The sequence below is a fragment of the Sciurus carolinensis genome, chromosome 12, assembly GCF_902686445.1.
Source record: "Sciurus carolinensis chromosome 12, mSciCar1.2, whole genome shotgun sequence".
Classification (NCBI taxonomy): domain Eukaryota; kingdom Metazoa; phylum Chordata; class Mammalia; order Rodentia; family Sciuridae; genus Sciurus; species Sciurus carolinensis.
In genome coordinates, this window is record NC_062224.1 from 27,805,079 (window position 1) to 27,949,257 (window position 144,179).

Here is a 144,179-nt window from a genome sequence, read left to right on the forward strand (position 1 = left end):
GCTGTTGTCCTGCAGTCTTCCCAAATCTTTAATATTACAAAAACCAATGAAGCAGTCTGGAAATATTAGATATCATACTTTCTAGACCAAGAGGTAAAAATATCACCCAGATAAAGGAAAAGATTCTTTGGTGCATCAATTTTCTGCATTTCTCACAGCATTCCTTCCTTTCTGTATATTGAGAATTCTTATTCATGTTTTCCAGTGAAATTTTATATATATATACATACACACACACACACACACACACACACACACACATACCTCAACAAGAGTATATCTGTATCTATATATCTATACATACATATACATATACACCTGGTATTTGGGATTCCATCTTTGTGAGGCCCCAAATATTCATGCCTATGGACATTTTATACATTTCTAGCTTTCCCTTGAATCATCTTTTTGTTTTGGTTAAAAATCACTTGTTTCCACTATACACAGCCTGACACCAAAGATCAGCAATATCTTTAACTTCCAGAAATGACTGGGACCTTTTCTATATATCAAACTTCAGATACCAATTGAAAAGTCAATCTGTGAGAGTCACAGCATTCATGATGACAAATGAAGAATAAAAAAGGCCAAAACGAGAGGCAAACGCTGGGGGCGAGTTCTGCTCCTGTACCTGTTTTGGAGCAGTTTTTGCACATCACACTGACTGTATTTCCATTTGTGGCCTCCGCGCTATCTCAAATGTCTACAGTGGCCTAGATCTTTGGGGTCACGGGTTAAACCTTAAATATTAAGTTGTCAAATGCATAGTTATTTGGTATTGGTTCTATGGCTGATAAAATTTAAAGCTCATGTTTTCATCAGGCTCCTTTATCTCTCAAGGATAAGGAAGATAATTCATATCTTTCCAAACTAAATCTTAAATTACTAAGTTTGTAGTAAAATTCCCTACCGTCAGATTTTAACACTGGGCTAGGAATTCCCATTGCAAACTTACACTTGGTTTTCCAATTAAAAGGGGGTTTTGTGAGTCCCCTGCTGATAGCCAATGGCTTGATAAAAAGCAACTTCATTTGCATCCTGGTCTGGGGAACCCAGTGCAAGGTTGACTCTTCTGCAGTTGCTTTGAGCCCAGCTGTGCTGAAATATTAAACTTTAGTAAATTAGGTGAAATTGCAGCTTCCTGGCTGATACAATAATGCCCTTTTCTTTTTCTGCAAACCATCTTTAGTATGAGCTGTCTGTACCATTTTTCTGTACCGAGAGAAAATTCAGAGTATCTTCCAAATCTAGACAACTTTTCCATTTGCATGAAGATTGTGCCATACCAACTTATTTTAAAAAGGGCTTAAACTTTCAAATATATATAATTATATTACTATATCATTTTAACCCTCTCTGAATACAGCATTACTTTATCATATCAAATTCAGATAAGCAATGAGATTCCTAAAAATGTCAGTCTTATGTAAAACTAGAAGCTTTTTCTTTCTTGATTAGTACATATCTTAACAACAGCGGTGAGCTATAAAAGGAAGTCTTAGTTTAACCACATTTATTTTCGGCTTCTTTCTCCTTTTTATCTGAAGAATAGCATTAGTTATAAAGTGTTTTTATTCACTGATTAGACCCTTTTTTTAAAAAAATAACTTTATCTTATTTGTTTATTTTTTTATGTGGTGCTTAGGATTGAACCCAGTGCCTACCATATGCTAAACAAGTGCTCTACCACTAACCCAAAACCCTGGACTTCATTGATCAGACATTTGTTGGTTAACTACTATGTGCAAAGTTCTAATTTGTTTTCAACCAAATATTTTTAGAGTGTGTGCAAAATTAACAGAAAGGGACTAGGTAACCTTGTATTTCTCTTCTTGACATGTTATTTTTCTTGTGACAACTCTCTGGTGACAGCTTTATTTGACTTTCTAGTCAACTTGCTCCCCGAAGTTGCTTTACATTGGTCTCCTTCAGGGTAAGACCTCATGCCTCTTAGAGATTCCAGTAGAAATCTAAATATTTTTGTTACTTTGAAAAGTAATTCATTAATGTCAAACTCATTAAAGGTTTTTAAAGTTTTAACCTATTCATAATGCTTTTATAAAGGTATTCCCAAGACGGTGAAGTCCAAGGGATGCTTTTGGAAAAAAAAAATCTCAAATTTATATTAAAGTAGAATGATCTTGTGTGCCCTCATATAACCACTGAGGTCTGTGCTTTATTGATGTTTCCCAACCATAGCTAGCTTTTAACTTGTGATCCTCCTGCCTCACCTCCTGAGTCACTGGGATTACAGGCATGGGTCACCTCACAGTGCAGAGTAGAGAAAGAAAGAGAGGGGTGGGGTGGGGGTAGCGGGGTGGGGCGAGGGGGAGACAACAAACTGTTTCTTGCCTCTTCTTTTGAGGGTTCTCACCCATCATGAGAAATCTACCCTTATGACCTTGGAAAGGCCCATATCGCCCAACCCATCACATTGGGGATTAAGGTTGCAACACATGAATTTTGGAGGGGTGCCAACGTTCAATCCATAGCGGCGATGAAAGAAAAAATTTGTAGACAAATTTAGATGTTTATTTGAGCAAACAGCATCCACTCAGGCACCACTCAGAATCAGAAGCGATTGGGTGAGCCCAAGTCAGCAGTGTGAGTGAGCACCCAGCTTTTATTCGGGAATCACAGAGGCTTAGTAGAGAAATCACCTTATTGGCTGACTATATCTAGGTGGTTGCCTTATTTGGATGTGATGTGATGAGTTGGCTATCTATGATTGGCTGAAACCTGATTGCGTGTGACTGGCTGAAATTTATGAGGTCGTGATAGTCTTAAATTAGGTTCCTTGTTAGGTAGGCGCTGAAAGTACAGGGAGAGCCTCAGGCTAATGAGCTTTTTAACAGAAGAAGGCCAACTTTTTCTGGAACTTGTCAGCTAGGATATGGGCTCTGAGGGTTATAGGATCTCTGTCACTTCTTCTCAGTTCTGCTTTTGCAGAACAAAAAACAGCCATAGGTCACACAGCCTCATATGGTCATCAATAGTACAAAATAGTGCAAAATAGTGGACACGGAGGTAAGTGTTCCAATAAAACTATTTACAAAGACAGGCAGGGGGTGGATTTAGTCCTCGGAAGTTGTTCGCCCACCGCTAAAGATTTCCTGGCCTCTGGTATCAATGAGCCGGCATTTAAGTAAGGGAAAGTTACTGTTTCCACGCACTGCTGTGTTCCATCCAATAACCACCAAGTCCCTGGCAGCCTTTAATGCGTGGGAGGATCCAGTAGAGCGACTCCACAGTTTTCGAAGTTTCTGAAGTGGGCCCTTTTTTCTTTCCCCTTTCGCCCCTCCAAGTCCACCTTCTTGGTCTCTGAGACGCAGACCAAGTTGTGGTGTGATTAGGTAGGTTGCGTGGGCTTCAGAGGAGCCACGCGGGCACTCAGAAGAAGGTGAGGGCGCGGAAAAGTTAAAGCCCAATCAGCATGGAGTTGAGATCCGCGCCCCAACCTTCAGGTGACCCCGCGCGGTGGCGGCAGAGGCAGCGGCGGCTGCAGCGACCAGAGCCCGCAGCAGCTCCGAGCGCCTCCGGGAGGACAGGCGGCGAGCTCGGTGAATCGTCATCTGCCAGTGGAGCGCCGAGCTTCGGCGGGCCGTGGCTGGGTGGGCGAAGAGAGCGAGCCAGGACACAGCTTCTTTTCTCTCCCCGCCAAGACTGTGCAGGCTGGGCTCGGGGCGCCCAGAGTGTGCGGGCCCTCGCTGCGCGCTGTCGTCGCCCCTCGCCGCCGCCTTTGAACACTGGGGGTGTGCGTGGCTACGGCCGTGGTGGTGGCGGCGGCGGCAGCGGCGGGAGTAGCGAGTCGGGGCCGCCCCGGCTACGCTTCGCCCGGGCACCGGCGGCGGCGGCGGCGGCTCCCATGGCTCAGGATACGGCCGGGGTGCGCGTTGCTCGCCCTGCTTTCCAGCCTGCTACTATTGCTGCTGCTGCGCCTGCTCTGGTGCCCCACCGACGCGCCCGCCCGCTCCAGGTAATCCCCGGCCCCTGCCGATCGACCTGAAGGTCCCGCGCATCCTTGCCGTGCGTCCCGCCGTGCGCCTTGGGAGCTCTGGGCGCAGATCAGCTCGCCTTGGGCGCGCAGACTTTTGGTCGCTACGGGAACAAGCCGATGGGCAGCGGCTGCCTAGGGGAGGGGTGGGGCGGGGGACGGGTGACTTGGATCGGTGGGCATCGCAATGGGTGGTGAGGGACCTCTCAGTGTGGTGGGGGCTCCAACGTGCATCGCTGTGGGTGAGAGAGCTGCGGAGCAGCACCTGCCGTCGGGTTTCCCACCAGCCTCCCGGGCTCTCCATTCTGGTCTTTGCTTTCCTTCCCTGCCCTTCCTAAGGCGTTTCCAACTCGGTGGTTGGGGAACTGTCCCCGGAGTCGGGGTGCGCAAAGATGCCCTGGTCAGGTTTGGAGCGCAACGCACGACCTGCCAGCCAACAGCTCCCTGTGAGGTCTAACAACTTAGTTTTTTTTTTCTCTTGGTGGTGCAGGCTCGTGGTGGAGGAAAGCGAGCAGAATAACCACGGTACCTCCCCGGCGCTGAGGATGCTCAAGAGCCCCACCACCCCGGTACCGCGCACCACAAACAGGTACACCTGAGACGCCGAGGGGCGGGCGGGCGAACTCCTGGGCCAGACCAACTAGCTTGAGCTGTCAGCTTGGGATGACAAGATTGAGTGAATGTGTGTGTGAGAGAGAGGGTATGTGTGTATTACTCTGAGCAACTCTTGACGCTCCCTCAACCTTTTAAAGTCTGCCCCCTCCATGTGAAGTGTTGAGTACTGTTTGGAAAACCCCCTCCCGCTAGAGATGTTGCTTCTCCTGGTTTCTGAGGGATTTAGGTTTTTTCATCCTCTATGCTTTAAAGTGTACCATTATTAAGATTCAGATTTGGAGGATTGGAATTCTTGGGTGTGCTGCAAATGTTTTCTCCTTGGTGAAATGAAGACCTGAATTTTTTTCTTTATCATTCATATGAATATTTATATATATAGACAATAATGATTTGGTTTTTCTATTTTTTCTGATCATAAAAATAATACAACTCAGTGCAGAAAGTTAGACAATAAGAAAAATATATAAAAGAAAATAATTCACTAAGTCCCAGCACCCAGAGACTCCATTCATATTGCTGTTTTCTTCCAGTAGTCTCTGCCATAATACACATATTTTAAAATTCAGTTGAGATTGTACTTTGTGTTTCACCTTTTCCCCTAAACAATTGTAAACCTGTACATTTTTATAAATTTTGTCCCCAAACATGGCTTTTGATTATTGTATAACTCATCATAGGACTCCCTAATTTATTTAACTGTTTTTGATTTTAGACATTCAGGTTGTTTCCTGGTTTTGTTTTTTTTTTTTTTTTTTGTATGTAAATCTTTATCTTTGTTCCAAATTAATTCCCCAGAATGAACTGATAGAAGTTGGATTATTAAGTCAAAGAGTATGTGCATTTAAGGTTCTAAATCACATTTCCAATTGCTTACTAGAAAGATCGAATCCATTTATGCTTTCACTAACAGAATATACTGCTTCGTTCCTCAGCATTGCTATTATTATTATTGCAATCTTTTACTGTCTCTCTTCCTCATATCTCTTGCAAATCCCTTTTCCTCTATGTATCTTTCTGTGTATTCTTGGCTCTGGGACCACCTTAATCTTCTGATTGCATGACTGGAGGCTCCCTCCTCTGTAGCTCTGACTTGGCACTATGAAAGTCTGGAAGTACCTGGAAGAAACTCCAGAGTGAGGAACAACACAGCCAGATCTAATCCCCTGTTGTAATGTCATAGGGTACTAGAGGCACTAAGGAATCCTGAAGGAACAAAAGCTTGTGAAAAAAATTTGGCCTATAGTTCTATTATATGCAGCTTTGTGTGTGCAGATGGGTAACTTTCTCAGTGAACTGGGGCATTTCATTTTCTCTCAAGTCTTTTAACTATTACACATCCTGGGCATTCTGCTTTGGGAAAGTTTGAAAGCCTGTGGTCCCAGGTCTTTTTGTGTATGTGTGTGTGTGTGGTAATTTTTGATGAATTTTTTCAGTTTCTTTTGGCACACTTCTTTTCTACTTGGCATAATTCTTGAACTAATATAGGTAATTCATATTTTTTTGAGTGTGGTCAAATTTTTTCATTTATACCATAGTGCTGTGTTAGTAGAAATCTCTTTGTCTTTTGATCTGTTTTATATCTCCTTTATGACTTATAATTTTGATCACTTATGTATCAGGGAAGCAAATTTTAAGTACCATACTACTTGGTTGTGTAGAGAAATTGCAATTTCTGAATTTTTCTGTAACTGGTCTGATCGTTCTCATTAATGGTACTAATAAGAGGAGCCCAAAATTAATGAACTCTTTTTTGGGGCCAGACACTTATCTAAACTCTTATTAACTCTTTTAATCTTTAGAAATAGTGAGTGAAACCAGTATCTTTTATAGATGAGGAAACTGAAACACTGAGAAATTAAGTAAATTACACAAAGTTAAAGATTTCCAAACTGTGCCACTAGCAATCAAACCCAGGGCACATGGACCCAGAATCCCACACCCTAATCTCTTTGCAGTGCAGTCTTTTATGGGTGCTAGGCCAGTTGTGTATGTATGGATGCTTAAAACTCTTTCTGGTACTATTGACTCTCCCTGAGAACAAATGATTCATATCTCAGATTTTTTCCAATATCTCTTCTCATTTAAAAATGACATCTAGTTGGGTGGGACAGCACTCACCTGTAATTCTAGTGACTCAGGAGGTTGAGGTAAGAGATTCCAAAGTTCCTGTTTCAGAATGAAAAATAAAAAGGACTGGGGATTTAGCTCAGCTGTAGAGCACCCTGGGTTCAAAATTGCTAGGCATGGTGGCATGCACCTGTAATCCAACTTGGAAGACTGAGGCTCTGGAGGTTAAAGTCAGTCTCAGCAGAAGTGAGACACTAAGCAACTCAGTGAGACCCTGTCTCTAAATAAAATACAAAATAGGGCTGGGGATGTGGCTCAGTGGTTGAGTAACCCCGAGTTCAATCCCTAGTACCAAAAAAAAAAAAAAAAAAAAATGGTACACTTTAACTCCTCTGGTCTTAGAGTGATGTCACCCCTTTTCTATCTGGTAGACAGGCACCCTGTCAATAGCCAGGTATGAAATCCTGTGCAGCTTGTAGTTCCTTCTTTTTTGGTCAGGCATTATACCTGTTAGTACTTCCTAGCTATCTGAGTGCCCACTGATGCTATAAGGGACCCTGATGAATGGTTTCTTTTGCTCCTTTTCTAGATTGTCACTTTTGACCTTTTCTACAATACTATCTCACTCAGCTCTAACTAGCTAGTTCCACAGTCTCTCAGCCATTTGCCCCATCTAACCTAACCATCATTGTTTCAGTAAATTATCAGGGCCTCCCTCCCCTCTACTCCACTAAGCAGATGGGACCCTACTCAAAGTTAATTTCAAAATAGGGCACTGTACAAGAGGTGATCTATTTCCAGAATCTTAATAGAAGGATGCAAAAACCTCCTTTCCCTTTGTTATCGAACTTGATGTTACTTTGTTATTGCCCTCACCTGTTTCTCACCAAGCCCAAACTCTCTTCTACCTTTCTGTCTCTTCCTCCCACCCGTACTCAATGCTAGCAGTGTGCAGGCTCCCCTCTGCTTCATGTTTTCTTTGTCATGACTCAAATACAAGCCTTAATGGTAATTGTGGGGGCCAGGGGAAAGGAACTAGGAAAACTCAAGGAGCTGTGTCTTCCAGGTCAGGTGGTTAATGTGCTAAAGGAGGAGAATAAGAGAAATTTGAAAAAAATCTCCTCTTGGAGCTGAAGCAAATTTTGCTTGTCTAGAGTAGAATATTAACTTATTCTTCTTTCTCTGCATTCTTTCTGTAAAACACTCTTATTTTCTCCATCAACTCCCCAAAGAGGTTTCTAAATGCTTCTAGGAAACACATGTATGAAGAAAGACAAAAGAACCAGGACTGGTGGCCCATACCTGTAATCCCAGCGGCTCGGGAGGCTGAGGCAGGAGGATGTTGAGTTCGAAGCCAGCCTCAGCAAAATGAGGTGCTAAGCAACTCAGTGAGACCCTGTCTCTAAATAAAATACAAAACAGTTCTGGCAATGTGACTCACTGGTCAAGTGCCCCTGTGTTCAATCCTCAGTACCAAAAGAGAGAGAGAGAGAGAGAGAGAGAGAGAGAGAAACATATTAATAGTTTTAAAAATATCCCATTACAATGGATTCTTTCTCTTCCAAATAAACTTTGTCATTGTCAAACAAACAGCTTTTGGATTTAGGTCTTAATTCTCTTGTATCTCCGTGTCCTTTTTCCTTTATGTTACCTTTTTATTTTAAAATATTATTTTTTCCCAATGTAATGTCTTGAAGTGCCTGCTTGATTTATTTATGTAATTTCTTCCTTTTGTAAAATGATATTTAATACTATGAATTTTCCCTTGAATAAAGCTTTGGATATTTATTTATTTATTTACGTATTTTTAGGTACTGGGAATTGAACCCAGTGGTGCTTTCCGCTAAGCCCCATTTCCAGTCCTTTTTACTTTTTATTTTGATACATTCTCACTAAGTTGCTGAGACTTGCCTTGAACTTTCAGTCCTCCTGCCTCAACCTTCCTAGTCGCTGGGATTACAGGCATGTGCCCCCAATGCCCAGCTCTATTTATTTATTCATTTATTTATTTGCACTGGGAACTGAACTCAGGGCCTCCTGCATACTAGGCAGGCACTGTACCTCAAGCTACTTTACCAGCCCTAGACTAACTCCTTCAGTTTGAATGCATAGTGTTCATGTTTTAAAAAATATATTCCAAATTGTTTGGCTACATTTAAATTTTTTGTTTTATCTCCATTATTATTTTGAAGATGATTTTAAATTTCTACATAGTGAATTTTTTCTTAAGAATTTAACTTTAAAATAGTATTAATTTCATTTTTTATTATGAAAGAAATCCAATAAAAGGATGCTATGACAGCATAGCACAAGTGAGTTCCCAAATATCCAATTATTAGAAACGAGGAGTTGAATTATTGTGCAGCTAATGAAATGATGAGCACAAGCCGGGTAAGTAGCTAATCTGGAGTTCCCACTATGGGAACTATCCAGGTCCTGGCCATGGTTCAGTACCTTTGAGTGGCAGTTGTTCATTCTGGCTTAAACATCACTGATGATTTAGGATCCTGTAGCTGGCTAGGGCCTCTGGACAGCAGTAACTATTCCTTGAAGTCTTGGTTAGTGGGTGCCCGTTTTGACTCATCTGGGATGACTGGACATTTACCCGCCACCTACCATCTGTTTTCCTGGAGAGATTTGCCTGCTATTTCCCTTAGTGACCTTTCTCTCCCTTTCTCTCCCTCCTTTTTTCCTGCAGAGGAACCTGAACTTGTCCCTATTTGAGAACTGGGGCGAGGCAGAGGGCGGACAGCAACTGTGTTATGTTCCCAGTCCCATTATTGTAAGGTGTGTCATTGTAGAGGTTTCATTTGTGTGTTTATGTTTTTAGATGAACACAGAGAAAAGGAAAATTGCCTGTCATTTCAATACTTAAAAAAATGGCATTTCAGGACTGGGATGTAGCTCAGTGGCAAAATGTTTGCCTTGCATTCACAAAGCCATGGGTTTCTCCCCCAGTTCCAAAAAGACTCCCACCAACAATAATAATAATAGCAATAAGATTAAAAAAAGAAAAACACAAAACACAAAAATGGCATTTCACATTTTGTTATATTTTATATGCATTTATCTAATAGTTTTGCTATGTATATTTTGATATGGTTTAGGAATTTTTTGTAAAACAACATTTGAGTGACTATAGGCTCCTGCACACATTTGATTATTGGATAAATTCTTACAAATGGAGGAGCTGCACCAGAAGACATGAAATTTTAAAATGTTGCCATGATTATTCCAACTATTTTCCCAATGGTCGTTGGTTGTTCCAAATTCTCCCACTTTTAGAAGTATGTGAGAGTGACTATTGACTCTCTTTTCAGTACTGTGTATTGGATTTTTTTTTTTTCATTTTTTTCTAATTTATCTTCAAGATGAAAAATTTGTGTCTTAATTTTTATTTGTTCACCATTTTCCTTGTGAGTGTGTGTGTGGTACTGGAGATTGAATATAGGACTTGGCACATGGTAGAAAGCATTCTACCACTTAGCTATAACCCAGACCTTTTTAAATTTCATTTGGACACAAGGACTCCCCAAGTTGCCCAGGTTGTCTCTGAACTTGTTATCTTCCTGACTCAGCCTCCCAAGTAACCAGAATTATAGGGGTGTGCCACACGGGTGACTCATTGTGCTTAATTTTAAAGATATTTGCTGGCCATTCATAGTTTTTTTCCTAAATTGACTTTTTATATCTTTGCCGGTCTTTCCACTAAGATATTTTATTTTATTATTGATTTTCAAGGTATATATAAATTTCAAGATATATATAATATATAGTTATACATATATTAAAAGTATAACAATTGACTTTTATTTACCATACACTTAAATTATCTTATGGTTTAGTTAACATTTAATTGTGATGATTTTCTGCAGAGATTTTTCAATCTTCCTGTTGTCATATCCCTTATATTTACTTTTATCAATTCAACTTTTAAATATATACATTTCTACTACCCTGAAATAAGTGTATATCCTTTTACACCGTGTTTGTGTGGTGTTATAGATTGAACCCGGGGCCTTGCATATGCTAGCAAGTGCTCTGTCATTAAGTCACATCCCCAACCCAACCCTAATTTTTAAATATTTAATTTGAGTATATTTAAATCAATTCTTTTTCTTCTGAGAATTTATTTTGGCATGTAGCAAAAGGGATGTTTTTTGGTACTGGGGATCGAACCCAGCAGTGAGTTTACCACTGAGCTACATCCTCAGCCCTTTTGATTTTTTTATTTTGTGGCAGAATCTCCCTAAGTTGCTTAGGGCCTTGTTATATTGCTGAAGTTAGCCTCCTGTGATCCTCCTGTCTCAGCCTCCTGAGTTGTTGGGATTACAGGAAAGGGTCACCACGCTGGCAGGACTTTTTATTATTTTATTAAATTAAATAAAATTTTATTTATTATTTTGACAAATATAATTATCAATAAACTATTATTTGAGAATTATTTTTAAATTTAAGTCAAGTTACTGCTTAAAAATCTAAAACTACGATTTAGATTCTCTTTTCAGTGCTTGAAATTTACCATTTTAAGGGATCCTCTCCCCATTTCTTCAGTTTTTTTCTTCTTTGATTCCTTTCTTCATCAGTTGGCATAAATCTTCCAACATTTTTAGCACTGAAATGTGGATGACAGTCTTTCTGAAACTTTAGATATTTTTCATACCTGAGTACTAAGCTATTGGTACTGGTTTTTTTCTTCTTAAAACTTTTGTAGACCGTGGTCCCTGATTTCTGGCATTTAAGGACTTTGAAAGAGAAATAAAAGCAATCTGACTTTTATTTCTTCTAAAGTAATTGGTTTATTTGTTTTACTGGATCCTGACGTTATTTTTTCTTTAGATTTAATGTAAAGTTCATAGCAATATGTCTACACAGGGGTCTCTTCTGACTAATTTTGTCTGTCTTTTTAATCACCTGGCTCAGTTAGTTTTAAATTCAGAAAAAAAAATGTTGGAATGAGTTTGATGATTGTAGTGTTCCGCATGTTCAGGTAGTGCTTAGTGAAGCGGATCTTCATGCTGTGTCTCTCTCTCTCTATCGCCTATCTCTGTCACTCTCCCTCTTCCCCACCACTCCTTCCTCTTGTAAACTACTTTATTTCTCTTTCAGACTTCTGTTTCCTTTGTCCTTTTCCCCTTTCCCTGAGATGGCTTCTCAAATGTGTCCTCTTTGTTAGCAGGAAGTTTGTTTGTTTTTTTTTTTTGGTAGTATCAGTTCTGGGTTATGCCCTATGATTATATAAGTACATTGTAAATATAATACATACATAAGTAACTATAAGTACATTGATTTTATTTTCATTCTTTAAGAATTTTTTCTTTCAGGCTATACCTATCATATGAGTTTACATCTCAAAAAGCATCTGAGTAACTTTTTAAGTCTCACTTTTTTTTTTTCTTATTTTATGTTTTCTTGTATTTCCTGAAAACACAAAATTCATTCTTTCTAAAGATTTCTTCTGTTTCTTGTAGGTAAATATTTTTCAAAAGCACACACTTTTCTATCCACTTGAAGAATCATATCCTCCTCTTAAAGTGCAGCATCTTTTCATAAGTTTTACAAATTTTTGTTTGTTTAATTTAGATGTCCCCAGTGAGGAGGCCTCTTTCTGGCAGTATGTCTGTCAAATTTGGAGGGACTCCTTGCTGGCCACTCCAGGGCCTGAAAGAATCTTTCTCTGAGCATATGTCAAAGGAAAGGCTGAACCCTCAAGTTTTGAGTTTGTTTTTAATTGTGATAAAATACACATAACATAAATGTTACCAATTTGAATTTCTAGCTACCAGACCCAAAAGCTGTCTCTTGTTCTTACATCTTGGTCTCAGACCTGTCAGAAAGTTCGAGTGTACCTGGGTGATCTTTATCACCCTGGATTTCTGCTGCTGCTCAGAACCATGCATGACAAATGTAACTCAAAACCCCTGAGGCTCCCTGGGTATCTGCCAGCCACTTCATGTCCCAGGGTGTGATGACTGATTGGTTCCCTTACCCATTTCTGTCTCCTCCTTTAGTGTTGCCATGTAATGTGATACAATATAATTTAATATAACACGATTTTATATATATAATATATTATATTATATACAATATAATATAACATAATATAATATAATTGAGGTACGATCTCAAGAGACTATAGAAAGAGTAATAGAAATGGTAGGACAGCACTCAAAAGCCCTTCCTGCCATGGGAAGCAGGGCCCTCCGGGTGGAAGAAGCCATCTGATTTTCTAGTTCAAGGCAAACTCTGTTCTCAGGTAGAGAAAGGCAGACAGACAGTGGGAGAAGCCTTTCTAGTTTTTTCTCCCTGGACCTCCTTTGTTTCTGAGGTGGAAATTTGCATCTGCTCCTGGTAATTCCAACAACGTGCTTCCACCTGTGTTCTTGTGCATATTATCTCTTCCTTGAACTAGTCAAATTTCGGAAGCAGCAGATCGGTTGCCATCCAAATGTATGCTTGTCATTTTGTGTAGACTTGTGTACATTGATAAGAATGTAAATAGTCTGCAAGAGGGAAGATCATGCTCTACTGTCATACCGCAAGTTGTAATAATGTTTTATTTGACATTTTTCTGTTGTATATGTTCGCACTGGGATCATAACTGCAGGCTTCAGAAGATTCAAGATGAGCATGAACTAGAACTTGGAAAAAGGACCATATAACTAAACATCACTCCAGAGCAGCTAATTTTTACCCTCTTCCCCTTTCCTCTGTACCCCACCCCACAAATAGATGAAGGTTATTGGGTTTTATTTCTGAGACCAGTAAAAGCTTTTTCACTTTCGTGTCTTTTCTTCTTTGCTTTTAGAAGTAATGATACTGATGTGTTCTGATTTTTAAAATTCAGAATGCTTTAAGGTTGCCTTGAGTCTGGTTTCTGAAATACTTTGAAATGAGGCTTGAAAACTTGCATTCTTTTTCTACTTCCTAATTCTCTGTTTTAGTTATAACCCTTCTCTTTTAAGGCGTAGAGGGATTCTCCTCCATTCTCTTGGTTTTCTCCTTGCTTTCCCTGTGGTTTGGACGTAGGTTCACTGTAGCCTCCCTAATTGGCATTTTTTCATCTCTGGTTTCCATGTCACCTGTTTGACTACCCTGTTCCGGAAAAGCTGTAGGATGCGTGTGTTTGGGGCAGCAGATGCAGAGAGAGGGCTTCAAAACATGGGCTATAGTCACTGCTGGGGCTTCTACAGGGTCATCGGCATGTGGACAGAAGAGCCAGGGCAGCTTGAAGGACATAGAGAAACGTCCTCCTATTCACTTTACTTTGTGGCTGGATGAGTAGGGCAGGAGTTTATAAGAAATGGTCTCTGAATGACTCACCTACCACTTCAGAGGTTGTTGGAGGTGGATTTTTATTTTCCACCAGACTCAGAACACAGTCTATTTAATGTCCCTTGGAATCATGGGGTATGGATTCCCAGAACCCCCTGAATCCACCCATGCTCAAGTCCCTTATGTAAAAAGGTATAACTTTTCCATATTATATACACACATCCTCACATTTCTTTGTCATCTACCCATTACATATAATACATAATAAAATTTAAATGCTATATATGTAGTTGTTGTACCATATCCTGTAAGGAATAATGACAAGAAAAAAATCTGTATGTGTTCAGCACAGACACAGTTTTCTCCCCCATGGTTGAATGGATCTGCAGATAGGGGACCCACAGAGACTGAGGGCCAGCTACCCTGACTTGACTACACGTCTCTGAGTCTAGGATGCTTCTTTACACAACTGAGGGACAACATCTCAGTAAACAGTACTGTTCACAACACATGTCCGAGCGAAGGTGGTTCCATTTCAACGCCAATCCTGGTGATCTTAATGTGGTGTGGCTATGTGTGAGTTCACTGTTGCCTTGATAGACATTTTCTTGAGCCATCAGGCATTAGGATGAATTTGGAAGAAGAAAAACCCTGGCTGTCTATGGGAGGGGTGATGGAGATCCAATAAGGCAGGGTAGAGGGAAGCACCCACGGGCTGGGAAATTGGGTGCTACCAACAGAAATAATGAGAGTGGTTTGGGCACAGAAGAAAGGATATGAAGGGAAGAGGAAGTGAATGGATGTTCTCCTCTGCCAGGGACGGCAGTTCTAGTCACTGGTTCTCAGTTGCACTGTGGTTTAAGGGTGCAAGGATTCTACAAGCTCGTATTTGGAGGCAGAGAGAAAAGCTTCCTAAAGAGGCTTTGGGGAAAAACTTAAGAAAAGTGCTTTTATTTCTAGATGCCTTGTTTTGTGGCTGCTTGTGTCATTAAGATGGTTATTAAATATATTTATCTTTACATACTTAGGATGCTAACTTGTCCAGAGCAGCTAAGTTCATCTTTTTTACACTTTTAGATTAGAAAAAAAATTTTTTTCCATCAAGTACTGAGAAGGCTCGTACATGCCGTAGATAGTATCTTGGGAACATTTATATCCATGACTATAATTATTTCTAAAGATAATTTCATAAGGCACAACCTGTTATTTTGCAATGATTGTAAAATAATTTCCATTATCTAGTTAGTTAGTTATTGTTGTTATTGCAGAATACATTGAAATTCTTTAATATGTAATTTTATAACAGTAGCATCCAAAGAAATTGAGGTTGCAAAGGGATCTTTAATTTTGTAAATGATAAAAATCTCCCAGTGGTCGCTGGAACCTTAGTTGGAGTATAAGTGGTATCTCTTATGCTGTCTTTAAAGGACAAATCCATATTCCAGATATTCTCTTATGAAATTCTCATTGTATTATTTCCTTCCTTAATGGAATATAATATGTGATTCTCAAACTTGGTATTTGACATGTACTTTTTAAATTAATTTTTTATTTGTTCTGATTGGTTATACATGACAATAGAATGCATTTTGCCACATTGTACACAAATGGAGCATAACTTCTCTCCTTGTCTGCACATGATGCTGAGTCACAACAGTAGTGTAATCATACATGTATATAGGGTGGTAATGGCTCTCTCATTCTTCCATCCACTCCTCTCCTCACTCCCCTCTGTACAATCCAAAGTTCCTTCAGTCTTCACTGCCACCCCCCACCACTAAGGATCAGCATCCCCTTATCAGAGAAAACATTCGACCTTTGGTTTGGGGGGATTGGCTTATTGCACTTAGCATGATATGAAATGTACTTTTAATGCTGCAATATGTACTTTTTAATATCACAGTACTTTGTTACTTTAGGAGGACTCCTGTATCCTATATGTTTATGTTTATATTTGTCATCTAACATTATTATTTGCATGTTAAGTTTATGGGTATATTTTTGTGATTTTTTTTTTTGTACTGGGGATTGTGAATTCAGGAGTACTTAACCACCGAGTCACATACGTTCCCAGCCCTGTTTATCTTTCTATTTTTTGACACGGTCTTGCTAAGTTGCTTAGGGCCAAAGTTGCTGAGGTTGGCTTCAAACTTGCGATCCTCCTGCCTCAGCCTCCCTGAGCCACTGGGATTAGTCATGTGCCACGGAACCTGGCATATGTTTGTGATTTTTGACTTTGAAAATTCATTCAACATTTCTGTTTGTGGACACCAAGTATTTATGGGGGACTTTATGTCTGGGGGACATAAGGCAATGGGCTGTAGAACCGTGAGGCCTTTGTCTCTCTCTTTCATCACTGTATCCCCCCACTGTATGATCCAGATCTCCATCCAGCATGTGGGTATTTGCATCCTGTTGCCTTGTCTTCATAATGATCCTAGGCTATTGGAAGTACACTTTATCATTTTCAATGTAAAATAGACACTAGTGAGATTTACAGGATAAAATACTAGTGATAACAAAACCAGAGTTCATAGCTGTGTGCCGGTGTGTGAGTTTATGAAATAAAATGTTACAATAGGAAGAGAATGAATTAAGTCTGGAAGGTTGAAAACTCTTATCTTCAATGATTTCTTAAAGGCAGAACCAAGTATATTGACAAAGAATTTGAATAAAGAGGTGCGAAGTGTTGTGATGTTCCTACCAAGGACAATTATTCTTTAAATAAAAAAAATTCAGAGATTAGTGATGGTATAGCTGTTCAGTCAACATCCTTGCTTCCTTGGGGTTTTAGAACAGTCTTTGGAAAGTCGCAGATCAGTGAAAATTTTTTATTTTATTTTATTTTTTTTTTTGGTACGGGGGATTGAACCCAAGGGTCACTTAACCACTGAGCCCACATCTCTGGTCTTTTTATTTATTTATTTAATTTGGAGACAGGGTCTTGCTAAGTTACTTAGAGTTTTGCTAAGTTGCAAAGAGGCTGGCTTTGAACTTGCAATCCTCCTGCCTCAGCCTCCCAAGCCACCAGGATTACAGGTGTGTGCCACCAAGCCTAGCAGTGGAAACTTTTAATAAAAATGTAACTTTTGATAAACAATGATAAAAAAAAATGCATCTTCAAAGCAAAAAAAAAATTAGTGTTAGGTTTGTGCTGGGCTTCTTTTAGAAGATTCATGTAAACAAAAATGACATATTCTAAGCTAGAAATTTTCTACATAAATTTATTTATTTTATAATATATTACTACTCATGCATGAGAGCCTTAGGCTGGTCTCTTAGAAAAAGCTAGGACAACCTGAAAAATCCTGATAGTTTACAAAATTTTGAACATTGCATGAGCTTTTCTCCAGTTTTCTTAAGTGTGTTGTTTTCAAGAGACTATGACATGTATCACATTTAAGAGATTGTTTTATATTATCTTTACTCTGAAAACAATAAAATAAAATTTGGAATAGAGCTGCTGTTTGGAGATGATTTCAAATATGGAAATTTCAAATCATTTTTTTAATGTAGTCATGATTTTATTGAGTGCGACAGAATCTTTCAAATGAAATTAATTAAATTACTTAACACTTTTAGAGGTGAGATTTCCAGATGGTGGAGTGAGGATAGTCTTTTCAACAAATGATGTTGACACAATTGGATCTCTATATGTAAAAAGTGTCTTAGCCTGTTTTCTGCTGCTGTATTGGAGTATCACAGACCATAGACTTGGGAATTGACAAAGAGCAGAGATTGACTCAGGTTTCTGGAGGCAGGGAAGTCTAAGAGCATGTTGCTAGCATGCGGTGGGTGCCTTCTTGCTGTTTTATCTCAGCTTGGAAATAGGGGAGGGCAAGCATGTACATGAGAAGTGGACTTGTTTTATAACAATCTGTTTTTGTGATAACTATCCCAATCCCTGATAACAGTAATCCATTCATGAGGTCTCTGCCTCATAACCCAGTCATCTATTAGGCCCCACCTCCCAATATTCTTGTATGGAGGATGTGTTTCCAACACATGAATCTGGAGAACACATGCAAACTGTAACAATAAGTTTAGACCCTTACATCATGTTACCCCTACAAATCTCACACCATATTACTGCCCCCAATCTCAATGTTAAATCCATAAAACTTGTAAAAGAAAGCGGGAAAAATTTCTTATAACCTTGAATCAGCTAGGGTTTCTTAGATACAACACCAAAAGCATCCACAATACAAGAAAAATGGATACATTTATTTTAATTAAACATTTCTTTGATTCAACATACACCCATAAGAATATAAAAAGTCATCATAGACTGGGAGAAAAATATCTGTAAATCATATATCTGATAAAAGACTTGTATCTGGAATAAAGACATCTTTCAACTCCTAACAGGAAAATCAACAGTCCAGTTGAAAAATGAGCAAATTAAAAGAGAGATTTCACCACAGCAGATGTGTGCATGTGGGCATAGATAACCAACCCATGGAAGTAGGGTTGTGTGGTTGGGATATGCAGGGGATTTGATTGTTTTTTAAGAGCTCCAAATTTTGAAGATGTCTCTTTGGGTAAGCTTCAACAAGCTCCTAAGGTGAGACACAGACAGAATGTGCAGAGTTCTCCTTTAGCATTCAGATTTCTTACTTCTCCCCCTGATTTCTAGGCAGTTTGTGTCAGGGTTGACTTGCTCTTCAAGGTAGAAATGGGTCACCCAGATGTGAATACCCTGGATGCCACAGGGGGCATTGTATCGAACTCCATAGCTTCAAGGAGGTTTAGAAATTATTGAGCCAGGTTTTAACAGCTTTATATATATGACTTTATTTAATTCTCACAACAATGTTGTAGGATTAGCAATATTACCTTTTGCAAAAGGAGAAACTAAGATAGATGGGCTACAGTTAGGCCACACAACTGAATGGGGTTCTGTCTTCAGTCTCTGCTCCTTATGTTCTTAGAGAAACTGCAGGTGGAGAAACAGTGTTCAGTGGTAGCGTGTCCCATGGGAAATGCAGGGTGATTTTTTTCCCAACATTTAGGGATCTTGGGAGATGAAGATGGTAAGTGATTACTAATGACTTAGCCTTGCAGGAACAGAGGGAGGACCTCTGGGAGAGGTGGGGATGACAGAACTCATCCTGGAGGCAGTAGACCAACCAGAGATCTCTGAATTCCTTCAGTCTGGGAAGTCAGACTCACTGAATCAGATGTGCAGGAGCGACAAGGAATGCAGAATAAACTGCATGGAGAGGGCCACTTCAGTGGGCTATCCATATCCTCCTGGATGTAATCCAGGCCATTCTTTAAAAGAGCCACCAGAGAACTGACCTCAGCATGGGAGTTCTTGATGAATCTGAGATGTCAGAGTCACCCTAACCTGCATGGGGAGTTCAGAGAGCTCACACCAAATTTTAAAGGCCAAAGTTGTGTCTGGTGTCCACCTCCAGAAAGTGACTCTCTCATGTTAAATGAAACCTTAACCAGGTCAGTTAAGGTGCACTGAGACCCTGTTCTTCACTCACCCAAGCTGAAGTTAACCAACTCAGGCAGCTTCCCTCCTCTCAGCTTTATTTTATTTCTCTCTCTCTCTCTCTCTCTCTCTCTCTCTCTCTCTCTCTCTCTCTCTCTCTCCATGTGTGTGTGTGTGTGTCCTCCATGCAGTTACAGACACAGTCTCACTCTTTATTCCTATCAAGTATAGGCTTTGTTTGTAGGATCATACTGTTCTTTCAGGAAGTCCAAGGAGCAAGCACATCATCTCCATTCACTGTGATTTTCGTTAAGAGCAAGTTCCCTAAGAAAAGAATGATTCGTAACCAAGCAATTCTATCCCTACTCAGTCAAAAAGGTGATTTTCTTTTCTTTGAAAATATCCTTCCCAGCCACCGCACTGACTCCAACACACAGTCAAAGGTTATTAATGACTTCATTCATCCGTTCAGCGGATATTTATGCTGCAGGAGACCGGTGCTCTTATCTTAGAGTCTGGGCGCCAGGAAGGTGGATATGCAGGTGGGACCTAATTTGATTTTGGGGAAAACATCCTTCTTTCCTTAGGGAAGCAGTCACCAAGTTCAGCTCAACAGCATTTGTGGCAAAGCACATCAATCATCTAACCTCCAGAGATTTTCCATGCTTCTGACTTGGTCAGCCAGAGTGGCAGATATGTGGACACGTAATCCTGAAGAAGTGTTCCCTCCCTCTTCATCCAGGGAGGAAGAGGCAGCACATGTAATGACCACCCAGTGCAAGTGCTGTCTGGGAAATGTGCTCAGACCTGGAGAAGGGGAAGCCCCGGGGAGGGAGGCCACGGAAGCTAGGCAGGACATGGTGCCTGTATGTAGTCTCAAAATTGTAAGTTGAACTTCCATGAACAGACAAAGGGGGGCCTTGACATTCTCAGAATGAGAAAAGTCTTGGGGATGTAAGGACAAGATGGTTTATGATGTTGAAAAATCTTTCAGGATGGCTGCACCCCAGGATGTCAGTTGAGGGGTGATGGACCTGAGGCTGAAAGGTAGATGGGTTTGAAAACAAAGGAGAGCTCCTCGCTAAATAAGTCAGGTGTTGCTCACAGGTTGTGGGTTCCCAGGGAAGGATTTCTAGGAAGAGGGACACAAGAGGGTCTGAAATGTAGAGACGATTTGGATTAGTGTGAGTCGGGATGGCTGTACCAGGTACTAAAGGCAGGGGGAGCGGCAGGCCTGAGTCCTAGGTGCTCTATCCTGCTCACTACTCTGCTTCCAGACCCAGAGGTGGGTGCCTGGCTGAGCAGGTGCCTGCACCAAGGGTACCTGGCCTGATACCTTGGCCCTGCATCTGTTTGGGATCTGTTATGGTCTCCTGTGAACATCTTTCACTCTGAAGAGTTTGAACAAAAAGGAGAAGAAATTGAAAGAAGAGAGACCAATAATTAGGATCATCATGGCCCCAAATTAGGATGAGTCTGAGTTCATACCCACCTGTGGGGAATGGAGAGGAATTTAAAGACATGAATGAGGGGTCTGAATCCTCAGGTTTTGGTGGTTGAATGGAATGGTGTGTCAAAAGGAGCCTGCTGTCTAATGCAGTTATAGACAACATTAGTTCATTCAGGCAAAATACCACAGATTGGGTAGCTTTAAACATAGAAACTGAGTCACAGTCTGGAGGTTGGAAATCTAAGGTCTTGGGTCCATCTGAGGGCTGGGTAGGAAGGATATTTTCTAGGCCTCGCTCCTTGACTTGTAGATGGGCATCTCTTCCCCTTGTCTTCACATCATCTTTCCTGTGTGTCTGTGTCCAGCTTTCCTCTTCATATGAGGACACCAGTCATGTGACCTGTGTTCTCATTGTAACTTAGTTACCTTCTTAAAGGCACAACCTCCAAATACAGAGGTGGGTATTCTGAGGTAGCAGGGCTTAGGACATTGACAGATGCGTCTTGTGGGGGGCACACTTCAGACTATAACATGGAGACATAAATCAGTATCGATGAGTTCTATGAAGTCATTCATCCTGAGGAATCATAATGGGCTTGCCTGTACTTCCAGTGACCAGAGTTGATGTGATATTTGTACAGTGTAAGGGAAGCTTTCAAAGACTTTCATGGAAAGGATCCATGACCTAAGCTGAGGCAGCAGACCCTATCAGAGTTTTGGAAATTCAGATTTTCTCAAGGTGAATGCTGCTTCTTTGGCTTCCCCGGGCTCTGTTTAGCAGAGATAATCTGGGTGTCTGTGGGGTTAAGTGCGATATTTCGGGAATGTTCAGAGTCCAGTTGCTTAGAACTCTGGATGGTGTGTGTGTGTGTGTGTGTGTGTGTGTGTGTGTGTGTGTGCCCCCTGCATGTGAGAGAGTGTGTGTGCAATGTGCATGTGCACACATGTGATGGATGGAATCAGAAGGGCCTAGATTCTCACCTTTCCCCAGTCTGCCAGTCTTAATCTGTCCAGGCTATCATAAGAAAATACCAGAGCCTGGGTAACCTCAACAATAGCAATATATTTTATTGAAGTTCCAGAGGCTAAAATTCAAGATTGGGGTGCCTCTGTGGTTGGTTTCTGGTGAGGGCTTTCTTCCTGGCTTGCAGATGGCTGCCTTTTCCATGTGTGTCCATATAATGAAGAGAAAGAGAAAAATAGTTCCCCTGATGTCTCTCTAATCCTGTGCAATGAGGACCCCATCTTCATAGCTTCATCTAAACCTAATCACTTCCAAAGTCCCTGACTCCAAATAGCATCACATGGTGGGGAGTGGTGAGGCTTCAGCATAGGAACTTTGGGGAGAGACAAGTATTCGGTTCCTAACACCATCCTGTGCAATCTTGGGAAATTTACTTAACTGTCTCAGTCCAGTTGGGCTGCTATAATTAAATGCCTTAGACTAGGTCATTTATAAAAAACAGGAGTTAATTTCTTAGAGCCCTGGAAATTGGGAAGTTCATGATCAAGTTGCCAGCGGGGTTGGTGTCTGGTGAAGGTCCTTTCATCATAGGTGGTGGCTTCTTGCTGCATCCCCTCATGGCCCAGGGGTGAACAGGCTCACTCAGCCTCCTTTATAATACAGTGATCCCATTGAAGAGGGTTCTGCCATATGAACTATCACTTCCTGAAGGTCTCACCTCTTACTTCTGTTGTATTGTTATTAGGTTTCAACATATGAATTATAGTAGGATGCTAACATTCATTCCATAGCATTGTCCTAACTACACAACCTTAGGAAATTGACCTCCCTTTTCATGGACATCCTTTCTTCATCTCCCAAAGTGGGATAAATGGATGACGGTGGACACTTCGAACCTGGAATACAGGAAGGTTTCCATAGGAGTTGCTTTTTTTTTTGTTTTTTTTTTCTTTTTCTGTGTGTGTGTGTGACTCAGAAGAACAACCAAAGCAAATTCTGCCTCATTATATTCTGCCTCTGTTCATGGCGTCCAGATTATTAATGTGCTCCTATGTGCACTTGTATAGTTTGAGATATAAGCTACTATGCTCTGTTTTCATGTTAATTTTTTGTTAAGTAGTCCATTAAATAGTGAAAAAGTCCAGGAGTACAATTAAATATTTCTTTTCTAGAAAGAAAAGATATATATGTTGTTTGTACTAGTGCTGGTTGCTGGCAGGAATAGATTTAGTCCTTTTATTCTTCATCTCACCATCAGAAGACAGACACACACACACAAACACACACTTTTCTCTCTCCTAATACTGCTGTGCAGATTTCCAATTAATTCTTTATTAAGTTGCATTAGTATGAATTTGTAAATATTATTCTCAGTTGAATGATATACCAGCCTATGATTACATCTTTTGTTCTCTTTTTTTTTTTCCTGCTTATGTTTTGTTTGCTTGATTTTGTGAATAGCTGTCAAAAAATTCACCCCAAATTCTCCAAAGGAGCTATAAAATCCTACTCTGTGGGTCCAACAATCAGATAATCTATGAGTACAATTTCTTTTCTGGAAAACATCTTCCTTAGAGCCCATATGTTGCCCTTCCCCGGTCAGGACTGGCTGCTCTCTCTGCTATTTCAATGTGATACTAGACATTTATTTTAGGATCATTCTGAAATTTCTTTCCTGTCCTTCCCAAATTAGGACCCCTGCTTCCCAAATGTCAAACTTTCTTTTTTTCCTATGCCCCTTTGTTTTTGGTGGATATATTCTTTGATAACTTCCTGAGGAAGGACACATGAAAGATAAACTCTAAGCTTTTTTTAATGTCCCCAAACTTCTTTATTCCACCTTACCACTTCATGAAAGTTAAGTCTGGAATTCCAGGTTGGAAATCATTCATTTCTTGTCTTCCCACTTCTGGAAGTTAATTTCTTACAGCTCTGATGCTGGCAGGTTTGGTGTCTGGTGAGGGCCTGTTCATTGTCGGTGGTGAAATCAAACGCCATTCTGATTACTCATTGATCCATGCATTTATTTATTTATTTATTTATTTAGCAAATATCTTGGGAACTGTTTCTTCACCTCTTATATGCCTGGCTATCTTTTTAGGTTTTGGGTACCCTGAACATAATTGATAAATGTTTCTGATTTCACAGAGCTTACCTTCTGATATTTTGAAAAATGACCAATTATTTACTTATTTACTTACTTATTTTGTCTCCAGAGGACACTGCAGTCCTGGGAGAATGAGCCTGACTGTTAGCATTCTGAGGGTCCCATGGGAAGAGGCGTTGGAGTCTCCCATTTGCCATCTATTGCATTCATTTTCTTTTTCGATACTGGGGATTGAACTCAGGGGCCCTCGACCACTGAGCCACATCCCCAACCCTATTTTGCATTTTATTTAGAGACAGGGTCTCACTGAGTTGCTCAGTGCCTCACTCTTGCTGAGGCTGGCTTTGAACTCACAATTCTGCTGCCTCAGGCTCCCGAGCTGCTGGCATTACAGGCATGTGCCACCACGCCTGGCTATACGTTCATTTTCACTGAGTCATCCCCACCCTTCTCTGTCACTGATGTCACTGTGTGGTTTCTCTGAGATTCTGTAGAGATTGTTCATCCTGGTGTGTATGTGGGATGGCTAGAGAGGAGTTAGGGGTCCTTCCTGCTTACTGACCCCCTGGTGCACAGCTCCCCACCCCAGCTTTCTGACATCTCCAATTCCTGTGCCTTTCTGAGATTGTGTGATTTCTAAACAGCATATTTATCAGTGAGTTCCTCTGTGAGCACACAGGCTTGAACTTTCTTTTCCTCATTAAGTCAGTTATTATTCATCTATCTTCTTTCTTTTTTTGGTAGGGTAGGTATTGGGGATTGACCTCAGGGGCACTCAAACACTGAGCCATATCCCCAGCCCTATTTTATATTTTATTTAGAGACAAGGTCTCACTGAGTTTCTTAGCACCTCACTAAGTTGCTGAGGCTGGCTTTGAACTCAAGATCCTCCTGCCTCAGTCTCCTAAGGCACTGGGATTATAGACATGCACCACCACGCTTGGCTTGTTTGTCAGATTTCTATCTTTCTGAAATCGCCTAAAGCTTTAATTTGCTACAGTCTTTTTTTTTTCTCTTGATGGATTTGTATTATTGATACTAATTTATTTTTGTCACTTTAGTGAAAATTCAGGAGAAAGCAGAAATGAACATTTATTCTGTCATGTTCCTCCTCTGAAATTGTGACGTTTCCAAAAATTTATACTAAATGAATATGCACTTTTGTGTTAACATATTTATTTTAATTTCAAAAGGGAGCATGGGGTCATTTCAAGTTTTCAGAATACAGTATAATATTTTACATATTAATTAACAGGTTACTTAGTTAGTAGATACACGCTCAAATTTTTCCAGCACAGAAGCCTCACGTCATTATTGTAGTTTTCCTGATGGGGATAAGATGTATGTATATCTTCAACCTAAGACTTAGTTTCTATACCCTAAAAGGACCCCTCAAAATATAGAGAAGCATGTATTATATTAGAATTTGTGCTCAAAGTGTTCTCTCTTATTGCTTTAGAAGTTGTTACCTTAATTTAAAAATAGCTTGTCTTTTAGACTTCTGTAGGAAAATGCTATCATTGGGAACTTATCAACAATGGGAATTCATTTCTCCCAGTTCTGGAAGTTGGAAGACTCAGGTTGTGGTGCCAATGTGGTTGGGTTCTGGTGAGGACCTTCTTCCAGGTTGCAGGAGATGAGCTTCCCTTGTATTTTCACTTGGTAGAAAAAGGGCTGGTGCACTCCCAGGGGCAGGGGGTGGGGGTCTCTTTTACCAGGGCCCTAATCCTACTCATGAAGACCCCACCCTCTTGACCTAATCACTTCCCGAAGGCACCGCCTCCTAACACCTTGCTGGCTAATATTTCAAGGTGTGAATTTTGAGACACAAACATTCAACCCATGACATAGATGTTTTTATATTAATGTAGCATCTAATACTAAAATGATTCTTTTTAAATATATGAGAGGATATGACTACTAGTCTCCTGTTATTATAGAAAAGGTCCAAAATGATACTAACTGCTGTGGTTGAAGTCATCTTATTGTCACACATGCCATTTAAACCAAAGGAAGGTGACTGCAAAAAACATACTGGAGGCTCCTTAATAAAAATAAAAATTAAAAAACCAAACAAATAGCAAAAACAATTCTTTTCTTGTAGGGGTTATTCCCTGTGATATCAGTTAGGGCTCACCCTGGGGCCTAGAGCAGAGGTCAGCAGGGGAGTCTTAGGAGTAGTCTTCTGGATATAATTAAGCTGGGGCACTTCCTAGAGGTTGTGACTCAGTGGGTGGAGATCAGCAATGGCATGTAGCAAGTGAGTCAGATAATTCTGATTAGATGTTCCTCCCATGGTCTTTTTTTTTTTTTTTGGTACCAGAGATTGAACTCAGGGATGCTTAAACAATGAACCACATTCCCAGTCCCTTTTTATATTTTATGTAGAGACAGGGCCTCGCTGAATTTCTTAGGGCCTTGCTGATTTGCTTAGGCTGGCTTTGAACTCACGGATCCTCCTGCCTCAGCCTTCCAGGTTGAGATTATAGGTGTTCATCCCTGTGCCCAGCCCTCCCTTGATCTTTTAAGAACTCTTGGTCAGGAGAAACCAAAAATCATTCCAGGTAGTCTTCAGCTTTCAGGTGCCCCGAGTCTGTTCCTCTAAGGGTTTGGATATCTCAGAGCTATGTGACGCAGCTTCTGTGAACAGAACTCTTCTTGGCTTTTTTACGTTCATGTGAATGACATCATGGCTAACTGGTGGAGCAGAACAGGCCTGTATCCGTCCGCCTGTCTGACTGGATTGTCTCAGAACTCCTGACCTTCAGTGCCTATTCTCAAAACCTCAGGATCAGTGGTCCTTTTATAAGTGTTTGCTGAATGAATAAATGAATGAACACTGCATATTTATGCCTATACTTTTTTTTCTTTACAGAATCTTTAGAATAGACTTTAGAAGGATCATCATCAGCAGCAGATATTAACAATTTTAAGTCTTTGATACATGTGTTAGCTTCCCATCACTATAACAAATACTTTTAGATCAATTTATAAAGAGAAAAGGTTTCTTTTGCCTCACAGTTTTGCAGGGTGCAGTCCATGACTGACTGGCCCTTTACTTTGAGGCCTGTGGTGAACCAGCACACCATGAATAGGAAATGTGCAGGACAAAACTGCTCCATTTATGACTGGGTAGGAAAAAAAGAAAGAAAGATTAAAAAAGAAAGAGGAAGGGGTGAGATCCTGCTACCCCTTCAAGGGCATGAAGACCTCCTGCTGGGCCCCACCTCCTATTGCACCACCTCCCAAAATAGCACCAAGCTGGGACCAAGCCTTCAACACAGAGACCTTAGAGGGACAGTCCAGATCCAAACTATAGCTATACATTTAGACATTTTCTGCTTTTGAAAGATCATACCAATTCAAACACCCTCCACTATGATATAAGAATTCCTATTTCATTAAACATTTGCCTGCACTAGGTATTATTATGTTTATGTATTTATTACATTGATGAGTAAAAATTGGTATGTTTTAATTTTAATTTCTTTGATTCTTGGTAGTTGAATGTTAACACTAAATCTCAGAACTACAGCCTTAAAAATAAATTTATAATGCCCTGTTCTTATTTTTCCATCAGTGTTAAACAATTTTTAAAGCAAGTGTTGTAGTCAACTTTTTTGCCGCTGTGACAAACCCCAATCATGCCCCCAAGTGACCTATCTCTGCTAGCCACACCCTACCTGCTGTGCAGTTACCACCCAGTTAATCCTTATGAGTAGATCAATCCACTGATAAGGTTATAACTCTCATAATCTAATCGTTTCCTCTGTAAACATTATTGTATTTTCTCACTCATAAGCCTTTGGGTAACACCTCATATCTGAACCATAACAGCAAGATTGTGTATATGTGTGGGTGTGTGTGTGACAACTTGATGTAGATATGTTATATGCATTTAAACTAGTTGATGCGGATGTTCTTGTAGTGTTGAGGAAATGTACAGGGCCCCCCCCCCAGATCTGGAATGCTAATTAGTTTACATAAAGAATCCAGAAAATTTAGGATGTGACTTATACATGGTCATACTCATCTGTTTCCTTAGGTCATTAAGCAGCCTCTAAATATGACACCAACCTAGAGTCAGTAGTTTAAAAAGCTGAAAGGTACATCTTTATCATTGTCTGTGAGCTCATAATATGGACCCATATTTGTTGGCTATATTTTTTCCTACTAGCATGTGTTTCGCATAAAGGTCACACTCTGGCAATAATAATGCATCTTAAATGCATACGGTGTCTTGTGACTTGCGTTCATGTGAATGACATCATGGCTCACTCGTGGTGCACAACAGGCCTGTATCCATCCGCCTGTCTGACTGGATTGTCAGAACTCCTGCCCTTCAGTGCCTGTTTTCAAAACCTCAGGATCAGTGGTCCTTTTAAATATAAACTCCATCCTGTCATTCTCCTTCAGTGGCTCCTCGGTTCACTCAGAGTAAAAGCTGAAGTCTTTTCAATGGCCTGTGACTCATAAAATATGTCCCCACTGCCTGTCTGACTTCATTCCTTTCAGTTCTCCTTGCTTGCTGTGCTCGGGCCCCATGGAACTTCTAGCTGTTTCTAGAATTCTATGTTCAGGTGCCTTTTCTCTGACTCTTCCCTGCTTGGACCAGTGCTCCCCAACCCTCCCCACAAACACCCACCAGCTGGCACCCTCCCACGTTGAGGCCATTCTTCAGGTTGTCAGCTTCTGGCTTCTCCCCACTGCCCCCCATAGTCTCCTAGTCTTGCTATGAATCCCACTCACTGCACACCCTTCACCTGATTTATTTTTCCCATGTGACATGAGCTGTATCTCACATGGGTTGTCATCTGTCTCTTCCCTCTGGGCAGAGCTCCATGTGGGCATGCAGTTTTGCCTGTTTACAGTGGTGCCTGGAATAATAGAAAAATTGAATAAGCTTTGTTTGAGTTGATTCCTATTGTACAAAGGAAGACAGAGAGGCATAGAAAAACTGAAGGATTTCCCTGACGGCACACAGGTTAGTGGGTGTCAGACTTGGGACTAGAAATCAGGTTGCCTTCCAGAGCTGTTTTTAGGGTAGCAAAACTGTCAACACTGACTTTCTGGATTCCACTTTTGTTCTTACGGCAGATTCTTCGTTGTTCTTCTAGTTACTGCTTTTTTCACTGTAGCCTGGGCAGTCTGTATTTTTTAAATCCAATTAGGTTTCTACATTATGATCACCCACCCCCCAAACTTTAAAATAATTTTTTTTGTTGTGCACTCAAGTGACTGCTTTTAAATCAGTATATCGTTTTGCTGGTCATACCTGGAAGTGATGTGCTTAGAATACCTTTAAAACAGCACGGTGAAGAAATCTCTTTTTAAAGAAGATAACATATGTGAGTTAAAACCTATGCCCTGACTCTCCTGCCTCTATCCCCCATCACAGGATAGAATCTACCTGCCCATTAGGTAAGGGCCACAGGGATGCCCCCTAGTTTATCTGCCATTCTGGTCAAGTATTATTGTCTTAATTGGAATGGACCCAGGAGGCCACCTGGCCCCTTGGTGTCAATGGTATCAGACTTTCTCAGAGGAAGAAGATAAAGTGAGGGGGACATGATAGCCCTTTGGGTTCCCCACTCTGCTTCATTCAGAGCTGCATCTCTTTCCTCAATTGGTAAAATTGATCAAATTTACATTAAATATTAATTTTATAAAGAAAGTTCTACAGCAAAACACTTGAGAACTTTGTGTTTGGTTGTTTTGCAGCTGAACCCATGGAAGCAATTTCCTCCACTGCTCAGTCCAGACTTTCTTCACTAGTACATAGAGCTGACTGGCTACCACTTGCATAATTATTGCCAGGGGCACTCATGAAAAATGAAAATTCATGGACGCCACTTCAGATCTGACGTCAGAATGCCTAGAGCCAGGCCCAGGAATCTGCATTTTTAAACAAGTCATGGCATACTTCATCTGCCCTTGCAAGTCCCTGAGATATCCACTGTCATTATCACACTCTCGTACTTCTCCCCTTTCATCAAAGCGTCAGGACCCTGTCTGCTCTTCATTGTCCACTGTTAGATATTCTTTTCCTCCTCGCCCATTTCTCCTCTCCTTCAGTAATTTTGCATACTGGCTGGGGGGGATAAGATATTTACTTTTATTTGTGTGATCAGTGCAACTTTGTAATTTCTTGTCCAGGCAAGTTTCTGGGTCCTTCAATGTGGTGCTTTTGGTCCAGGAGTCAAGAGGATCAGGAAATCTGTAAAATGGAACTTCGGGGTCATCTGATTGGAGGCCTTTCCAATGAGAATGTGTTGGGCAAGAGGCAGCATTGCAGTAAGGGATAGTTTGCTTTGTATAAACTTGGAGCAGCCTAGCGAGGGATCGTTAGAGAGTAGCATGGAAGTTGGAGGGCTTCTGATCCTCAAGGGGTCATACAGAGCAATGAGCACAACCAAGCATCAGCTTCCAGGAGCATGCTCCACCTAGGATTGTCTCCAGCAATGAGTAACGAGGAATGTACACAGCAACAGGAGCTTATGATTCTTACTTAGCAAGAAGTCTTGAGCTGGCAGTCCAGGTCAGTATGGCGGCTGCCTGATGTTCTCAGAATCCCAAATGCCTTCTGTCAGTCTCAGAGAAGCAGAAGCACAGGAGAAGCATCAGTGGATGGTTCTCATTCCCCCATCATCCAAGGGTAGGTTCTACTTGGAAGATCTGCATCACAGCTGCGAAGAAAGGGAATGGTGGGGGGACAAAGGGCTTTTTCCTAATGACTCTTTGTCTTTATAGTTGGAAAGAAAATTCTAATCCAAAGACTTCTGCTTCAATCTTTTTGGCCATAATTGTTACACATCAGACCAGGCAGAAAGGAAGACCAGAAAGAGAAATGTTCTAGCTTTTGTAGCCTGTGTTACGAGAGGAAGGCAAAAGAAAGGGATTTGCAAATGACTTTGGGACTGTTGATCCATGGTCTGCCACAAGGGGGAAGCCCTGATCTCATTGAGCAGGTGCCTTCAGGAAACCCTATTATGAAGAATACAGACACTTGGAAGAGGAGTAGGACTACAGAACCAAGAACTCGGTGCTAAAAGAAGCCCCAAATCACAAAAAGTGAGGTACAGATAAGAGTTAAAAAGTACACAGGAGCACAGTGGGGTGGGGGAGTATTGGTAGTGGGGTTGTTGGTAGTAATGATGTGTTATATCACCAAAGAGAAAAACTGGCTGTGTAAATATGTAAGGTATGATAACTTATAAGAGTAGGTATACTCATATGAAATATGGTTGTAAAGAGATATATCTGAAGACACCAGATATAAGCCAACAGTGCACCTACCTCTGTGCTTATTCTATGCCCTACTGGTATAATCATGAACCCCCCATGATAATGGAAGGTGTCCACAAAAACTACATAGCATGTTTACATTCAACTCCTACTCGCTCCTCAAGCTATCAGGGACTGGCTTCTGCACCTGCCTATTCTTCTCCTGACAGTCTTTCTTCTGAGATTATCAGCAACACAGCCAAAAGACGCTTGTTAATTTCTGTCTTTGGTTGATCTGATGATCCTTTCTTCTCAATCTTGGGCTACCAGGTTGCCAGGCAGTGGCTGGCTTCTGCTTCTCTGGCCTGCCCTCGACTGTGGAGATCTAGCTCAGCCGCCATTTGCCTTGGGAAGTCTTACGGCCACCTTTCCTTCCTCTCTCTTTCTCCCTGTTTGTTTCTTTACTGAGCTCATTATCCCACTAGAGTAAATTGACTCTCCATTTGTTCATCTCTTGGGAAGTCTGAGAGCCGTGTAACAGCAGGGACTGCCCGTCATTTTTGTATCTCTAGCACTTATTGAGTGTCACGTAACAAATAAAAATGAATGTTTGTTAACTCAGTGAATGAATGAAAGTCTTAGGATTTACAATGCATCTAATTCTGAGGAGGAAAAACAAACACTAATAACTGAGAAGGTAAACAGAGTGCGGGGGGCGGGGCTTGGATGGAGGCCCCAGTAAGGCCTATGACTCCTGTTACTTTATCAACCGCAATCCTCGAGATACATGTTATCGTATTTATGTTATAGTATTTAAAGAAATGGACATTGAGAGGGATTTAGTCACTCAGCCAGTAAGCGAGGAAAACTGCTAGGGATAATACTAAAAGTTAATAGGGCTTAAAATGAAGTCAAAACAATGTCTCAGAACACTGACAGTAAACAAAATGATCTTGTTGTTTTTCTTCACACAAGTAGAAGGACTCTCAGAGTACATCTTGCAGACTTAATTCAGAGGAAAAAAGATAAAGGACTAGTGAGGGTTGTCTTCTTTCCATGAGCAAGTGGAGTTGCATGAAAACAAGGTTCCAGGCCATTCTCAACAGGCTCCTGCTTCTGCCTCTTAAGGAGCAAAGGATGGAAGCGCAGGGATCCCCTTGACCCCAGATAAGTAACGGCTTGTTTCTTGCACAAGAGTGACCTCAACTCCAGCTCTCAATGTGGTATCCTGTGGAGACCTTGCTACTCTGCCATAGAGGAGAAGGACCACGTACATCAGGGCTTCAACTGGTCTCATGTCCAGCTGCCGTCCTCAAATATAATTGTGTATTGCATAATCGGGAGGAGATTATGCCAGGAGGAGATTATGTACAGAGAATATGCCGTTAGGCAATTCTGTCCTCTTGTGAACATCAGAGTGTGTTTACACAAGGAAGTCCGGGTCACTTATTAAACATGGCCCCAGATGCAATGGAGAAAACGATGATCCATGAGGCTTCTGCCATCATAACATTATGTACTGTTTTGCAGTAAACAGTTTTTAATAAGGAGAAGGTGTACAGTCTAAAACAATGATAAAAAGTATTGTGTAGCGGCCTGGGGTTGTGGCTCAGTGGTAGAGCATTTGCCTGGCACGTGTGAGGCACTGGGTTCAATCCTTTATTTAAACACAAAAAAAGGTATTGTGTTCGTCTACAACTAAAAACTAATTTCTTAAAAAAGTATTGTCTAGTAAATGATAAACTACTAGTACAGTTGTTTATTATCATTATCAAATATCATAGCTGGGCACAATGGCACATGTCTGTAATCCCAGTGACTCGGGAGGCTGAGGTTGGAGGACCATGAGTTCAAAGCCAGCCTCAGCAACTCAGCAAAGCCGTAAGCAGCTCAGTGAGAACCTGTCTCTAAATAAAAATATAAAAAGGACTGGGGATGTGGCTCAGTGATTTAAGCACTCCTAGATTCAATTCCTAGTACCAATAATAATTATTATTATTGTTATGTACTGTACATAGTTGTACATGTTATGCTTTTATTTTACTGGAAGCACAGTAGGTTTGTTTACACCAGCATTGCCACAAACCCGAGTGATACATTGCACTATGACAGTACAGTGGCTACGATGTCAACAGGCGATAGGGATTTTTCAGCTGCATTACAATTTTGTGGGATCATCATTGTATATGTGGTCTGTTGTGACTGAAATTTCATTCTGCAGCTCATGATTGTACTTCTTTTTACTCGAACGTTGCCCTTGACCTTGATCTGTATAAAGAAAAGCTCATTATCTTCTCCAAAACAGCAAAGACAAAGCTGCTGAATTTTCTTCTATGACTTTCCTCATGCTTTGATGGTCCATCCCACCACTGAAGTGGCCTGTTCTGATGCTGTTTTGACTGTGTTATATTCTTATCACTCAGCACAGGTCTCCATGACTCTGTGTTTGAAGATTTTTGGTTGCAGAGTCTTGTCCTTGGGCCAAGTATGGCCTCTAGACTGGCAGCATCAGCCTCACAGAGTAAGTAGGTGTAAACAGTTTCCTAGGCCTCACCCCACATGACTTCCTGAGAACCTCCGGATAAACAATCTCACCACACAGATGATTTTGATACATGCCAAAGGCTGAGACCCACCCCTTGCCAAGCACTGGAAATGAGAGTGATGGAGTGGCACCCAACTTTATCAAACCATGGTACTCTAGCCTTTTCCTCTTTATCCTGTTTTTGTGTATAGAACTGTATCTGTCCTAAGAGACATGGATTAGTGAATTTTGTGGAAAAAAAATCAGGAACAAGCAAGATTTTGGCATAATGGACACAGCTCTTTCATACTGTGGCAACCTGGCCCTGCTTGGATTCCCTCAGGTCTTATAGGTATAGTGTTGCAGACCAACTGCCAGCTGGGCGGGTCTCAGGGTTCCTCTGTTCCATGGCTTTCTCTGGCAGGCTGAGACACTTTGCCTAAGATGGGGGAGATTTGATGACGAGCAATAGCCCTCCAACAGTGACTAAGAAGAGTTGGCTTTTGAAAGCCTCAGCTCTTAACTCAGGCCACACTTGTTATCCCAGCAACTTGGGAGGCTGAGACAGGAGGATTACAACTTTGAGGCCAGCCTCAGAAATGTAACAAGACCCTGTTTCAAAATAAAATGTAAAAAAAGATTAGCTCATTAGTAAAGCACCCCTGGGTTCAGTCCCCAATACTGTAAAAAAAGGAAAAAAAAATGTCTTTCACCACTTTGGAAAGGTATCTCTGAGGTTTTTTTCTGACTGGCTTCTTCAGAGGGCTTTGGCTTCAGTTGCTCAGTGAGCTACAGTAGTAACTCACTTGATAGTGCACATTTTATTACATGCATTTCCTTCTGTATCTCTTTTAATTGCCTCCTATTCTTCCTTTTAGTGAAGGAAGGATCCCCCTCCCCCCAGGGATTACAAGGATGTCCACATAATATCCCACACTGGGTAGATGTGATTTATGGCCATTTATTAGTCACATATACTCACAGTACAGGGGAGGAGGATACTGCAGGGTCAACGTGGAGGTTGCGCTTGGGAACAGAGTGAATAACCAGGAGCTGTGGGAGGCTTTGGAGTATCCAAGAGGCTGAGGAGTCCCCTGGTTCCTGTTGGAGGTTGTCATTGTCTTATTTGAACAATTCCACAGGTTGGCAGTATTGGCATCAGAACTGCCATTTTGCTACTGCCATTATTCTGCCCCCCCCCCCCCCCACACCACTTTATGACCTAGATCGTTAGCCCTTCAACCTCTTCATCAGCCACTGGTCCAACTGTTATTAGCTTGTGAAATTCCACTAGTTAATAGCTCCCCCACCATTTTCTCTTTCTCTCTCTCACCCTGTGGGCAGACACTCTGCCTGTCCGCTTAATAAAATCTCTTGGTGAGTTCCCACATCCCGAGTGGTTTTCTGGATGCTTTCAGACAGGGAACTGGAGCCCACTATTCTGGGGTCCACAGGAGCTGTGCCTAGTCCCTATGATAAGGAGGCAGCCTTGGAAAAGGAACCTTATCTGTGGGAGCAGAGTGGGGCAGGGGACTTGTTGTTGGGCCATGGAGGCCCATGAGATTTCCCAGGTGTTAAGGTATACATAACCTTGGGCCTTAATTTTGGGGGGGAGTGGGGTACCAGGGATTGGACTCAGGGGTACTCTACCACTAAGCCACATCCCCAGCCCTATTTTGTGTTTTATTTAGAGGACAGGGTCTCACTGAGTTGCTGAGTACCTCGCTGTTGCTGAGGCTGGCTTTGAACTTGAGATCCTTCTGCCTCAGCCTCCCCAGTTGCTGGGATTACAGTTGTGCTGCACCAGTGTGGCTGGCTCATTTCTAAGTCTTGTTCCACAGTATCTTCCCCAACGCTTCCAGCCATGTTTTCCCTGGGGTCATTTGTAAGCAGTCCACCCCTATTTCAGTCCTCGTTTCATTGTCTATTTCTGGGAAAACTCAAACTAGGATAACTGTATGTTTACATGCAAACATATCCTGCCACTAGAGATGCAAGTATATATACTGTTTTTTTGTGTAATTTTTGGAAGTTTTTTTTTTAAAAGTAAAACATTCCTAGGCTCAAAACTTCAATTTTGAGCCCTCAATAACTGGAGGTGGTAAAGGTGAGGTAAAGTTGAGGCAAGTATCTCTTATATTGCTTATACAAATGCTGATAATGTTAAATATCATTTCTTTCTAAAAGAAAAAAAAAGGGAATGATTCATAGATGTGAAAAAATGGGGATAATGAAATAAATATGAATAAGTGGAGACAGAGGAGAACTCATGTCAGACCTGTCCAAGTGTCTCTATTGAAAATCCAGTTTTTAATTTTTCTGTAATGACAAGAAAGGTAAATCTTTAAGTGAATGCATTAATGGATGACAGGCTCCACCCCTTCCCCAACACATATGGTTTTGGGGACAGTCAGGATTGAACTATAGTTGTGGTACCTATTACAAGGACAAGAATGTGAAGACAGAACTTGGAAGTAATACTCTAGAAGATATCTGTTATGGTTTGGATATGAGGTGTCCCCCAATGCTCTGGTGTTAATGCAGGAACATTCTGGAGGTAAAATATTTGGATTGTGAGATCTGTTACCTAAGCAGTCCATCCTCATTTGAATGGACCAAGTGGATGGTAATAGTAGGTAGGTGGGATGTGACTGGAGGTGGTGGTCACTGGGGCATACCCTGGAAGGGTGCATCTCTCTTGTGGCTCTTTCCCCTTTGTTCTCTCTCTCTCTCTCTCTCTCTCTCTCTCTCTCTCTCTCTCTCTCTCTCTCTCTCTCTCTCTCTCTCTCCTTCCTGACCTTGGCTGTGAGCTGAGCCGCTTTCCTCTGCTGAGCCCATCCCCCATGATGTGCCGCCTCACCCTGGGCCTAGAACCATGGAGTCAATCCAAACCTCTGAAACCATGAGCCCCAAATACACTTTCTCTCCTTTGAGTTGTTCTTGTTGGGTATTTTGGTCACAGTGATGCAAAAACTGACTAAAACAAACATCTCACCCTTGTTGAGATCTCAGTGTAAAGCTGGAGGTGAGGGTGATGGGGACAATGTTGCTTCAAAGCAAGAAGTTGGAAAGTAGAAGCATGGTAACCACAGTTGTATTTCTGATATTGGGTTATTTTGTAATAACTGGCACATGGTAGGTGCTCAGTTAATTCGTGGTTTCTGCTTTACTTATCTACAAAGGGCTTAGTAGAATACATATTGTATGGTTCTGAAGATGATTTCAGAGAGAGATGTAAGATTCCCTGGAAGATTATTGCTTATGTATTTCAGGACCCATCACAGATGCCTGAATGCACAGGAACAAGTGATCTATTTTGGTGTGCGTAGCATAAAGGGTGGGAGGAACTGCCCCTTTTCTGTAAATGTCAACTTGTTCTAGGGATGCTGTCTGCTATTGTAGTCTCATCAGAGTGGTAGCAGAAGAGAAAGAGTGTCTACAGACGGTGCAAGTAACAACCACAAAGAGGGAGAAAATGCAGAAGACTCCTGCTTTGTCAAAAAGATCACCCATTCATTTAAACAATATACTGGGGACACCTGTAATGTGTCTCACGTTGCTCGAGGCATGCAGGAAACCAGATAGAATCAGGATCTCTGACCTCATGCAGTTGGCAGTCTAGTTGTAAAACATTAATTCGTCTTGTCTAGGGAAACATTAATTACCGAATCCCAGGAATGTTCACTTATGTACATAGGACACTATGATAACATATAACCAGGGGACCAGTTCTGGGGGATTCGCGATTTCCCTGAGGAAATCACTAGAATTGGGAAAATAGGAGCTAGCAGTTATATAAATATTGTGATTTTCACAAGCTTCCTTTTATTTGTTTTATGTGGTTGGAATTTGTGGGATGGCTGCTGCTTCTGGTGTGATTTCAATATTTCTGTCTAATTGCTGGCTAATTTGGCTTCATAATATATCAGCCACATATTTTTTGTTCCCCAGACTCCCTGAGCATCTCCTTGGCTCTGGTGCTACCAAATGAATGGCACCAATATTCTATTGAAAAATGCTCCCAAGGACATTTATTTTCTGTGGTGATGAGATTTTCATTATTTCCCAGTTGGTTTTATTCAAAGTGAAATTACCACTGTCCATCATTCCAGTCTAGTACGTATTGTTAAACAATTGCTCTATTTTCTATCATTCTGCCTCTCTCTTACCTTGCTTAATGTGGTTCAGGATTTCCTGTTTAGGTTTTGGAAATTTTAGCATAATTCAGTTGACTTTAAGTGGTATTGAATCAATGAAACCCAGGCGTTTCAGACAATTTTTAAGTACCGTTGACCGTAAAGACATAGACACATCATCATCATTAAAGTAGAAGATAAATTGTTGCCCCTAAGAGTCAGTAAAAGAGTTTTTTTACAGTCCATTTCACTAAGTGTTTAGACTGTGTATTACCTGATTAATCAATGTGTCCTGAAGCATGATAATGTCGATGTATTTTCACTATTCTGTACAGGAAGAGCAGTAAGAGAGGAGTGGAATTATTTAAGGCGCTGTTTGCTGTGGAGTAGTACATTATCAGGTTCATAATTAAAGGGACTGATGGCTGCCATGGGGTAAGGAGCAGATCAGGATTATGGGGACTGAAAGGAATGTGCAAATGTTGTCTTTCTGATTCAGGGTAATTGAATCTGACTGGCTGAATTCTGTCCTATAAACCAATTCTTAATTACTTATGGGGAGGTGCTTTAGGCAAAATGCTAGCCCAGAGCATAAATTCGTTAATTAGGAGAATAAAAATGGGATCTCATAAAAGTTTTAGAAGTTGACTCTTTAAACGTAAGCTTTCCCCTGAAGATATTTTTACTTGCATTTTTAAAAATTAAGTTTTCCCTCTTATAGCATGATTGAATACTCTGCTAGCTTCTGTCCTTCTCTTGATTAAAAGTGAGATGAGGGCGTGGTATCATGGGTGCTGTATTTTCCATAAGTAGATTTAAGATCAAATTTATCTATATGCCTGGAATTCTAAGTTCTAGACCATCATAATAAATAAGAAACTCTGTAGCATATCCTATCATAAATCTGAAAAGGACTGTTTCAAGCAAATCTTTGCAGAGGCTTTATTTTTCTCCACTTACTTCAAAGACCATGTACCAACAGAAAATGTTTGTTCCTAAAAGGCAATAAAATTAATTTTAAGACTTGTTCTAACTTTGTAGCTATCCTTTTATTTCTAAGATCTCACTCATTCAGAGCTGAGATAATTGGACGATTTGTATAAACTTTTCTTTTTTTTTGGTATACCCAATAGAAGCTCAGATTAATTAAACTGCATGTGATAGTTTGTATTGTATTGGGTGTAATCTCCCCAAGTCCCCTGGGTTACGGATTCTGGGATGGAGATCCAGATGCTGGAAGCTCAGTAGGAAGTGCCTTTGGCAACTATGCCAACAAGGGAAGCAGGATTGTCAGGGGGCAAGATGGACCATGACACAGTTGCAGCTTGGGACATTGCCAGTTCCACCGGGAGCTCTGAAGCTGGAATGGCCCTTGGGCTGAGTCGTGGTAAAGTCCAGGTGGCATTGAACAGGCGTGGCATGCAGCTGCCTAGAAGGCAGTGTCATCTCGAAGAGGCAGCTCCTTCCATGGAGGACAGTTGCTGGGGAAGGACCCAGCGTGAGCCATTGTCAGACAAACTCCCAGCAACTGGAAGAAAGAATGGCCCAGTCCTGAAGGGGAGTTTGTGTGGCATGCCGCAGCAGCCTCTACTGGTATCACCCCAAACTTCATGACACCTAAATAGGCTCCAGGAGGTATTCGTCCCTATGGATTCCCCCGATGACCCGTATAGGGAATTTCTGGGTGTGATCCCGAGCAATACAAAGATTCACATAGTCACCAAAATAGAAAGGCACACTTTCTCTCTCATAAAGCATATCAGAGTTTTCGGTCTTTGAAGTTATAATTTACAAAAATGTAACTATCATGGTTATCATCTTAATACCTCATTCTTATCTGACTGGAAAATCTGTGTATTTAAGACTTGCCAGGTGGAAAAACTCTTAAAACATGAAATTCTGATGATATAAATGCAAATGAGAATATAGGGAAGCAGCTTTTGGATTAGCATGGCTGCAAGATCTCAGATTCAGGTAGGGTAGGTGGTAAAGCAAGAGTATATAAGAAGATGGATGCAAAACGGTTGCCCAATATTGTAAGAAGACTGGAAAAAAAAAAAAAAAAAGCTCAGGAATACAATGAACCTCTGATTTTATTTTTGGTTTGTTTGTTTATTTTCCTTTTGGTATTGGAGATGGGATCCAGGGGTGCTTTAGCACTGATCTACATCCCCAATTCACTTTATTTTTTATCTTCTTAATTTTTAAAAAAATTTTTTAGTGGCTGATGGACATTTTTATTTTTATTTATTTATATGCAGTGCTGATGATGAAACCCAGTGCCTCACACATGCTAGGCAAGCACTCTACCACTGAGCCACAACTCCAGACCCCTTTTTATTTTTTAATTTTGAGACAGTCTCCCTAAGTTGCTGAGGCTGGCCTTGAACTCGCAATCCCTCTGCCTCAGCCTCCAGGTTGCTGGGATTATAGGCCAGCACCGCTGCGCCTGGCCTGATGTTTTTAGCTTGCCAGATTTTAAGCAAAAACAGGAGAGGGATATGCTCATTGCTTGGATATTGCTCCCTGCTGGTAGGAAAATTAGAAGTGTCTGTTCGCTTCTGTTTCAACTTGCTTTCCGAGGACAATGATCTTCAAGGAAACATGTAGCACAGAAGAGGGAACAGAAATCCTAGACAGTGAAAAAGAGCTAGTTAGAGTCACTCCACTTTGCGCAATTTCTTTGCTTCAGATGGAGATGAATTATCTGCCAGGTACTGACTGTTCTTTACAAGTAGAACTGGATACTCAGTACTGGTGGTCTTTAAGGAATCACAGAGGAGAGGCCATAGAAAACTAAAAAGGGGGGCTGGGGAGATAGCTCAGCTGGTAGAGTGCTTGCCTTGTAAGCATCAAGGCCCTGAGTTCGATCCCCAATACCAGGAAAAAAAAAGAAAACTAAAAAGGGATAAATTTTACTTTGACCCTTAACGAGAGGGACAAATATTATGTTTGATGCTGAAAGGGAGGATAAAGATGTATTTTGGAAACACAAATTGGTGCGCTTGATTTAAATTACTAAGAACAATCAGAAGGGAAAATGATACAATAGGAGTGATACAAATGCACAATAGGAGGCACATGTGCAGAAGACTTGAAGGCAGAAGCCTTAGATTGGAACTGTTTTGCCGAATTTACTGAATGATTATGATTGTGTCAACCTCTTAACAGAGTGATCCAATTCAGAATTGTCAGTTACGCTGTTCGTAATCCCATTCGCTCTTCTTAGTTTTTACTTTCCCACACCTTCCAGGCACTGAGATTCCACAAATGCTGAAAGACTTCTCTGGCTCACACCTGGACTGCGCAGTGTGCCCCTCCGCCACACCTCCTTCCCCTGCCTACTCACTCACTCCTGTGTTTTTTTTTATTATTTTTTGACTGACAACTGATTTTTCTAAGTCTGTCCCTTCCTAAGCCTTTCAGGTTCTATCTTTTCCTATTAATTCTCTGTCAATTCTCTCCATGTACGAAGAGCCCGGGTTCAGTCTGGCTGAGCCCTCTCTCCTTTGGAGATAAGTGGGGTGGGAACAAATGGAGAACTGGAGGGAGGCAATTATGGGCTTCTTCTGGCAGCCTGGAGGAGCGGGAGAGGCTGAGATCCATTTCATTCCTGCAGGGAGCATCCAGGTATGTGCTGGGTGCTAGAGACCCAGCAGGAACCTGGCAGACAAAGCCCGGGCCCTCTTGAGTTCATTGTGATAAGTATGAAAAGAAGCAGAGAGGAAAGGCTGAGGGCGGGTGTGGGTGTGAGGGAGGTCAGCCTTAAGGGCTGGAGGAAAAGCCACTTCCAAGGGAGGGGCTGCCATTTGAGTAAGATCCCAAGGACAAAAAAAGAATGTTCCAGGCGGCGGGAACAGCCAGTACATAAGCCCCTGAGCTTATGACATGGTTGAAAGGCAGAAAGAATGGGGCATAGAGAGCAAAGGGGAAACCAGCAAAGGCGACCCAGCGGGTCAGATTAGAAGATAAGACACCAGCCTTGCTGAGGACTTCTGAGTTTTATTCCAATAAGGGAAACTGCTGATGGGTTTGAACAAGGAAAGGATAAAAATGATTCAAGTGTTTAAAAGATTACTGTGATCGCTGCACAGGAATGCACAGTAGTAGGGCAAGAATGGGAGCAGAAAAACCAGTTAGGATGCTGGGGTTGCTGTCCAGACAAAGGCTGACCTGCCTTGGACCAGGGGGAGAGAAGCAGAGATAAATAGAAGTGGATGGATTGGAAGCAGAATAGCCACAAGCCTGGATTTGGGAGGGGTGGGGGAGTCAAGGATAATAAATTTTGGGGTTGAGCAGTTCATTAGTCATCCATGGAGATGGGGAAGGGCAGAAAAGGGAGAAGGAAGTCAAGGTTATGTTTGGGTTGGCAACTTTTGACAAGACTATTAGACACCCAACTGGAAATGTCAGAGAGGCATTTGGAGAGTATAAATGGATCTGAAGGTCAAGGGAGAGGTTAGAGCTGTGCAAATAAATTTGGGTGTCATCACCAGAGAGAGAGAGAGAGAGACAGTATTCAAAGCCCAGAAATGGGATGAGCTCACTTAGCACTAGATATACACCAGTAAAGAGGGTCCAGCAACAAGTTGAAGGACCGCCCAACACTCAGAGGTTTGGAAAGCAGTTTTAGCCAAATTCCAGTGTTCTGATGCACGCATAGATTGTTGGGGAAGGGGAGGCAGTGATTTTAGATGATTCTTTAGAGAACTGGGGGTCTCAAAGGGAGAAAGAAAGATGAGGCGGGAGATGGGGGAGGGATTATGGAGTCAAAAGAGGAGTGTGCTTAAGCTTCTGAGAACGATCCAGGGGAGAGGGAGACTGATTATAGGTAGAGAAGAGATGAGTGGATCTGTGATGTTAAGGTGAGAGGGGCCAGGTACCCAGAACACTGGGGGAAATTGATTTTTGAGGGGAGCAGGGGCATTTTTTCTTTTGTAACGTATGGTTATGATGAAGAATAGAGGCATAGTTATGGACTGAATGGTGTATCCCCAAAATTCATGTTGAGACCATAATCGCCAAGGTACCTAAACTTGGAGACAGAGTGTTTAAGGAGTTCGTTAAGTTTACAGAGGGTCATAGTGGGTCTTGATCCAATAGGGCTGATATCATTAGAGGAAGAGGAAGACACCAGAAGTTTCTCCCTTGTTTATGCAAAAGGAAAAAGTCATGTGAGGACACAGAGAGAAGGTGCCCATCTGCAAGTCAGGAAGAGAACCCTCACCAGAACCCAACCCCCACCACACCTTGTTCTTGGACTCCAGAACTGTGAGAGAAAATACATTTCAGTTGCTTATGCCATCCATCCTGTGATGTGTTGTTCCGGCAGCCTCAGCCAACACACCGAGGCGCGAAAACCAGGGAGGATATGAGGTAGAGGGGAGGGATCATGGGGCATCGCCCTCTGTGGGGTTTCTGTGTTCTCAATTGTATGAGATGAAATCAGATCATCGACTGAGAGTGAGTGTGGAATAGTGGGTAGGGAAAGTTGGAAAAAGAACAATTTTGAATGAGGAATATGGGATTCATTCGGGATACAGGATTGCCAGGTGCCATTAAAAGCCCTTTAAAGTTCATAGTGCTGAATTTATAGTGATTCACTCAGGAGATTTTTTTTTTTTTTCTCCAGCAGTATTTGGCTACTCAGTATTTGGCCAAATGGCATAAAACAGGATACATTCGGGGCTGCCAATTTGCCAATTCAGGGTAACTGAAAGAGAAGCAAGAGAGTCAAGGACATGTTTAAGGGCACAAGATGGGGAAGAAGGGAAACGAAGATCAGAGGTACATATTGTGTGAGGGGTTCCCAATGAGACTGAAGAATTACTGTAGAGAGGATGTGAGAATAAGTGAACTCAACAAATAGAATGTGTCGATGTTAACAGTTGATAGAGTTAATAAATTACATTTATCATATGAAACTGGTGATACAAATCCTCCCTTCATAGGATTATCCCAAGGATCAAATGAAAATACGTGGTAAGCCATCCAGGTGAGTTGTCAGCCTGGTAAGCTCAGTAGTGCGGCAAATAGATCTTGATTTTCTTAAGGCATTCTACCAGAGCCGTCACACTCACAAACCAAATCATAATACACGTAAGATGACACCTTAGCTGGATTTGCCACTAGCTGAATTGGTGCATCAAAACTGGTTGAGTCTGCTCATTTTAGCTCTGGGCCAACTCTGTGGCCAACTCCCTTGGTGAAATTGTCAGTGCTTCCATGTTGGACAATGCTTAAGTGAGAAGAAATTCCAGAGTGCGACACTGTGTATTTGATGTTTTCCAAATACCAAAAATGATTTGATGGAAAAGGTATCAGAGAACCATCATTTTAGTTTCAGAAGTCTTAAGCAAAGAGTTACAGGAACTCTGAAGAAATAGATGGACAGTCTGTACTTTTACATCCAGAACTGCTCAGGCAGAATGAGAATGTGATAAGACTTGTAAATTCTTAATTACATTCAATTGTATCTAATGAAGAGATTCAAGAAGCCGAGAAAATATATATTACTTCTGGGAGAAAAATAGAGAGTTAAGGACAAAAAGATAATAAGTAGTTGAACTAGGCAGAAGCATTCAATGCCTAAGGGGAGTGGGGAAAACCTCACAGCTATAATAAAAATTACCATTCTGGATATTCTATTTCTTGAATTAAAAAATTTTCATTCTGTCTTTGATAGAGGTGGAAAAAGTGATGTCTTAGATACCAGAGTGCTAGCATTTTATATGCTTATGTCAAATTCTCTTATATTAACATGCACTTACAGATTGTTGGCCCATTTCTGTAAACCTCTGTAAGAGGCTGTGGATCAGGAAAATAGAGGTTCAGATGGGATGGGAACACCTTTATGCAGCCATTTTGATGTAGTGGCGACTTGGTTCCCCAAGGTTCAGAGAGGCCTTTACCTTCAGGGGACAGCCAATGGGTCCTCTCTCAAGCCAGTCTCAGTGCACGGACTTGATAGTTTGTACTATCTCCTCTACCTATTGACAGACAACTGATTCCAAGGATTGTTTTTTTTTTTTTTCCCATTTTTAGTTATACATGACAGCAGACTATGTTTTGACATGTTATACATACATGGTGTATAACTTCCCATTCTTGTGGTTGTATATGATGTGGAGTTACACTGGTCATGTATTCACATATGAACATAGGAAAGTAATGTCTGATTCATTCCACTGTCTTTCCTATTCCCATTCCTTCATTTATTCCCTTCCCTTCATTCCCCTTTGTCTAATCCACTGAATTTTTATTCTCCCCCACCCTTACCATATTGTGTGTTAGCATCTGCACATCAGAGAGAACATTTGGCCTTTGTTTTTTGGAATTGACTTATTTCATTTAGCATGATAGTCTCCAGTTCCATCCATTTACTGGCAAGGGCCATAATTTCATTCTTGTTTATGGCTGAGTAATACTCCATTGTGTATATGTACCACATTTTCTTTATTCATTCATCTGTGGAAGGGCACCTAGGTTGGTTCTATAGCTTAACTATTGTGAATTGATCTGCTGTGAACATTGATGCGGCCGTGTCACTATAGTATGCTGATTTTAAGTCCTTTGAGTGTATGCTGAGGAATAGGATAACTGGTTCAAATAGTGGTTCCATTTCAAGTTTTCTGAGGAATCTCTACACTGCTTTCCAGAGTGGTTGCATCAATTCGCAGCCCCACCAGCAATGTATGAGTGTGCCTTTTCCCCACATCCTTGCCGACATTTTTTACTTGTATTCTTGATCATTGAAGAATGGTATGGTTTAGTTATCAGAGGAGGGTTTGAGGAAGTCCTGGAGAGGGAAACCTTAACTCAAAATCAGTGGGATTCCCCACAAATGTTACAGAAAAATAATTGAGGACATGCTAGATAGACTCATTTAGGAAAACAAGGCTTATACACCAGAAGGAAGGAGAGAGAGCAGGGGCTATCTTGAGAGTAGGAAGCAAAGCCTTCATCCCAGGTTTTAGCATTTATAGAGGGACAGTAGCTAGGGGCTGAACTAGAGGTGGAGTCAGGGCAGTGTTATACAATTTTGTGCCAGGTTCCCTTGTGCTGGGGTACTGCTCTCCCATCAGGCTACTTCCTGCAGGCAGGAACATCCTTTGAGACTCGGCATATTTTTCCTGTATCTCCAAATTCCTGTATCTCATTTTGAGGAGCCTCTCTCTGAGCAAAATTTGGAACCACTTCATAACTAGAAGTGCCACTTTTAGGGCCTTGAGTTGAGTTAATAATTTTTTGGAGCCCCCATGATGGGGGACCGCGATTGACTCGGCTGCTGGGTTGGTGAATGGGATAGGATGAGGCTCTTGGGGGTCAGTCATGGGGTGGGGTGGAGCAGATGTTTTCCAGGACAATGAGATCCAAAATACTGGTCATGTGAGGGTGGTCACAATGATCGCTGACCTTAGCCAAGAGATATCTTCAAAGGTGAAAAACGAAAAGGCAAACGTATTCTGCAAGAGGGGGACCGGAAGTTCACTTGGGTAGGCATGGGCAGGCTGGGGAGGCAAGAGGGACTTATGCAGAGAGAGCTTAAATGGTTGCATTACTCTAAACAGGCCAGCTGTGGCTCTTTTTTGGTTCTGCTTAAAGGCAACAGGGTTGGGAGTAGGGGCAGGAGAAAACATTCCTTAAAAGCATTTTTTGAAATGCAAATATGTTCATTGTGAGGTGTGATACATTAAAAGCTCATTAGAGCTCATTATCATGCTTGATCCAGCTTACAAAGGCTAGTCTTTCAAAGGAATAAGAAATAGGACTCTGAATTGGTTAAAGAGCAAGAAGAGATAGATACCTTCCAGGCGGAAGGTGCTTTAGTGGAAAACCTGAGAGGTCTTGGAAAAGAGCCTTTTGGGTGAATGGAGACAGCTCCTGGACTCAGCCAGGTTAAAATAGGAAAGAGCAAAGCAAAAAGGAAGAACTTGAACCAAAATATCCATAACAAGACAAAGTAGCTCCGATTTAACTAGATTCAGATAATTCCAAATTGTAAGTGAAATAACAGCAGGACATGTTATCATCTGGGAAATTGTGAAGAAGTAGATAAGAGATTAATACACTTTAATGTAATCAAGAGTTCAATTTTGTTGAGTAGGTTTATTGCTCCTGAGTTGCCTGAAATGACACTTGATTGACTGTACTTCTCAGAACCTAACACCACATTTGAGTAATTTTATTCTGTCTTTTCAAAGATTATTACTTTGTGCTGTTTCCTTGTTGAATTTCATCTGTAATTATATTGCTTCATAATGTGATTGATAGGTCTCTTGGGATGCTCTCCTAACCTTTCCTAATTATAGTTTACCTAAGCACAGTAAATTTAGTTAGGCAATTCTCTTATACGTTCATTAAATATTAATGAGGACATTTGAATAACATCATTTAAAATACAGTAAAATCTCAATTAAATAGAATGAACAGATACTGCATTCACCTAGTTAACTGAATCTCATAATTAGCTGTGGGTTAATCAGAGGACTCTTTTGCTTATTCTTCCTGTCGAATTTTTTTTTCTAGGATATTTTATTCTTCAATCTGACCCCCTCCAGAATTTACTTTTCCCTGGATGATTTTCAGCATTGCAGACCTCAGGATTAGTTTGTCATTTATTTTTTCATTCATTCGTTTGAATTTATTAGACAGGAACTCATAGATGAGGAAGACAGTCATTCCAGAGACAGATGTGGAAACAATAGAATAGTAATCCTCAGAAGTTGCTTTTCCAAAAAATTCTAGGTAATAGTTTTTCCATCATTGCCTTATAAAATATAGGACATGGGCGGGGGAGGGAAGTCTTGATTGATAGGAAGATTCTGGTGGACTTCCTATGAATGGAATGAAGTAGTTTCCCTCTTGGCTTTCCAGAATTTTGAAAATCATCCTTATTTGACAGAACCTTTGACCTCATTTTATGTTTATAAAATTGCCACTGTAAGACGAGGCGACCCCCTGGCTATTTGTTTATTTGTCTATTTTGTGACATTCCTTTCTTGCCATTTTACTTCAGATTTAAGGTGCCCTTACATGTTTGGACATGACTTCTGAGAGACTCTTATACCCTGATCTTTGTTCCGATGACACTAATCTGAACTCCCCAAAGAAGCTCCAAACAGCCTCTAAAAGATGTAAAAACATCACTAGTTCGATGAAAGTTAAACTGCCAAGTTAAGATTTTGTTCACTGCTCGAGTGTGCTGAGCAGCCCATTTTTGTAGTGTTTAGGTTTTTATGGTGTATAATTTCCCAGGAGCCTCCACCCTGATTTAGGCTGCCTCCCCAAATTGGCTCTCCACCTTGGATCGTTTTGATTGGCTCATATTTTCCTTGCTTTCCTGACCAGAAATGGACACACCACCCTATTAAACTTGATTCATCATTTTATTTTTTAAAGAAGGTTCCATAAGACACTTTATAGGAAGTTTAAATTTAAAAATGAATGTATTAAATTAAGCTATAGACTTACAGATTATATGAGTTTTCACTCTGAAATGATTATGCTTATTTAAAAACTATAGTTATGGTTCAAAAATTTAAGAATTGGTAAAAAACTTTTTTTCCCTCTCTTCTTTTTTTTGATGCTAGGAATTGAATCCAGGGATGCTTTACGTGGAGCTATAGCCCCAACCCTTCTTATCCTCTATTTATTTATTTTTATTTTGTGGTAAGACCTCGCGAAATTGTTTAGGACCTTGCTAAGTTACTGAGACTGACCTTTTACTTGAGGTATTCCTGCCTCAGCCTCAGCATCAGCCTCAGTCACTGGGATTACAGGTGTGCACCTGGTACAGATATATTGCACCTGGCTAAGAATTTGTAAATTCTTGAGTGTTAAAGTAACTGTATGGAAAAAAAAAAAAAAGTAGCTCTCTTCACAGAAATACAAGGTCAACATTTGATATGGGTAAAAGATAGCTTCTCATTAACATTCCTATCTAAAGAAAAAATTGAGGAAGACCTTAGAAGATGGAAAGACCTCCCATGTTCTTGGATAAGCAGAATTAATAGTGTCAAAAAATATCTATACCACTAAAAACTCTGTTCAGATTCAATACATTCCCCTTCAAAATTCCAGTGATGTTCTTCATAGAAATAGAAAAAGCAGTCATTGAAAGTCATGTGGAAGACTAAGAGGCCCAGAATAGCCAAAGCAATCCTTAGAGAGAAAAGTGAAACTGGAGGTATCACAATACCAGATCTTAAATTACACTACAGAACTCTAGTAACAAAAACAGCATGGTACTTGTACCAAAACAGCAGTAAGGCCTATGGAAAAGAATAGAAGACACAGAGACAAACTCACATGAATACAGTTGCCTCATACTAGACAAGGGTGCTGTAAACATACACTGGAGAAAAGAGAGCCTCCAACAAATGGTGCTAGAAAAACTGGAAATCCATATGTAGTAGAATGAAATTGAATCTCTATCTCTCACCCTGCACAAAACTCAATTCAATGTAGATCAAAGACCTAGGAATTAGACTAGAAACCCTGTACACACTAGAGGAAGATGTAGGCCCAACACTTCAACATATTGACTCAGGAACTGACTTCCTTAACAAGATTCCTAAAGCCCTAGAAGTAAAAAAAAAAAAAAAAAAAAAAAAATCAATAAATGGGCTGGCATCGAACTGATAAACTTCTTCACAACAAAGGAAACAATCAAAAACATGAATAGAGAGCCTACAGAATGGGAGAAAATCTTTGCTACCTGTGCCTGAGATAGGGTGTTAATTTCCAGGATACACAAAGAACTCAAAAAGCTTTGCACTAGAAAACAAATAACCCAATCAATAAATGGGCAAAGGAACTGAAGACACTTCTCAAAAGAAGAAATCTGAATGGTCAACAAATCTATGAAAAAAATGTTCAACATCTCTAGCAATTAGAGAAATGCAAATTAAAACTATACTGAGATTCCATCTCACCCAGAATAGCAATTATCAAGAATACAAGTAACGGTAAGTAATTGGTGAGGTTGTGGGGAATGCTCATACATTGCTGGTGGGACTGCAATTTGGTGCAACCTCTCTGGAAAGCACTATGGAGATTCCTCAGAAAACTTGGAATACAACCAACATTTCACCCAGTTCTCCCACTCCTTGGTAAATACCCAAAGGACTTAAAATCAGCACACTACAGTGATGCTACCACCTTAAATATTATAGCAGCTCAATTCACAATAACTAAGCTATGGAGCCAACCTAAGTGCCTTTTGACAGATGAATAGACAAAGAAAATGTGGTATATATACACAATGGAGTATTACTCAGTCATTAAGAAGAATGGCTTTATGACATTTGCCAGCAAACAGATGGCCCCAGAGACTGTGATGCTAAGTAAAATAAGTCAGTCCCCAAAAAACAAAGATCAAATGTTTTCACTGATATGTGTAAGCTCACCCACAATTGGTGGTGGGAAGGGAAAGATTCGAAATTTAATAGATTAGATAAAGGGAAATGGAAGGAATAGAAGGGGGATAGGAAAAGGTAAGACAGTGGAATGAATGACATAATTTTCCTATGTATCGATGTGAAAACACCACAGTAAATCCTACCATTTTGTACATCCACAAGAATGGGGTCCTAATTTGAATAGATATCTTCCATGCTGGTATAATTATGTCAAAACAGATTCTATTGTCATGTATAACTAAAAAGAACCAATTAAAAAAAAAGAAAAAAAAAAGGAAATTTCTACCTCAAAATACACTACTCTGAGACTGAAGAAATGTTTAGTTGTCAGAAAAAAATTTATTCATTTATTTGGCCGGGAAGTTACTACTTTTGATCACCTGTTTAATATGGTCACTTAGACGTGGATATAACTGACATTTAAAGACTTTTCCAGAGTTTGCATCCTTTGATATTTTCTCAGCATCCTCCTGCTGTCGTTAAGTTTACTTGCAAAATTCCCATTCAAGGGCTGCATTTACTGGGCTGGATCTAGTGCCCAGCCTGACTAGAGATTTTAGCCTGATGGAGGTTACTTTATGTTCCCTCCAGCAGAGCTCCTGGGAGTCGCTGCGCATCTGAGTTAGGAAAGCAATTATGTTAAGTGTTCTCAGTACATAAGTCTCCTCTTATTCTATTTCTTTTGTTGAGCTTTTTATCTGAGGAAAAAAGCACACAAAAACACTTACTGACATGATTTAGCTCATTTTACTCTTGTAATTTTCCAAATATTTCGTGGCTTTTTCCACTAACACTTTACCTCCAGCTAGGACAACTTCTCACAATTCTGGTGATGAAGTCTTATTATAAACTATTATGAAAAAGACAATCAGGGACTTGACCCACAATACTTTCAAGACCTTGTTACTCAAAGTGTGACCCTTGACCCAGTGGACTGGCACCACCTGAGTTTGTTGGAAATGCGGCATCTTAGGCCTCCCCCCAGATCTACTGGACCACATCCATATTTTCATAAATTTTCCAGGTGATTCACACGCATGTGGCAGGCAGGCCAACACGGTAACAATCCCTGCTGCGGGGACTTTGGCTTCTGCATACCGAGCGTGAAGTGGACTCTCCATACCATCTGTGCGGAACATTCTATGTACTCTCTTTCCAGGTCATGCATCACATCCACCCAGGAGCCGGTATTATCCCCATGTTGCACATGAGGAAGCTGAAAGCCCAGAGGTTAAATAATTTTCCTAAGGTTCATCATCTAGTATGCAGTGGAGTAGAGATTTGAATTATTTCCTTTTTGACACTAAAGTTTATCTTCTTGATAACTGTCCTCTGTTTACTCGATTCAAAAATGTTTTCAGCATTCTCATTCAGGGTGGTAAAAGATAATTTTTATAAAAAGGTAAAACCACGTCTCTCATGTAGATGTGAAAATGAATGCTTCGAAAAGATTTTATGTGACTCATCAATAAAGAAATTGGTAGGTGTTATAACCAGTTTGAGGGATGAGCCACAGAACAGACACATTTGTAAATCAGGAGCATTTTGACAAATGTACAAAAGGAGGTGAAACACATTTTTCTTGGGGGGTGTGTGTGTATGTGTGTGTGTGGATGAGTTGTCTTGCCACTGGACATAATTCATTTGCATGCCTATAAAAAAAAACTATTTTGCATTGCTATTGTTATCTACAATGTACAGAATTGAAAAATTGCTCTGTTAAGGAAAAAATTATTCATAACCCTTGTTAAAATGGTAAGGCAGATTTTATTCAGAACTGTCGTGACAGGTATTACTGAAATGGGGTTTTGCAGGAGATGAGAGTAGACTTAACTCCAAATACAAGGGAAAGTGGAAATTTAGAGCTAAGGAGCAGGGTGGCGGGGGTCAGTGGATGAAAAATTACTAAGAGGAACCATCAGGGTTGAGGGGAGCTTCTGGCTAGCCTCATTTGATAGGATTTTGCTGAAGGCAGAGCAGAGTGATCAAATGTCACTGGAAGGTAATGAAGAATTTGATCAGATAATGAGGATTATCAGATAGCAAGGGTGGGATTCTGGCAAAACTGACTTAGCAGGGGAACTGATAAAATTGAGCTCTTGAGGACATGCCCAATAATGGGGGCTAGTTGAAAAGACCCGAGTAGAGTTTGGTCAAGGAGAGAATAAGCTCCCATAGATTCAGCTAACCTAGAGGAGGGAGTGGTTCTCTAGACAATGAAATAGTTTTTTACCCAAGGGCAAAGTTTTCTCTGTAAGAGGAGGTAGTCTAGCACAGTGGTTAAGAACCCAGAACCATAGTATATAGATTCAAAAACCACTCCATATCCTTCGATCCAGAATCACTAGCAGAGTGACTTTGGGGATGTCTTTTAATCTTCTAGTGCCTTATTTTCCTCATCTATAAAATGGACCTAGCACCTAACTTGTATGTCCATTGTGAAAAGTAAATGAGATGTCATATGTGTAAAGTGCTTAGAACAGTACCTGGTACCTACCATGCCATATATACTGTTATTATGACCTTCATTCTGAACCAGGAAGGCATAAGAGAATTTTTGGATCAGAGAATGTGGATATTAATATTAAAATACAACCAGTACATCAATGGTTTCCAAACATAAAATTCTCTAAAGAAAGATTAAACAATCTTGACTGTAAAGAGTAGGAAAGTATTGTTAAAAAAAAAAAAAAAGACTTAATACGTTAGCTCTAAAATTCTGTGAAACCTAGTGTCGGGGGATGGTAAAGAAGAAGAAAAGAAAAAATCAGAAAACGAGCCTTAGAAATATCACACTGAGGGCCAGGGTGGTGGTGCAGGCCTATAATCCCAGTGGTTTGGGAGGCTGAGGCAGAAGGATCCCCAGTTCAAAGCCAGCATCAGCAACTTAGCGAGGCACTAAGCAACTTAGTGAGACCCTGTCTCTAAATAAAAAAAAAACAAAAAACAAAGACAAAAATAACACTGAGGATGTGGGGATGTGGTTCAGTGGTTAAGCATCCTTAGGTTCAATCCCTGGTATTGGAAAAAAGAAAGAGAGAGAGAGAGAGAGAGAGAGAGAGAGAGAGAGAGAGAGAGAGAGAGAAACACTGGAGATGTATTCCACCTTGACTTTACCCTTTTAAGTTTGCCTCAAGCATCCAAGGAGCTCACACTCTGGACCATGAAATGAGAAATGGCTGCTCCAAGATTTGTCACCTTTTACCAGTCTGCTCCTATTTTATTGTCTCTCTACTTTGCTAAAGATGTCATTTCCTACTTAGGATCCTACTCTTGCCCATCTGGATTTGAAGTTTTCATACATCCCCATACCAAAACTTGTCCTTGGTAATCTCACTTCAGCCTACTTGGAAAACTTGGCATTTGGTGACTGTCCCAAAGGGCCAGGTTCATCTGCTCCTCTGTGGGGTGGAGGGGGACTGAAATTCAGAAGAGGTTCCACTTTGTTAGGTTCGTTACTGTAAATCCTTCCTTTAACATTACAGAGATGGGCAGTGATAGGGTTAACATTTTGTGCTTCATCTGGTAAGTTTGCTTTGTTTAGATCACATACCTCTTTGAGTTATCTGACTGGATCCTATGGGAGCTATTTGACAACTCTATGTTGTAGTTAACTGATAGCAATGCAAAATAATTCTTGTCTGTAATTATGCAAATGATGCTGTGTCTGAAAGAGGGCCAAAACTGGTCAGGGGAGGCAAAAACCAGTTTTGCCTCTATTTGCACATTCATCTCGATTTTACTGATTTATAAATGTGTTGGAGCTTTAGATTTTTCTTTTTACTAGTTCCCATATAATGAGCAAAGTAAAATTCTTAATACATATTCATTTTATATCTGTATGAGAGTTATGACTTTACATTTTAAAAAACTCTCTCCACAATAGTAGGGGGCAAGAACTGATTTAATAGTCAATTAATCTTCATCAAGGGTAACTGGGAAAAAAAAAAACAGACAAAAGCCAAGTAAGCAGAGATTATCTGCAGAATATTTTACAATTTAAGTTGCTAGCAATGTTCCTGTGTAAGAAAAAAAAAAAAATTGAAGTTCTATGTAGTCATTTTAAAAGCAGTTCCCATATTTTCAATTAAATGACAAGACACCAAAACATTCATGGTTTCTTGAAATGAATGATTATGGAAAATAAGTGGTTTTCCTTCTGCTACACTCAGATCATACCTGTGTGTTCACTTGTCTGTCCTTCCTGGCTGGCTGTTTGCTTTAAGTCCACAGTGACCCGGTCTTGCACACTATTTTCTCTCTAATGCCTTCCCTTCTCTCTGGCACATGAGTGACTAAATAAAGAGGCAGTGCAGGATCTACCCCTCATCTTTATAGGGACCAAGATTTGATTTTGTGAGTTTCTGGGTCTAATGGGTATTTCAAAATCTGACTTTGGTTAACCAAACTCACATAAGGATGAATCAGAAACCAGAATATTACTTTGTCGATTAAAGAGAGTAATTAAATTAGACAGTGGTCTGGTATGCTTGCCTTTCTCCCTTCAGAAAACTACATTGGGATGGAATAGTCCGAAGACCTTTTTTGAAGCCAGCACGTTGTTTTCCGAGGTGCTGGGACTCGAACCCGGGTCCACACGCATGATAAGCAAGTGCTCTACACGCTGAGCAAGGAAGGACTGTATAGAGGAAAAAGAGGGGTGGGAGGGGTGGGGGAAGGGAAAAAGTAACAGAATGAATCAAACAACATTACCCTATGTAAATTTATGATTACACAAATGGTATGCCTTGACTCCATGTGCAAACAGAGAAACAACATGTATCCTATTTGTTTACATAAAAAAAAAAAGAAAAGAAAAAAAAAAGAAAACTACATTGCGGGCTGTACCAGGAGAAGTTTGCGTCTGAGCTTGGAATCAGAGCACCAGTAATCACTGAGGCCTCTGTCCCAGGGATAGATCAACCTGCCACATGCCTTTGTGGGGATGAGGTGGGGACAGGGTTTCTACTGGTGGTCTGGATGTTTTGATGGCTCTTCAGACTCCTCTTCTCTGGAATGAAGAAGGAATCTGAAAAGTATATGGAAAAAAAATTTTTTTTCTTTAGACTTTCTGTATTTAGGAAATATTCCTTGTCTGTTAATGCATTCACTCTTCAGAGAGTAAAACTGATTTGGTTTTAAGCTTTACATTTAGATTCACAATCTAGTTTTGTCCCTATTATGGTCACCAGAAATAGAATTTTGATATTCTTGAAACTCCTTAGTCACTTGTATGCAGATTTTTCTTTGGGATGTTTTACTTGGCCAGGGGACTGATTGCAGGATTGCCTGATTACAGGTCATAGTCAGAAGGTGACATTAATTCTGTTGTAGAGGTCTTTGTGGATGATCACTAAGTACTGATGACATTGTTTTATAGGGATAAAATAACTTATTTTCAATTGAGAGATATTCTTTGTGTTATCAGAGTTTTAATTTTTATTGTTTTGCAATAGCCAATTGTAGTCTCTGGGCATCTTGTTTTTCTGTGAAATCTTGCCAGCTGGTATTGTAAAGTGATCACTTTCAACTGAAGAATGACTTATAAAGATAGAATTTTTTTAAAACCACAGCATCCACCCAGATAACAATGATAGCAGAAAAGCTTGTTTTTGTGTATCTTTTTCTCCCAATCTTATTAAAGATTTTTTTCCCCCTGACATACTGAAGTGATGAAAATGTGCCTGAAGGCTTGGTTGCCAGAACCAAACAAATAAATTCTATAATTAAATAATAAAAGCAGTCAGAATCCATAATAGAAGACTTGCAGGGAATGGAAAAAGAGGAGTTTGTACCATTTAATAGTTAGCAAACTGTCAGTGAACTCTGTCAGGGGACAGATGGCGGATGGCTTTGTGTGTCCCACTAAGGAATGGAGAGCATGTTCCATGAGTGAGGGGGGGCCATGGAGGGCCTCGGAGCAGGGAAATGACATGATCAAACATGCACCTGAGACAACTCACCTTGGAGCCTTGGGGATAGAAATGAAGGAAAAACAGGTAGGTTGTAATTTGAATGAGAGGCAAAGCAATAGATTAGTGGAGTGAATTTGTGTTCATCAGCTTTTTGTCACTGTGACCAAAATATCTGACAAGAACCCCTTAGAAGAGGAAATGTTTATCTGGGGCTCACAGTTTCCGAGGTCTCAGTTCATGGTCAGCCAACTCCATTACTCTGGACCTGAGGTGAGGCAGAACATCATAGTGGCAGAGGAGAGCTACTCGGGTCATAGCAACCTGAAGCAGAGAGAGGGGACTAGGAGAGAGGAAGCTGGGTAGGGGAGAGGGGGAGAGAGAGAGAGAGAAAAGAGCCAGGGACAAGATATAGTTTCCAAGGGCATGCCCCCAGTAATCTACTTCCTCTATCCATGCTCTACAGGTTAATAGTCGCCACCCTGTACCATTTAGCTATTGGGGAATTAATCCAGCCAAACGATTACTCTATTGATGGAGATCATGCTTTCAACACATGAACTAAGCCATAATGGAATTAGCTTCCTTTGGCTTTTGAAATGGTAAACAACTGAGCATAAGAAGAAGACAGGGATAGGGAGAGAGTAAAGATCCAGTTCAGAGAAAGGCCTGGAAGAGCAGACAGAGGATGAATGGAAGGTGAATTATCCTCATTTGAGATATCCTTATTTGGGATATCCTTATTTGAGATATCCTTATTTGAGAGGGAATACACTTCTTTCTCTGAGATGAAAGTTCAGGATGACTGACTGCTAAAGATTAATTCATACGCAGCAGTATAGTGTTTCTTTGAAACAGGAAGCATGATCAATTGAGAAGTTAGGAGAGCAGAGAATGGGCAAGCACAGTAGAACTATGAATGTATGGAGTAGCCATTGGGAGAACTGGGATTTGTAATAGTTGTTAGGATAGTCAAAAGGCCTAGCAATTTGGACACCATTTACCAAGGCACCAGCCCATCCACCTGTCTGATATCTTTCTAGGATAGATATTTAAATATTTCCATGCCTGACCCTGGTACAATATGAGCAGCAGCCATGTCTGCATTTTTGCAAGGTGGGTGTGAGAGGATGTCAACGGACTGAGAATTGAGAATGCTGGCAAGATGTGACAAACGCTACAAATGGGCAGGCAGGGAAGTTTGCACAGTGACACCTGGCAGAGAGTGTGATCCCATAATGCATCAACTAAGGAAGCATTGGCAGAACAGTTGTAGCTGCTCTGGGAGGCTTCAGGTGCTAACTTGGTCTATCTACCTAACAGATCTCCAGGAAGAGGACCACCGTCCTTCAGTGACCTGTCTCTTGGCGGGGGCACGCTCACTGTAGGGTTTGACAGTGCATATATGAGCTGATCTTTGTCTCAGCTAATTTTTGCAAGAAGTTTTTAAGAAAGGTTTTTATCAGAAAATTGGAATGAAATAGACATTTTAAAAGAAAAGAAAAACAACTTACCTTCCACCTACAGAGTGTGGTCCCAGGGTTTTGGTTGGTTAGAGTGTGCCTGGTAGTCCTCCTGAGTCCTGTTGTAGTTTGTCCCAGCACTCAACTGCTCAGACCACTGACTGAGCTAGTTTAAACAGGGAGAGGTGGAGAGGGTCGCTCTCCATTCATATCTTAGGCTTCCAACTGAAACGAGTTTCCTGGCAGTGTGTTCTGTTGGGCTCCACCTCTGGACCCTTGGGCAGCATCCTGGACCCTTGGGAGTTCTCTCTGATGTCCAGTCCTTTTGGATGGGCCATTCCAACCCGATCTCTGGTAACCCTTCCTGGGGTTACTGATCAGCCCCACTTGTTCATGGCAACATCTATTCCACCAGGTTCTTCTGATTCAGAGTGTTTGGAGCTCCTACTTTCATCTCAATCAACTTCTCTCTGTGGTCTTTGATTTGTCTGAGGGATGTCCCCAAAATGGAAATTAAAGGGAACTTACCCTAATGTCTTCCTCTGTAGTGTGTGCTGACCTCTCAAATCGCATCCACCCACAGGTCCTGTCTTTTCCCAGCTCAGATCTGAGAAGATTTCTTGTTTTCTTTTTATTGAGCAAGTTTTGAATGACTTCAGGTGAAAAGGAAGAAAACTCTGAAGATTCTGAAAGAAAAGGAGACAGGAGGCACAGAAAGCAAAGAAACCATAAAGGGCTTCCTTGTGTGTTCCTCTCATTATTAAATGGCTTCCTATAGATAATGAGCAGTTTCCAAACTCAGTGATAATAGCAATGATTGACTCAGGGAAAGAATACAGTAAGAAATTTAGAAGAACGAGAACACAAAATTTATTGATTGATTTCTGTGTGTCAGGCGTTTTTACACACCTCCCGTTTAATCCCTTTGCTTTATGGAGAAGGAATTTAAAAATGAAACCTTTAGGCTGAAAGGTTAAGGTCAGAGTGGAACCCAAATTCAAGGCTGGCCCCAGTGACTTGTGACTGTATTTTGTCATCTCCACTTTTGCCCCAGGCACTCTTATTTGTTTTCCATGTATCCTCTCTGAGTTTTAGTTGGGCAAACCTATTTCGAGTTTTTATTAAGGAAGATACTCTCCAATTTAAGGAAAAGTATAGGAGACACAATTACATTGGTGCCTGGTTGTCACAGCTTCACAATTTAATATTACAAAGCCATCATAATTCAAAGCACAGCTAGCTTGGTAATTCACTTCATTAATGGTGCTACCTGAATAAAACATACAGCAAATTAGAAATAAACAAATCCTTGGGAAAGTATGAAAATATGTTCAGAAAGCACAAAAGGTGAGGCATATAGATAGAATGCTAGAGAGACAGAAAGAGAGAGAGAGGAAGGAAGTGGTAGGGAAAGAAATCAAAACAGGATTAAGAGGAATTTTGTGAGCCCATATGTACTCTGACCCAGTATTTTTAGAAAGAATTTTTGAGAAATATTGGGGAATTAATTATGAATCTGTCTTGTTTTTGTCGTTACCTTTATACATCCCTCTCCCTCACCTCCCACATGCAATACACTATATGAGATCTTGCCTGTCTTGGCTCCAGAATAGATCTTGAATTTGTCTACTTCTCTTCTTTCTGATGAATACAGGTGTGGTGCAGTTTCCAGTGCACACTTGCATCAGGTTCTCTTCTCTGGGCACACAGAAATGTTGCTCATTTCTGTTTCACACTTTGCCATCAGATGGGGCATTAGTTCTGGCTGATGATACATTTTACCTCTGGGTCCAAACATTCAGATGCAGGGTCAGACCTTCTAGCACTTGGTCCTTCCATGGCAATTATTGAAGCAAACAGTTAAAATGAAGATATAGCAAGACTGAAATAATTTGAGTCTATGTATTAAAGCCAATAGGACATATATAGCTATATCAAATGGTTTATAATGAAGAATTGGCTCTGATTATGGAAGCAAAGAAGTTCCATGATGTGTTACAGGCAACCCAGAGACCCAGAAAAACTGATGGTGTTCAGTCCAAGTCCCTGTGAACCAGGGTCATTGGTGGAAATTTCAATCTGGCTCCAAAGACCCAAGAATGATCTGGTATAAGTCCCAATCTAAATCTGAAAGTCTGAGAACCAGAAGCACTGACATTTGAGGAAAAGATGTATGTCCCAGCTCCAGAAAAGAGTGAATTTATCCTTCCTTCTCTCTTGTTCTATTCTGACCCTCAATGGATTGGATGACGTCTCCCTGCATTGGTAACGGTGAATGCTCAGGCTACCAACTCAAATGCTAATGTGTTCCAGAAATAGTCTCCTTGGCACACCCAGAAACCATGTTTTACCAGCTACCTGGGTATTCCCTAGTCCAATCAAGTACACATAAAATTAGCCATCACAATCTCTAAGTGCTTGGGGGACAGCTGCCCCCAAGGCTACCCATACATGCAGTGAGCATTTTATGAAAAGAAAAAAAAAATCCTTTGTTTTATAAAGCAACTGAGAGATCGATCTTGTTTGCTAATACATTATAGAAAACCATTAATCTATCTTGAGTAGGAAAATGTGTTGCCATCGTCTTTCTTCTGGAATCCTGCACTAACTTCTTAACTTTTTCATTTCCCTTCCAGTCCTATCACCCCCTCATTTCTCTGCACAGTAGTCGTGGTGAATCTTTTAAAACATGCAGTAAGTCATTTCACTTCCATGTCCAAAAACCTTTTATTGCTTTCAATTTGTTATTAGGATAAATTTTAAACTCTGGCCCAGCTTATTCCTCCAAACACCCCATAGATTTTTGCCTTTAGTCTCAACATCCTTCTTTCCTTTCCTCAAACATTCTAGGCTCTTCCCTTTGCATATACTTTTGCCTCTGTCTGAAACGTTCCCACCACTGCCACTGGCTTCCCAAAGTTCACCTAGCTCACTAGGATCTTCCTTGGACTTCCATCCCAATAATACCCCCTCGGCGGCCTCCTCTGACCCCTCAGTGTGAATAATCAATAGGTCTCCATGTCCCTCTCTTCCACGCGACCCACTCTGTTTCAGTTGTACTAATCACTGTTGTTATTCCTATATTCATTTGTTTGGTTATTTGTTTAATAAATATCTTTTTCCTTAACCAAACCACAGGCTCCATTAGGGAAAGGGACCATATCTGCTTTCCTCACCTCTGGGTCCTAAGCATCCTGTGCCTGGACCCTAGTTCATATTAGATGCTTAAGAAATTCCTTCAGGGGCTGGGTTGTAGCTCAGTGGTAGAACGCTTGCCTAGCATGTGTGAGGCACTGGGTTCCATCCTCAGCACCACATAAAAAAATAAAATAAAAGGTCCATCTACAACTAAAAAACATTTTTTATAAAAAATTCCTTCAGTATAACTGAATAAATGCATTAACAGTAATTTCAAGTTGTGTGCATATTTTTGAAGTCTAAGGAAAGTGATACTCTGTTTTGAGCTCCTATTTGGCTGAGGCACTAAGGTGTTTTACAATGTATATATCATGACAATAACACTGTGAAGCAAGGACTATTATCTTTGCTTTAGAGATACAGAGACCTATGCCTGGAGCAGTTAAGTAACATGACTATGGCCAGTTGCCTCATTGTGTCCAAGGCTCCATAACCTGTGTCCTTATTCTGCTTGGGGTTTGGCTTTGTTCCATCTCTGATTTTCCAAGTTCATAAAGAAAGAGCACCAGGCCCTTATATCACAGTTATTATAATAATAATCCAAAGTCAGCTTTACCTGTGTTCTTTAGGAAAGAACTATTAATCTCCTGGGTCTGCATGCTTCCTACCTGAGACAACATCTTTTAAAAATAAAGACTGTTTACATAAGGTGGTAATTAAAAGTGTTCAGTAACCTGTTCATTATAAATACTAATCTCAAAATATGAAAACCTGGAACTACAATGTCTTCAACATAGATTTTTTTCCAGCTTTACTTCACAGTGTAAACTGTTTTTTTTTTTTTAATTTAGACTCCTCAGAGGTGAAAATATCAATTTCCTTTTCCATGGAGAAATCCAATAATGGAATGAAAGTCAGACTTCATTTGGATGCACTTTATCAATTAAATCTGATTTTGACTAACAGTATCTTATACACTTTCATTTTAAATCAATCTTTTCTTTTAATCTCTTTCATGAAACAGCACATATCTGAATGAGAAGTCACTCCAACTGACAGAGAAATGCAAAAATCTGCAGTTTGATCTTAAGGTTTTATCTAACAGAACGGGAAGGTAAGTTCCACTCTTCACTTATTTAATTTAATTTTCAAATAGGTATTTTAAAACTGCATTTAAAATAAAAAATAAGTATTTTTATTCACAGTTGTCCCACCGTATCTCTGAAATCATTTAGAAAATAAGACCATGTTCATGTTCAGGCTTGACTTTGGGCTCTGAGAAGCTCCTGTGGATGAAAAGGATGGACCAGCATCCAAATGTGCAAAGCAGGGTCACACCCTGGTGATGAGCCTCAACTTATCTATCCTTAAATCCGCATTTGTTAAAAAGCACTGTGTAGTGTTTTTAAAGGCCCTCAATCCTTTTGAAAATATGAGATGCATCCTGGATGCACAACTATAAAATGCCCCCTTGTACAAATTTAGGTTCCAATTTCAAGTTAATAGTATCTCCCCAGTCCCAGCTCAGCCCTCCCGACTTCCCCGCTTTCGTTCACAATCTGCTTTGGAGAGTCCACAATATCCTCTTCTTCAGCCTGGGGAGAAGTGAATCCAGCTCCGTGCTGCACACTGTGAGAGCCACCGTTGGCTTGAGATTCCCATGGTGTTGCTGGTACTTGGAAAGAGCAGAGTCTAACACGGCTGGACAGAGGATGTGCATGTGGTACTAGGTGCATGGTTATGCCTTTCATCTCCTGATGCTGTATGCTTGCTTGACAGATTTAGAAGACTGTTCAGATAAGAGGTATAGTTGATTTCATCATGCCAGTCCCTTGCAAGGAAGACCCAGTGGTCCTTCCTCCTCCATATTTTTCTCTTTTTCTTCCTAATTGTCAATGCCTCTCTCCTCTCTCCTCTCTCCCTCTCTCTCACTCTCTCACACACACACACACACTTCCTCTTCTAATTTAAAAAATAGTGCTTGTGGGAGGAAGGAGTTGAAGCAGCCCCCTAGAATCTGTTCACTTCCTTCCCTGGGGGTACGGGAGGCTGACACCAGAGGAAATGAAACCAAGGTCAGTAAGCTGGTCTAACCTGCTTTTCAACTGAAACTCTAGGAAAACAGATTTAGAACTTCTGTTTGGAGGAAGATGCCTTATTCTTCGACTGTCCTTAGAAGGCTGATCTTTGGCCAAGTTGGCATTTATAGTAAATGGAACCCAGGACCCAGGAGGCAGGTCCCCTGGAGAATGGCATGTGGGTTGTGAAACTCCTTGAGTACAAGAAAGATATGTTTCATAATTCAAATTCTGCAGTGTGAAGAATCCTGTGAACCTCACTTAAAGATATCACCTACTGTTCTAAGTCAGGGCCAACGTGGGAAGACAGGACAGGAATGGCCACCCTTGATGTCCTAGGTCTTTCTATCTGAACCTCTTGACTACCCAGACTCTTGAATTTATTTTAATGCCTACTATTGAGTTTGAACTCTGATTTGAATAAGTGCAGTTTAACAACCCAGTCCTGTAAATTGGTTCCATTTATCATGGAAGGAGACTCCGTTAGCATTTTGTTTGAGCCCTAATGTTGCTAGAAGAATCCATTGTGCTGAGTCCCATCCAGTTACCTCACCTAATGCCCTTTCCCCCAGCAGCCCTGCACTGCGGGTTAGTCTTTGTGTGGGCCTATGTGGACTTCATCAGTAGGCTCTGGGCTCTTTGGACATCTATTTTATCTTTGGATTTGACCAAGTTGGTGCATGAGAAAGAGATTAGAAAAAGGCAAGAAGGGTAAACAGCTCTCTCCTGGTGTCATTGTTGCAGGTTAACTATATCCTCAGCGGAGTCAAGGAGAAAAGGTCATGACTTTTATTCCATCTCTTTCTCCCTCTCCTGTTCTTTTCACGTCCCTCACTTTCACCCTCTTGTTCTCTCTTTCTCTTTCTACATTCCCTCCACTGGATACTCCAGCTTAGGAATTAGTTGTTAATAGTCCTTCAGCCTGCCCAGACCTTTGGGAACAGTCCCTTTATTATGGCCTTCTTAAATTACACAGTTTGAAGGGCACCTAGTGCCCTTCGACAGATGAATGGATAAAGAAAAGGTGGTATATATACAATGGAATATTACTCAGCCACAAAGAATGAAATTATGGCATTTGCTGGTAAATGAATGGAACTGGAGAATATCATGCTAAGTGAAATAAACCAGTCCCCAAAAAACAAAGGCTGAATGTTCTCTCTGATATGTGGATATTAACCCACAACAAGGGAGGGTAGGGAGGAGAAGAATAGAGGTTCATTGGATTAGACAAAGGGGTATGAAGGGCGGGGAGGCGGGATGGAAATAGGAAAGACAGAAGGAATCAGACATAACTTTCCTTTGCTCATATAAATACATGACCAGTGTAACTCCACATTATGTACAACCTCAAGAATGGGATCCTCCTAATTGGAGTGGGCTGTACTCTATGTGATGTTCAATATGTCAAAATACACTCTACTGTCTTATATACCTAAAAACAACAAATTAAAAAAAATTCCACGGTTTGAGCTGGCTGTGGTTCCTGCCTGGACCCCAGGTTGCTATAGACTGGCTGGAGCGCGTGCGTCATGGATGGCGCTTTACATATGTTTGATTGAGTTGGACGTGTTGTTTTTGGGTGTGTGGGTGTTACAAGACCCTGTCCAACTTTTCCTGGGCAACTCCGCTCCCGAATGTCTTGCACTATCTTTCACACATCAGTCGTGATGCAAAGGATGTTTGAAAAGTACGACTGGGAACCGTGGGTCTTTGCTCCAGGACACCCTGTGGAACCTGGTCAGTGCCTGCCCAGCGGGCACATCAGCCTGACACTTGTCTTTGATTCAATTAGTTCTTTCATTGACATGAACCGTTTTTGCTCCACAAAGTGACCATGGTCTTCCACATAAGGATGATCCATATGTGCACCTTGTGGCAAAGCACTGAGTCAGCATGGGGGCCACTTCTTTAATCATGGAAGGCATTTTTTTTCAAGGCAGGGAATTTGACAACTCCTTTGTGTGCATCAAGAGCAATGGCTAAGGGCAGTAATGCTAATGAGAATGCCCGCACACGCTCTCCTGTTTGCTCTCTGTTTTTTCCCTGTTGTTTTGTATTTGATGGGAAGACCTTTTCTCAGCTCCTCTTCAGGGGGTTGCCTTTCCACTACGCACACAATTTTCAGCTAGCTCATATAATTAGCCTGCACTGGTATTCTTTGCGGCAAAGGTCTAGAGAGAGCAGGCCCGAATTGCCCATTGTTGTGAAAGTGTTATTTTGCACACAGGAGACTAATTTTTTTCGGGGGTATCGTCTATTGTCAGGAATTGTGCGTTCTGCAACAAGCGCTATTACCGACTTACAGAGGACAATTGGGAAAGCCATTCAGTGTATGGTGATAAAAAAGTAATTTCATTTTCTTAGAAATAATTATTTAGCCCTATTTTTGTCACGGTCTGGTAAAGACTTAGAATTTTCTCTTTCTTCAGCAAATTTGTCCCTTTCAGGTTGCTAAAATAGAATTTAGAAAGACAGTTATAGTGGGAGGGAAATAGAGTTTTTTTTTTCTTTTTTTTTTTTTCCTCTGCTAGTCTTGGTGCATTTTTTAATAAAAGAAAATTAAGCTTCTTCCATTAGGACATCCAGTGGGACAGGATGTTATGGATCATGATTCTTCATTCTCTGTTTAAGACAGTCAGCTCCAAGAAGGCAGGATACTGTCTTGTTCACAGTTCTATCCCTGGTGTCCTTCACGGACCTGATCACCAATTAGTTGCACAGGAAATGTGTTCAATAAATGAATGAATGAATGAACCAATGTATTTCTCAGGCCTTCAAAATGTTTCCTGTGCCATCTCTAATTTCTAGGTGTTAAAAATTATAGATCTGCAACCTTCAACTCCTTTTGGAAATCAGTTTTACCTTCTTTGACTTCTTCTCTTAGTTTGTTTCTGTACTTTTCTGTTTTTTCTTCCCTCATCCTTTTCCCCTGAATGTTTCTGTAAGTTTTGTCATTGCAATCCTTTTCACTAGATTATCTCCCAGATGAAATATTATACTGTATTAACAGTGCTATAGAGCCATCTTATCATTGCTAGTTTGCTCATTTTTCAGTATAGCAAACTTATTATTTGTAATTTTTACTGTTTTTTTTAATAGCTCTATGGATGTCCAAGCTGTCTATCTTATTCCTTATTGCTTCAGAAAAAATGAAGTGATTTTTCTAAGAGCAGATACTTCAGAGGTGCTGACCCAGGAAATGAACTCATTTTCTCCTCTTGTGTTTTTCTGCCTCTGTTGCTGTGTTAATCGGCTTTCCATTACTGTAACAAATTCCTGAGATAAATCAACTTATTAAAAAATGAGGTTTATTTGGGCTCACAGTTTTGGAAGTTCCTGGCCATGATTGAACAGACACATTATGTTTAGACCTCTGGTGGGGAGACAGCTTGTTACAGTGGGAGCATGTGGTGGTACAAAGCCATTTACCTCATGACTGCAGTATAAAAGAGAAGAGACCACAGTCCCCTTTGAGGGCATGTCTCCAGTGACCTAAAACCTCCCACTAAGCCCCACTCCTTAAGAGTTCCCTACCTCTTAACAGTGCCAAACTGAGGACCAACCCTTTAACACATGGGCTTTTGAGGGACAGTTTAAGATCCAAACTCTAGCAGTTGTTGAACCATCTCAGTCTTGTGTCCCTCTGCCATTATTCTAAGAATCTGGGATCTGAAGCAAACGTACAGTTGTAATTGTTTAGATTCTACTAGTTAGTCAAAGTAGGCGAACTACTCTAAAAAAAAAATCCCAAATTGCAATATCTTAGCACGGAATCTTACTGTTACCCAGTGTTCAGTATCCTTCTTGATTAGGTAACTCTTCTTTGTGGCTCTTTCTCCAAGTTTTGACTCAGGGATTTTGTCCTTCTGAAGCTGTTTCGGTGCAGCTGTCTTCAACAGGTGATTCCCAGACTTGCTGCTAAAGGGAAGATAATATGGAAGCCTATCCTCCACACAGCTTGGAGGGGAATCAAAAAAACTGTCACCACCCATATTCCATTGGCTGGGTCTGGTTCATCTAGATGTTGGGCTCATGTGACTGGTTTTGGTCAAAAGAATGTGAGTGGAGTTTATGTGAGGTTGGGGAGCGTGGTGCCTGGCTGGGTGGTTGCTTATAGAAACAACTTTATGCTATAGAAAGACAGCACCCAACTGTAGTGGACAGTCGGACATCTCTGCCATGTATATATTAAACAGCAGTATCATTCTGATCATCCTATAGATTATAGGCCCCCAAGGTGTCCCTTAAAGTAGAAAGAAGGATTTTTACAACAACAACAATCCTATACATCTTTTGAACCCTTGAACAGTGTAAATAGCGTTTCTAGTGAAAAGATGTAGAGATCTTCTCCAGAACGAAGTGTAAGCCACTTTCTACAAAGTTGCAAAGACATGAAAAGGCCCATCTAAATCCAGAGAGCTTTTTGGGAGTGAACTACACATACTCAGAATGAAGATTTGCAACATCCACCTTTTACTGCCTAGGTGTGACTTGAACCACACACTTCCTGGTGAGTATATATATATATATTTGCTGAGCTGTTTCATGCAGTTGCATTTAAAATTACTGAGAACAGTAGAATTTTCTGAAAGCTGTTGTTTTCATGGGGTGGCATACCGATGCTAGTGGGAAGGTGCTCTTATGCAGGCTGAAACGCACAGTGAATTGAAGACTGGCCCTAAATATTCTTTATTCTTTATTATCCTGGAGAGAACAACATGACCCAAATTGCTGCACGAAAAGAGGAGGCGTAAATTATGGCAGATCAAACTTCAAAAACCTGAGTGTGAGCAGATCACTTGACAGCCTGCTAACAAAGCAAGCATTCCTAAATTTCAAGTTGTCTGCCTGGAAGAAAGATTTTTGGTCAAAGGAAAGATCTTTTTGGCCTAAAATGAGAGATGACTTAATTTTCTTTAGCTTTCAATGCCCTGTGCCTTAATTGCTTTTTAAAGTGATATATATATATATATCACTTTATATAAAATTATATATATATAATTTTGGCTGTCTGCTCACCTCTGACCTTTTAACTTGTCTTTTCTGGTCAGCTTTTAAAAGCTCCAAAATTTAGCGCTCCTTCCTTTTATTAGTGGAGAAAAATAGGCCAGAAAATAAGAAGTTAACACCAAATAGCCAATCATACCAACATGGAGAATTCTTAACTTCTTAAATGTCTCTTGGTAATAAAATTAGTGCTGTGTTTGCTGATATAAAAATTTAATTTGGGAGGCACATGAGCTAGCATTGAGACCATTATAGCAACCTCTGAAAACTTTTACGCCAAACAAAAGTTATGCCAAGGTGATCCAAGATGGCGGATTAGAGGGAGGCTGCATTCCTTGTCGATTCATAACTCAGGATTCATACAGAGGAAATTCTGTCTCTCTGTGAGGCAGTCTTCGCTTCCTACTGATCCCCTGCTGTTTACCCCATGCCAGCATACCACCTGCTTTTTGACTGTAGATTGCTCACTGACTGCCACCTGTCACCTGCCATTTGCTCGTTTGCTTGCCTCTTGCCTGCCCATCGCCCACTGCCCTGTGTCCACCCGTTGATTGTCCACAGTCAACCTGCAGACCACCCACAGACTGCCAGCAGATCACTTGCTGCCTGTTGTTATCTGGAAATCCACTGTCACAGTACCCACAGGTTTGGTTACATGTGGCTGCCACCATTTTGGAACAATAGCCAGGACCTGCAGGACTACCAGGTAGAATCTGTACTGCCTCAGCTCCATACCGCTAGATGAGAAGGCACACAAACGACATGAAAAAACAAGGGAACAAAGTACCTCAAACAAATAAAGATGTTTCAACAATAGAATCCATAGACAACACAGGAGAAGAAATGTCAGAGATGGAATTTAGAAAATACATAGTTAGATTGATCTTCAAAGTAAAGTATGGTATCGGAGAGGAAATACAGGAAGTGAAAGATCACTTCAATAAAGAGGCAGAGATTATAAAAAGGAATCAAGCAGAAATCCTCAAAATGAAGAAAAGAATAAACCAAATTAAAAATTCAATGGAAAATAGCACCAACAGGCTAGACAACTTGGAAGACAGAACTTCAGACAATGAAGACAAAATATATACTCTTGCAAATAAAGTTTGACCCCATAGGGAAGATGGTAAGAAACCATAAACAGAACTTCCAAGAAATATTGGATAACATGAAAAGATCAAGATTTATCGGAAAAGACAAAGGCATAGAGATACAAACCAAAGGAATGCACAATCTTTTCAATGACATAATATTAGAAAACTTCTCAAACCTAAAGAATGAAATAGAAAATCAACTGCAAGAGACTTATAGGACCTCAAATGTACAAAATTACAGCAGACCCACACTAAGACACATTATAATGAGAATGACTAACATACAGAATGAGGATAGAATTTTAAAGATTGCAAGAGAAAAAAGTTAAATTTACATATAGGGGAAACCAATTCTGATTTCAGATGATTTCTCAACCCAGACTCTCAATGCCAGGTGGTCCTAGAATAACATATATCAAGCTCTGAAAGAAAATGATGCCAACTGAGAATTTTATATCCAGCAAAATTAAGCTTCAGATTTGAAGATGAAATAAAAACCTTCCATGACAAACGAAAGTTAAAAAAATTTACAACTAGAAAGCCTGCACTACAGAACATTCTCAGCAAAATATTCCATATTCCATGAGAAGGAAATGAAAAAAAAAATAAAAAACAAGCAAAGGGAGGAACTACACTAAAGGAAAGGTCAATCAAAGGAGAAACTAAGTCAAGTTAAAAACCAAAAATAAACCAAAATGACTGGAAATACAAATCAAATCTCAATAATAACCTTGAATGTTAGTGGCCTAAAATCGTCAATGGAAAGACATAGACTGGCACACAGGATTAAGAAAAGAGACCTTTCAAGAGACTCACCTCCTAGGAAAAGACATTCACAGACTGAAGGTGAAAGTTTGGGAAAAAACATATCACTCATATGGACTGCATAAACAAGCAAGGGTTTCCATCCTCATATCAGACAAAGTGGACTTCAAACCAAACTTAGAATGGATAAAGGACATTCATACTGCTTAAGGGAATCATACATCTACAAGGCATAACAATCATAAATATATATGACTCAAAAAATGGAGCATCTACATACATTAAACAAACCCTTCTCAATTTCAAGAATCAAATAGACCACAACAAAATAATACTGGGTGACTTTAACTCACCTCTCTCACCACTGGATAGATCTTCCAAACAAAAACTAAACAACTATAGAATTAAATAATACAATCAATGATTTAGACTTAACGGACATATATAGAGTATTTCATTCATCATCGAGTGAATACACTTTCTTCTCAGTCTATTTTATGTTCTAATATAGACCATATGTTATGCCACAAAGCAACTCTCAGCAAATACAAAAAATAGAAATACTACCCTGCATTCTATCAGATCATAACAGAATGAAACTAGAAATCAAAGATAAAATAAAAAATAGAAGCTACTCCAACACCTGGAGACTAAATACCTTGCTATTGAATGATGGATGGACAAAAGAAGAAATCAAGGAGGAAAAAAAAAAAAACTTAGAGGTAAATGAGAACATTGATACAACATATCAAAATCTCTGGGACACTATGAAGGCAGTGCTAAGAGGAAAGTTCATTGCATTGAGCTCATACATTAAAAGAATAAAAAGTCAACAAATAAATGACCTAACGTCACATCTCAAAGTCCTAGAAAAAAGAAGAACAGATCAACACCAAAAGCAGCAGAAGACAGGAAATAATTAAAATCCACGTGGAAATCAATGAAATTGAAACAAAACAAACAATTCAAAAGTTATGCCAAATCTGTTAAAAAAGTTATTTAGCAATCATCTTTACCTTAGAGTAGATGAAAATTAACAGCCACAATCTAAGAGCTTGGAGGAATAGTTTATTCAGTTCTTCTAATCTAAATTCATTTTTTTTGTTTTTACTATGAACATGTATGGATTTTATTTTTTAAAGAAATCTAATTGCCTCAATTTAAAGACTTGTTCTAAGTTCAGGCAACCCGAAGGGTAAGAAATGAAAATTTTTTTCGTCTGTGTGTGTGTGTGTGTGTGTGTGTGTGTGTTGATGTTGAATAACTAGCATAACTCTAATCCAAATTCCTTAATACTTTGTCAGAGTTACCTACTATCATTTATACAGTGTTGGAGATTAAATTGTGTATTATTTTATTTTAATAATTTGTTCATGGAAATAAAATTGAATTTTCTTTTAGAAGAAAATTGAAATATTGGGTTCCTAGTTAGACTCCAAAGTTGATTACATATTCATATCAGAAGGCTTCCTCATACTTTCTTAAATAACTGGTCTTTGAAAGAAGTCTTTAATGGGAAGATCATGATGATAAAAATAATCATACTTATTGAGTCATTGAGAAATTATTGGAATTATTTCCAATTTTAGAAGTGGTACAGAGAAAAGAAAGTTGCTTAACAGGCAATGTTAAAGATACCATTTATTTACTATTTGTGGTAGCCATACCTCCAAGATGGCCCCAAAGATCATCTTCCTAGTATTAACACAGTTCTGAAGTCCCTGCCACACTGAAGGTGGCTGCCCTGGGAAGCCACTAGGATATTGCAGAAATAAGGGTGTATGACTTTCAAGGCTAAGTCATAAAAGAATTGTGGGTTCTAATTTGCTGTGTCTTATGATTGTTTGCTGTGGTGACAGCCAGGTGCCATGTCATAAAGACTTACCAACAATGAACTTCGGTCTTCTGTCAAGGTCAAACACCATCTTGTAAGTCATGGGAGTGAGCTGCTTGGAGGTAGATCCTTCAGCCCCAACCTAAATTTTGATTTTGTAATCTAAAGAGTAATGCTGGGCTAGAACCACTCAGCTATGCTGTTCAGGAATTCCTGATCTGTGAAAAAACAAATGTTTATTGCTGTTTTAATGCACTAAGTTTTAATTTGTTACATGCTCATAGATAACTAGTTCATTACTCAACACAATACTTTCCATTATTATGTCTTCATCATAATGACAAATAAATATTATTACCATAATTATCAGTAGTGGTAATGACAACTACCAATTTTTGTTTTTTGGCCTGCAATCTTCCAGACCAAAGTAGCTATAGTCCTTGCAATATTTCTTAGACTAGGTTTTATTATTTTAATTCCACAAGTGAGCTCTGAGAGTTTCAGTGGCTTACAGAACATCAGATAGTTACAAATGGCAGAGATAAGATTCAGATGAAATTCTGACAGTCCTCTTTTCGATTTTGTATTGTGAAGCTATTCAAAATGATCCATCTCCAAAATAGTATACATCTTCCTCAATTTTGTTACTTATTTTTCCAAGTTTCTATAATGTGGCTAGTGTTGCTATATTTTCATAGCATTACCATGCTAGTAGTGACCCTCATTGCAACTTGGAAGATCAGTGTGGCTTCTCTTGGTAAGATCATGGCTGGTGATTAATTGTTGCCATAGTTCAATATTAATATCTGAAACCTTTTGTGTTCTGGTCATATACTAAATTTTAATGTCAGAAATATCTATCAGGCACTATGGTGTCTGGGTAGGGAGAGGTATGCTCAGTTCTTAACTTGGGGTAGGCCTCATTTGATGGGGAACTTTTTCAAAGTATGCAAAGTTGAAACAGATTAAAAATTCTTACCTAAGGAGCATGTCTCTGTGTATCACTGCAGTGAAGTTGATATAACTATGAAACTGATTCTGTTGTAAAGATGTATATGGTAAATCATATGGCAAGCACTTAAAATAGTTAAAAATTATTAAAGATCTTAAAATTCTACTTTAGATCAGAAAAATTCATTTGGGGCAAAAGAAAGTTTCAAAGGGGAAAACGGGAAAAAAAAGATATTTAGCATAGCAAGTAAAATAGATATAAATCTACATACATCAATAACTATACTCATATGTGGAAGCTAGAGAGGAAAAAGGAAAAGAACAGTGGGGGCAGATCCCATGGAAATCAAAGGGAGATCAGTAGAGGAAAGGGACCAGGGGGTGAGAGAAGAGAGGGGAGTGGCAGTGCTGGGGAGGGATGTGGGCCAAATCGCATTGTTATATTGTGTACATGTACGAATATGTAACAACAAATCTCATCATTATGCACAATTGTAATGCACCAATTAAAAATGTGGGAAAAGGAAAAAAAGTAACAACACTAAATCTTAATGGATTAAATCGCCCAATCAAAAGATTGAGATTGCCAGACTGGATTCAAAGACACGATCTAACTTTATGCTGTCTACAGAAGACACACGTAATACTATAAAATGAAATAGATTGAAAGAAAAGGAATAAAAAAAGATATATCATGCAGATAGCAACCACATGAAAACTGGAGTGGCTGTACTGATGTTAGATAAGAGAGAATTTTAAAACAAAAAAATATTGAGAAATAGAGATTTTATAATGACCGAAGAATCCATTCATCAGAAACCTTTCTCAATTACAAATGAATATGCGCCTAATAACACAGCAGTAAAATACATGAAGCCAAAACAGGCATAAATAAATCTGTGTTCGGTTAGCACCTCTTAACCCTGGCCACCCTGTATAAATTGCAATCCTGTTCCACATGCTTCGCCTACCCACTGCCCTGTTTGATTTTCTTCATATCATTTAGCACATAGAAATATCTAGTACTTCAACATGCTGTTAATTTATGCATTGCCTTTGTTTACTGTCTATCATCTCCTACTTTATGAGAGAATGGATTTTTATATTTAGTGAACCATATTATTGGTGCCCATAACAGTGTCTCATATATGGGCAGATGTCCAATAAATATTTATTCAATAAATTCATGAAAATAAAAGAGTAAGTGCTGTAGATGTTTGTAATAAATATACAGGTGATGCAAAGAAAACAGGAGGAAAGAGTGGACTCTGCCTATGTGAGTCAGAAGAATTTGATAGGCAAAGGGCTAAGAGTCATCCATATATGGCTTCAAAGTAGGGTCTGCCACTAAAGTGGCAGAGAGCTTGCCTGGCATGTGCAAGGTCCTATGTTTGATCCCCAGCACTGCAAGAACCAATCAATCAATCTTACCAGCTGTTTTATCTATGCTATCTTTCACTATTGTAATTCACTCTGACTATATAAAATCATTCAAGTGATGGATGGACTAATATTAACTTTATTGGTTCTCTCAGATTGTTTGCAATATATAGGATATTTGTTAAAACTGACATAATAAAATTACTATGTTGTTACTTTCCTCTCTGAATATCCTCTTATATGCCTGGAGATTTTTTTTCCTATAAACTTGAAAAGCAGGTCATCATTTTTTCATCTTCAGAAATCTGATCATGGTCATATTACAAGAGGAAATATGAAAATCTTAAATAACAGGTTTATTCTTTGTTTATTCTTTCTTTGTGGCCTGCCAATATGTTTGCATGTTGCAGATGTTTGTGAAGAAGGAACTCACAGATATTGAAAATTACATTTTGTGTTTTGCTGGGAGATACTGCTTGTATCAAACTGTTCCACTGAAGCAAAATTCGATTACCCCAAACTAATATCAGGAAATAGCACCACCAATAGATTTCCGTTTGTGGTATATATTCTTTGCTGTCCCTCCAGATGCACTTGTCTACTTTTTTCCTTCTTGCTCCTGAGGTTGACTTCCTTGGACTAATTACTCTCTTGCTCTTTGGCTTCTGGTTAGGGTCCAACCATTGACCAGAGAGTAGAAGGTGGGAGGAGTTTGGTGTATCTGTTCCCCTGGATCATTCTGTGGACAGGGGTTAGGGATGACTACATCTTCTATCATACTCCATAGTCCCTGTCCATTGGCCTCTTCTTCACCTGCAGCCATGGCTTTTTCTGGATAACCTGTAGATGTGGGGTGCTGGCTCCCTCTCCGGTTCTGCATCCTCACTCACTCTACATAACATTTTTCACCAATCATTGTAGACTTTCCTACACCACTCCCAACACTGTGTAAAGGTACACTATTTCCTGTTGGTTGGCTAAGGTTAGTCACTGCCTGCAGCATTTCCTAGCATGTGTCTTATATGATCAATACCAATACCTCTGAATTTAATTTTATAGAACAGAGAAAGTATTCTTAAAAAAAAAAATCAATGCCTGACTTTTTTGAATAAGGCAGTATGGCACATGAGAGATTTCACTGGGGCTGTGAAGAAGTACATCGGTATACTTAGGAGTTAATCTGTGAAGCCTCCTTGTAATACTTAACTTTGTCAGAGGGGCATTTAAAGTTCTGAAGAGGATAAAAGTTAGTGATCCCTTTCTCCCAAGTCCATTGACAATACCCACAGCATTCTGATTAGAAGTTACTATTGTGCAGTTGAAAACCCATATACATTGAAATCATCTACCATGAGTGAATGAGAGGCCAGTGTGACTGCCTGGCTCCACTCAGGTCGCTTCGCTTAGGTTTCATACACTTGTCAGCCCTTTCTTTAAAAAGTATCATCCAGTGGAAATGATAGAGGGCCTTATTGATTGAAAATCATGTAGCACTGTATTCATTTGCAGATTTTGTTGTCATGTGGAGCTGGGCTCTTCAAAAGGCGTGGTAGCAGCTGCAAAAGACTTTTTGATCTACACAGAGGATCATGCAGATTCCTGCTGGCTTCATATTCCTGGGTTGTCCCCACTTATTTCAATGGGCAGAAGAGGTTGGCTTACACCCTGAAGAGATATTATAGGAAACAAAATCAGTGCATCAGCTGTTTGAATGGGAATAATAAATGAAAATCCCCAAGATAATGTCTAGGCACATAATAACTTACCCAATAAATATTTAATGCTTCAATTAATTAACTATATATTAGAGCATTTAAAAAGCCTTATTTATACCTTAATTGAGATAAAACTAGTCACAGTATGTGGGTCTTCATCTTCAAAGAGACATTTCTGGAAAAATATGTAAACATTTACTGTGATATTTATTTAGTGTAATTTAGAATGTTATTCATAATTTGAGTCTTGTTTCGAGTGTTATTAATAATAATTTAAATAGACATTATTTATTCTTTAGAAAATAACTTGCTGCATTATTTAGTGTGATTTATTGTATATCTTGGGACCAGAAAATGTTTCTGATGGGATTAATTTTCAGTTTCATTATGAAAATAGATGAGATGCAGCATGATATATTGGAGAGAGAGCCAGACTCTGAATCTAAAGACATGAGTTTAATTCTTAACTCATCTACTGACAATGTAACGTTGAGCAAGCTGTTTACCTTCCCAGAACTTTTTGTTTGTCATCCATAAAAATGGAAGTAATAGCATAAATGGAACTGCCTCCCAAGATTTTAGGGTGGGGGTCTGTGCTTTGTAAACTGAAAACCCACAGTAAATGTAAATGTGCCAACAGTGAACTGTGATTTGGAGTATTTTACTTAACAGACAGCTTTTGAAGAGACACCTTTATGCCACTAATTGGCCCACACTTATAGCATAAAGGCAGCTTTTCCTCCCCAATGATTTTCTACTACATCCAGGCTCCCTGCTTATAATCGTGATGGTACTGCAGCAATCATGGCTTTCTAAGACAGGTGATTTTTCAGTAGAAAAAAGGAAGGATTTAGGGAAAAAAAAAAAAAAAAACTCCCTTCAATAGTCCACATTCTTCCCTTTTATTATATCAGAGGATAATGCTTCACTAGTAGATTTTGCATCAAAAAGAGTTTTTGAGCCAGGTGTGGTGGCACACCCTGTATTCCCCAGTAGCTCTGGAGGCTGAGGCAGTAGGATCGCCAGGTTCAAGGCCAGCCTCAGCAACTTAGTGAGGCCCAAAGCAACTTAGTGAGACATTGTCTCAAAATAAAAAATGGAAAGGGTGGGGATGTGTCTCAGTGATTGAGTGCCCTGGATTCAACCCTCAGTACCCACCCCCCCCAAAAAGGAAAAAAAAGTCTTTGAACACAGCAAACTCAGACTGAATTGTTTGAGTATTGTCTTCCAATTATAAACTGGTCAATATATATATATATTTTTTTTTCTAATAATTGTGTCTGTTATAATGTGTTCACCTGGTTTTAAATATCAGTGGCTAAAGGTCAAAAGCCATTTTGTGCAGCTACTTCACCAGTAAAATTAGATACACAGTGATTGACATCTTTCAATATTGAGTTAAATTGGAGCCAACTACAATTTACTGAGGGATGTATGCTACGAAAACAAACTGCTTTAAAGGCTATGCATACTTTACAATGAACCTCTATTCTAATTGGAAAAGGATGGCAATTTTACTGTTCTAGACTAACTTGATATTCAAGCAAGAATGATTTTTAAATGGCACAAACCCTGCTTTTCACATAAGCCAAAGTATAAAAACTCAAGAGCATTTGCATAAAATCTTGGTGGAAATAAAATCATGTCTAATTTCCCAAGGTAACAGTTGTCAGCCATCTTGGCCAATTTCAAGTTACCAGTGGTTTAACAACCTGCTTATAATATTCCTGAAAATTTAACAGTCTGCTCCCACAAGCTCATATGAACCAGCTCTAGCACACCAATGAGAAACCATGGAGATAGGGAAAAGAGGCTGCCCCTTCCCCCAGGCCAACAAAGAGGATTGAGAAAGCAGATTGGGCTCAAGTCCAAGAGTCAGCCAAAGAGATAGCAATGAATTGTATTCTGTTTCAAGTTGCAGAGGTTTTTATGTTGCTACTACATAGCAATATAAACCCTTTCTCCATTTCTGGGTTGTACTGTAGGGACTCCAAGAGGAAGATGAGTATGGTCAATTTAAGGGTTTCTCATGGGAAAAAGGGTAAAGGTAGCAGAAGATACACATATGCATGCCCTCTTTAATGACAAGAAATTAAGAAATTAGGAAGAATCAGTTGTATTATTGGACTGACACAAGGCACTAACTAGCTATTAAGCCATAATGTGAGAATTCTCAGGCAATACACAAATGAGGGCTAGGTGTTAATGCAGGGTGATTGGTAAATAAGACAAGTCAATGGAAGTCAGCACTGGGGAGAGTTAATAAGTAGAAGCCATAATCATGGAACGAGGAATGTTGCTTGAGCTTATTTAGAGGTCGATGGTCTCATTACATTTTCTATTTCTATTTATTATTTCATATTTTACTTCTATTAAATGTGCCTTTCCTTGGTTAATGAAAATAATCAACATGTCGTAGGATTGTGCTGGACTAGAAATGGTATCTTTCAAGTCCTAAGGGAAAGGGGACAGAGTGAGAAATCAACAATTAAATTTAATGTGAGAAAGACTTGGAGAAATATTGGTCATGGCACTGTGAGAGTATAGGAAAGAGCAACTGAGTTATCCAGGGAACTCCAGTTTTAAATATACCCTAGATGCATAGTTACTAGAATTTTGAATGAAATTCGATACATGATCCATGGCTGATAGGATAGAGGTTATTATCTTAAGTGTACAATTTGAAGGGTCTCAACATATGTATGCACCATTGCTACAGTCAAGCCTATGAAAGTGTCCATCACCCACAAAAGTTTGCTGGTGCTCCTTTGTAATCTCTCTTTCTCTTCCACTGCCTCCCCAACTCCACATGCCAGCCCCACACTCAAGGAACCCTTTATTTGCTTTGTTACTCTGGACTAGTTTGCATTTTCTGGATGCAATCTGCATTATGTATTCTTTTTGTTGTCTTCTTTCATTCGGCATAATTATTTTGAGATCAATCTATGTTTTTGCAGATATCAGTAATTCATTAGCAACATTCTTCCATTATTATATAGACATCCCAGCTTTCTGATCCATTCACTTCCTAATGGACATTTGTACTGTTCAGTTTTTGGCTGTTAGAAATAAAGTTGTTTTCAACTTTAGTGTTGAAGTCTTTGTGTTGGCATATGTTTTCATTCTCTTGAATATCAAATAACTTAGGAGTAGTAGAGCTGGTCTGTAGATAAACACAGTAGATTTGTGTTTAACTTTTGAAGGAACTACCAAATGGCTTTTTAAACTGATTATATATTTTACATTTTCATCAGAAGTATATGAGATTCCTTGAGGCCCTGTTCCTTGCCCAACAATATGATCCATTTTTTTCTATTGTAGCCATTCTAGTAGATGTGTAGTTATGTCTTATCATGATTTTAATTAACATTTCCCTAGTAACTAATGGGGTTGAGCATCTTTTCATGTGTTTTCCACCCATTATATTTGGTAAAATGTCAATTCAAATCTTTTGCATAATTTTTAATGGGGTTGTTTACTTTATCATTGAATTCTAAGAGTTCTTTACATATTCTTGGTGCAAGTTCTTTATCAAATATTTTCTTCCTTTCTGGGACATGTATTTTCATTTTCTTTACAGTACTTTAAAAAATAATCTTTTAATCTTGATGTTTAGTTTATAAATTTCTTCTTTTACAGTTTGAACAATATGTACATAATATATATAAAACCCAATGTCAATATGATATTTTTCTTGTTTTCTTCTAGAAGTTTTCTAGCTATGACTCTTACACTTAGGTTCGTGATCCACTTGGGGTTAATATTAGTATATTGGGTGAGGTCAGAGTTGAGGGTTTGCTGTTATTGTTTTCCATTTTTATCCAGTTGTCCCAGCAGTGCTTATTAAAAAGATTTTTTTCCCCACTGAAAAAAAAAAAAGCCTTATTCAATGGCTTTTTTTATGGATTTCTATTCTTTTAATAATTGATTTTAAGACACTGTTATTATAGTGCTATAGTAAGTCCTAAAATCATGTAATATAACTCTTCCAAATTTGTTGTTAATTTTGTAATTCTGTTGGCTGTTCTAAGTACTTCAATTTCTTTATGAATTTTAAAATTGCCTTCTTAATATCTATAAAAATTCTTGCTGGAATTTTTATTTAAATTGCACCAAATCTATAGGTACATTTTTTGGGATATTGACAATCTCAAGTCTTCTGTCTAGTGGACATGAAATATGGCTCTACTTATTTAATGCTTTAATTTCTCTTATCAGTATTTCATACTTTCTAGTGTATAGGCTGTGCATATTTTTGGTCCATGTATTTCATATTTTTGATGTTATAAATGGAAATATTAATTACTTCTTTTTAGTGTATAGAACTATAATTGCCGTAGTACATTGACTTTGTGTACTACAAATTTGCTAAATTATTATTAGTTCCTATAGCTTTTTGTAGATTCTTCAGGTAATCATGTCATCTCTGAATAAGACAATTGGCTTCTTCCTTTTTGGTGTGGATGGATTTATTTCTTTTTCTTGCCTTATTGTACTGGTTGGACCTCCAGTACAATGTAGAATAGGGATGATGAAAATGGACATCCTTTTGTGTTCATTATCTTAAAGAGAAAACAGTATTACTTTTACCATGAAGTGTGATCTTAGTCGTAGGTTCTTCTGTAGAATGCACTTCATTAAGTAATGAGAATTCCTTTCTATGTTGAATTTTCTGAGAGGTTTTGGCATGGTTCTATGTTGGATTAGGTCATTTTTCTTTGTTGTTATATTACTATGGTGAAGTACATTGACACTCTAATATGTCAGTTAGAATATCAACATGCTAATGACATTTTAATTCTAACCTCTTTTCTTATTATTGGATTCGATTCAACAACATTTTGTTGGAATTTTTCCATCTGTGTTTGTAAGGGATATTTGTCTGTAGTTTTTCTTCCCTTTAATGTTTTTTTTTTTTTTTTTCTGGGTTTGGTATCAGGGTAACACTGTTTTCATAGAGTGAGTTGGGAAAGTCCCTCACCTTGTCAATTTTGTAGCAGAGTTTATGTAGACTTGGTATAAATATTCCCTAAATGTTTCATAAAGTTGTCCAGTGAAGTCATTTGGGCCTGTTATTTTCTTTGTGGGAAGGATTTTAATTACAATTTTATAATAGTGATGAGTTGCCTCATATATTGATTTCTTCTTGAGTGAACTTTTATAGTTTGCCTCTTTCAATAAGTATGTTCATTGCATTTAAGTCAGTCATATTTTGGGGCATAAAGTTATTATACCATTATTATGTATATAGGGTTGTTATACTACATCCTCCCTCATTTCTGACATTGGTCATTTGTATCTTCTTTCATTTATTCTTGATCAGTGTAGCAGGAGGTTTATCAATTTTATTGGTATTTTTAATGAACCAGTTGTTGACAATTGATTATTATTTTATTGATTTCTGATCTTAGCCTGTTTTTTTCATGGTAATATTGCTTGGCCAGGAATATTATTTTTAATGGGAATATTCCTTGATCAAAATCTACTCCAACTTTGTTTAATTAATTCTTCTATAGTACATTTCCCCCCATCTTTTTACTTTTAACTTATTTATTTATATGAAGCTGGTTTCTTTTAGACAACATATAATTGGTAGCTTAAAAAATCCAGTCTAATTTCTCTGCCTTTTTAATTGTTATGTATACATCATTTATATTTTATATGGTTACTTGCATAGTTGAGTTTAAATCTGCCATCTTGCTATTTGTTTTCTGTTTGCCTATTATTTGCGTCCTAATTTTGTTTCCACTTTCTTTTGGATGGAATATTTTATTATTACATTTTTATGGGTTTAGTTTTAGATTTTTTCTGGTTTCCTTAGATAAAATATACATCTTTTTCTTATTTCGGTCTATTTTCAAGTGACTTATACTACCTCTGTTCCTTTTCATCCTTTGTCTTCTGGCCTCTGTTCTAGATGTCATGTGTTTATTTTTTACATATACTATAACCCCCAATTATTATTATTATTATTATTATATTATTATTATTATTATTTTCACTTTAAACTGTCAATCATCTTTTAAAGAGACTTGGAAAAAAGAAGAAAAAGCTTTTAATGTATGTTTACATATTGTGCTCTTAATTACTTTTTGTTTACCCAAATACTAATCTAGTTTTATTTCTCTTATGTCTAAAGAACTCCCTTTGCTTATACTGCAGGTCTGCTGGTTGTGAATTCTTTTTGCTTTTGTGTGTCTGACAAAGCCTTTATTTTATCTTCATTTTTGAGAGATTTCCTGAGTATAGTATTCTAAAATGATAGTTTCCCCCAAATCCCAGTAATGGTATCATTCTACTGCCTTCCAGCTTCCATTGTTTCCAACAAGATGTCCACTGTTATTCTTATCTTTGCTTCTTTGTACTTAATATATTTTTACCTAATTACTTTTAAGATTTTCTCTTTATCACTGGTTTTAAGCATTTTATTACTCTTTGTTTTATTGTTTTTGTTTGTGTTTACTGTGCTTTGAGTGTGTTGGGTTTCTTAGATCTCTGGATTTATAGTTTTCATTGAATTTTGGGGAAATTTTTCACCAATAATTTCTTCAAATACTTTCTTTGTCTTCTTTTTCTTTCTAGGATTATAATTATACTTATATTAAGCTATTTCAGATTGTATCATAGCTGATTGATTCTTTATTTTTCATTCATTCTTTTTTTGTTTTTAATTTTCAGTGGTTTCTATTAACCCTTCAAGTTCTTTAATCTTATTATCTTAGCCATACATTATGAGAAATTTGATTTCTTTTTCATTTAATGAATTAAAATTTGAAACTTTGGCACATCCATGTTAAGATGATTGTTTTCCACTTACTTTACTTTTCATGTTATACTTTATCCTGATGACATAAAATATAATTGTAATTCTTGTTCATTTAATTAGATATTTGTATTTGATCCCTCCCTTTATACTTTCTCTTTAGTTGTGATTTTAGTTTTTTTTTTTTTTTTTTTTTTTTAGTACAATTCTTTTTGTTCCTTTGGTCATGGACCCTTGTACAGGTAGTGCTTTGATTGTAGTCTTGCAATATTGCCAAAAGATTTGAAGCTATGCCTTGGTGGTAGACAAGATTTCTCCAGACAGGAAAGAAGTCATAGTATTATGTTTGTTATGAAGAGCCAGAGTTGAGGGCTCTCTGGTTAGGTTGCTGAATACGTATTTCTTCTCTTGGGGTTTAACAATTGCTTACAAAGTGTTAGTGACTATCATTTTCTGTGTGGGACAGGCAATGTTCACCAGAATATATCAACACTAGACAAAATTTTGGGGTCTGAGCATAGATTTCTCAAGATGTTTAATGCACTAAGATAGGTCCTAGGACTCAGAGGAATGAGATATCTGTTAGGGTTGTGTGCTAGAAAACTACTTTTAATACCTTCAGTGGTAGTTCTTAGCCTTGCTCTTCTCTTTTGGTATTTAACATGGTCTTTTGAGATTTTTTACCTTTTCTGAGCTGAGTTAATGGGAACCAAGGATAAATATTTTTTATTCATACTGATAGCACCATTGAAAGGAAAGAAACCCAAGAGGAAGGTAAATTTCAGGGACAAAGGAGTTCCATGGTTGACTACATTTCCTAACTATTTGTGTGACCAATGGAGGAATTTTCCAGACAAGACTATCTTTTCCTTTCCTATCCTCTCACCAAAATATTCTCCATCTTGTCATACAGCCTTGATTTCTAACAGTTAGCAACTAATGACTAAGAGACTAACTGAAAGAAAACTTAAGGATTTTTTCATTCACATGAGCACCCTTAAGGACTAAGCAGTATTCTGTGCTTTAGGAATTAATACTTCAGATAGAGAGAGATCTATTGGGAATCAAGATCCTGTCCTGTGCTTCTAAAACTGTAGACCTGTGCCTATAGATTTTTAGAACTATATACATGCCTCCTATCTTAGCTCAGCCTATTTTTTAAATGTACTATTCAAAGTTAAAACTTAAGGTGGTTGTTTTGAAGAAGTTTTAGCTATACATCCCAAGGTAAATGTATCAACTTAGAGTCTGAAAAACAGTGATTACATATTTATGATAAAAATCTGTAAAGTACATATTTGTCTATGAGTTAAAGCTATATTGACATGACTATAAGACACATGCATGAGTTTCTGTCACAGTTTGTAAAACTAGACTTGGTTTACAAGATGTGCAATTTATACATTCCTAAACCAACAGTAATTATTTGTGAGTTGTATGTTTCTAGCTGTTTCTAAATGAGCCTAGTATTTAATTATATACTTTATTCCAGAAAAATTGTAGAGGAGGGCTAACATGAGTAGATTTTATAAAAGTGTCCTTTAAGAAAGCACTATGTGAGATCTTTATTTTCTAATTACATTGATATTTAACTTGTAGACAAACAGAGGATGATTACCTTCACATCATCACAGATATACAGAGCTGTCCATGGAAACCACAAGCAGAAGAATATAAAAATTTCAGGTAAAAGATTTTTCATAAATAATATGAGTGAAAAAAATGTTCATTTGCTCTGTAGAAAAATAGCCAACATGTTATTAAAACAAAAAGTAGAAAGGACCAACTGGTAATCAGGATGATTGAATTCTAAGGCCCTCTTGTGAGATGCATGACATTCCAACCTCACTGCTTACACAGAAGGTTTTAATTTTCATACTGAAATTAATTACAAAAAAATCCAAGTTCTAAAAAAAAGTTTTTATTAATGTTTTTATTATGTTTTAGAAGATGATACTTCTTTGTACCATTTTTACTTGGTATGTGTTTATTTTGTAAATAAAATATAATGGCATTAGGGAATGTTTGGAACATATAGAAATAAGAAAATCATCCACAGTCCCATCACTTTAGAACAAAAGCTGTTTTGCTTTCTGCATATTCTCCTCCAGTTTTTCATTAGCTTTTTAACACAAGTGACATTCGGGGGCATGAGTTGCTATAAGTTGTAACCTACAGAGAAACCCTCAACCTGCAAAACTAGGTTACTGATTCCCTATTAAAGAGCTATCATTTGTGCTTGGAGAACTTGTAGTGCACCCAGATAAAAATGCCATTTGTGAAAGCGATCTGCTGTTGGGGTGCATGGATATTTATTTGTTACCCCTTCCTCCCTAAACCATACCCATCATAGAACTAGGTCAGTTGTCTCTGTGCTAGTAGCCTAGTTTACTCGTTCTGGATTTTATTTTGTTTTTCTGGTTCTTTTCTATGCATCCCACTCAGGTTTTGATCTGTGCCCAATTACTTTATTATATTACAATGCAGAGACACATCTTTATCTTCACTTTTTCACATTTTCAAGTTTAATGTAAGCTTTAAGTCTTTAAAGTCTTATTAATGAGGCTTTGCTTTCTCTTAAAATGTTCTTAATATCTGCTCCCTGCTTCTCTTATGGGAAAGGCGTGACGCTGCTGTTTCCCTGTGCTGTAGCCCTGCCGGTCGCCCTTCAGTCTGTGCACACTGGTATTGTCAGATGAACTGCCTCTGATTCTGCTGCCAACATCAGAGGGGTTTTTGTTGGCCCCTTTGCGTAAGAGTAGCTTCCTGATTGACTTGAAGCTAAACGTGGGTATCTTCCCTCCACTGGATTAGACAAATGGATGTCATGACTTCCTGTAGGATTCCATAAGCATCTTACCTGTCACTACAGGGTGAGAGGCTGGAACAGAGATTCCTATTAAACTATTTCACCTCCAGGATATCTTGTTACACAGTCCTATTCAAGACTGACTTCAGGGTCCTGAGAAGGAGGATCCAGGGAGACCCCATAGAAAGCTGTGCAATCATAACCTGAAAAATCATGGCATCAACAAGTGGCAGCAGAGTCTGATGTTCAGAGACCTTTTCTCATGTGTGAATGGGCCAGAAAGGACGAGGGAGATATTGAGGTGTTGAACTATTGAGGATCAACCTAAAATAATTAACTAGAAAGCTAGATGAGTAGTGATGTCAATATGCAAAGCAAGGCTAAAGGAGCTTCCACTTCTGACTGCCAAGTTGGTTCAGGCCAAGCCTCCAGAGGGTAACAGGAACAAAACAAAGGTCACCAAATACCAGTTTGAGGGCGTTAGAAAGCTACCAGGGCAAGGGGAATTTACAGGACTAAGAGCCAGAGGAAGAGGGAATCTAAAGTTGCTGAGCAGCGTTTGGGGCTACTTTTTCTCAGAAGGGACTTGCTGAATGTAAAATGATGAGAGATTGAGAAGCTGAGCAGAGCTTCCAGAAATCCCTCGAAAAGACCAGCTCTCAAAAGAACTGATGCCTGAATTCAAATCATTTCCATCCCTCAGTTGGATTTAGGAGATCTGCCCTTAGCCTAGATAACAAATAGAAGCAAAAGTAAATCCTCTCTGGAAGAAGGTAATGTTATTCAGAGCTTTAAATGATCTCTGCAAGTTTTCTTACACAATGTTTGACTCAATTAAAAAAAAAAAAAAACATTTTCCCTTTAAAGGTTTAAAGGTTTCCTTTTTCTTGCTTTCCTTCCTTCCATTTTTTCTTTTGAAACAAAAATCGGCAGTCACTTTAAATCCAAAACTGCATGAGCAACCTTGCTGCAAATTATGATAGATAGCAGCTATGTGATTGATGGTACATTTTCCCCTTAGTACCATCTCAGTATAAAAAGTGCATCAGTAACCATGGCAATTACCCAATGGTCTATCCATCCCTCCAGGGCCAATTTAAGTAAACATCTGGGGCTATACCACTTATGGTGTGTTGTCATTCGAGAGAACAGTTACGGTGACATTTACTTATTTACTTGAATATATATTACATTATAATGTTTACATTATGGACATATTTGTAAGCTAAATCATATAAACCCTCAACAGAAGTCTGTGAAATCAAATCACAAGCAACCATCCACTCTTAATTTTTTCCTAACATAGTTGGCCAAATCTGGGAGTCTCTACCTATTTATAAAGCCAGTATTGTAGAAACACCCCCTGTTATTATAGATGTCAAGTAGCTAAATAATTTTCCATTTTATTTATTTATAGCATTTTATATCAAATTGAAGGAAAGTAAAATGTGTCTTAAAAAGGCAATAATATTCTTTTAGCAGCCATTACAAAAGTCATATTAAATTCTGAAGAATATGAACAAGAGAATAATTTCTAAATCCATCTGCAACACAATTGTTAACTTCCTATAATTGATACCCACAACCTCTGAAAATTATGGGACTCCTATGGTCAAGGGATCTAAAAATAAGAAAGCTTGAAAGTCATTTTTCTGAAATAAATGTGCTACTTGCCAGCAAAGGGGACAAAATTTATTTATCAAACAAATATTTGTTTAGCATTTACTATATCAAGCACTCTAGACCTCTTCAGTATTGATGAAATTCTGGTTACAAAACACAGCCTCGAGAAATTGTCATTAAATAAATGGATGCATGAAAGTAAATGAGAAAAATGGGTTTCTTTACTGACCTCAAAGAATTTATAGTTAGTTTGGAAAACAAGAAAAAAGAATACAAATATGAATGATTTAATGTCAAAATGAGTGATTTAGACAAATACTATGATATATCAGCGTAAGCTCTCATTTTCTTGAAACATTTTGTAGAAAGAGGCAGGACTTAAACTATAGATCTGAGAATGGACAGAAAGGGAAGGAGAGACCAATTTTGGAAATGGTGGGACCAAAAACAATGGCCAGTTAGTTTCAAGGCCAGTTTGGGTGAGGACCACACATTTCTACTTACAGGGTACTTGTAGCTAGATGGGGGAGGGTCTGATGATACCCCGGGCTCTGATTATCAAGGTTAAGTTCAAAGGCATTCTGTAGATAACAGGAACCCAGGAGAGATACTCCTACTAAGGGAATTGCATGACAAATTTATTGTTTCCGGGGAAGTTTTGGGTCACATGACTTGGTGTGACCTGGATGGAGTGTGAGTGGTCCAGAGGAGTCAAAGCAGTTAGGGGCAGAAGAGTGATCATAGGAAGACAGGGACTGAAACATCAATGGTAGCTACTAAACTATCAAGGGAGAGCCACAGGACTATAAGCCTCTTGGGGGGATGGCCTGTGTTATTTTTTCTTTGTATTTCCAGTGCCTGTCACATAGGTAGACCCCACAAACAGCTGCATGATTGAAGAATTGGTACAGCTGGGTTACTTATTGAATTTCAGTTCTCTAACTGAAGGAGTAGAAAAATAAAGTCAAATAAGAAGTTTTGGATCTGATTGATCGGAATAATCATAGTACTAAACACAGAAAGATTTCAAGGGGAGCGTGCTTTGGGGAAGATGAGTCCATTCTGGATAGGGTGTATCTGAACCGACTGGAGACAATTGGATATAGAAGATCTTGCCTTCATCTGGGGAAAATATGAATGCTAAAAGAGACTGGCCTCTCCCCAAAATGAAAAGAACTGCAGTTTAAAACTGGCTGATGTGTAAATATGGCCACTGAAGTCTATCTTATCAACAAGTTTTTCTTTTGTGACAAAGGAGTTTGACCTCTTTTTAAAGATTCCTGAGGTTTTCCTCATTCAATATTTAATTGGGTGCCTGAGACCTTTGAAAGTGGTGGCATTTCTACCTTCTCTTAGCCTTTATCTGAACATGAGAGGTTTAACTGAAAGTTTTTCTGGGTTTTTATTTATTTATTGTTCTTTTGGTACCAGGGATTGAACCTAGGGGTGCTTAACTTCTGATGTGCATCCTCAATCCTTTTTATTTTTTATTTTGAGACAAAATCTTGCTAAGTTGCTTAGAGCTTCACTAAGTTGCTGAGGATGGCCTTGAACATGAGATCCTCCTACCTTGGCCTCCTGAGTTGCTGGGATTATAGATGTGTCCACCATACCTGACAGAAGGTTCTTAATCCAAAGTCCATGTTAGAGATTTTATGAAGCCCTCAAAATTGAGTGGGAATTTTGAACAGGTTCCTGAGAAAAGGCTCCACGGCTTTAATAAAATTCACAAGAAGTCTAGGTGCCCCAAATGACTAAATTGTTTCTAGGGACTTTTCTGGATTTGAAGGTTCTGATGGTTTTGGGATTTGATTGCTTATTTCACCTTTCATGTAGGTGGGATTACCATTAGCCTAGACATTGATCTGGCTTATATTCCGCCCTCCCCTTTAGACATTTTTGTTCTGAATTGGTGTTTTTGGTGAGATCCCATTGAACCTTGTTAAAGAGGCATTTAAGTAAAAGTTGAAGATGTTTTACCCATTTTTCTTCTTTTCTTCTTGGTATCTAATTTCACTTATATATACCTATACAAACTCAAGAATGTTGAGATATTGCCTCCTCCACTTTTAAATCATTTATTGAACATAAGCCAATATTCAGAGTAATTTGTGGAATAGCTACTTGTATTTCAGTCTAAGACATGATTCCTCTTCACAGTCTCTCCCTCTAATTTTTAAAAACTGATGGCTAGTCATTTGCTTGAACTGACACTTGGAAATTGAGAATAACATTGAGATGCTTAAATTGAAATTAGACATTATAAGTAACACTCCTACTGGTCCTTTCCTACTTCCTCCCCTTCACCCTTGAAAGCTCTTTTGTGAAGCTCTGGAAACTTCTGGTAAGCAGGTTTTATCCCAGTAGAAGATCTTTGAGCTTTAGTAATTAGTCCTAGATTTCCTAAGTAACTTGCATGGTAATTACTACATTAGCTTTCTTGAATAGTTTTCTAACTTAAAAGAACTGTATTCAATTGGGTAACCAATTACAGAAATAGTAGGTACACAGCAATAATACTCAATTTTCGTGTTACTTTCACATTTTTTTCCAGGAAGTACACTATTGTTACTATTTTTTAGTTTGCTTTGGACACTCTGATACCATTTAATTTCATCAGATATCCTCATGCTTCAAAGATGTGAGTTGGAATCTAAGGCTGATTATTATCAAGGACATATTTACTGAAAACTTAATGGCAGAAAACAGTTCTATTATGTAAATGCACACATTTAAGACTCATGCAAATGAGATACCTTTCAAATGACTTGTAAAACAGGTATTTTGTGCCCAATTACTTTGTTACGGATAACTATTACATGGTAGCAATTTTATTGAATCTCAAATTATCCCCTTAGGGTTGATTAAATTAAAATTTCTTAAAAGTTATCCCTTTATCTTTTTTGTGTTGAATATGTAAGAAAAGATCCCAATTTTATTTTGGTAGATTCAGTGACATTCTAATAACAACCCATATGTTGTTTGCACTTTATTTGAGCTCCTTGGAAAAAATATACTGTTAAACAAAATAAACTTACCTACCATGTCATGTATGTTAATTTTTTAAAACTACATTTACATTGTTCACAATGACATTTACATTGTTAAAACAATGTCATTTAGCGATTTAACTTTGTGGAAGGATAGACTCCTCCAAATAAGTAGATGGATAAGTTAATCAATATATGGCAAGAAATTATAGATCTGGAAAACCGAACTTAGTTTAACCAACAGAGGTTTCAACTGTCTTCTGAAATATCTCTCCAAAAATAATAGTTCTGTTTATTTCAATGGCTCTTTGTGAGCCTACATTTTTTAATTTAACCAACACTTCCTGAACAATATTGATGTTTCAGGATTTTTGTCCTCTAGCATAGATTCTTGGAGAGAAGCAAAAATCATCTCTATTTTCAGACTTTTTTTGATTATACAGGATCATGTTCATTTTTCTGAGGCACTATTTTCCTCCTTCCTGTTCCTTTTAAATGTTTGCTTTTACAATTCAAACAGGGTAACTCTGATGACAGCTGAAAGCAATACATATTTTATTTTTTCAAATTTAAGAAGATGTGTGTAGTTTATGATAGGTGTTTTGGGTCAGTTGTCAGATTGAAAAAGCCCTTTTTCCTCTGCATTGAGACCATTCTTCACTGTTAATATCCTGTCATATCATTTTCTATTTGTTATGCCACACAGCATGCCTGTGCATTTAGAAAAGCCACAGAAACCACACCATGTCATTACTTCTGCTGTATTTAATAACAGAAACTAGCTCTTGGACATTAGGGAACCGGCTCCTCTCCTTAGTCTTCAGAATATAAACCTGGCCGTAAATATGCATTGAACTCACGTGGGATTCACTGATCTTCTAAATTCTCTTTCAAAACTTCTCTGCCAACTTGTACTCAGTATTAACTACATTGCCGTATGTGCCCATGTCAGATAAGCCTCCTTCATAGGCCATCCTGCCTCTCAAATCCTCTTCACCTTATATCATTGTCTGCAATGTCTTCATCGATGTATTACACTGTTTAAACACTGGCACAATATTCCAGAAGACAGACCTCCTCCAGTGTTTCAACATTACTGCTTCGCTGCTGAGTTTACATTTCAATAGACTTCTCCTCTGCTTCGATAATCATATTCATTTATATTTTATTTTACTTTGGTTTAGTTCTTATATTCTACTCAAATATATGAGCTCCTCTTTCATAAACTTGAAAATACCAGTGCATACATTAGCCATGAATGGAAAAGTGCAGTTATCTGAGTTGCTGATTGAATTTGGTCTTTATTCATGTTGAATACTAGCTCACAGAACCCTCTTAAATCTTTCTATGGCTGTCAGGTTTTGAAGGGGAACTTTGAGTGGGTTGAGGAAGAGCTAGGATGAACTCTCAGCAAAATGTGTAAAGTTTGTGAAGAATTCATTTGCTTGTTTTATATTTCATATATATTTCCAAATGTATTGAATATCTGCTCTGCATCAGATTTGTGTTTCCTTCCCTCCCCCTTTTCCCAAAATCTTCTTTAAATGACCCCCAGCAACTCCCTCTCTTCTTTGTTTGTTCTCAATCTAATGCCATGGGGTCTCAGAGCCACCAGGTGATGTCAGGATTCCATGTTCCCAAAGGTTGTCTTCCTCATTCTTTCTCACAATTCTAGTTACTATGTGATAGATCTCTAATGATCTGGGATATACTGACTTGTGTTAGATGTCAGTGACCAAAAGACTGTTTCTGGAAAGAAAAGGGACAAATAAACATTTATTGAGTGTCTACTATATGCCAGCCGTAAGTGCTTGGCACATTGTGTAATTTTTAAAGTGTATAATTCAGTGGTTTTTGGTATATTCAGAGTTGTGCAACCATCACCACTAATTGCAGAATATTTTTATTATGCCCCAAAGAATTCCATTCCCATTAGTGGTAACTTTCCATTCCAACTCCCCCTAGTCCTTGGCAACTAGTAATCTACTTTCCATCTCTATGTTCTAGAAATTTCATATACATGAAATCATACAATATGAGAAGTGCTTACTTCTTTTAGCACTGTTTTCAAGATTCGTTCATTATAAAGTATATCAATACTTCATTCCTTTATATTGTCAAATAATATTCTGTAGTATGGATATTTTGTATTTTGTTTATAATTCATGGGTTGATGAACATTCGTTTTGTTTCCACTTTTGGTTATTGCCAACCTTTTTTCCAAAGTAGTTGTACCATTTTACGGTCCCACCAGCAATGTGTAAAGGTTCTAATTTCTCTACATCATTAACAACATTTTTTATTGCTTTTTTATAAAATCTGTGCCATCCTGAAGAGATGTTATCTTATGGTTTTGATTTGTATTTATCTAGTCATTAATGACGTTGAATATCTTTTCGTGCTTATTGACCATTTTTATATCTTCTTTAGAGAAATGTCTATTCCAATCCTTTGCTTTTTTTTTTTTTTCCTTTTGGTACCAGGAACTGAACCCAAGGTCACTTAACCACCAAGCCACATCCCCAGCTCCTTTTTATGTTTTATTTTGAGACAGAATGTCTCTAAGTCCTAGGGCTTACTAAGTTGCTGAGGATGGTCTTGAACTTGCAATCTCCTGCCTCAGTCACCTGAGTCGCTGGGCTTACCGGTGTGCACCACCACACCTGGCTCTTGGCTCATTTTTAAATTGGACTATTTTTCATTTTATTGTTGAGTTATAAAGGTTCTTCCTTTATTTGTTTTGTACACACTTCCTTATTAGTTGTATGATTTGCAAGTTATTCTCCCATTCTGTGGGTTGCTTTTCAGCTTTCTTAATCGTGTTCTTTGAAGCACAAAGTTTTTAAATTTTGATGGAATCCAATTTATTTTTCTTTTGTTACTTGTGTTATTGTTGTTATATCTAACAAAACATTCCCTGACCCAAGATCATGATTTATGCCTGTATTTTCTTTAGAGTTTACAGTCTTAGCTTTTACACTTGTGTCTATGATCCATTTTGAATTAACTGTTTATTTGGTATGAAGTAGGAAACTAGCTTCAATTCCAGTTGTCCTAGTTACATTTATTGAAGGGACTTGTAAAAAATCACTTTCCACCAACGTGAGGGTTTCTTTCTGGGGTTTCATCTTATTTCCACTGAGCTGTTTATCCTTACACCACCATTGCAAGTTACAGCAAGTTTGAAATTGGGAAGTATAAGGACTACTCTATGGCTTACTTTTTCAATGACTTGGGAAGGGTATATATAGTTTTCTAAAAGTTTTGACTTTTCCAGTCCTTTTTATCCTTTCCAGGAAGATTGCTCAATTTTGGCCAATTCTTTCTTTCCATTCCCTTCTTTTTTTCTCCTTCCTTTCAGTCCTTACAGACTTGAATTTATTGACAGTCTGCCTTGTCCCAGACACTTGTCTCTCATCCTGCCCCTCTGAGTTCTTATATCCTTTCATCAATCTTTAACAGCATATGCAAGTCCAGCCAACATAACGGTGTCTTAATTAGATATGCTAATTTACTGTTAAATCAATGCTTACATGCCTCTAATATCATCCAGTGGTAGTATTTTGTTATGCAAATGTAAATATGAAACCTCTGTGGGGAGATGGAAGGACGTTACAGCCGTGAGAAGGTTAGAAGAAGAAGCCTGAAGGAAGGAAAACAAGATGGAAGATTATGTGCAGGCTTCTAAGAACCCACATTCGAGGAATACAGCAGACAAAGCATGGGGCCTTTGGGGGTCTAGTCTTAGCTTTCCCAGTGCCTGGCTAGTGATTCTAAAGAAGGCTTTGGTCCTCTACTTCCTCTCTGTAAAGCCAGGACTTATGGCAAGTATCTCTAAGGTCACTCTTCTTCCCTTGCTTGGATCCCTTAGGTTGTAGCAATGGAAGCATTTGTTAGAAACAATGGAGAGGTTGTCCAAGTTGATCTATATCTCTATCTATATCTATATTCACACACACACACACACACACACACACACACACACACACAATGAAGAAAATTCATAAACATGTGTTTTTGTTGAATATTTAATAGATGCACAGGAATATCTATCCAGTTCACTGGTATTCTTGGTATTTTCCTCTTGATGTTAATGAGATTCAGAACATTCTCTCAGAAACTTTAATATCTATGGTGACATATATGCAGTCACATAAATGCAGAAATAGATAACTACCAGCGAAAGATAATATATGGCATAAAGCCATGGATCACTGTGGATACTCAGAGGGGGAGTGGATCCCTGAGACATGAATTTGTAAAGAAGGTTTCATTGAGGAAGGAAGTCAAAGCTTTGAAAAAAGGAAGATTTCAGAGAGGAGAAGAGGAAGAACACAGACAACCCTAAGTCTGTATAAGTGCATTTACATCCCAGAAAGAAGAATGGATGATTATTTCAGGGAGCTGGTGTTATGTTATTTGGAGCCCTGGAAATTTGGATTTCATCTTATAAGTGATGGTAAGATAATCTAAAGTTAAGTATAGCTGTAATAGTTATAATACTAAAAAAAAAAAAAATCTGTACTTTGATCCTGGAGGAAATTTGAGCATTTTAATTCATTGTCTACTCTGTGAAACATGTCAAAATGGTTAACAGTAGTGTTCTTGTGCAAATTTATATAAGTTACCACTCCTGTACAGGCCAGCTGTAAGTGATGAAAACTTGGATGGAAGAACTCAATGGAAAAATCTAGAAGAGAAATAAGCTGGGGTGGGGCAGCACCAGAGAGCATTCAGCAGTTCCAATGAGGAAAGTGGCCAGATGGTTGCATGTGGCTTCGGTAATTGTTGTTGCCTGATAATACTCTTGGCTTTTCTGAACGCCATGTCTTCCATTTTGAGTCCAAGTAGATTCATTAATGGATAATTGCTGCTGTCAGATTTTCTAATTCTGAAAGCATAGGCCATCCCACCTTCCTAATTTTCTGAGTCAGAGATTTGAAAATAAAATGCCACTGACCGATTAATGTCATGGATCAACCTGAGCAGATGTAACTATCAATTCCCCTATCCTACCTGTCATTTGGGTGCCAACCTGATAGTCACATGAACTAACAACAGATCTTCTCTGATTGCTGGAATTCTCAGTGTTCTAAGAAGTTAGATCTATTAGTGGGTAACTCACTCTACTTTAGCCTAGGCATAGAGAGTAGCTAAAAAAAGAGGTTGAATGGGTCTGAAGACCTTAATTTTTCTGATCTATTGGGGCCGAAATGAAATGTTTTCTTGCCTTTGGAATTCTTGTAAATCACTGGAGTTCTTAGATCATTTTTAATTCTTTTTTGGGGGGCCGGGGAGTACCAGGGATTGAACTCACGGGCACTTGACCACTGAGTCACATCTCTAGCCCTATTTTGTATTTTTATTTAGAGTCAGGGTCTCACTGAGTTGCTTAGCACCTCGCTTTTGCTGAGACTGCCTTTGAACTTGGGATCCTCCTGTCTCAGCCTCCAGAGCTGCTGGGATTACAGGCATGTGCCACTGCACCCCGCAGATCATAGTTGATTCTTAATAACACAAACTGTCCCTTTAGTTTGAAACATGCTTTCATTATAAGCCAGCTGGTTCTCAAATTAGTGTCAGCACATCATCTTGATTTTTTAATTTCACTTCTTACATACTCAAAGTCGCTTTCTCCTCCACTACAGACAGACCCTGGAAGGAGTTGTCTGCACCCACCCTCTTCTGTTACCTTCTGCTTATTTTATGACCTTATCCTGGTAAACATGTACCATGCTGGGTCATTTCCATCCATTCCCAACACAATAAAATTAATAGCTAGAGGAGTACCTTTTAATGCAAATCTGACTGTGGACTGTGGCCAGGACTTGCTTCCACCACTTCTCTCTCTGCCACAACCAGTTTGGAACCCATTCAAGACAAAAATTAAGATCTCACGAGACCCTGCGTTGCCTGGGAACCATGGCTTCTGCAGCCTCACTGCGTGCCCACTCTTTTGCTCCCTGGTATTGGTCCAGCACCTCATCAAATGCCCTGTACTTGCTTCAGCCACTTATCCTTGACAATGCTGGCCCTTCTGCCTCCCCACCTTCCTCCTCAATGAATACTAACCTTCATTTATCCCTTCCTAAACCCAATTAAGTCATTGCTGTGCTAACCTGAAATTTACCTTCATTTAAATTTACCTTGGTCACGAGGATAAACTTTCATTGCATGTGTGCAGTTATTTAATTCATAGACTTAGTTGATTTGGGATCCATGGGCATGCTGTTTATGGGTCACGGCTCAGCATAGGAAGTAGGAGTTGGAGAGTAAAATTTGGTTTCTGGGTTCAAGAGCATAGGCTCAACTCTAAGTTGGCACCATATGTATTATTATTGACTTTCCTTTTTATTATCCCTTTTCTTTAATTTTACAGTAGTACCCCCTCATCTTTTGTGGATATGTTCTAAGATCCCCCCAGTGGATGCCCCAAAGTACAGATTGTATACTGAACCCTATATATATACAGTTATTTCCTATGCATGCAAACTTATAATAAAGTTTAATTTATAAATTAGGCTCAGTAAAAGATTAACAATAATGGCTAATGGCTAATCATAAGTAGAATAATTATAAACACATATTATATTAAAACTGCCAGCACCACTATTTTTGTGCTTGGGGACTATTGTTAAATGAAGCAAGGGTTACTTGAACACAGGCATTGCAATACCATAACAATGGATCTGATAACCCCAATGACTACTAAGTGACTTGGTGGGCAGGTAGCCTATACAAAGTGGATACACTAGTCAGGGGGTGATTCCTTTCTAGATAGGACAATGTGAGATTTCATCATGTTACTCAGGATATCATACAATTTAAAATTTCTGAATTATTATTTCTAGATTTTTCCATTGAATATTTTCAGATTAATTGTAGGTTACTGAAACCTCAGAAGGCAAAACCACAGATCAAGGGGAACTACTGTATATTAAATGTGTTCTCTGTGAGTGAATGAATTTCCCCTAGAATGTCTTAAAGGCATTGTTGGATTATTGGTCATTGGTATCATTATTGCTATTATTAACTGAGCCACTTCTAGCCAGTCTCTTTATTGATAAAATGGAGATAATCCTTGCCTCTAGAGTTTTTATGAATATTCACTATGTAAAATGCTCAGTACAGAGTCTGTTATATGTTAGAGTCTTAGTATATGATAGATATTAGTATTTCCTGTTTTATATTATTTTGCTAACTTACAAGTAGTGTTTTACTAAATATGGTTTAAACTCTTGCTATCTATAATAAATAAATCAAGTCCATGATGTAACAATAAAGCTGTAATAGTTTCTGTTCCAAGTCTCTGTCAAGGGAGAGGTACAAACATATATATTCCCAGTTTTGCCTTTCTGATCATTTTGTTTGGATTATACCATGCACTTATTAAGGACCAACACTTCCTATTCAATTTGTTCTATTCGAACTTTCTTTGATCTTTTCATGATGGAAAATAGGTCACACAGAGCATCAAGTATGAAGCTTCAACTTTCTAAGTTACAGTCTTCTTGTGCATTATTTTCAGTAGAGAGGGACTATTCTGTGTGGGTTCCACAGCTTGTCCCTCCTTTTTCAAGATAGTTACTCAAATCACATGCTCTGAAGTCTAATCAGAAAGGACTCTGAATTTCCTAATTAATTAGTCTGATTATAGGCAGAGCCAAGAATTATACATCCTGCCTTTCCCCAGATTATTTAGCTCCTGTTTGGGACTAAATAAGGATTGGCAAGTCCAGGGAGAGAATGGATAATTTATATTTGAGGTTCTGTTAAGGCAAAGCCTGAGGGCAGAGATGAAAAGTCATGAACTGGAAGGAAGCTAGAGGCCAAAAGCAGGAACATAGGTGCATCATTTCCAGAGGCCAGGCAAAATCAGAAGCTGAGTTCAGGGCTGAAGTCAAAAAAGCAGGTCATGAATTCTGTGAGCCATGGGAGCTGTCCTGGAAGAGAGCCTGAGATGTGAGCTACCTTTCTAGGAGCACAGAGGGCCCATTAGTGCATGTGAACCAGGCTCATCAAATGACCATAAGCATGACCTGCCTTCCTGATCCTCCACCTACAAGATGCTGACTCCCACCCATAGTATAGATAAAGCCCCTTGAGATTACACGTGCATCGCTTTTCACCGGGGCACACATTTAGAAATGGGTCTGGACAGTTGAAGTTCATGAAATAATGAGACATGTTGTAAAAGAAAGTGGCATTGGCACAAAATATACTGGGAACATTTCCCTGAAGAAATGTTTCACGAACCTGGTGTAGTAATCCTAGTGGTTCTTAGGCTGAGACAGGAGGATCGCTTGTTCAAAGTCAGCCTTGGCAAAAGTGAAGCACTAAGCAAGTCAGTGAGACCCTGTCTCTAAACAAAAACACAAAACAGGGCAGGGGATGTGGCTCAGTGGCTGAGTGCCCCTGAATTCAATTCCTGGTACCACCCCAAAATAAAAAGAAAAAAATGCTTCATGGAGTAGTACTTTGGTATAATTACACATAAGACTGATTCAGCATTTTAATTATAAAACTGTCTTCTTGGAATTAGAGTGTTAGTCCAGGATCTCAATATATTTCCAAAGTCTGAAAAAAAAAAAAAGTTTCTTAATCTTCCATTTATCTTCCCTTAAAATAGCTAACTAAAAAAAAAAGTATAAACTGTCAGCTAAAGTTTGATACAAATGACTTCTTTACATGCTCTTCACACATTGAACAATAATGACAGTGACCTGGATTTATTTTGTCTGGAAAACGAAAATATATTCAGAAATCTTAACATTCATCTTTGCAGTTGATCTTGTATTTTTAGAACTTGCTTTATTCACACTTACGTCATTTGCAATTGACTTTCACTTAACAGTTTTGAAAAGGCAAGGGACAGTCATGCAACTGGAGCACTTGGGGCTTCTGGGGAGATCAGTTCTGTGGTCGGTCGCTTTGTGCTCATCCTAAAAGGCATCTGAAGCTAGCCAGATGGCTGAGTCTCTCTCCTGTGGTCACAGACCTCACAACCCAACCCTTTCACAATCACGCTTCCGTTCTATGGATACGTTTTCCTTCCGAGTCTTAGTAAGGATTAAAACGATAACTGGTCACCACCTTTATCCATAGGCATTGCCCTCTCTGGCCTTACTTAGGCTCTTCTCTGAAGGCACCACCCTCCTCCAAGAGGCCCCAATGGGAAACCTGGACCTGACCCTTACTGTCCCTGTTCCCCTTCAGGACCCATTTCCATTTGATCACTAAACATTAGCATTTCACACCCTAAATAGGTCTCGACTCCCTGTCCCACTACTCTAGTCTATTCTTTGCCTTGGTTCATCCATGCTCAAGCAATCTCTTTCCTAGGGAGGAATATTTGGCCTTGACCTTGACTTCATGGATCTCTGTTCCCAACCTTCAGTCCCTTAACCTGGGTCTCTGGCTGGGTGGTCCCTGGTCCCAGGAGGGAGGGATTTGGACACTATTTTCCCCTTTTAATATGCATATAGATGTGGAAATTCAGCACAGCTTAAAAAGACAATTTCCAAAATACCTAAAGATGTAGATGTTTTCCCTTGAAAGTTCAAGTGAAACCATATGACTTGAAACAGAGGCTGGGTGGACTGTCTGTGACTTTTCTTCTGTGTTTCTCTGTTATGATTGATTTGTGCCCACGAGGGAGAATAGGGCAGTGTTAAAGTGCCTGAAGACATTGATAGGACCTCCTGGGTTCAAATCCCGGGCATGTCACTTACTAGCTGTATGACCTCAGGCAAGTCACTTCACTTCTCTGACTCAGTTTTAACATCTGAAAACTGAGGTGATTATAATAGTTTTTCCTTCAGAGAAAGGTAAGGATTAAATAAGCTGACATGGAAAGTGTGTGGAAGGATGCCCTGTATGTGTTTATTGTTATTATTTTGATATTTATGTACATGAATCTTAAATTTACAAATTTCTCTTACAATGTTCTTTCTGGACCTATAGCTTGTGTCTCTTTCTGGCCTTGTTTCTGTGGAGTGTTCTTTTTTAAAACTGGCAAGTGTCTTTTTTTTTTTTTTTTTTTTTTTTTTCCTCTTCTCTCTCTTCCCCTCCTCAACCTTGGGGAAAGTAAGATTAACATTCTTTCTGTCCTAAGTCAAATTTTCTGCCTTCCATTCACTGCCCATAAGAATTAAAAAAAACAAAACAAAACTCTGGACCTGGAAGCTAGAACAACAGCTCTTTCAAAGATATAAGTTAAACAGTAATTAGATCTACTGATAATGATCTTGGAAACAACCTTCATTTTCCTCCTCTAACCTACCATGCCCAACCCCCCTGTAATTTTTTGGTACTGGTGATTAAATCCAGGGGTGCTTTACCACTGAGCCTCATCCCCAATCTCTTTTATTTTTTTTTTAATTTTGAGACAGGGTCTCGCCAAGTCTCTGAGGGTCCCAGTTCCTGAGGCTGGCCTCAAATTTGAAATCCTCCTGCCTCAGCCTCCTGAATCATTGTGATTAAAGGCCTTCTGCTTCTCTTCTTAGTCAGAATGGCAGCCTCTTTGCCTTTCTCCTTTGCTTGCAACGCAATCAAACTTCTGCTTCCTTTATCTCACCACTTTGTCCTCCTTGTTGTATCAGCATTAGGGACAAGGACTGCGTTTCCATAGCCCCCCATGATGTTTGTGTGTAACCATCTTTTAGCTTTTGTTCTCTCTGCTTTTCTCCAGTCTTCCTCCCTTTTACGTGTCTTTTTTCTTCTCTGTCTTGTGCTTTGCCCATCTTTTGTCTTTCTTCTTCTTCTTAATTTCAGTTGCTTTTTCTCCTTTTCTACCCATTTACTGTCATTAATAGAAAAAAAAATCTAAAATTACAAAAAAAACCACATATTTTCTGAATTCATTGAAGAGTTTTTCTATTCCCTTTTCAAAAATTTATAAGTTTATGTATACAATATTTTCTGTGGCTCTCTGGGGAGAATCAAATTGTTCTCTGTTTGCACCGCATCTATTGATTCCCTTTCCTGTGGTTCAGTGATCCTTTGTAGAAAGAAGATTCCCCTGTTTAGCTGACCTTTCCCTCTAGACCATAGGTGGCAAACTGTTCAGCACCATTATGCTTTGCTCTGAAGCATCTCCCAATTTCTACTTATCTAAATTGTGCTGTTCCAGGTGCAAGATGAGGGAAGGATGGTGCCTCTTCATTTCTTGGCTTATAACTGGGTCCAGCACAGTGCCTGGAGCACAAGATGCTCTTGATGAGTATTTGTGAAATGAATGAATTCTGTTGGGGGTATTGAACTTTAGGGGAAGCCAAGGAGAGCAATTCATCACCTGATCATTCTTCTCACCCTTTTTATTTCCAATTTTGAGACAGGGGCTTGCTATGTTGCCGAGGTTGGCAGTTGCCTCAGCCTCCCGAATCACTGTGTTTGCTAGTCTTTAATTACGCAGTTCTCTCTCAGTAACGTGCCAGCCACTTCCCTGCCAGCCTTTCTCACTCTGGTCTCCAGCTACTGTTTGCTCTCTATCATCCAAGCACGGATTGATTCATTCAATGGACAAATATTTACTGAGGGCCCGCTGGGCACCATGCTGCCACCACTTCTACAAAAGCTTCCCCTAATCCCCAGGTTAGTTGAAGTGCCCTTCCTACATGTTCCTATTATAACCTCTTTTATTTCATTGTATTGAGATGATATCAATACCCATTATATCTTTTATCTGTTTATCCTAGTGTGAATAAGCTCCTGGAAGGCACAATCCACCCTTATTTTAGTCATATTTGCATGGAATGATTTTCAAGTTGTAATTCCCATGACCTTGGATCATGAACCTCGCCTACTAGCTACCCAGTAAATGTGTGTTGAATTGCTCTATGCATTGAGCCTTGTCTGATTTCAGGTTGCCATAGACTGGGTGGCTTAAGCAACATTTATTCCCCCAGTTCTAGAGGCTGGAGGTCCAAGATCAGGGTGCCTGCATGATTGCGATAAGTTCAGATGAGGTTCCTTCTCTTAGTGACTGATAGCCGACTTCTCGCTGTAATTTTGTATTCATCAGGGCTTCACTCTCATGACCTCATCTACCTCTAATGACTTCTTAAAGACCTCCCTCCTAATACCATCACACTGAAGGTTAGTGTTTCGATGCATGAATTCTGGGGAACGCAAATATTCTTTCTTCTGTATCTTGAAATTATACATTAACTCTTAATTCTTCCTTCACATTATATATAGTCCTAAGATTTGAAGACAGCTATTGAATCCCCTGAAACTGTCCAGACCAATACTGTCTGGACTTCATTGGTTCTTCGTCTGTCATGGATTTCCATCTGCTCCATCCAGATAGGCCCCAGGTTGTCAACGAGCCTTTGAAAGGAAAGCTTCTAACAACAGACCTGAGCACACAGAGTATAAGGTTTGAAAATCAGAGTGGAATGTGTCTCTCCTTCTTCTCCAGTCACTCGTCCTTTAATTATACAGTTCCAGACCACATTTGATTTTTGGGAATCCAGTACACACTGCTGAGTATAGCTAAACAATTAAAAATTGCAAATCTAGGATTCTTCAAATGGTCCCTAAGCGGGCATGACTTGGTCTCAACTCCCAATGCTAAATTATTTCTTTTCTCCCACTTGCCTCATGCCTCAGTCCCTGGAGCGGCACACACAAGCCCATCTGCAGATGTGGAGATAAGCAGAGTCTGCTTGGTCACTGGGGCATGATGACTGGGAGGGGGGTGAGCAGGGGGTCTACTGCATGATTGATATGCATAATAGTAGAAAGGCCCTCTGAGCTCACATAGCTTCTTTATTAAGAAGTGCTTCCAATTATGAACTTGAGGTTCTAGAAAAATCCATTGGGAAAAGAGTCGGGATTTCAGCAGTCCTGAGTTTTAATCCTGCTTACTACCTTGCAATCCATCCTTTTAACATTCCCTACTAGAACATAAACACTAGAAAGAGAGAAAATGATTATTTTGCTCACCAATGTGTAAAGAGCTCCTCACGGTGCTCAATATTTAATAGATTCTAAATAAATATGAAAGAAGGAATATGAATATGTGATTTGTGACTTTAACTTTATGAGCTTAAGTCATCCTCATCTGTTAAAAGGGAATTTTGATCGTATCTATTTTGTTGAATTATTGGAGGGCTGAAATGTAATAACCTATGTAGAATATTTGGCACATAGTGAGATTGCACTAAGCATTTGTTATTGGCATTAATGGTCAATTCTAAAATTGTATAATGTAGGGTGGCACCAGAGAAAAGGCAAAAAGAAAGGGGCATAAAATACATTTCTGTTCATTATAAATTTAAAAGAAATGAAAATGAGGGGCTGGGGTTGTGGTTCAGTGGTAGAAGGCCTGCCTGGCATGTGTGAGGCCCTGGGTTCAATCCTCAGCACTGCAAATAAATAAATAAATAAGTAAATAAATAAATAAATGTCGATTGACAACTAAAAAAGTATTTAAAAAAAAAAAAGAACTGAAAACGACATTAAGAGGACAGGCGGTTGGTATATCACTTTGCCTAGGTATGCTGTGGTTTTGTGAAGGGCTACTTTATTAGAAATAGTTAGAATGGCAAGCATGTCCTTTACATTTCTGCAGGTGCTTATATGTTAAAGCTCCTTTTCCAGGACTCTCATTAGAACCATAGAGAATGAATCCTGGAATGGTAGCTCTTTGTTAATAGTTTGAAGGTGCCTGCAGCCTTTATCTCACCCCGAGTGGCCCACATCTCATTAGGGAATCTCAGAGAGTCTAATAAACAGAAGAGAAGCCTGGGAACCACAGGCTCAGACCTGGAGGTCGTTAGTATTCAGGGTGTCCAATAGTGTCCTGACCACTGTAAGCCTAAAGGAGTCATTAACATTTCATGGAAGTCCAGGAAGCCTTCCACTTAGAACTGAAAGAGAATTTTGACCTGAGACTCTAAATGAATGAAATAATAATAATAAAATCAAACAAAATATAAAAACAAAGGAAACAGCACCTGTCGTGGAAGAAGAAAAAGGAATTTCCATAACCTTAACAAATATCCTTTCCTTAAAAGTGTATTTATTAGACCATCTGTGATGCAAAATGTGTTTGAACATGTTCAGATTCCATATGTATAGATCAAGGTTATAAATATGAAGCTGGATTCTACCCAGAGCACTGACCTACTCCTTGAAAGTTAGGCACTTTGGGAAGTACACAAACTCTTCTGAATACTGAAATTCTGTGCAGTCCAGGGAATCCTGATTCTTTCCTGTGGGTGGAGAACAGTGTGTTTTCTCTTGAACCTGGGTTATGGAAAAGAAATTGCTACACATGGGACCCAGCAAGTGTTTAGGGCATAGTGACCAGATCATCTGATATACCTGGCGCCATAGAGGACCCTATACATTCTGCATGGAAAACAGGAGCTCATGTTTAATTATATCTGGATAGTGTTTTGAAGTATTTAACATATATATATATATAATATATATGTATGTATATAAATGATATGGTAGCCTTTGGGTTGTGACTGGGCAGATTGTACAGCAGGGGTGATGCTTGGATCACTTTGCTTATGAATGACTATTACATCACAGTACTATTTTGGAAAGTATCCCAAAGGAAGAGGAGTAAATGACAACATTACTCACAATTTCAATATACTCTAGTGTAAACTCCAAGAACTGATTATCATAACACACACATTTGAGTTGTTTATAACCTGAATATCTTGGTCAAAACACTTTCTGTCTCTTACCCCCAGTTTTCTCATCTGTAAAAGGAAAATAATATCATTATCTACTCTCTGCCCATAGTGGGAATCAAAGGGGTAATGAATGTGCAAATGTGTTGGAAAGAGTACAGTGCTTTTGGGGTGAATGACTTATTCCTGTCAAGCTGGCTGGACACCAACTCTTGTGGAGTGTGGAACCTTAGAGACAGCTTGGGCATCAGAAAATGGTGGGTTTTCCAGTTAACAACAATGGTATTCTCCATTTCTTAATGTCTCTACCTTTTCTTCACAAGAAGGAAAGAATGGCCATATTCATTATTGTGAACGTATCTAGTTCACTTTGGAGTGACCAAAGATCAGGACTGACAGAATAACAGAGCTTTTTTAGAAAAATCTGTTTATTTTGGTTGTTATAAACAGCTCAGTTTTATGTTGCCACTGGCAATTACTCTGTACCAGAGTAATAGCTGAGGAGTGACAAAGAGTATACATTTATCATTCTGTAGCAGAACACACAGACTTAAAAGAGTCTAATTAGTCTGTGACTAAAGGCAGCCTTCAGAAATGGTATTTCAGATTATTATGCTGATATTTTTTCCCAATTATTATGCATAATTAGGTGTTTAATGTTGAGTTTTGTCAGTGATTTCAAAAAAGTGTAAGGAGGTTGGCTTACCTCTCTCTGGTACATCCATACAATGGAATACGATTGTAGCAATAAAAAGGAGCTACATATTGATGCACATGCAACATGAATGAATCACAAAATCAGTTAGGCTAAGTGAAGTCCTACACAAAGGTACACTTACTATATGATTCTGTTTATATCCTATGTCAGGCTAAAAAAATTGATCTGTGGTTAAAAAACAAAACCCACAAAAATGGTTGCCTCTGTGACTGAGAAAGGAGTGGAGGTAGGAAGTGTTTGGAAATGGAGTGCACAGAGGACAGCAAGTCTCTTTTGAACTACAAACTACAACAAAAATTGATTGGTAGGTAGATACACAATAAAGCAGGTAAAGTAAAATAAACCAATCATAAAATCTAGCTTGTGCCCATTTTCAATTTTTTCCAACTTTCCTGTAGATTTGAGAATGTTATAAAATGTATTTTTTAAAATATAATTTCAGAAAAATTATTAATATAGAAAAGCACAATGGGAACTCTGGTTCGTGTTTTTGGCGATGCAATATTCTTGTAAGCACTAAATATCCTTAGAGACATTAAGTTACTTGTCAAAGGTAAATGAGAATTTATTACATTGCCTTTTCTCAAAATGCTGGATAAAAGAGGCACTTAAAATCATAAACACATAAGAATTCCTGAGTTTATCATGTGTCACATGAATTGCTATCAAATTAAATTTATAATTAAAAACTACTTAGTACCATGTTGTTGACTATGCATCATTTCATTTTCATTGTTTCCTTTGTTAATCTCCATGAATTATTCTTTAGAAATGGTAGGTTTTAAACACAAAAAGGAATAAGCAGGTGACAGAATTCAATTAAGAAGAATAAACTACAACGAATCCCACTATTATGTATAATTGTAATGAACCAATACAAAATATGGGTGAAAAGAAGCATAGACATTTTGTGAAATAAGTTTACTGATAATGTGAAGCACTGTTGAAAACCTTGACCTTGGGGTGCAAATAATACCACCTTGACTTTCATACCCTGAGAATTATCAGAATTCAGAAAGAGTGAATTCAGAATGAACGTGTCAAATTAGAGCATTGTATTTTTTCAAAAGGACAAAATTCAGTAGGAACACATACAATAGTATGCCCTGCAGGACCAAGAACCAGTAATGAAAGTGTGCAGTGGGGAAGGACCAATTATAATCAATGTCACTGAAGTCAGCTCTTGAAGAAGACCTACTGTCTTTTCTCCCCTGGTGGGATCCAACTTGCATACATATTTTTAAGTAATATGGAGTAATAAGTCAAGGTTTAAAGAGGAACAAGGTGACTAAGATTATGGAAAACTATTCTTATTAGGAAAATCTGAGAGAAGAGGAAATTCTGTCAACTCTTCCAAGACTGAAAGGTCAATCAAATGTTTGATTACTGTCTTCAATTCCATGGTGTTCCTATGAGAAGACTATGAAAAACTAACAGAGAAAAGGAATTTGAGATAAGAAGGGGTTTAGTTTTGCAAGTGGAAAAATCCCCAGACTTTGAGGTTGATTAAACCCTGAAATAATTATCAAGAGATGCTTTGGAATCTATGTCCCTGAAGAATTGCAAAATTAGACAAAATATAAATCCTGAGCAATTTGACAGTCACCTGCTACAGGCTGAGGGCTAACTCAGATGATCCTTGAAAGCACTTTGCTGGATCTGCATTCTAAAAATAATGTTTGATTTTACAGTATGATTTTGAAATTTAGCTTGATACTAATTAACATTTTCTGGGCTTTCTCTTAGGAATAATAACTTTAGATTCACTTCACTTAAAAATCACCATATTTAATAGCTTTTCTTTACCTTGGCTGTGTCTCCTAATAACTGAATATTGTTTCAGTAATGGTAATACTGTCCTTAACTTAGTTTCTGTGTTTTTATAATTATTGTAAAATTATTATATAGTCATCCCCCTTTATCCTCAGGGGACACATCACAAAATCCCCGGTGGGTGACTCAAAACTCTCTATATACTGTGTTTTTCTTATGCATACACACCTAAGATAAAGGTTAATTTTAAATTAGGAACAGTAAGAGATTAATAATGATAACTAATAATAAAAAGAACTATTATAACAATATCCTATAATGAAAGTTATTTGAATATGGTCCCTCTACTTTGAAAGAGTAAAGACAAATATTAACATTCTTGGATTGCAGTTGACATGGGGCAACTGAAACTGTGGATAAAGGGTAATGCTCTCATATATTCTCTCATTTTTCTTTTTAATGTTATAATAATGTCATTACAAGGAAGTTTTTATATTTACAACTGTTATTCTCATGAGTATTTTATGTTGGTGAGAAGGTCCCTACCTGGGTCTGTTTCATCATGCTCCGCCATTTTTACCCTGTCTTCACCACCCTACCGTCCAGAGCTAGTTGGAATTCAATGATGTGAATTGAATGGCTTGACCACCTTTGGAAAGTCAGTGTGGCTAACTTCTCTCTTGCCTTCTCCATTGTGATCTCTATTTTTGGTTTCCTAGTCTTGTTCCTCAGCTCACTTTCATTCTTACCCATTGCAGAGCAAAACTTGCTTCCTGTTGTGATGCTATTCAAAACTTCGTGGTTTCTCGAAATAACACTCCTGTTGGAACCAACATGAGCTATGAGGTGGAAAGTAAAAAAGTGATCCCGATCAGAGAGAATATTTTTCAGATGCTTCCTGCGGTGAGTAAAGATTTGTTGTGGATAAATTTTCTCTCACTTCAAATTGTAACTTACAGTAATGAATGAACGGATGAATGATGAAAATACTACCATTTTCTGTTATGTTGTATAAAATATGTATAGCGGGACAATTTTAAGTGGCTTTTTTTTTTAATGGTGCTGGGGATTGAACCAGGGGCTTTACACATTCTAGACAAGTGTCCCACCACTGAGCTGCATCCCCACCCACAAGAAAGGCAATTTTGAATATGGTGTGGCTGTAAAGGGTAGAACATTTGTCATTTCTATCTGAAATGATAAGTTAGTCCTTGAATCTTCTGTCTCTCAATGAGATGAGGCATTTGGACTTTCTTCATTCTAGTTACTGAGGTTTGTGCAGATAACTTTTTTTTTTTTTTTTAACTAAAATAAGGTGCTTCCAGTTTTCAGTTTTGATGACTAAATCAACTCCTTCACAAAGAAACTTTAGGTTTATGTGATTTATCTTTGGGAAGTAAATATGTAAGAATTTGTGGAGAATAAACATGCATTCATAATGCAGGGATTATTGTCTGCTCTGTGTATTTCAAGCTCCTAAAACATTCCCCACTACATATATTTGTTAAGTAAACAAATCAGTAACAATATGATTTACTACTGCTGGACACAACGTGGAAAAACTTATCACTAAATACAAATTCAAATTTGGGGAAATTTTTGTCATGAAGAAGATCCGGTTGCATATAAACGTATACTCTCAGGCATCTTCTCTCAATCCATTTAAAAGCCATAAGGCCAAGTGGATATGGTCCAAAAAGGAAACACAGTTTGCCAACTGTGGGATGTTAGAGTCTTATAATTAAATTCCTTTCTGTTGGACTTCTGACTTCTTTCAACTAATTTGAAAAAGCTGCTCATGTAAATGGCTTTGATTTTTTTTTTTGGTATGACAATTCAGAGGAAGGATAATTTGTTGAGAATGAATGAAAGACACACAGAAAATGATAGAGGAAAAAAATGCCACAAGTTTTGTGGAAAAGAAGGGGGACAAAAACTAACTCAGGAAGAAAATAGTTGGCAGTAGAGAAAATTTTTATGAAGACAAAGTATGGTCTTTTGAAATGAACAAAATGATTGTGGTTTATGGTATGTAATTGTTCCTCAGTAAAGTTTATTTAAGAAGAAAACTCGTAAAGCATTCTTATGATACATTGAAATGACCAATAATTGAAGAATTAATAACAAAAGAATATTTCTGTCCCTTTTATGGGAAGGCCTTGGGCATTCTCTTACCTGTGCAGTTTCTGCTGGTGTTTATCTTGCTTTCAGCTGACCAGCAAGAAGCAGAAAATGTTGGCATCTTGAAAGAAATAGCATACGGTTGATAATTCTGTATGTGATGAACAATTGCATCCATTCTCCCAGTTTGAACTGAGGGGGGAAATGAAATTCTAGAACCAATTCAGTGACGATTGCAAAGCTCATCACTCCCTTGTTATTTCAACTTTCTTCTTCCTTGGACAGGGCTCATAGTGCAGTTGACCACTTTCCCACCTTGCTGCCCACCTGCCCACCCTATTCTACTCTGCCCTTCCGCACCCACAGCCCGCTAGAATGGCTGGTCACACTGCAGATCACAATGAGTGCTTTTGATTAAATGGTGTGAAGTCACTTTCTCCAAAAACTTTGCCAAGTTACTTGAAAAGGAAAACAACAAAGTTGATTTTCAACCAGAGTGGGCAATGAGCAGGCTGTGGAGCCATGAAAGTTTGCATTTTCTTAGGAGGTTTATTTTAGGGTTTGTAATTTATTTTATCTCCTACTGAACGTGAGATCCCAAAGCATCTGGATGTTTCCCCCCAGTTGACCAAGAAACCCTAGAACACAGTCATTATTTTGAGTGCTTAATTTGAGATATGTTTCCCTCAGTAATCTTTTCTATTGTACCATAAAGAGCATATTTGCATTTTTGTGTTCTACCCTATCTATAAAATTGAGAATTTATGGTAGTACCACTGAGTGAACACTGTCTGAAGACATCCTGAGCTAGAAGTTCAGTGACATGAAGTAGCCTGAGGTATCAGGGAACCATTCATTTAAGAGGCAGGAACTATGGCAGGCATTGCAGATATGAAGAGGTAAGAAACTGCACTAGAAGTTTCTTTGGAGCAGACTGCCTGTGTTCACATAGAGTGCTGTGCCTCTCTGTAACTGTTGCTTAAATCCGTACCTCCGTTTTCCCATCTGTGAAGTGCTCGAGAGATGGTTGTGTGGATTAAATGGGCTCATAAGTTATGCACTTGGAACTTGGAACAATGCCTTCCATGCAGTAAGCTCAATATGACTGTTAAATTTTACAGACAAATGTACAAAGAGAGAAGTACTGGATCAAAATTCTCTTGGCTGTTTGGGTAACTCCCAGATGCAGCATCAGGAGCAGGTGGCAGTCAGTGGCTCAGGGCTCTGCTGGCACTCTGGGCTGCCCAGAACCACATCAGCCCTGGGCTGTGGACAGTGGTGTTGGTGAAATGGCTTTGGGGAGGGGTTTGCCTTTGATTGTATAGACTTTGCCATTTTCAGTGGTTTCAATACCAACACCATGGCCGATTTCGAGATACCAATAGTTTAACTGGCAACTCATGGAGTTCTTGAATATTGCTCAGTTGGCTCCTGCAATCTGAACGAGGCAGCTCCAGCACACTGCTGGGACTGCCCTGGGGAAACAAAAGTATGTATTCACTGTGTACATCGTGCAAGGCTAGATATGGAGGCAAAGATGAAGGGAAATGAAAGGCTAGGGAACACCCTCTCTGCCTTTGAGGACTTACATTCTAATATTAGAGACAAAGTAGGAGGACCAGGACATCATCACTGTGGGGTATGAGGCTAGTACCCTTGCTGCAGGCTTCAAGTACACATTATTACTTTAAGGGACTGACCAGAAAAGGAAAAATACACTGTTGAATTGAAAAGTTATATTTCATACTGTGGAGGACCTCGGGAAAATGGGAAACCTTGTGATATAAGTGAGGTGGGTTCTGGGAGGAAATGAAAAATACTCAGGCCTCTGAAATTGATTTGAAGTATGTCAGCCCAGAGTTGGTAGGTCCCCCCTGAAAGCCCCTGGAAGGTCATTTGCAGAACCAGCAAGCATAAATCTAAACCATTACTGAGCCTGAAGCTCTATTTAAGATGCACAGGAAGCTATTGCTAAATTACCTATTAATTTTATGCCTTAGAATAAAAGACTTAACACTACTTTCTAACTTCTTTATTTTTTCCTTTTTTGTGTGAAAATATCTGTTTGTTGGAAAGATATGAAATTTTGCCACTCCATTCTATTACTTATGTGATGTAAGATATATTTTGTATGCAAATATACTTTGCTTTGTACTTTTTTATTGTATATTTTATTGTATATTTTATTGTGTATCATGTGGTGTATTTTCCTCTTAAGAGACATCAAACAGGTTTATGTAACGATGTTTTATTAGAAGCCATAATAAGTTGATCAGTGTGCTATGCTTTTTTTCCCCTTGTTCTTCTGCTTATCACATATGAAAAGTTAAGTTCTTGGAATTAAGCTGATGGTGTTTGTAGTTCTTAAACAAATGTTATTTCATGCCAGTTTTCTACTCTTTCCTTCTAGTCCCAGCCTTTCGTGGATTACCCTTATAACCAGTGTGCAGTGGTTGGAAATGGGGGAATTCTAAATAACTCTCTCTGTGGAGCTGAAATAGATAAATTCGACTTTGTTTTTAGGTAAGACTTCTTAATAGTTTCTTGGAAACCAAAGATCCGTTGGGTAAAGCGGGTAATGTAAATATACCCTGTATCAATTTTGACTTTTATGTATGCCAAAGTCCACAGGTTACCCAAGTAGCTTTTCTGAACTGTTATGTGGCTCATGAGGTCCTCAGAAGGTTCATACCAGGAAGATGAAAACATGCGATCTTCATCTACTGTTAGAAATCATAGGGAAAGAGGGTTTGGGATTACATACTGGAGAAATCATAGGGAAAGAGGGTTTGAGATTACAGGACTTATTAAGGCCTTCACTATTTAAATGGATACTATTGCTCCCTGGGAGGGACTCCAGGGAGCAACATTTCCCACTCTCACCTGAACTTGAAGACCTTTCTTACAGAGCATGTCAAAGAAATTTTGTTCTCCAGTAATACTAAGCAAAATACTGATCTTGACATTTTAAGTCATGCAACATCATTGTTTAATTTTTCATCTTGAAATTAAAAACTATTTTTTTGCAGGTGCCCTCAGTTCTGGTTTAAAATCATTTTTATCTTAGTACTAGCTAGTTTACAAAAATAGAAACAAAAATGGTTTCTATGTGTGCCTCATACTAATAAGCCATACTACAAAGCATTTCCACTCAGAATATGACAGAAGGGTGATTCATCCATCTGAGGATGGATTTCAATTGAAATTCACCTTTTTAAAGAGTTGGTAGGAACCTGTTTCTTTCAGTTTTAGGAGTATTGATTTTCTATATCAGAGGTCTTTTGATCCCTTATGATTTAACATTACCCCTTTTACAAATTGAAAACAAGATCACAATTTTCAATAAATAGCTCCTCCTCACTTGAATCTCATTTTAAATTTTATGCTGAAAGTAATGACAGACCAACAATTATTGAATGTATTCTTCATGGTCAATGTTAAGATGGCCAGTATCTGAATGGTTTAGCCATTTCATTCAAATTCCCGGTGTGGAAAAAGCCATAATAACTTCTTGCAATAGACTTTTTATAGACTTAAAATTCCCCAAACATCTGTGTTGAATATTATGCCTAAACATTAATTTTACTTTATAGTAAGTATGGGAAATACAAGTTTTGGTTTAAAACCTAAACCAACAAAACAGTCTCAACAGCTATTTCATTCATAATGCTAAAATGAATGCCTTTGTTTCTAGATTTTACTTTTGCTGATGCCAGGTGTTTTTCTGAATATAGAGTTCCTTTTGAAGTCTGCCAAACTGAATGGCAAAATGAGGGTTAGATGTCATTAGAATTTATTTAATTTTTTAAGATAGTACTTATTTTGCTTATGCATGTTGATAGTTTATAAAACAATTTGGAAGCTGCTTATTTTTTCTCCATTTAAAAAATTGAGCTACAACTTAAGTGTGTAAGGAACAAAAACAGTCAATAACTATACTAGTCCTATACTATGACCATGCTACTACTGTGACTATGTGTATATATGGTATATAATATGTATATTTCTCTAGAAGTTTCTTGTGGTACTATCTTGGAAATCATTTTTGGTTCTTCAAAGGAATGGGACTGTGGTTTATTACAGGAGGCCCACTAAGAAGGTCATTTCTGTGACCTCCTATCTATAATTGATATTTACTTCCCTAAGGCGCCATATTTATTTTCTGTTGTACCTTTTTTATCACAGAGGAAAATGCTTGTTTCATTTTTCCCCGTGTTTTATGTGGCATGGAACAGAACATTTCAGCCTCAGTCACATTATTTTATGTCATCCTTAAACAGCCTTCCTTAGGAAGCACTTGGTGCTCCCTTTTTGTGCTTAGCTTTAAAGAGATGAGCCACTTGAAATTTCAAATATATTTAGGGAGCCATAACCATCTTTTGAAATATACTCAAAATTAGAATTCTTCATTTGCTTTTCAATGTAAAAACAAATTAGTACTCAAAGGAAGATGAGAAAAATCAGTATGATATCATCACTATAAGAACATTGTTTTTATTTATTAATGCCATAATTTGGGCAAAATTATCCATATGGGAATTGGGAGATTTTGATGTTTTTATGTAGTCTTTGTTTCTGACAGATGCTATAACCTTGATTGCAGCACCTCGATTTTTTTTTAAATCTGTAAATTAGTTATCACACCACTGTGAGAATATAATCAATATAAGTGATGATTTTAATAAAAGGATTAAAGTCTCTTTGAAAGGTAGGTAAGGTGTAATTGTCATTTCTGGTTTCGATGCTTATAAAATTTACTGAAAATATTGAAAGCACTTATCAAATTTGCCTATTTTATATAATATTGAAAAGTCAGCTGTGAGTTCAGTACTTATTAAATAGTTTTAAATGGAAATCAAATGAATTCTGAGGTTCTCTTTTAACAGCAATGGTTTTCTCTGACATAAGAATATGTAACATAGGTTTGGATATATATATGTATATACTTGTTTCTTACAAATTATATATATATATATATATATATATATATATTTTTTTTTTTTTTTTTTTGGTGCTGGGGATTGAACCCAGGGCCTTGTGCTTGCAAGGCAAGCACTCTACCGACTGAGCTATCTCTTCAGCCCCTACAAATTATATTTTGAAAATAATTCTTCTTCCATATTTCAGGTGTAACCTTCCTCCAACCAACGGAAATGTTAGTAAAGATGTTGGCAGTAAAACAAATCTTGTGACTGTGAATCCCAGTATCATAATGCTAAAGTAAGTATTTCCAAGTTACATAACTGTTCAAGAATACTTTTTCATTGTTTAACATGTTTCTCAGTCTAAGTGCTAATCTCTTTGCTAAGGATGACTTGCAATACAGCCGGAATGGCTTTGGGGGAAAATAGAAAAGAATAAATTAGCAAATTTTGACATCCTACAGAGGTTGTGGTTCATCAGAGGTATGACTCAGTTGTGCTCCTAAATGTCATAAGCTAGATGTTTCTGATCAAACGAGAACTTATTTATCTCTTCATCCTTTTCAACACTAGTGAAGTTAATTTCTTCCCTTTTCTTTCAGAGTGTTGGCATTACTCTTTTATCTTCATAGCAGTTTCTTGATAAAACTTGTTGTATTTAGAAATTTCAGGGTAAGCCCTAGGACGGCCTGGCAAAATACAGTTTTCATATTGAATAGTTTATTTTGACAAAATAATTCCTGTGTTTCATATCTGCAGTCTAGCTGCTACAAAATGTTGATTGGATCATAAAAATCCCAAACATAGGTTTTACTCCATTGTTTTCATCAAAAGTGACTGATTATCGTTATTAATAGACTATTCTCTTCCAAACAGTTGCAGAATCTCTTGAGAGAAAACTATATTGTACCTGCCCTCCAAAAGCTTACTTTATAAATACTCAAAAATTGTGCTCACTGGAACACTTACTAAGCTATTCTTTTTTTTTTTTTTTTTTTTTTCGGTGCTGGGGATTGAACCCAGGGCCTTATGCTTGCGAGGCAGGCACTCTACCAACTGAGCTATATCCCCAGCCCCATATTCTTTAAATTATATATAATAGTGATAGCACAAGGCATGCAGAAAATTTTTAACCTAATCTAAATGTCTACCTATATTTGCACATATGCACTTCAGGTTTTCTAAAGGAAATTTCTATTTTATAATTAAATATGTACAATAAGTGCACAAATCACAAATGTATAGCTCAATAAATTTTTCAAATGCTTGAAGAAACACTTGGTTATACCTTTGGAAGATGTTAAAGCATCCAAAAGCAATGTTAGAAAAATATTACTGAGGAGGAAAATTAAATAATACAAGAAATATCTGTCCAATAAGGGGATGGCTCAGTAAGAAAGTAGAACTTGAAAACCTAGATATTCCAAGGGAGATATAACCCTTAATATTTTCATGATGCTTGCATGATTTTTCTGAATTCATAGTTCATCTCTTTTATACTTAGAGTATTAATGGTTCCAGTTTTTGACTAGAGGCCTCATGTTAACAAAACTGTTACTCTGATTATTTTTACTTTGACAACTGTGATTTTTTTAAAAATTTGGCAGATACCAGAACTTAAAGGAGAAGAAAGCCCAATTTCTGCAGGATGTTGCAACCTACGGAGACACATTCCTTCTTCTGCCAGCATTTTCCTACAGAGCCAACACTGGCCCCTCCTTTAAGGTGTACCACACACTCAAAGAGTCTAAAGCAAGACAAAAGGTTCTCTTTTTCCATCCCAAGTACCTGAAACAGCTTGCCCGTTTCTGGAGAACTAAAGGTGTGGATGCATACCGCTTGTCCACCGGCTTGATGATTGCAAGTGTTGCTGTGGAAATGTGTGAAAACGTGAAGCTGTATGGGTTTTGGCCCTTCTCTAAGACAGTGGGGAACATACCTGTCAGCCATCACTACTATGACAACAAGTTGCCTAAGCGTGGTTTCCATAAGATGCCCAAAGAATATAACCAGTTTCTCCACCTTCACATGAAAGGAATCATTAAACTACAATTTGGCAAATGTGAAACATAGCTCAAACAAAGTTTCTTAAAATGAGAATAATTCTTGTGTAATGCAGTAGGTGAGTAACTGTTTCCAAATGCTAAAGGAGGCTGATATCCAGCACCCTAGGAAGATCTCCAAAAACTTGGATTGACCAAAGCTCCCCAGATAACTTTGCAACCTCCACAAGTCATTCAAACATTCCAATCTTAAATGTCCCTCCCTATAAAGTGGGGGTCATGATATGTGGCTCAGACCTGTGAATTGGGTGAATTTGTGAAAATTCTTGGCAGGGCGAATTGGTGTGAGGGAGGGATTCTATGACTATTTCCTTGTTCATATTTACAACACATTTCCACCCTCACCAGACTGATGATGAAAGGTATGCTTTCTTGGAGGCCCTTTCTGAAAAGAATAGTTGAATTGCCAGTATCCATTGGGTTTCTGACCCCCACAGGCTTCTCTTATTTAATAACATCCTTCCCTTTTTTCTTTCTGTCTTCAAGTGTGCATACAAGAAAATTATGTAATTAAGCAAGAAATTATTCATTAATCAGGAATGAAATTCTTTTCTTTGAATGGCCATCCATGTACCTGCTTATGATTAAATTCACCTGGGATATTACTGGCACTGAGGTGTTGGTTGGATTTGGGCCATTTCTTTTCCTCCTTTATCTACATGTTTAATCACTGTTTATGATTTTATATTAATATCTGGCTTCACTCTTATGCCTTTTTCTCTTCCACTGACATGATCTATTTCAAGGATATGAATAGTTACAATACCCAGTCTTTCTCACTTGTCTGTGGGGTCATTCATTTGATTTAATTTTAAGAAAGTATTAAATAGCTATTTTATGCCAGACCCTATTCCAGTCTCTGTGGAAGGGGTATAAAGATGTCTTCCCCTAGCAGGAGGAAACAGATGTGTGTATCAACTGATCAGATACAATAGATGTTATAATGTCAACAGTTGTAAGTGCTAGAAGGATCATAGTCAGTAACAATTAAATCTATTTAAATAGAATCTATATCAGAGATGAGTTGATTTCAGAATTTAATCTAAAAATGACTAAGCTTTTACCAAATGAAGAAGATTCTAGGTAAAGGGAATATGATAAGATGAGACTATTTGAATGTAGATTATAGTTTTTGACCCCCTCCCCCAAAAATGCCAAATGAGGAAGAGGCACAGTGCATGAGGGTGGTGGCTTGGGCCCACATCTCTAAAATGGAAATAAATCAGACCTGACCAGTTTCATAGGAAGGCATAACAATGACAACTCCCAAAACTTTAATGCTCACATGGAAAGATGTATGCCTACATGAGAAATGAAGCTAATGGTTTTAGGCATCGATAAAAAATAAAGCTTAAGTGGATATTGCCTATTTGCATTTTTATACCACTCTTCCCATTTTGAGGATGCCTGCTAAGCTAAGTCATCCCTACATCCACTGAATATGTTATTTGGCTTACTAAGGAATCACAAGCGTACACTCCTACAAGAAGACTGGAAATAGACCAGGTCAGAATGCCAAAATAATTATAAATATAATCTATGAATTATTATCTGAGCCAGATTGTTTTGTTAAATGTCCACTTTTAAGAACACTGTGCTATAAATTGTTAATTTTGATACATACATCTTTATACTTGACAGTTTATGTTATTTTGAATTCATATTTTCATTTGTCCCTCTATAGTAAATGAAATTTGTTACCTTTATAAATTGACCAAAATTTCATATATAAATATTTTTCAAAAGGAAAATGCTAATCGTTATATAAATTCTAATTTATTTATTTTTCCTTTTGTGGTAAATGTGTGGATTTTTTCTTTTATTCCTAATGTATTTAATTAGTTTTAAGTAACCTGTTAGTGGCATCAGTAATGTTCCAGTCATGCTACTAGTAATGGATTATTAAGAATAAATCAGAACACAATACTATTTTACAGTTAATAAAATGTTTTTCTCAAAATATTTTATGGCAAGTAGAAACAAACTATTTTTGATGATATTGGAAATACATGATTGCTGAGTAAAAAGAATATACTGAAGTTATTAAATATGCAATGTGGAATCTTTACATATTATTTAATAAAAAATTACATATGATTTGGACATGTAGTGCCTACTTAAGTTCTTCCTATATAACATGCTATTTTAACTTAAGAAATTTTCTCTAGAATGTCAAAATGGAATCTCCAATGGCACTGATATGGAGTTCAGAAATAGGCAAAATATTATGAGATCAAGGAATATAATGATAACCAGTCCCACATCTCAGCAAAAGTTCATTACGAAATAAAAGTAGGTTTTTTTTTTTTTTCTTTTTTTGGTGGAGAGAATGTAGATCTTTCCCCATTCATACATCAGAAATTTATTTCTTTTTTAACTTTTTTCTTCTGTCCTAAAAGCATGTTTGAAATTTTACCACTTTGCCTGGATCACATTAGACAAACATCCTTAAGTCAAAAAGACATCTGGAGATATCTTGAGACTTAGTGGTAGTTAATCTACAAGTCTACAAGATGGAGTTCATAGGGTTTTGTTTTGTTCTGATCTCAGTGAAAAGCTCGCAGTAATTCACCATTACAGAATCAAAACAACTGTGACTTGTTTTACAATTCATGTAACTGATATGTGCTACATGGTAAAATTCATGTTCTAGTATTTTGTGTGCTGTGTTATTATATACCAACTATATATGCCACAACATATGCATTCTTATTTCTTTCCCAAATAGGCAGTTGTGATTTCAACACTGCTCAGTAATTGGCCATTATTTAAAGCTTAGTCAGTATACACACACACACACACACACACACACACACACATATGTGTTGTGGAGAACTAAGAAGGGGGGAAGTTACATGTGCCTCATTCACATCATAACGTCATAACGTTTCCTTCCTGGTAGAGCATGTGTTCCATTCTAATGTGCCAATGATGTCCTTTGGTTCCCGAATAGAACATTATATAGACCTTTCTAAAATATGACAAAACATAAATTTTGGCAAAATAGCATATCAGCTATGTAAATTGTAAAACAAGTTGCGGTTCTTTCTGTTCCATAATGATATATCATTACAAGTTTTCCACCAGGATCAAGACACAAAGAAAAACTAGAAACTCCTGCTTGTAGACTTGTAGATTAATTGCCACCTGACTGTAACACTCAAGAAATCTCTGTGAGTAACAAGCATTGCTTAAGTGTTGTTAAGTGGATTAGATTTGATCTGCTCTTAAAGTTCAAGTACATCCTTAGCATCACTGGACAATGTAACAATACAACAAGATTTCAAAATAACTTCCGGTCAAACCCAAGGGTAAGAAGAAATACTCATTTAAGTACATAGTGCTATTTGGTCTCAAAAAAGCACTCTATGAACAATCGCAAAATTTTTGCACAGTGAAGAAGTCCTTGAAACCTCAGGTATATTTTCTGCTGAAAAAAAGGCAAAGATAGATCTTGACTTTCATGGAGGAAAATTGCCTTCTGCATGTAAATTCCAACCCAGTAAACCCATGTGCTCTCAGCCAGGTAGACAAGGGCATTTGTTTTAAGGATTTGTATGCATAGAATATTGAATTAAGCCATAAGTCAGAAGTATTTTTGCCTAGATTTTTCCTTACTTACAGAAAATTTGCCAGTTAGTATAGCATGACAAGTATCTTAAACCATTCCACAAATTCTAGCAGGCTTTAGGAAAGTCAGAAAACTTTGTGAATAACAGGCCCACTAACCTCCTAAATAGCTATTGCTAAAGTATACTTTTGATGTGATGTATTATGTAATCATGATACAACATTTTATTTGTGTAACATTACATGGAAACTATTATGCTACTAAACATTGAAGGTGTTGCAAGAAAGTAATACATCTGATGCACTTAACCTATTAGGATTATTTCTTTCTTTATACTTGATTCAAAAAATTTGTTTGGAACCACTAGGTGTGTTTAAGGTTTCTTATTTGCATGTGACTTCAGAAGGCTGATTCCTTAGTTAGCTGTGTCAGTGTTCTGAGGGTGGCTGGGCAGGAGGATTTCTCTTAACCCTCATTATTCTGGGTGATTACCCTTCCAGGAGCCTTGTTCTCTCACAAAAGTAATGTGAGTGATATTCGATAAAGAGGTACCACTTACATGATGGAGATAGAACAAATTTTATTTTCCTCTATTAGTTTATGCTTTTGCTTTTTCATCCACCTTTAATCTATCTGGAGTCCAACTTTCTGCAATGCAGGCATTTATTTTTTCTATATAATGAGATGATGTCTCAATACCAACTGCTAAAGCAGTTTGTTCTATCTCCATGCATGAAATCTAGGTGAGGAAATGTTTTTCTGAAATAAAATTTTTAAAAAATTTAAAGAACGAGGCTAAGAAATGATACCTATGTCTATAATAAAATGAAAGATTTCTAGTCAGTAAACAACACCTTAAAGCTTACAGGCTGGTGACAGACTGGAATAGCTTTTACAATGCATAAAATTAATGACATTAACAGACATTTCCTGGTACTTCAAAAAGTAAAAGACATGAACCCAATATAAAAATGAGCAAGAGGTAAGACTGTAATTTACAAAGGGAAAACTGAGAAGCTAATAAGAATAGAAAGTGATGCTCACATTTAATAGTAATCTGAGAAATGCAAATTAAGGTGAGATACTATATTTGTTGTATTGGCAAAAATTAGTAACATCATTAATTTCAAGTGCTTGTGGAAGACTAAACTGGTTCAACCCTTATTGGGAAGAAATCTGGATGTACTAAATAATGTTAATTCTGTCTGTCCTACAGTCCAGCACTCTCATTTTGAGATATATGTGTGAGAAAACTTCTTGTGACAAGTTCTAAGATATTTATTTCATTCTTTGTGGTAAGTAGGCAGTTGGACACAAAGGTGTCCATCTCTTAGGAAATGGATGAGTCACGTTTGGTGGACACACAATGTGGGAAATAATAACAGCAGTTAGAAACAACTTACTGGATATACACAGATAAACAAGAAGAGATCCTTAACATTTAGCATAAAGAGAAAAATAAGAGTGATAGCACAATGTCATTTAATTACATTAAAGCATATACATGAATACATACATACCCATTCAAGGGCACATATCAAATACAAGGGTGCCCGTTGGATAGAGGAATGGGAGTAGGTTTAAGAATAATATAATATATATGTTATCATATGTAATACAAGCCATTGACACATTCTGATCCTCATGTAGAATTATTCTCACTACCACATGAATGAACAGAAGTTGACACTCAACTTATGTAAGCTATGTAAGTCATGTAAGTGACTTACATAAGGTTGCATCATAAGAGAAGAGTTAGTATTTGAACTCATATCTGATGCTAAAGCCAATATTTTTCCAGTATGTAATGATAAAGTACAATATTTGTATATAACTGACATATAATCAACTGCTCATATTCAAAGTGTACTATCTGGAAAGTTTTGACTTGCATAATATCCATGATCTACAATCAAGACAATGTGTGTATCCATCATTTCCAAATGTTTCCTTGTGCTACTTTGTAATCAATTGTTCCTTCTTGTTCCTTCCTATCCATTCCCAAGAAATCCCTGATCTACTTTTCTAGTTTACATTTTTACTCTACGGGACTGTTTACATTTTTTAGAATTTTCTATAAATGAAATTATACTATGTACCTTCATTTTTCATCTTACTCTTTCACTCCATATAATAATGAGATTCATTCATGTTGTTTATGGATCAATAGTTCATTTCTTTATTTGCTGAGTAAAATTCGTTATATGAATGTACCTCGATTTGTTTATCCATTCATTTTTTTATGTACATTTTAATTGTCTCCAGTTTTTGGCTATTATAAATAAAGTTATCATGAACATTTGTGTACAAGTCTTTGCGTGAATATGTATTTTCATTTCCTTGGGGCAAATAACTAGGATTGGAATGGCTTGGTCATATGGTCAGTGTGTAGCTAACATTTAAAAAAATGACCAAACTTTTCCAAAGTAGTTGTAGCATTTCATGTACCTATGAGAAGTATATGGCAGTTGCAATTGTCCAATATCCTTGACAATATTTGGTACAACCTATTTTTCTTTGGTCTAGCATCTTACAGAATGCCTTCAAGAAATTTTTTTAATTTTTTAATTTTAATTTTAATTTTTTGGCACTGGGGATTAAACCCAGAAGTACTTAACCACTGAGCCACATCTCTGGCCTTTTTTACTTTTTATTTTGAGACAGGACCTCAATAAATTGCTGCAGTTACCTTGAACTTGTGATCCAAGCCACTGGGATTATAGGTGTGTGCCACTGTGTCCAGTGACTGTCAATCATTTTAATTTTAGACATTCTAATGAATATATATTATTGTATCTCATTGTTATTTTAATGTGCATTTCCCTTATGATTATATTTCTGTGTGTTTATTTGCCTTCCATAGATCTTCTTTGGTGAAGGGTCTGTTAAAATGTTTTGGCCATTTTTAATTGGATTCTCTTTTGAAAATTGAATTTTAAGAAATCTTTATCAATTCTAGAGATGTCTTTTATCAGATGTAGTTTTTCAACTGTATTCTCCCCATCTGTGATTTGCATTTTCATTTTCCTAATAGTGTCTTTTGAATAGCAATTTTTAAAAATTTTACTGGTCTAATTTATTGATTTTTAAAAATTTTATAGTTTGTGCCTTTAGTGACAAGTTCAAGAAATCTTTGTCAAATCCAGGATCACTAAGTTTAATGTTTTTGCCTCCTGGGTTTATAATTTAGCTCTAACATTTAGTTCCAGGTGTGATTTTAGTTGTTTTGTGTGTGCGTGTGTGTGTGTTTGGGTGTAAGGTAAGGGTCAAAGTTATTACTTTGCATACATCTATCCAATTGTTACAGTAGAATTTTTTGAAGAGATTTTTCCCCCATTGAATTGCTTGGCACCTATGTTGAAAATTGATTTATATTTGGGCTTATTTGTAGACTCTGCTTGGTTCTATTGATTTGTCTATTTCTATGCCAGTATATCATTTTGATTACTGTAGCTTTGAAACAAGTATTGAAAAAAGAGAGTATTCCAATCTTATTCTTTTTCAAAGTTGTGTGTGCGTGCGTGTGTGTTGTTTTTGTTATTTCTGGAGGAGTTTGTAAAATAAGTATGGTATTTTTCCCCTTACATGTTTGGCAAAATTAATCAGTGAAGTCATCTGACCTACAATTTTTCATGAGAAGTCTTTAATTTGAGCAATTTCCTTAATAAATATCTACTTCTTCTTGAGTAAGATTTGTGCCCTTCCAAGGATTTACTCTCTTCATCCAAGTTGTAGGGTTGCCACAAAGTCGTTCACAACATTTCCTTTTCCTTTGATTTAATGGACGTCTGTGATCCACCCCACGCCTGGTTTCTTGTTCCTTGTTTGTTTTTTTCTTGTCTCAGTATTGTGTCTCACACTGGTCCTTTGTGTCCTTCCCCTGGCTAGAGGTTTATCAATTTTACTGATCACCTCCTGAAACCAGTTTTTGAGTCTCCAGTTAGATCTCCCACATATATTATGCCCTTTTTCCTCTTTTCTTTCAGATTCACTTGCTTATATTTTTATAGCTGTTTTATCACTGACATTTAGTACTATATTTTACTCCAAAATGTTTTAGCTGTTTTTCACAAATTTTGGTATGTCATTTGTTCATTTCCATTCACTTCAAAATACTTTTCAACTTTTCAACAAAATAAAAAAATATTTATTTTGATTCATTGTACACAAATGGGGTACAACTTGTTTCTCTGGTTGCACACGAAGTAGAGTCACACCACTTGTGTAATCATACATGTACATAGGGTAATGATGTTTGTCTCATTCTGTTAATTTTCCTTCCCCTCACTCCCTCCCCACCCCTCTTTTTCCTCTATACAATCCATCTTTCCTCCATTCTTGCCTCCCTCCCACCCCCTGTTATGTATCATCTTCTGCTTTTCAGAGAGATCATTCGTTTTTGGGGGGGATTGACTTATCTCACTTAGCATGATATTCTCCAACTGCATCCATTTACCTGCAAATGCCATAATTTTATTCTACTTTATGGCTGAGTAATATTCCATCATGTGTATATATCCAACTGCCTTTTGATATCATCTTTGTACAATGTGTTATTTAGAAGGCTGTGTCTACAAATTTCTGAAATTTTCCAGATATATTACTGTGGATCACTTGAACAGTTTTAGTGTGGTCAGTGAACATGCTTTTTATAAGTTGAATTCATTGAAAATTTTTATTATTGCTTTATAGTTAAACATAGTAGTTGGATTCATCCCAACAAACAGACAAGCATGAAATTCAATTTTAGTTCATGATATGCCCCCTCGACCCCTCCAACCTCCTTTTCCTCTCCCATTCTCCTTCCTGTAGTTTACTAGAGTGCCTTTCTCTTGTCTATCTATACTTGATTGGTTCTTTCTACCTATGCATAAAGGTGACTTTCTCAGTCATATGTTTATATATGAACTTGACATGATTTTTTAAAGAATTCATTCTGTATTGCCTCCCCTTGCCCATCCCTTCACTCTGCTTCTTGATCTTCTTCTACATTGCTGATTCCCCTTTTCTTTGTTTTACTCTAGCTTCCACATATGAGAGAAAACATTCAACCTTTGATTTCTTGAGTTTTTCTTATTTCACTTGGAATGATATTCTCCATTTCCATCCATTTACTGGCAAATGTCATAATTTCATTCTTTTTTTATGGTTGCATAGATCTCCATTGTATATATAGACCACAATTTCTTAATCCATTCATCTATTGATGGGGCATCTGGGTTTATCCCATTATTTAGCTATTGTGAACTGTGCTGCTATAAACATTGAGGTGGGCTGTATCACTGTAGTATTCAAATCTTTTGGGAAAATACCAAGAAGTGGGTTAACTGAGTCATATGGTGGTTCCATCCCTTGAGTTTTGAGGAATCTCCACACTGCTTTCCAGAGTGTTTGTGCTAATCTGGAGTCCCACCAACAACATATAAGTATACCTTTCCCCCACAACCTCACCAGCATTTATTGTTTGTATTCTTGATCATGGCTATTCTGTCTGGAGTGAGATGAAATCTTAGTGTAGTTTTGATATGCATTTCCCTGATTGCTAGAGATGTTGAGCTTTTTTTTTTTTCATATATTTGTTGGCCATTTGTGTTTCTTCTTCTGAGAAGTTTCTGTTTATACTTATGCTTATTTATTGATTGGGTTATTTGGGGTTTTTGGATATTCAGTTTTTTGAGTTCTTTGTATATTCTGAATATTAATCCCCTTTCAGAAGAGTAGCTGGCCACAATTTCCTCCCATTCTGTAGGCTCTCTCTTCACTCTCTTAACCATTTCCTTTGCCATGCAGAAACTTTTTAGTTTGACGGCATCCCATTTATTGATTCTTGGTTTTCTTTCTTACTCTTTGCTGTTTTGAAGTTAGTATTGGCATCCATATTATGGAGTGTTGACCTTATATTTTCTTCAAATAGTTGTAAAGTTTCTGGTCTAATTCCCAAGTCTTTGATCCATTTTGATTTGAGTTTTGTGCAGGGTGAGAAAGAGGGGTCTAATTTCATTTTTCTACATATAGCTATAAGTTTGCCCAGGACCATTTGTTAAAAAAGGCTGTCTTTTCTCCAAAATATATTTTTGGCATCTTTGTCAAATATCAGTGAGCTGCAGGTATTTGTGTTTGTCTCTGTGTCTTCTATTCTGTTCCATTGGTTTTCATGTCTATTTTGATGCCAATACCATTCTATTTTTGTTACTATGACTCTGTCATAAATTTCAGATCGGATATTTTGATGCCTTCTGCTTCAACTTTCTTACTTAGTATTGCTTTGGCTATTCTGGGTCTCTTATTCTTCCAAATAAATTTAAGAATTATTTTTTTTCTAATTCCGTGAATAATGTCATTGGTATTTTCATGAGAATCGCATTGAATCTATATATTGCCTTTGGTAGTAAAGCATTTTGACAAAATTAATTTTTCCAATCCAAGAACATGAGATTTTTTTTCCATTTTCTAATGTCTTCTTTGGTGTTCTATAATTTTCATTGTAGAGCTCTTTGACCTCTTTGGGTAGATTAATTCTCAAGTAATTTTTCTGAAGTTATTATGAATGGGATGGCATTTCTGATTTCTTCCTTAGCTGAATCACTGTTGGAGTAGAGGAAAGATGTTGATCTATGGGTATTGATCTTGTGTCCGGCTGCTTTGCTAAATTCATTTATAAGCACTGCAAGTCTTCAGGTGGAGTTTTTTGGGTCTTCTAGAAATAGGAGCATATTGTTGGCAAACAGATAGTTTGACTTCTTCAATTTATATCCTGTTGATTTCATGTCCCATTGCTCTTGCTAATGTTTCAAGGACTATATTGAATAGGAATGGTGAGAGTAGACATCCTGGTCTTATTGATGATTTTAAAGGAAATGCTAATAGTTTTTCTCCATTTAGTAAGATATTGGCTTTGGGATTTTCATAAATGGTCTTTATGATGTTGAGGTAAGTTCCTTGGATGCCTAGCTTCACCAGGGTTTTTAACATGAATGGGTGCTGAATTTTATCAAAGGTCTTTTCTTCATCTATTGAAAGATCATGTGATTTTTATCCTTAATTCTGTTTAAGTTGTGAGTTACATTTATTGATTTCCATATGCTGAGCCAACTTTGTATCCCTGGAATGGAACCCAATTGGTCATGGTGTATTATTTTTTATGTGTTTTTTGAATGTGGTTTACTAATATTTTATTAAGGATTTTTGCATTTGTGTTTGTCAGGGATATTGGTCTGTAGTTTTCTTTCCTTGACACGTCTTTGTCTGGTTTTGATGTCAGGGTTATATTGGCTTCGTAGAATGTATTTGGGAGTCTTCTCTCCCTTTCAATTTCATGGAAAATTTGGGAAAGACTCCTGTTAGTTCTTCTGTAAAGATCTGGTAGAAGTCAGCTGAGAATCCATCTGGTACTAGTCTTTTCTTTTTTGGATGACTTTTAATTGCTGTTTCCATTTCATCACTTGATATCGGCCTGATTAGTTTTTCTGTATCTTCCTGATTCAATTTGAGTAGGTCATATGTTTCTAGAAATTTGTCAATGTCTTCCATATTTTCCAGCTTAATGAAGTAAAAATTTTCAAAACATGTTCTAATAATCCTCTGGATTTCATAAGGATCTGTGGTGATGTCCTTTTTCATCTTTGATCTTGTTGATTTGGGTCTTTGATCTTTTGGTTAGTTTGGTTAAGAGTTTGTCTATCTTACTTATCATTTCAAAGAACCAACTCTTTGTTTCATTGATCCTGTGTATTGCTTTCTTGTTCTCAATTTTATTCATTTCAACTCTGATCTTACTTGTTTTCTGTCCTGTACTGGTTTTGGAGTTAGATTATTCATTTTTCTCTAAGGTCGGGAGGTGAATCATAAACTTATTTATTTGGGACCTAACTTTTTAATGTAGGCACTCATTGCTATAAATTATCCTCTTAGAATAATTTTCATACTCTCCCAGAGATTTTGGTACATTGTATCTCTGCTCTCATCCATTTCTAAGAATCTCTTAATTCTTCTTTGGTCCATTTTTCATTTAAGAGAGTATTGTTCAATCTCCATGTGTATATGTAATTCTGTTATTTTTCTTGCTATTGATTTCTAGCTTTATTCCATTATGATTTGTTAGGATACATAGGGATATATATATATATATATATATATATATTTTTTTTTTTTTTTTTTTTTTTTTTTTAATTTGCTAACATTTGCTTTGTGGTCTAGAATATGATCTATTTTGGAAAAAGTTTCACCTGTAGCTGAAAAGAAGGTAAATTCAGCTGTTTTGGGATGGAATATTCTGCACATGTCTGTTAGGTCCATTTGATTTATAGTGTTATTTAAGTTGGAGATATCTTTATTGATTTTATGTTTTGATTACCTATGATCTTATGACCTGTGATACGTGTGTGATGAAATCACCCAGTATTATTGTGTTGAGGTCTATGTGGGGTTTAATGTCATGGAGTTGCTGTTGTTGTTTGTTACGTAATTGGGTGTGTTGACAATGGGCCCTAAATGTTTACTAATGTTATATCTTCTTGTTGGATTGTTCCCTTTACTAAGGTGTGAACTTCTTTGTCTCTTCTGATTAATTTTTTGCTTGAACTCTGCTTTGTTAGATATGAGAATAGCTACTCCTGTTTGTTTTCATGGTCTGTATGCGTGGAATATTTTTTGCTATCCTTTTACCTTCAACTGGTAGATGTCTTTGTCTTTAAGATGAGTCTCTTTTCAACAGCATGTAGTTGGATCATGTTTCTTGATATATTTGCTAATCCCTGTCTTTTAATTGGGAAGTTGAGATCATTAACATTCTGTGTTAGTATGGATATGTGTTTAGGGTTTCCTGACATTTTGGGTTTTTGCTATATTTTATTCTGACTTGATTTTCATTTAGTGTGTTATTTTCCTAACTGAATGTCCTCTGTTTGTGAGCTTTGGGAATTGTTTTTTAGTTCCTCTGTGTGCAGTTTAACTTTGAGTATTCTTTATAGTGCTGGTTTATCATTCATGAATTCTTTTAGTATACTCTTTTTTATTAAATTTTATTTGTTCTAATTAGTTATACATGACAGTAGAATGCACTTATGCAGTTTTATAGATCATACAAAAATGGAGTATAATTTCTCATTTTTCAAATTGTACATGTTGTAGGATCACATTGGTCATGCAGTCATATATGTACATGAGGTAATAATGTCTGTTTCACTACTCGTGCCATGGAAAGTTTTTATTTCCCCTCAAATTTGAAACTGAACTTTACTGGGTATAGTAACCTTGGCTGGAAGTTGTTTTCTTTTAGAGCTTGGAATATCTCATTCTAGGTCCTTGTTGATTTTAAGGTCTGAACTGAGAAATCAGAAGTGAGCCTTATTAGTTTGCCTCTAAATGTGACCTGATGTTTCTCTCTTGCAACTTTTAATATTCTTTCCTTATTTTCTGTGTTAGGCATTTGGATTATGATATGTCTTGGTGAGCTTCTCATTTGAATAGGTCTATCTGGAGTTTGTAAACTTCCTATATATGGATATGTGTCTCATTTTTAATATGGGAAAAGTTTTCTGTAACTATCTCATTGAAAATATTCTTTATGCATTTAGTTTGTATTTCCATGTTCTCTTCTATCCCAATGATTCTTAGATTTGGTCTTTTAATATTGTCCCAGAATTCTTATATATTTTGATCCTGTTCTATAATTTTACCCCTTTATTGTGTTCTGTGTACTCAAGATCATGTACCTGTCTTCAGTGCTGGAAGTTCTGTCTTCAAGGGCTAAGGTTCTAATGAGGTTCTATTTTCTACACATTCTAATCTTGAAGTGATGACTTCAAGTGAATTTTTAATTCAGCTGATTTTGTCTTTCATTTCTAGGAGTTTCGCTTTATTTCCTTTCACCATTTCTATTCCTTTAGTAAAGTGATCTTTCATCTCCTGTCATTGCTCTCCAAATTCCTTCCTTAGATCTTCTTTTAGTTCATTGAACATTTAAATAATCAGTCTTTCTCTGTGATTTCTTTCACCTCGCTATCAGTGGGATCGTTTGTTGGAGGATGGTGGATTTTGGGGGGAGACTCATATGCCTGTTTCCTCTTGTTTTCAGAGGTCTCGGACTTACATATCAATTGAGGTGGATTCCCCTACCTCTTTTTAAATGCATGTTGTTTTGTGTGTAATTATATTATTTGTTCTGGTACTTGGTGTTGATAAATGAGTAGATGTCAAGGTGTGGGACCTGAAGTCCTCCTGATTGTTTCTTCTTGGGTCTCTTTTGTTTGTTTGGGCTTTTGTCTCCTCACTTCTTTATGTTGGAGTAATGTCAGGGCTCAGGTAGAGTAAACTGTGTGTGAAGTGAGATTTACCCTTGCTTGGTTGAGATGTATTTCTAAGCTATAGGATCTCTACTCTGTGATCTTCAAGTTTCCCAATCTCTTTCCAACTCTTCCTGGAAGGGTGAACCAGGAGTGGCACTAATGACAGCAAGAAATGTACAGCTTTATGTTAAATGTCTATTTTCTAGTTCGATGTCTGTAATACTATTTCCTTCCTACATAGAAATGGTGGGATCGGCATTACACAGTACCAACAATTTTTAAAAAATGAAGTGGATCAGGAATTCAACAATAGGTGTCTCCTGTGTTTTCCAGTATATTAATGATCACCTCAACACGAACAGGGTGGGAATTACATAGTCTAATGATTTTTTTTGTTTTCTGTTCTTTTTAGTAATGCATAGCTGGAGATTGATTTATGTGTGGAGCAAAATGTGCTATCTTTTGGTTGGGTTTAGTTCAGCATCAAAGTCTCTATCCTGTGAACTTTTACTGTCCCTGTAGGTTCACAGCATCTCACAGAATGGGGCGGAAATAAACAATAGCAACAACCATTGCAAACAACACACAGTCCTAAAGTACATACCCAATTTCTACTATGACATCTTCAATATTAATTACCACGAAGAAATGGTAATGGTGGGTTCAACAATTGTTAACAATAAAAAATTTAAAAACTAAAAAAAATTTTAAAATATTAAAAACCCATGAACTAGATCTGACTTTAAAGCAGATGTCAACTATATCATCCACAGCAGTAATGATTGTAACAGCATTATTGGTGGGGCAGGAGTTTTATAAGCCAATTAGTTCTAAAAGATGGTAAAAATAGTTAATTAAAGGAAAAGAAAAAGTGTTAGGAATTTAGAAAAGAGTTCACAGTTTCAAAATGTGAACAGAGAGAATGCAAAGAGATGTAGCAGATGATGTTTATACAGGAGGGAAAAAAGTAGAAGGAGCAAAGTATTGGGAGAGAGGGAAAGAGAACAATAGAATTTGCACATTAGCAGAAGACAAGAAGAGAAACATGAGAAATAAACAAATAAAAATAATACAAAACCAATCCAAAATACACAATCCAAAAATTCCAAACCCTCAAAAGACCAGGCAAGGAAAAAATAACTACATTTTAAAAATGCTAAATATGAGGTGGGGGAAGAAACAAGTGTATGTACATGTGTCCCTGAACTAATCAGCACAGCAAGAATTCACACACAAACACACACACAGAGGAAATAAAATTCAAAAGTTCTTAATAAACAACGAAAGACTCATGAAAACTAGCTCCATGAAGGTTTTCAAAATAGTTGATCAGATTAGGTGGTCACTGTCTATGCCCTTTCTTTCTATCTTTTCTCAAGTGAACTACTGATAGAGCAAGGGGGTGGGTGTTGTTAACCCCTTCATTTCTGTGTTGCTCTCTGAGCTGCCAGTTGGAGTGTCCTAAGATTGAAACTATTATAAGACTCAGCTTCCTTTCTCACAATATGAGGGGGAATAGATTGAAGTACTGTCAGTTGGAGTTTTGTCCATTCACACCAAATTGGTGCATTCCCAGAGTAAAATTTATGCCAAGTTCTGTGGGAGGAGTTCCAGTAGGTGGGGCTGAGGTCAAATCAGGCCTCAGGGACTTTGTTGGTGATGTCTGCTTTGGAGAGATTAGATTGGCCAATCCTGAGGGCTTGATAACAGTCTATCTCTGAAGTGGTCTGGTTCTCAAGAGACTCCCAAGAAATCCTCCACGCACTGCTACCCAGGAGCACAGCCCTCCTAGGCTTAGTCCCTGAGTGTATTCAGCCCCACCCACTCAGAGTGCTGGCCCACGTCAGCTGGTCACATGAACCACCAGACACAAAGGAGAAGTGAGTCCACCTCCCCTTAACCCTTCCAGCTTGAATCCCCCTGGTTTCAGTTCACTCAACACCTGTTTCATTCACATTCTACCAGGCCCAGGCTTGGTCACTGCCAGCATTCTGTGGCAGTGTTTGTTCTGATCTCCCATTTCCCTCAGCCACTGCTGAGATGCACTCACCCCAAGAAGCTCCTACCTCAGTAATCCACAGCCAGCTGAGAAACAGAGAGTGTTTTTCTTTTTTTCAAACTAGTGCACATTGCAGCCTCTAGATCAGTTAAGCTTAGGCAAATTTTTTTTTTGGTGGTCGTGGGGTACCAGGGATGGAAATCAGGGGTACTCAACCACTAAGCCACATCCCCAGCCCTATTTTGTATTTTCTTTAGAGACAGAGTCTCACTGAGTTACTTAGCGCCTTACTTTTGCTGAGGCTGGCTTTGAACTCTTGATTCTCCTATCTCAGTCTCCCAAGCTGCTTGGAATGGCATGTACCACTGTGCCCAGCTAGGCAAATTTTTTGATCTTGAATTTTTCTATGTTTTTCTTCCATCTGTGATAAATCAGTGCAGCAGCTTTTTGGTGCCAATGTGGCCACTGGGTTGGCTCCTATGTATTATTTCTTTTTTGTTTATTGTACCCACATTTCTGAGTCGTAAGCCACTTTGAATATCCAATATTGAATATTAATGAAATCCACCCACCTCACTGAGAAACTGTACAACTGCTGCTTTGTTCTTGAGCCACAGCTCTGCTTGGATGCAATTTTCCTCTCCTCTGCCATCTTCTGTCTCTCTCCATTTAAATTTTTCGAAACTTTTTTATATGGTCTTTCTCCAAAAGAATGCCTATTCTGCTATTGTTGGGTAGAATAGCCTACAAATGACAATTAGGTTAGATTGGATACCTAGTAGTTCAAGTTTTCTATGTCTTTTCTAATTTTCCATATACTTATTTAATCAATTATATAGAGAAGAGTATTAGATCTTCAACTATGACTGTAGAGCTATTAATTCTTGCAGTCCTATCAGTTTTTTCTTCATACTTCAGGTACTGTTAGTAGATGCATGCATGTTTAGGATTGCAGTACCCTCTTGATCACAGGCCCCATTATCAATCTGAAGTGACCCTTTTTATCCCTAGTAATATTCCTTTTTTCTGAATCTACTTTGTCTAATTTTATTGCAGCCATGCTAACTTTTTTTATATTAGTGTTTGCGTCTTTCTTTCCCCATTATTTTACTTTTGTTATTTGTTTCTTTATATTTAATGTGGTTATCTTATAAAGAGCATGTAGTTGGATTTTGCTTTTTTATACCATCTGAAAATCTGCCTTTTATTTGGTGTGTTTATACCATTCGTACCTAATACCATACATGTTATTTCCATATGTCTTATCACCCCCACAAAACACTGTTATTGTTTTTTTTGCTTAAACTGTTATCTTTTAAAATATTTTTTTAAAAACTGTATTTGCCCACATACATACCATTTTCAGTGCTCTGCATATTTCTATCTAGATTTTCATTGGCATTTCTCTGAAGGACTTCCCTTACCATTTCCTTCAGTGCTAGATGCTGGTGAGGAATTACCATTTTGAGTTTACACTATAAATTTTTATTGTATTCTATTGGATTCATTTTAGTTTTGGAAGCATCCAATATTTTTCATCCTCCTGAATTCTTTTTAAAGTGAACATTTAATATGCTATATTAATTTATCTTCTGGATTTTGAAAGGGGTGTACGTATGTGTGTGTGTGTGTGTGTGTGTGTGTGTGTACATACACATAAGAGGGAGTATATAATATCCAGTAAAATATCATTGAAGTTTTATTCTATTTCTTGTATTTTGAGGATCTCAAAGAGATTTTAAATCCTTATCTCAGCTGTGTGTTCTTTGGAGACTAACACTACCATCTCATCTGATATGGAAATGCAAAAATCAAAAATCAGAGTTGGATGGGGATGTAGCTCAGTGACAAAAGTTTTGCCTCATGTGCACCAGGCCCTGGGATCAATCCCCAGCACCAGAAAAACATACAATACAATACAATACAATATAAGGTCGTTATGGATTTGCCTGTTAATTGTTAACAAAGTTAATAGGAAGCACACAAGGGGCAGACAACCAACACCCAAGGGTGGTATCGTTGACTAAAAGCTTGTACTGTGCCAAGCACTATATATACTACTTTATAACATATTATGAGGAATTCTTACAGGATTGAAAGGTAGCAATCCATCTGATTGCCACAGGTGGAAAACTAAGAATGATTAGAGTGCCTTCAGTCGTAAATACCAAAAACTCCATCAGTATGACTTAAAACTGTTTGGAAATCTCAGCCCACAGTCAGAAGTCCACCGACAGGTCATTTTAGTTGTTGCCTTAATCTGTTGCTGGCTCCACATTCCTGTGAGTATCTCAACCTAGCTTAGATGAAGTGTGTCGACTTCATCCATGAGCAAATTGGACAAATCCTGCATATATGGGCTTCATATCTATGTGTCTATACATATCCAGAGAAGAGCAGAGGGTCACTTCTGGACCATCCCAAAAGAAGGAATAACTTACCTCAAAGCCCAAAAAACCTTTACTTATTTCTTTTTGGTTCAAATGAGCCACATGCCTGTTCCTGAACCAATCATTAAGAAAGGGATCTGATATAACCTTTATATTTTGTCCTATCCCTGATACACAGGGTCTTCAAGGGGGACAAGTGTGCACCTGAAGATTTCTAAGTTTCCAACGGGATGGAGAAAGGGAGGAATAGATGCTGGATGGGCACCTAACCATATTTGCTACAAGTGAATTTCCCTATGTCTCTCATCTACTAAGTGGTCAAATTTGAGTTTGAACCAGGTGTTTCTAATTTCAAATTTCACAGTTTGTCTTTCACTCCCTGAAGTTTCTTAGTATGTCACCCAACTGTTTACTGAGAAAACATGCCGTAAGTAACATTGAAGGTCTTTTCACAAAATTAGTTACTATATATGAAACACATTCATTTCAGAAGCTATTCTTGTTTCAAAGTTACCTTTTAAAAATTATTTGGGGTATTGATCCCTTTTATCTATTAAATCAAAAGGTGTAGGATCTGGTATTCCTAGTTGTCTTTCTTATAAGACAATCCTTTGCCTAATTTTTCATCAAATATGTGAAATAAAATGTCTGCTCAAATGTGAATCTTAGAAATCGTTATTAAGACTTTACCTCATGGTAGACTTTCTGGGCCTATTGATCTTTGGTTATAATGAAGAAGTTTGCCCAAACAGGTCAAAGTAGCCTTTTTATTAGGTATTTACCCATGTTATAATTTGAAATGTCGTGAAATTCTCTCTATATTACCAGCACCATGGTATTTCTAGGGAGTGGTTGGTCTCTTAGTAATAAATATCACTTAAAAGAATGTGTTCTTCCATTTTGCATCACTAAGTCAACAGTTTAGGGGAAGTTTATTCTTAACAGGGTAATCCCAAGTCTTGGCTTATCCAGATGACCTATTTCATCAGTTTGAATGACAATGCATGTAATCACACAGGTAATTTGAAATTCAAGTTTTCTTAACAGGATTCAGTTGGGTGTGCTATTTAACTAGGTAAACATTTGAAGTTCAGGATGTAAAATCTGGTGACCAGAGAGGTAATGTTTCCACCTCTCTGAGATTCAAAAGGGCAGTGTTACCCATGTGGGGGTGTAAATCTCCTTAAGGGAATTTCCTGGATTCCAGTGGTTTTTAATCCTCACAGTGAATAGATTTTGTGTTCTGAATGTGCAGCCATCTAGAAAAGACACATAATGAAGCCAATGGTCAGTTTCGGTACTACACTGGTCCACTCAAATGCCAAGTTCCTTTGGGGGCTTCAAATATATTTAATCAGTTTTCTTCTTTTCCTTCATGCTAAAGAATATGGGTGAAGGTATTGACTTCAAATATGATCTTCATAAATTAATATTTTCAGTGTTTTAAAGGTAAAAGCAACCCATCATTCAACTATATTAACATATTTAACTATTGTCAGTTTGTCAAAATATTTCTAGGTGGAATTAAAGTTAGATATTAAAGTTGCAAGAGTAATTGTAGTTCTCATACGTATCAGAAAAATAATCCACAGTGCGAAAAATGGCACTGGTCTTAATCATGAGTGTTAGCCTACGCAAGTGGTGGTGCCAGTATTTATCTTCCCTGTTGACAAATATTTCTCCAAGTTCCATGACACAGTTAAGAGTCTTCATTGTCTACACATGCCAAAAATAATTTTTAACCTTTTACCTGCGTCTCGGAAAACGTAAGGAAACCTCTTTGCTTCTTGTTTTTTGTCTATTGTACCTGTTCTTTAAAAAAAAAAAAAGAAACCTGCTAAAAATTCCCCAGTTCCTAAATAAATGTTAATACCTGATCAATTCTCAAGCCATTCAATTTCAGTTGATAAATATTGTTGGATATATACATTAGTTTTACAATTAAATAGCATTCTCATAACACAACCTCCTTTACAATGTTTGACTAAAAGCAGGTATAAGTAGAAAATAATTTTTAAAGACTTGTTTAAAGCTAGTACTGGCTTCTCTTGAATTATTGATTTTCATTGACTTCTTTGAAGTTGTCACCAATATTTTATCCTGATCATACAAATGAAGAATTTGAGGCTTCAAAAGAACAAGTGACTTGAACCAGATTATTGAGTTGGGTAAGTGGAAATCTGGGAGAAACTACATTTCAGAAAAATTTTTATTTTGAAATAGCTCATATTTACAGAACATTTGCCAGCATGATATAATAAATTCCCTGTGTACCCCTTCACAAGGAATCACTGATTGATTTGAGGGAAATGGATGAGATAGTGATCCTTTATCCCAAAAGGGCGAGTGTTTTCTAAGAATGGAGTTGTTCTTTTACATAACCCTAACAGAATTAGTAAGGAATTTTAGGAAACAAACTTCCTTCTGAACCAACATGCTAGATGGTCTCCTCAATCCAATGTAGAATAAGTGTTACTTGCACACCTACCCCTCAAATCAGTCACGTATTGGATTTAAGGAATACTTTTTCTAGAGTTTTCTCTGTGCTTTAGCATATGTGTAGTCAACCAGTGAAAGGTATTTTGGGTTGTCAGGAAATATAGTCTGAAGACACTTCGCAAAATTTTTATTATTATAACTCATTTTCAGCCAGCTTTTAAACAGTCTCTATGGCCTCTGGATGCAAATGAGGAAGTCCAGTGAGGTGGGAGTCAGCACATTTCCTCTTCCACAGTAACATCCAATACATCTTCTGCAGTAAATCAAACAACACAGAATCCTTGGGTCTTCAAAAACCGCTGACTTCTTTGTGCCCGGAGAGGATGTGAGAGTCATTCACTTTTATCACAGGCTGTCTGAGGTTATTACTAAAGACTGGGAGGTGTCATGGTTCCTCTGCCTTCATTCCACTTCCGCAGTGTGGGTGAGCCCTGCTTCACACTCAAGCCGAGAACTCTGCAGTCTGCCTGTGACACGAATTGTAAGGATATTTTCCTTTCTTCTCCATAACCTCTTTTGGAACCAAACTTTATTATTTTATAACATTTCCTGGTCAAGTTACACTCCTACTAGTTTTTTATAAGAGTGCTCAACCTTAGTACTGTTGTCAGGTGAGATCTGAAAATAAGACAAGTCCTTGCATTATTGCATCACAAAGGACAAGTTTGATTTTTAATTCAATTTTCTCAATAGATATATACAGTAAACATAAATACATGGATATATAATATTAGGCACTTGGAGGTATGACTTGCCAACCTGACACACATGAAGTTGTAAAGCACCTTGGTTAACAATCAGCAGTGTGAAATGGCACTTCTGACACTAACCTTAGCATCTGTGTTTCCCCGGACACTTCATGTAAGGCAGACTCCTGAGGAGAAAGATCTCATTCCATTTTTCATATACCTATAGATTCAAAGCTTAAAGCTGCATATTCCTTTTTTTTTTTTTTCCTGGTGCTGGGGATTGAACCCAGGACCTTACACATGTTAGGCAAGTGCTCTAACCACTGAGCTATGTCCCGAACCCCAGTTGTCATATTCTTGAATTCTTTTTTTTCTGCTTTTCTTCCACACCTAACATTTTCTCTCTCTCCACAAAATAAGACTAGAACATTTTTTCCTGAGGTTGTCGCTGACCAAACATCATCATTTCCAAGTATCCAATGCTGCTGCTAACTAATAAAGTAAGAAATAAAATTTTATTTGAAACTTTTAACATTCATAGTCATCTAGTAATTTCTAGCTTGTTTAGTAATTGCATAAATGGAAAAAGCATGTAATAAAATCTAATGTAATCTTCATTAAATGATATACAACTGTCCTCCTTATAATTGTAATCTGAATTCACTGAGAGATGGAAATGCATTATCTTTGTCTATGAAATACACACTCTCCCATAACTCGTACATATTCACATGCAAGTACACACGTACACACACACACACACCCCTAAATAAGAGACCTATGGCTCATTATAAGTGCCACTGAGAAAAACAGATTATAGAAACTTCATATTTGCATTTTTAAAAGAGTATGTTAGCATAACTGAAAACCATTATATTTTCTGCCATTGTACTATTTGCTTATTAAATGAACATGTTTTAAAATACTAATAATTGCCTTTATTGCAAGCATATTTCCAGTTTTCTCATATAAAAGATAACATAATAGCAATAGCTATCATTTTTGGATGTACTTGCTATCATTTTATATATATATATATAGTGTATATATATATGACTATATACATATTTAATTTTCACAATTGCCCTCACATATAGGTACTATTATCCTTGTAGCAGGCATGGGTATTTTATCAGGAAATTCACTTAAAAATACCTTACATACACACACACACACACACACACACACACACAAAGGAGTTTTACTAATAGTTACTATCTCACCCCAAAGCACTTTGTCCCGTAGTGTGAGTTAAGCCAAGGCATGGAACACCATCTGAGACCAAGACAGCCTCTCTTTGATCATACTTTCTCTTCCTGGAGCCACATTGACTTTTATTTCTGTATCTACCTTTTAGTTTCTGTTCTATTTGTTGTCTAACTTTCTCTGCTTTCTTTGCATATATGACCCCATCATTCTCTGGTTCTGGCCACAAAGAGAGATTTGGTGAGATACTTAGTCTTAATTACAATGTCTCAGGAGAGGAAATCTGAAGGTCTTGGTTTGATTCAAGCATCCACTTTAGGTAGTAGTCACAGAGGACCAATATGACTGATAAATATAATTTACATTTGAGGTGTCCACCAAAATCTCCTGTGCTAATGCAAGAGGTGAAATGTTGCATTATGAGAGCTATAAACTAATTAGTGGATTGATACATTTGATGGATTAATAATTTAAATAGATTAAGTAGGTGGTAACTATGGGCAGGTGGAACATGGTTGGAGTTGGTTACATTACTGGAGGCATACCTTTGGCATTTATATTTTATCCCTGTTTCCTTGAGTCTGCACTCATTCTCTCACTCTCTCCCCCCACTCCCCTTAGCTTCCTGGCTACCAGAAGCTGAGCACCTTTCCTCCACCACAGCCCTCCGCCATGATGTTCTGCGTCACCTCAGGGTCAAAGCAGTGGAGTCTGCTGACCATGGTCTGAACCTCAGAAACCATGAGCTAAAATAAACTTTTCGTCTTCTACATGGTTCTCATTGGGAATTTCAATCTCATTCAAGAAAAGCTAACTAATGCCAAATTATTCACAATAGCCAAGATATGTGAATGACCTAAATGGATAAATGAATAAAAAATGTGACACACACAATGGAATATGATTCAGCCTTTAAAAAGAAGAAAATTCAGCCTTTTGCTACAACACAGTAGAAACTTGGATAACATTATGTTAAGTGAAATTGGTCAAACACAGAAGGGTAAATACCTCAATATCTCCACTCATATGTGGGATCAAATATAATCAAATTCATAGAAGTGGAGAGTAGAGCAATGGTTGCCTGGGAATGGGGGAGGAGTGGGGAAATGGGGACATGTCCCTCAGAGAATATAAATTTTCAGTTTTAAGAAAACTAAGATTTGGAGACCTTATGCACAGCATAATGATCGTACTTAATAATTATGTATTACATACTTGAAGTTTGATAAGAAAATGTATTTCAAGTGTTCACAAAATGGTTACTATGTAGGTGATGAATATACTCATTAGTTTGATAGTGCTGATCATTTTGCAGTGTATGTGTATGCCAAAACGTCATATTGTACACCTTAAATATTTGTACTTTGGATTTGTCAGTCAATAAGTCTTTGTCTCAATGAAGTTGCAGGAAAAATGAATGGCTGCCAACACCCCAGCGGGAGGAGTGGGCTGTGCTCAGAGAAGAGACACCAGCTGGGCTAAGCAGAGATCAACAAGAGTTGTACTACAGCTGCCATTTTAAAAAAATAAGAAAAGAGATGTGGACAAAGTAAATAATTTAGGAAGAGTTACAAACAAGAGGAGAAGCCTGCAGAATTTCAACTTGGGCCTATGTAAATCCAAAGCCCAAATCGTTCAGCTGTGCTACTCGGACCACTATGCAGTATTAGCACTTCTGTGACTCACTGTCTTTTGTCTTCACTATTTGGAGTTAGTCTTGTATAAATCCTAAATAAATAGAGAACCCATTATCATCCTAATTGTCAACAAGTTGAGATTTTAATAAATTTTCAATTAACTGTTCTTCTCCTTTAGGATTTCTCCAGCACTAATATACAGTGAAGAAATAAGTAAGATTTAAAAGCCCTTCTGTTAATTTATTTTCCCACTAAATCCCATGGATGTCCCGGAAATTCAATGTGCAGGAAGAAAATGTTTAAGTTGTTGATAAACAGACACATGAAACCCAACGAGAGTTAAGATGATTTCTAGGTTCTCAGGGCTGGCTGTTGTTTATGGTGGGAGTTCTGTAATTCTCCCATATAACCAAAATGAAGGAAGCCACTTTGACCCAGCTGTTTCCTTATGATTCATCTGGTCTCCAAGGAGAAGTGAAGGTGAATTGATGGTGAATGTTTGCTGTCATCAGGAAACAAAGATTTCATGATTCTGAGAAGAAAAATAATAAGAGCAATACCAGGTGGAAGAATCTATTCAGAAATGAGTCCTCTTTTAATCTTACGAGGAGAAAAGTGTTCCCACTCTGTGGTGCTTGAACCTGTCTAAATGGAAACAGGCTGTCACATAAAATCAGCACGAATTTATACATACAATGGCGTTCTGATGTGGATTTACTGTCCTGTAGGGCCCTCTAGGGACTGAACTGCAATCTCCAAAACTCATTTCAATCAGACCCAGAGCCAGAGATGAAAGCATAATGCTCAAGCCACGCAGGCTTCAGCTTAATCTTCCCGTCAAGAGATTTTTCCCAGCATAGTATTTGACTTCATTCACTAGGTGCAAAACTAATATTTGAGGGATGAAAAAAGGCAGCACCACTATATTTTCTTAAAGGATTATTATTTTTTTAGCTGATAGTAGCTATCACAGGACAGAAGTTCCATGATCACCACTATCTCCTAATAACTTGCTCTGTAGCAAAAGCAGATTTCCTCTTTACTGAAATGTGGAGTTGCAGGTGCTGGGATGGCAATTTGATGCAGCTTCTCTTTTCTGCTATTTATAGGGAGGTGGAAGTCATTGGCACTGTGTGGCCCAGGGGCATCCAGGAGAATGCCTGGGACAACCAGGTGGAAAGGTATTCATTTTAATGGACTATTCTTCCTTTTTATACACCAATTCTTCAAGCCAGCTGTAAACTCTCAAGAGTCCAAAATTATAGATTGCAATCACAGGACTCAATAGGTTTAAACCAACCTCTCCCGATTACTAAACGTTGACTTGGGGTGAGAGTCACCTTGTACTTGTGACTTTCAAAGGTTCTACTTGTGACTTTCTGAGGATGCTTTGGGTCACTCAAAGGTCAATGTTCCTCTTCTTTTTGTTTCAAAGGAAAATAAAATTCTTACCTCCTGGGTGTGGGGACAATTTTTTACCCTCAAATAAAAAAATAAAAGCACAATAGAGGAGATTCTCCAATTCACTTGTGCAGCTTGCGAAGCCTTGGATATTCATTAATTTCAGCCCACATGATCTTTGTTATAGACAATTTTTAAAATTTTTCCCAGATCTCCTTTATCAAATGAATTTTCAGGGTTCTAAATGATTTAGTGAGAACTCGAAAATATTTATTGATTCATATGTTCATAAATGTGTTGCAAGTGACTCGGGAAAAGAATAGTGTTTCTTTTTAAATAAATAATGCTCAGTAAAAAGTTTGTGCTCCTTCTCTCCTTTCTCAGGCTAGACAGTAATCCTATAATGTTCCCAGCATTTTGAAATACAGTAGTTCTAAGGAAATATCTATTTCTTTCTATGCTTATATGTATGTTTGAATGCATGTAATCCACCTTCTGTGATTTTTACTGATCTGATTACTAGAAAAGCAACAATAATAGTGCCACAAGTAGCCATTTGACTAGAATGAGTAATACTGACACCAATTGTGAAAAAAAAAAAAAAAGAATTTTGAATTCTGATCCTTTAATTTTGTCCAGGAGGCTTTTAGGGTGGCAGCTCTTGATTAGTAATTTGCAAGAGCAGCTTTCATAATTTGTTTAAAAAGAAAACCCTGCCACAATATTACAAAAATGAGATGATTGAGAAGGGAGACTGTCATGAGCAGTAAGAGAGGAATCGAGTTTGTTTCCAACAAGTGGATTTTATTCATGCAATGCACACTCAACTTAACATTCCCAATAATAGCAAGTCAACTTAACATTCCTAATAATAGCAAATAACAAATACATTAAAGATTCATCCTCTTATTCACCTAGAGTCCAGTCCCCACAGACTTACTCAACGCAACTTCTCTTAGCCAAGAGGTCAGTCAATAAGATGGAGGGGATTCTTCTCAACCGTAGCCTCTCTCAGTTCCTCGGATGTCCTTGGATGTCCTTGGATTGTCCAATGTGTTGGAGGCTGGATGTTCCGGATGGCTGTCGTCATCACTGGAGTGGTGGTTAGTCATCCAGTTTTGGTGACAATGGTCGATCGGCGATCAGCGATGGTGTGGACAGCAGCCGGGGCAGTCAAGTGACAGAGCCAGGAGGAGTCCTCTGGTCATGGTGCTGCTGACCATTTGCTCCAAAGTCCAGGGGTTTAAGTAGTGATTTTTAGTCTAGTCACGTTCTGGTCTCATAGATAAAGGTTCATATAGACAGTGGTCAGGAGTATCAGCCTGCCACACATCCTCCATACTTGCTCCATACAGCAAGTGTGTAACAAGTTGACAAAGCACCTGCTACATTTTATAATTTTAATTTACAAGTCCAGGCAAATACCAAATACAACTTATTATCACTACATAACACACAACTATAGCAATTCCTATTATTTTTCCTATTATATTTCTTGTCTCGTAACAGAGACCATCTGCACCAGCCCTGTGTTAAGTAGCAACAGTCTGTTTTTTGGGTATTTGTATTGTATACCTACTATGAAAGTAGAAGGGAAAATTGAATTTGATTTATTCAAACTAGAACTGTTTATCAAGTGCCTTCTGTAATGTGTGCCACTTGAACATATAACTTGAACCCTTACAGTTTTGCTAAATATAAAACTAAGGATTTGTATGCATGGTGTCAGGCAGAAGGTTGTGCTGAGTGGACAGGGAAATTGGAGAGGGAGTAAGTGTATACTTCAACAGATGCTTGGCCAACCCAGCCTCCTGCCACTGTCAAGGAAGCCCAATTATTTAGGAAGCAAGTGAACACTTTAACTCCCGAGTAAATAAGAGAGGGTCGTGTCATAGTCTACCAGTGCTCTCTGAAAGGTACTAAAGGCAACTGTGGTAGCTGAGAAGACCATTGATTTCACATCAGGAGGCATCCCAGGAAAGATTATTACCATAGAAATTGATTTCTGATTATTTGTTTTGTGTTACGAGTCTCTAGGTTTTTCTATGCCACAGCCTGGAACATTTCCAAGAATAAATCAGACATGGCTCTTGCACTCAAGAACCTGACAAGCTAGTTAGCAGAGAAAGATATGTAATAACTAATTCTAATAAAGCCTGAAAGGGAGACACGGCGTGTCAGAGAAGAGGCGTGACAGCCCTGGTGTGCTGTACAGATCTTCCAACTGGTTTTCCTCCTCGAGGGGACCCGTAGGAAGAGTGTAGTTAGCTAAAGAGCTCAAGACCCACTGCACAGGTTTCACCTGGACCATGCCCTCCCTGGGCTGCTCCCAGGCAATGAGGCATACCAAAGCATAGCTTTTCTGCCCAGTGTTAGCCTCTACTAGGCAATTTGCTCTAGGGCTCTCCATGGGCCTGGTGAGACTATCACGGCTGCACTGAGGCCTGAGCTTTTCTTCTAACCCCTTCCTTCTTCCTGTCTCCTCTCACAAATATCAGACTTGG

The 144,179-nt window shown here is 38.2% G+C and overlaps 1 protein-coding gene across 1 annotated transcript; it reads left to right on the top strand.

Annotated features, from left to right (window-relative positions):
- The first annotated feature begins 3,433 nt into the window (after positions 1 to 3,433).
- Positions 3,434 to 116,007, top strand: St8sia6 (ST8 alpha-N-acetyl-neuraminide alpha-2,8-sialyltransferase 6). The gene is made up of 9 exons (XM_047519898.1): positions 3,434 to 3,752; positions 3,793 to 3,976; positions 4,485 to 4,583; positions 61,759 to 61,848; positions 83,924 to 84,010; positions 107,650 to 107,794; positions 111,423 to 111,535; positions 114,140 to 114,232; positions 115,542 to 116,007. Exons 1-9 carry the CDS (start codon positions 3,434 to 3,436, stop codon positions 116,005 to 116,007), a joined length of 1,596 nt encoding a protein of 531 aa, XP_047375854.1.
- The last annotated feature ends 28,172 nt before the right edge of the window (positions 116,008 to 144,179 follow it).

What these genes read in the sequence shown, in the direction of transcription:
- St8sia6 (XM_047519898.1), top strand. Translation starts at nt 3,434, where the DNA reads ATGGAGTTGAGATCCGCGCCCCAACCTTCAGGTGACCCCGCGCGGTGG. An exon ending in TTTTTCAGATGCTTCCTGCG is followed by an intron (nt 107,795 to 111,422) that starts GTGAGTAAAGAT and finishes CTTTCCTTCTAG; the next exon opens with TCCCAGCCTTTCGTGGATTA. An exon ending in CCCAGTATCATAATGCTAAA is followed by an intron (nt 114,233 to 115,541) that starts GTAAGTATTTCC and finishes AAAATTTGGCAG; the next exon opens with ATACCAGAACTTAAAGGAGA.